Source organism: Rhinolophus sinicus, linkage group LG04, assembly GCF_036562045.2.
Source record: "Rhinolophus sinicus isolate RSC01 linkage group LG04, ASM3656204v1, whole genome shotgun sequence".
Lineage (NCBI taxonomy): Eukaryota > Metazoa > Chordata > Mammalia > Chiroptera > Rhinolophidae > Rhinolophus > Rhinolophus sinicus.
The window spans coordinates 168902331-169038685 of record NC_133754.1 but is presented as its reverse complement, the minus strand read 5'-3'; the positions used below and the strand labels follow the sequence as shown (position 1 = coordinate 169038685).

The window sequence follows — 136355 nt, the reverse complement described above, 5'->3', positions numbered from 1 at the left end:
ACAGAACAGTTCAATCACCACAAGGATCCCTTCTGATACACTTTTATGGCCACACTCACTCCCGCATCCTCCCTTCCTGACCCTTAGCAACCACTCATCTGTTCCCCATTTCTTCACTTAACGTTTTAACCATGTTTTCATAACTGAAACTCCTAAAACTGCTTTATAACAATGGTTTCAGGGTATGGAGCAGATACTTCCATAGAGGGTGTGTGTGTGTGTGTGTGTGTGTGTGTGTAGTCCAGAGAGAGAGAATTTTGTGATTATACGAGGCGACACAAATATATAAATATTTCAAGGAATACGGAAATGAGTAAAGTGGTAAGTAAAAATTTATCCTTGTAGGATGGAAGCTAAACCACAGATATTTGTTGCACACGTTACCTGATACACATAGACAGTCACAGAGTGACTTTACATTTTGCTTTGTGGAACTCTCAATGTCGTCCCGTTGGTATCAGGGGAGCCAGGCTTTATTTTGCTTTGTATGGCATTGTTCATAATTGGTTTGCATCTTATCTCTTATCTTGTATCTTTCAGGAAAGGAATCTTATTTTACTTTGTATCCTCCACCTCACATAACACAGTGTTAAGTAGTACGTAATACTTGTTTGTTTAAATGAAATAATGTGTGAGCCACAAGTAAAGGCATTCTTGACCAAGAAATGCTCCTTAATTACTCAACCCCGATAAAAGTTTTCCTTCATGTTTAAGAATATTGTAGTTAAAATTAAGTAGGAACATGAAAACCACGGTCAAGGCCTTTGAATGATCTAATGTTTTATCAATATTGGTTTGTGTTTTCTGAGTGTGTTTTGCTTAACTCATTTTGGTGTGCTTTTGGAAGATTTTTAATATTAGTATAGGTTGAATTTGTAATGTGATCTACATCTTACAGAAGACATTCAGATAATTTCCATTTCGATCTTGGCAATGACCCTGTTACACATGAGGAAACTGTATCTCAGAGGAAAAGTTTTGGGCCGAATCTTTGTTGTTTATAGAGTTATTTCAACCTAATTACGTATTCTTTATATTGTAATCTGTAATTCATCATAGGTATTTGTTTATGTTGGCTCCCCAAACAAATTATGAGTTCCTTCAGAGGTATGATGCATTACAATGTTAAACATTTTAAATCTTTTAAATTACTTAACACAGTAAAAGTAATGGACGATAACATGAAGTCATGAGCAGATGCATGAATTATTCTTTGTGATGCTCATTTTGCTTCAGGTATGCCTATATCCTGTGCTAGATTATCAATTCTTTAAGAATGAAATAGTTTTGTACTCTCCACCTCCTTTTTCTGATCAAAATGACTAGAACAAAACTAAAAATATGGTGGCATTTTAAATGGTTCTCTACTGAGAACTATAAGATCATAATTATGTGTTATAGTTGTTATTACTATCACTTATTCTTAAGTTTATTCACAAGTACTTTCTGAGAGCCCTCTACACACTAGGCCCTTAGGATCCTGCTGTGAATGAGATATGCAAGATCTTAAATGGAGCTTATATTTTAGTAGGAGTGAGGGAGAAAATGTGGAGAAATAAATAAAGGTAAAATTACAAATTGCATTGAGTTATGAAGGACACTATGGTATGACATCTAAATAAAAGGAAAATAAAAGGGCTAGAGAAGGTAGGGAGAGTAACTACCTTTAAAAGGATAATCTAGGAAGGCTCCATTTAAGGACAGAAACTGTCCTGACTTTGGGCCTGAATTGCATAAAGGTGTGTCTTGGTCAAGCTCTTGAACTTGCACTCACTCTGGTAATCAGTGCACATCAAAACAACCCATTAGTAAAATGGGCACACATCTAGCCTAGGTAGCCAGGAATTCCATCCAGGCAAGATGTGTAAATGCTTAGTGAGAGAATGCATGTCATTTTGAAAAGAAGGTCAAGTATAGACTTGAGAATGAGACTTGAAAGGCAGGCAGGCATGATCTCTTGAGTGATTTTGAAATTCACTTTATCCTGAGAATTGTGCGGAATGAATTAAAGAATGTAAATAAAAGGAATGATTAAAGGATGTAAGTAAAGTGGATTACACTTTAGAATAAATTGAAGAGAAAGAAAGCTGAAGGAAAAAGACAAGATCAGACGCTGTCACATTAACTGAGATGAAAGCCGAATGTAGTAATGGAGGTGTAGAGGAGATGGATGGATTCAACAGGTATTTGGGACCCAGTGATTGTGTGGATGAGGTCATAACGAAGGTTATGATCTTAGCCACAGGATGGATGTGGATGTGATATGGTGAAATAAGGAACATTATTTGAGGAGCAAGTTTACAGGAAAAAGATAATGAGTAAAGTTTTAAATATCTGTGAGCCATCTAAAAAGAACTTTGCAGTAGGGGCGTGGCTGTGTGATACATGAAGCTCAGGATTCATCTCTGAACTAAATAACTAGAATTTTGAGTCTGATTTCTTCTGCTATTATCCTGCGCGTTTCTCCTTAAAATTGGTGACACAGAGCCTTTGATCTGTTTGAATAGGAAGAAAGAAAAAGAAGGAAATGGAGAAATAAAAGAGCAGAACTTAATATACAAAAATATTATCCGGAAACATGTGGAGACATTACTTTTTAACAAAGTAAGTTCTCTGTATATAATGTATTTGGGCTATTTGAGTTGAGAGTACATTACAGAGATATATCCAAATTTGATAAATATATATCTACTCACTGTGTAGTTGAGGCAGAGATATTTAGAGTCCATTAATATGTTATTTTCTTCTCCTTTCTGGGCTTTTGGAAAACTATGGTTCTGTTAGGCAGGTCCATGTGACTAGTTATGGCCAGTGGATAGTGAGTGGTTGTGACAAGTAAAAAGCCAATGAGGAAGTAAAAAGCCACTCTGCTACTCTCCAGATCTTTTTTACCCTGAACACCAAGCATAGAAACGTGAATATGAAGAGAATGAAGTCCGCATCAGCCCAGGACCTTGAATGACTATATGGAGCATAATTCCTGCCAACACATACCTGTTGTATAGCATGATAAAAAAATAAGCATTTGCTGTGTTTATGGTGAGATTTTGTGGTTCACTTGGTACTACAACATAACATGACTAACAAATATTATTACATTTTGATGAATATTAGGGTTCTAATTTTTGGCTCTTCTGGATCACAGGGAATTTACATTAAAATTTTTCAATTTGGTAGAGAATACCAAAATACATCCCCCCCAAATTGTACCAGTTTGTAGTCAGGATGTAAGAGAACTTTTTTAAATGTACATCTTCACCCAAACTGGATGTTATCAATCTTTGAAGTTTCTTTAGTTAAAAGAGTTTGGATGAAAAAAAAATCCCAAAATATTTGGAGATAAAGCATTTCCAAAAAGCATGAGTAAAAGAAGAAATATCAAGAGAAATGTAAAAATATTTTTAATTAAGTAAAAATGAATCTACAACTTATCAAAGTTTGTGGGATACAGTAAAAGCAGTGCTTAAAGGGAAATTTATAGCAGTGAATGCATATATTAGAAAAGAAATATCTAAAATCAATCATCTGAATCTCCCCTTAGGCAACTAGAAAAAGAAGAGCAAATTAAAACCAAAATACGCAGAAGAAAAATAAAATTGGAGCAGAAATCAATGAAACTTAAAAAAAATCAATAGAGAAAATTAATGAAACCAAAAGCTGATTCTTTGAAAAGATCAATAAAATTGATAAGCCTCTAACCAGACTAAGAAAAAAAAGGACACAAATTACTAATATCAAAAATGAAAGGGGATATCACTATAGATCTCATGGACATTGAAGGGATAATAAAGGAATACAATGAACAGCTCTATGCTCACAAATTTGACATTGTAAATGAAATGGACCAGTTCCTTGAAAGACAATCTGCCAAAACTCACACAAGAAATAAACAATATGAATAGGTCTATATCTATTAAAGAAAATGAATCAATAATCAATAACCTTCCAAAACAGAATCAGGCCCGGATTTGTTCACTGGTGAATTCTACTTAAGGAAGAAATTATATCAGTTTGATATATACATTCAATTCAATCCTAGCCCCAATCCCAGCAAGGTATTTTGTAGATATTGACAATCTGATTCTCAAGTTTATATAGAGGGAGGCTTCCAGTCAGATGGCAGAGTAGGTAAATGCTATGCTCACCTCCTCCCATGACCACATCAACATAGCAACTAAACTACAGAACAACCTTTATTAAGAATCACCTGAAGTCTAGCTGAACAGATGTCCGATAACCAAGGATATACGGAAGAAGCCATGTCGAGACTGGTAGAAACAGAGATGCATATATGGCAGTTAAAAATCAGGAGGGATAGCTCAGCTATGGAGGTCCCCATGAGGAGCAAGCTGTCCTATCCCCGCACCAGTATCCTCAGCCCAGGGTTCCAGAGCCTGGAAGAGAAGTCCCCAAACTTCTGGCTATGAAAGACAGTGGAGATTGTGGCTGAGTGAGAGAGAGGGCTGCTGGAGTCCCAGGCATTCCTCTTAAAAGGCCCATGTATGGACTTACTTGCTGACACACTCACTTGCTCTGAGCTCCAGTGCTGGGGCAGTGGCTCAAAAGGCACCAGGGACATACAGAGAGGAACTGAATCGTCTGGCTTCAGGGCAATGCAGTTTTCTCCCAGACAGAACTGCTGGCAGAAGCCATTGTTCCTTTGTTGAGCCCTCCCCCGACCCAAGCTGCATGCATGGGCAGTGCCCTATCTGAATCTTCATCAAACTAGCTAATACCGTTTGCTGCATCCTAGTGATTCCCTGAGACCATGCTCCACCCAACTTTTGGGCCCACCCAAGCCACATCCAGTGGCTTTTCCATACAAATGGCCTATCTTGGCTCATGTTGCAGACTTTCCTAAAATCTCTCAAAAGTTCACAAACCCCAAACAAGCAACATCTGGCCTCGGCATGCCCTGTACCTCTTGCTAAGCAGCCCCGATCCTTGCACAAGTGGCAACTATCTGCAGATCACTTTGTAGCTCATACCAAGTGCCCCAAGCTGGTTACAGGCAGCAGGTGACCTTGGCCTGCATCAGAGCCCCTCCCAAGAGGCCCCAGAACCAACACACCATGTGGCCATCTGCAGACCACACCAGAGCACCACCCAATCACCTCCACAAATGACATATTCAAATGGCGGACTCTGCAGGTACCGGTGCCCCACTAAAGTGAACCTAGCTCTGTAGTGTCAGCCCCTGCACAGCAGCTCCTCCACTGTAGTCATAGCCAGTCCTCATAAGCAATCAGCCTGAGGGTCAGTCCCTCTCACTGATGTGCCAACAGCAATCAATCTTCAATTACCAGAGGAGGGCACACACAACCACACAAGGGCCACACCTGGAGCACCTGGCTCAAGTGACCAGGGAGACTGAGTTGCTGGGCCTCACAGGACACCTACAATGTAAGGCCACTCTACTAAGACTGGGAAACATAGCAGCTCCACCTAATACATAGAAACAAACACAGGGAGGCAGCTAAAATGGGGAGACAAAGAAATATGTCCCAAATAAAAGAACAGAACAAACCTCCAGTAAAAGAACAACAACAACAAAAAAAGACAAGCAATCTACCAGGTGCAGAGTACAAAACACTGCTTAAAAGGATGCACAATGATCTCAGTGAAAATCTCAACAAAAAGAAAACATAAAAATGAAGATAGGAAAAAAAGGACCAGTCAGAATTGAAGAATATAATAAATGAAGAATATATTACGGGGAATCAACATTACAGGTTAGATACATTACAGGTTAGATAAAGCAGAGGATTGAATCAGTGATTTGGAAGGTAAAGTAGCAGAAAACACCCAAATCAGAACAGAAAAAAAAAAGAACCCCCCCAAGTGAGGATACTTTAAAGGCTCTTGGGGAAAACATGAAGCATACCAACACTTACATCATAGGGGTACCACTAGGACAAGAGAGAGCAAGGCATTGCAAACCAGTTTGAAGAACTAATGATGGAAAACTGTCTTAACCTGGCAAAAGAAATAGACATACAGGCCCAGAAAGAGCAGAGTCCCAAACAAGATGAACCCAAAGAGGCTCACACCAACATATATCATAATTTAAATGTCAAAGGTTAAAGGCAAAGAGAGAATCTCAAAAGCAGCAAGAGAAAAGCAGTTACCCACGGGGAGTTCCCATAAGACCATCAGCTGATTTCTCAACAGAAACTTTGCAGGCCAGAATGCATTGGCATTAAATATTCAAAGTGATGAAAAGCAAGGACCTACCACCAAGATTACTCTACCCAGCAAAGGTATCACTTAGAATCAAAGGACAAATAAAGAGCTTCCCAGACAAGAAAAAGCTAAAGGAGTTCATCACCACCAAACCAGTATTACAAGGAATCTTAGAGGGACTTCTTTAGGGGAAAAAAAAAGAAGAAGAACGAATAAAATGGCAACAACTACATATCTATAAACAATTACTTTAAATGTAAATAAGTTTAATGCTCCAATCAAAATAGGGGGAATGAATGGATAAGAAAACAAGATTCTTACATATGCTGCCTGTAAGAGACTTCAGATTAAAATATACACAGAGACTGAAAGTAAAGGGATGGAAAAAGATATATGAAAATGGAAATGAACAAACAAAAAAAGCTGGGGTAGCAATGCTTATACTACACAAAATAGACTTTAAAATAAAGGCTATAACAAGAGATAAAGAAGGACCCAGTAATTCCACTTCTGGGAATTTATCCAAAGAAACCCAAAACACTAATTTGAAAAAACATTGCATCCATATATTCATTGCAGCCTTATTTACAGTAGCCAAGATATAGAACAACCTAAATGTCCATCAATAGATGAATGGATAAAGAAGTGGTACACACTCATATGTACAATAGAACATCACACAGTCATCAAAAAGAATGAAATCTTGCCATCTGCAAAAACATGGATGGACTTAGTATTATGCTGAGTGAAATAAGTCAGAGGAAAAAAAAACCATATGATTTCACTTATATGAGGAATCTAAAAAAATAAATGAACAAACAGCAAATACAGACACAGATACAGAGAACAAATTGATGGTTGCCAGATGGAAGGGGGGGTGGGGTGAAAAAGGGAAGGAATTAGATGTACAAATTGGTAGTTACAAAATAGTCATGAGGATTTAAAGTACAACACAGAGAATATAATCAATAATTATGTAAGGTGTCAGATCAGTACTAGATTTATTGGGGTGATCGCCTCATAAGTTACATAAATGTCTAATCACTGTGTTGTACACCTGAAAATAATATTATATGTCAACTGTAATAGAAAAAAAGTTATTTCTTAAAAAAGGAAAAAAAAATAAGTTTATATGGAGAGGCAAATAACCCAGAATATCCAACACAGTTTTGAAGAAGTACAAAGTTGGAGAACTGACACTATCTGACATCAAGATTTACTGTAAGACTAGTCATCAAGACAATCTAGACAAACAGATCAATGGAACAGAATAGAGAGCTTAGAAATAGACCCACACAAATATAGTCAACTGATCTTTGACAAAGGAACAAGAGCAATACAATGGAACAAAGATAGTCTTTCCAACAAATGGTGGTGAAACAAGTGTATATCCCCGTGCAAAAACATGAAGCCACACACAGACCTTACAGCCTTTACAAGAATTAATTCAAAATGGATCAAAGACTTAAATGTAAATGCAAAACTATGAAACTCCTAGAAGTTAGGAGAACATAGGAGAAAATCTAGATGACCTTCGGTTTGGCAATGGCTTTTTAGCTACACCAGCAAAGGCATGATGCACTAAAGCAATAACTGATAAATTAGATGTCATTAAAAATTAAAACATCTGCTCTATGAAAGACACTGTCAAGAGTATGCAAAGACAAGCCACAGGCAAGGAGAAAATATTTGCAAGAGACATATCTGATAAAGAACTGTTATCCAAAATACACAAGAACTCTTAAAACTCAACAATAAACAAACAATGCAACTAAAAAACGGGCAAAAGACCCAAACTGGTAACCTTATCAAAGAAGATATATACCTGACAAATAAATATATGAAAAGATACTCAACATCATATGTCCATAAGGAATCAAATATTAAAAGAACAACGAGTTACCACTACACAGCTATTAGAATGGCAAAAATCCAAACCACAGACAACATCAAATACTGGCCATGATATGGAAAAACAGGAACTCTCATTCACTGCACTGTGAGAATGCACAATGGCACAGCTACTTTGGAAGACAGTTTGATGGTTTCTTACAAAACTAAGCATCCCCTTACCATATGACCCGGCAATCACACTCCTTGGTATTTGCCCAAAGGAGTTGAAAACATATGTCCACAGAAAACCCTGCCCGTGAATATTTATAGCAGGAACAATACTTTTTAGTTTTTAAGAAACCCTGTTGTTTACATGGTTCTTGGAGGCACCAATTTAGATCTCTCTGAAATCTGAAGAAAACATTCTACAGTCGGAAACGTAGCTTCGTTTTTAGACCATGTTTTCCTGATAGTGCCCTCAATGTGTTTCCTTGCCTGAATCCATTTTTTACTTAGCATCATTTGCCATTTTTAGAAATTGAGTTTTCAAATCAAACAATTCCTGGAACCTTTATTTTTAAGTCTTTCTTTTGTTCATCTCTCTCCTTGCATTTTACTATGAATGGCACAAAGAAAACAGGCAAAACCTCCAACACTATATGTGGAAATTTTAGTTAAACCACCCAATTCATAGGTATATTTTCTACTTTCCATGTTACTGTAGGTGTTAGTGTTACTAAACTTTCTGCCACTTTTTTCAAATGATCCTCTTTTCTCCAGTTTCCAATACCATTTTTTCCCCCTCATTTTCTTTTAAGTCTTCACCAAAGCAGCTGCCTTAAAGGTCACAGTTATGACTCTAGCTTTGGAAATGTCACATTGTCACTTCTTTGGTATTATTAGAATATACAGAGGGTGCCAAAAAAATGTATACACATTTTTAAGAAACGAAAAAATACTGTATTAAAATTGTAATACTCAGTATATACCGATAACAAAAGATGAATACAAGTCATGTGTATACATAGTTTTGGCACCCCCGGTATTATTGAACAATTTCTTCCACTGAGGGCCCCCGAAATTCAGTCCTGTGCCTATTCTGTCTTTTCTTTCTAGGTGGTTTCATCTAGTCCCATGATTTTAAGAGCATCTATAAGCTGACGACTCTTACATTTTTATGTGACTGTTGCACAGGCTCTGGATTTGCTACACTAAGGTTCCTCATGATGTAAGGAAAGTAAAAGTCCTAATTTGTTTTTCAGGTTTCTGTTAATCACAGCTGAATGCATTTCTAGTTACATATCCATTATATTTAGTATCGTATTATATAACTCTACTTATACTTTATATTTCAAAAATAGGGTCAGACTTTACCTTACCTTTTCAAAACTCCTTTTAAATATTTTTTGTGAGCACTAATGAAGCATTTATTAAGCATGTGCTGTGTTAAACATTATGCCACGTATTTGAGAAAGAGTGCTAAACAAGAAAGATATGGTACCTATCCTCACAGAGCTTACAGTCTAGAAAGGAGGATGGCCATTGGAAGAGTAATTATTACCTGTGAGATGAATTATTATAGAGGACTTAACCTTGCCTGAGAAGGTGGAATGGGACAACAAACAAGGCTCCCCTGAGAAAGTAACTTTAAAGTTTACAGATGAGGACTGTGGAGACGTTACTAAGGTGAAAAAAAAGCTATGGGAAGGTTGACGGAATGTCATGTGTAAAAATTTTCAACCATGCACTTAAGTACCGGAAAGATTATATACATGGAACATGAAATAAAGGGGCTAGAGTTGGGATGGTTATCAGGAACTATATCAGGCAGAACCCTGTAATTTATGCTGAGGAGTTTTTCCTTTATTATAAGGGCAATGAGCCACTTGAGGGTTTCAAGACAGAGAGAAATGATCAGATATGCAGATTCAAAACTTGCTAATTGGATAATTGTTGAGATGGGGGCATGAGTGGATGAAAGGAGATCAGTAAGGTGCTACCCATGTATCTGAGGTGAAAACTGATGTTGGTTTAGACTAAGGTGTTGGTGGAATAGATTAAAAAATGGGAATATTTTAGATATATGTAAGAGATAAAACCAACCAAGATTTAGTAATTTGATGGGATGTGTGTTGTATGGGAAAATGAAATAATAGAGAAATTTTTCTTGCTTCTGGCTTAAGCATCTGCATGATAGTGGTACCATTTACTAACACAAGGAAAATTAGAGAAGGAACAGATTTGGGGTGAGGGTGGGGAGTACATGTTTCAATGTGTAAGCACTCAGGAAAAAAAGCACTACAGTGGAGGAAATAATGAGGTAGTTGGATGTTTGCACTATCTACAAAAGTATAGATTTAAGAGAAGACACTATTCAACCAAAGTATAGATTTAAGAGAAGACACTATTCAACCAAATATAGTAAATCCCGCCAGTAACACAATCAGTGACATCTAACAAATTTAATTACATTAAATGCAGGTCACATTATTTAAAGGTCAATGAAATGACTAAAGTAAACTGTAAGCAGTGAGCCTACTGAGATTTTCTGGGGTTGGCTGGTGGGCCCAAACTATCTCCTCCCTATTGTAGTTTGGAGTCTGCTAGTGGCAGCTGCCCTGCTGGAGCTTAATATTGATGGGAGGGATTCCAGATGCCGTATTTTCAATCCTCCTTGAACTGGATTGTAGCATCTTCCTGGTTCCCTCATTAGTTAATGAGCTGAATAATATACTTGCCATATATTCATTTAATTTTTGTACAATAGTTATGATTTTATTTTTTTTAAAATAACCACTTAGCACTATCATCCTCTCAAAAAAAACTCATTGCCTTGCACAAACACTGAGACCTTTTGCGTGGGAAGAGGCTGAGTGTCTCGGATGGGGAAGGTAGAATGTATATGATCTCAGCCTGAGGACATGTTAGGAACCACAGAGAGCAACAACCACAGAGAGCAACAGTGCATACTGCAAACACACCGAAGCACGGCAGGGCCTCCTACGCCTGGATTGAAACATGTCTAATCCTCAGACACCAGATGAGACAAGCCCGGAATCCTTGGGAGTCTCAGACATAGACCATACCTCCTCTTTCCAATGCCATGACATCCAGGAGCTTCCTCCTGTACCTAGATGCTTCAAGCAAGTAGGACAAAAATGGAGTGTGGAGAAAAGATTTCCAGAGGAAACTGGGTTAAGCTGCAATAAACTAAGTTTAAAAATAATTTTCGAAGTTACAGTGCATGAGTGAGATTGGTTTTTTTCCTACCATTGAATGGAAATAGGACCTCAGAAGTTTGAATTCAGTTATAAAGAAAGTTACTTTTTTTTTTTACCTTCAAGATGTACCTATAAATTTTAATCACATCATGCAAAAATTGGATCATGGCATATATATTGCATTGCAATCTTTTTTCCCCTGATTTTGGACAGCTTTCATGCATTTGCATACACATGTATTTCAGCTTTTAAATTGCTGCATGATATTCCATTGTGTGCATGTATTGTAGCTAAAATAATGGTTGGTGAATATTTAAGTTTTTCTACTTTTTCCTTCATAAAAATGCTTACTTATCTTTGTGCACTTGTCATCTGATTACTTCACTAAGATAAATTTCTAGAAGTGAAATTGCTGATACAAGTGAATATGTTTATTCAATTTTTGATACAACTTACTGGATGTCCTTGAAGATATTCAGTTATTTTCTCATGTCTTAATCAATATTGGTCCTGAGAAATTCTTTTGATTCTTACCCACATTGGTATGTGTTTAACTATTTCTCACTTTTATTTTAATTTTGATTTCTTTATTAAAGTGAGATTGAGGATTTTTTATAAGTTTATTATTTTTCTTTGCATATCCTTTTTCTATTTTTTTATGAGTGATTGGTCATTTTAATTTGGAAGTTGTTTGTTATACTAAGCCTTTGTCTTTCTTCTGTAAAGTGAATGTTTTTCCTAGCTTTGAATATAATGTCTGTGGCTACTTAAAAGTTTTTCATTGTCCCTTAATAAATTCTATATTATTTTCAATGGTTGGTTTCTGAATTTTGTGACAAGATTAGAAATCCTTTGTCCTCCCCCATGTTATAAGTGTATTTGACTCTCTTTTGTTCCATTTATTTTGTGCTTCTATTATTTTTAGTGGTTAAGTATTCAATCTCACTGCAATTTATTTAAGTATATTGTAAGAGGTGGAGATGTACCTTTATTTTTCCCAAGAAGTAAGGCAATTTTTCTAGCACCAATTATGGACTTGTTCATATGTGCACATATATGTGTTATAAATGTATGTGCATATGTGGAAAGAGAAAGGATAAGAAAGAGAAAAGGTAGTCTGTTGATTTCAACTCTTTCAGTTTAACAATTTGTGTATTATAACTTAGTTTTTATTTTAATAATTTAATATTTATTTTAATTATTACAGTGGTAAATGTTTGAATATATTACATACTATTCCTTTGTGTCAATATTTTTTAGGTGTTCTACATTTGTTCTATTTACAATTTATAATTAATATGTCAAATCCCCCCAAAACTTGTGAAGTATGTGAGTTCTTTGCTATATATACAGATCTGTTTTCTTTCTAAAAAAGTTTGCGATTGATATATTTAATTTACTATATCATAATTTATTTTCTTCAGCTTTAGGTATCAAATTATGGTAGTATTGCCAGAGTCTCCCATTGTGATTTTGGCCAAATTCAATGCTCATGGCTTAGATGAATATTGTTGAATATTGTTTTATTCACTTGATAAAATAGAATTTTTTGTTTGTTTGAATTTAGACTTCTACAAATGTTAGTATTTCCAAGCCTGCTGTTTTCTTTTTTCACTTTCCAACTCTGTTTTGTTTTTGGCATGTAGCTTATAAACAGCAAAAAGCTTGGTTTTTACTTTGCTATTCATTCCATGAGGCTTTGTATAATCGGATTACTTAGTTGATTCTCTTTAATGCACTTTATTATGCTTTTCTATAGGTTTATTTTCTTTGTTCTTGTTTGCCATCTTGAAATTACTTTTTTAGTTTCTCTGAAGTTATACATTCAAAAATATTTTCAACAACATTTAACTTCTATCAATAAAAAGAATGTGTTTCCCTTTTTCAAATTCAGAAACTGATAAGTTTTACTTTCTTCCTAGCCTTTTCTCCAAAATTTCTCATATATTAAAAATATCTGCATATTTATTTTCAGATCCCTTTTTTTCATAAGGCAGTTTCTTTTGGAAGGATCTTTGCTATCATATGCCAACAAGTCCTTAGAGAACTCTGCTTTGCTGGTCATCTAGCTCATTAGGTTTTTTTACACCCCGTCTTCCTCTTTCTTTACCTCTTTATGCTGAATCATTTTTCTTTTAGCTTCCATGAATGATTGTTTTCTTCCAGAAAGCATACTTTGTGACTGCTTGTGTATGAAAAAAATGTTTCATTTTTCCTCTCACAGGAACATTTTTGGGGGGCTGAGTTTATAGTTCTTGTGTAATAATCTTTTTCTTAAAAAATTTTTTGAACATTGCTCAATTATCTCTAGCATTGAGTGTTGCAGGAATGATAAATGCTGTCTATTTGGTACATTATCATAGTGTGGAAATTCATCTTTATTTTGGAATTCAGAAATCAAAAGTCTGTCTTAGTGCCCATTTTTCTTCTAAATGTCTCTTGTAGACTTGAGAAGAACTAATATTCTCTAACGGTTAGATAAAAACTTCTGTATGTTTTCATAGAAGATATTCATTAAGTTTTAAAATCTTTGATGCTTTTTTTCTGTTTTCTGCTTTCCTGCAACCATTGAGAAAGACAAATGAGGATCTACTTTGATGGTACATTTTTTTCCCTTGCGGGGGTCCATGAATTTCTACTTTATGTATTGTGAGGCTATTTTAATAGTAGTATTCATGTTTGAAATGATCGTCCTAGTGAATTAAATCTATCTTTATGTAGTGGTTCTTGTTATCTCTAACAATGTTTTTTAACTTAAATGTTTTAAATTTAATATTAACATAATTGAATGCTTCTTTGCCATTTCTCCTCTGGACTCAGTGAGTCTTTTTGATGTAAACCTCGATCATTTCAATCAACTCAGAGGGATTCTCTTTTATTCTTTCTTTCATGTGCTCCTTTGTGTGTGTGTGTGTGTGTGTGTGTGTGTGTGTGTGTGTGTGTGGTGATTCTTATTGCAGTGCTTATTGAGACTACTTTCAGATGGAAAAAAAAAAGCCATGAGACCAAAGTCACCCAGAACTAAGAAACCCAGCCAGGATTTGATCCCAGCTCTTGCTGAATGCAAGGCCCCTGCTCCTGACCCCTGGGGCACATGGCCTGGCCTAGTGGGGAGGCCTTAGACCAAAAGTGCAGGGGTGAAACTGCCAGGGCAAGGAGCTTCTTTCCTGCTGCCCCCAAAAGGCCTGGCAGAAGCATGGGAAGGGAGCCTGAACTGACCTGGGGTACTGCTTGTCTCCTTCTGAAAGACCTAATTATATAGATGTTGGATCATCCTCATCTATCATTCACATTACTGACCACTTCTGTTATCATTTATATTGGTGTCTCTTTTTGCTCTAAATTCTGTAAGAATTCCCACTAGAATGAAAGCTCCATGGGAGCAAGGATTATTTGCTTCTTGTATCCCCAGTGTCTGGATATGAGCCAGAAGAGAAAACAGAGGAGGTACTTAAATACTATTTATTGAATAGATGAGTGAATTGTTGGTGTGCTTGCTCTTATTTGTTTTCAGCAGTCCAGTGTTCATTCTACTATTTCTGGCCTCAGTTATTTATTTTTTAATTGCATAGATCATCTTTTCCCCCCATAGAAGCTCATTCTTATTCTCTAATTATTCCTTTTCCCATAGTACCTATCTTAGTTTTATGTGTCCCTATAGTCTATTAAATTACACTGAAAATACACAATGTATTTTTTTTAAGTTTTTTTTTAATTTTTTTTTATGATTTTGTGTTAACTTTTTCTCCTAGAGGAGGAACTTTGGTGCTAAGCTAGTGATCCTCTCTATTGCAAGGTACTTTTGATGAATATCTTTTCTATCAATGAAGGATAAACTTGATCAGCATTGGAGCTGATCTGAGCCCTTTCAGCAACTGAATATGTCATTTTTTGGTATCCCCAGTATGGCTCAACCTGACCAGCTACTGACTGGTAGAGTCTGAGAACAAGCTTTTTTCTGGGTGTGGTTAATGGATGGAGATGCTACAATTCATGCAGTGTTGATTTACAATAAGGAATTATTAATGGTTTTGAAAGTCACTGCTACTCTGACAACCCTTGAAAGCTTGCTACTGGTGAAGGAGAATAGAGCTAAGGAGAAAAAGTCAACATGTAAAGCTTTGGGGGCACAAGTTTTCTTAATGAAATTAAGAACTTAATGCTGGGATAGAATTTGCAGACGCACCTCCACTCTTTAAAGACAGCATACCTGAAAGAAAGGTGTCAGTGGGACTCTCCAAGGCAGCCAAGTTCTGACTCTGAATTACATTTCTAATTCTTCAATGAGTGGCTCTGCCCACACAGATATTCTTTCACTCTTCTGGCCACAGACCCCAAGGTGGACTGGAGACTCATTCTCTTGTTTAGGTTGAAGGGAAGAGGGATGTCTAGTGGTAGTCTGCAATGGGAGGATTGTTACCAGAGAGAGAACTTCAGTGCCAAAAACCGGGACAGAGCTCCTGGAGTGACCTCTGACTAAATACTGAGTGGACTGTGTTTGCTTCTCAGGTACTTGCCCATCTGAGGCGTCAAGTTTAGTAAGCGGTGAGGGTGGCTCATTGTTCACCTGAAAGACATTCAACAGCACATTACAAAGGCGATTTCAGATGAGCCCAGGAGAAGAGAGGGGGAAAGCTAGACTGTAAAGACAGAGTTTTTGGGATCCCCACTTAATATTAGAATTTTCGTGTGTGTGTGTGTGTGTGTGTGTGTGTGTGTGTGTGTGTGTTTAATTTTGACCAGAGAGACAGGGAGACATAGTCAAAATTATGAATCTATGTAAATCATTTCAGCATCCTACCTTTCCCAAGAGAAAGCTCATTCCCACCTTGGCTATTCCCCGCCACTGCTCTCTGAGGAGCATTTTTCTCACCAGCGCCTGGAAATAGCGAAAGGGCACAGAAAGCCCTAATTGGAGATGGGAGAGGAAGAGGGGAAAAGAGCTCAGGGGAGGAGATATGAAGTTGAGCTCCATAGTAAGTCAGAGGGAAGACAAGGGTTTTGGATTGGGTACTACTTACTGTTTTGTGTTTGTTTTTGAGTTGCATGTTTAAGATTGAAAATTTTAAAAAATATTATTAATTATTTTAATATTATCATTGTGTTTCTTTGAATGTGGCATCATCCAGGAGCCAGGTCCACTTGTATTCAAGATTCGTAATGGTCGCAGCTTCTGTCCTTGCTGCGATAGCCCCTTTTCTGCTTATTCCTAACCTGAGTTCAAAATTCTGGCACTTTCCTGAAATGGTTCTCCAAACCTCAACTTATGAACATCTGACTCACCCCTCTGCTTCTATTATAGGAAGTTTTATCAACTTGGCCAATCTCCGAACTCTTCCTGATAAATCCAGTCCCAGATTCTCGTTTCTGATGTTTTGCTCCCAGTGTTCTTGTTCAAATAGCCCTGTTAGCTCTGCAGAGCAAGAGGCACATTCCTGTTCCATTTTTGTAAAGCTCTGTATTCCCTTCCTTTAGTCCTCAAACAGAATCTTTCTAAATAGCGCTCTTGCCATTTGATTATTCCCATAGAAATCTCATGCTAATTTCTTTGGTATTATACACTGGCTGTTCTGGAAACAGATGATTTCTAATCTGTTATTTAGAATAGATTTCTATTAGCACACAGATTGAATTTATTGCATACCATCCTGCATATTTGAGATATCCTATAAAGGAAATCAATCTTGGTAAAGAAAGGTATCTTTTATTGCTTCCCCTCCCCACCCCACCCTACAGTCTCTTTACAGTACAGGCAATGCTGAGGATATGTGAACCAATATAGAGTATTCCTTTTAGATACCTCCCGTTTAATACTAATGGGGAGATATTCACAGGTATTCCCACTAAAGGGAAAAAATTCACTTTTTTCCTGAAAAAACAGAACATCAGAGGTATAGCCAAACAGAGCAGGTGAGTTAATTTGAACCACTAAAGCTGATGGACAGTTTTAACAACAAGCCTGTGAAGGGTTACTATGAACAGGGCTGGGACCAGCTGCTTTTTTTTTTTTTTTTTAATTATTAGTTTCAGGTGTATTAAGAAACTGCAGTACATTTATACAATGGAGTATTACTTGGCTATAAAGAAGAATGAAATCTTACCATTTGCAACTATATGGATGGACCTAGAGAACATTATGCTAAGTGAAATAAGGCAGACGGAGAAAGAAAAATACCATATGTTCTCACTTATATGGGGGGCCAGCTGCTTTGATTCACGTTTGTTAAAAGCCGGAAGGGGCTGTAGGTAGAGCATGGGGCTGCCAAATAAAGGAAGCCTTGGCTTTACAGATGAGGTATGAAAACGCATCTTCCGAAAACGAAATGAAAATGAGCCTTCAAAAAAAGAAAAAAAAAAAAGAGCCTTCTATGCATGTAAACACTTAACAAAAAAGCGGAGTACTTTCGCTGCTGAACTATTTCAAAACCTTCCACAAAAGAACAAGGTATGTCCCATGTTTAATCCAGAAAACTTGTCATGAATATATAATTAGCATATATTTGAAGTAAATAGTATTTGTCTCAGTTGTAATGTGTTGGGAGAACTGTAGTCTGTGTGGAGTCTAGAAACCTAGAGCAAAAGAGAGAGTCATTTATCTCCAACGCCATTTGAAGAAGGGGCCATGTGGCCTAGAATGGGCAGTGGAGGCCTGGATGGGAATATCTCTGTGGGGAGATGCCGGGGAGGTTTCCACACTGCGTTTTTCTGGTTCAATGCCCACTGGGAGACCTTTCTTTTTTATTTTTCAGTTTTCATTTGTAGGTATTATTTGATGTGAGACATCTATTAGCTTCATCATAACGTTATATTTTTACATTGAATATTTTGAAAAATGGAAACATTTTAAAAAAAAATCACTCTTCCCTTAGCTAAGAACCATTTTTGTCACGTATGGTTTGTAGGACTATGTCTTATAATAACAGTGTGCAAGCGATTTTGTTTTCTGTTGTTTTTCCTTTAACATCATATCAGAAGCATGTCTCATACAGCTAAATCATATTCACAGTCGTGAGTTTTAATATCGGTGCACAAGTATCGCAAGACTTGTCTGTATAGACAACAAAAGAATGAAAACTTCTGGCCAACATGTGAAACGTTTTACAATAGTGGTTGTCCGTGCCAGCACGACTCTCAACCTGGGCCTAAGGCTGCATAGCTGCCTAAACAAGTACAGTTGTACCTTGTCATGGGTGTAAGAGTGGGGTACCCTTGTGGCCCGTCTCTGGGTCTACTGATGACTTTGGCCCATGGGCCAGGCTTCTTGATTGGCCACCTTCACGAGACAATGCCTTGCAGATTTCTGCTGTCAATGACAAATCTCTGACCTACCATCATCCTTGCAAGGCATAGGCTTTTGGAATATGTACTGAGACCTCAATGGAGTCCAATGCCCAGCGCCTTACCTTGTAGCAAAGTAAAGTTCTGAAAAACGTACGGAGGAAATAAAAGTATTTTTACTTGCAAAGTTTTTCAAGTTACTCCACACTTCAAGGGAGGTGGGCTCCCCCAAATAACCAAGGTTAAAGTTAACTTGTTCATGGCAGAAAAACGTTTCGCCAGATGATTGTCATCTATAAATAAAGGTTTGCCTATATGTGTAGGCATCAGTCGTGTAAAAGTCAAGGGTAAAATTGTTTGGATTAGAGAATTATTAACTTACAGGACTCAAGGCTTCATTTATTTGGTGGTGGTGGTGGTGATTGTGCCAGGCGGGGTGTTCTTGCCTTTTTAAAAACCTTATCAGGATGAAAAAAGGAGTTTTTCCCCCTCTGGCTGAAGTTGGTGATGTGTAGCAATGGCAGCAAAGCAATGTGGTTTTTCATTTGTCTTGGATGCTATGGGAAGACAAAGAAGGGACAGATAAACCACCTTGGCTGTATCAGTTCATCGACTGCTATTAGGTTGGTGCAAAAGTAATTGCGGTTTTTGCAGGTTTTTTTTTTTGTTTTGTTTTGTTTTGTTTTTGTTTGTTTGTTTGTTTTTAACCACAGTTACTTTTGCACCAACCTAATATAATATACCGCCGAATGAGCAACCGCAAAATGTCAGTTGCATATATTAGGCATTTATCTCCATGTCTGTGGGTCCTCTGAGGCTCAGCTGATCAAAGTGGGACTCGGTGAAATCAGCTCCTGGAGAATTTCTGCTCCCTGAGTTTCTCATGCTTCTACTGGGATAGGTTCAGACATGTTCTTCTCATAGTGATGTCACAAGTTTGTTTAAAAGGGACTTGGAACTGGGACTGTCCTCTCTGCTTCTGTGATATTAGCCGAAGTGAGGCACAAAGCCAACCTCAAAGTTGCAGTGTGGGGACGTATACTTTGCTCATGATGAGGCCAGGGCAAAAATGTAAATGCAGAGAATGACAAAGAATTGTGACCATTAATGCAAACTCTCACACTGGGGATAAGGGAAGACTTCGTGTGAAGCTGACAAATGAACTGATCCTGGGAGGATGAGTGAAGAATAAGATTAGGGGTTTGTAATGGCATTCCGACAGGAGCAAGGAACAGCAGGAAGGCAAGTGTAAGTGGGACAGCATGATGTGTTTGGGAAAATAGAAGTAATTCATTGAGCTCTAAAGAATATGGGAAGGTGACTGAAGATGAAGGTCTAGAGATAGGATGAGGCCAGATCATCAAGGGCCCTGTATACAAGGCAGAGAAACTTTAATTTTAGAGCCATGGAAAGCCATTTAAGAGTCTCAGATTTGTCATTATGGGAGAAGTATGTAGGAAAAAATGGCATGGTCCAGCAGGGTGTCTGGAAGATGAATAGAGTGAGGAGAGAGGCTATTGAAGGAGTTGTCATAAGATGTTGAATGAAGGCAGTGGAGGTGGGGATGCTGATGAGGGAAAGGATATAAACAAGATAGAACCCATGAATCTTAACCATCTAGTTGTTGGGGTTATGAAAAGGAGCCTTGCTTCTCAAACCTTGCGACTCAAAGGGGCAATCACAGACTAGTCACATCAACATCACATGAAGACTTTCTGATTTGGGCATGTGGGATGCATAGGGGTAGATGTTTAGTTCAGTTTGGAGCCTGCTGTGTTTAGGTCTCCACAGCTTGTTCCAGGAGAGATGTCCAGTCTTTAGTTCTGGGTGTCAGGATAAAGTTCTAAAACTTGAATCTGTGGATTTGGATGAGGCTTCACAGGGAAAGTGACCTCAACCTACATAACTGAAATGCCAAATAACTGGGGATGCCAATCAGGATCCTAGATGTAAGGAGTGAGATAAAGAAGAACCACTTGACAGCTAGGGGCAAAATCAGAAAGGCGATGTTATGAAAGCCCACGGAGGAAAGGTAACCAGCAGGGTCCAAAGCCATAGAGAGGTTAAGTGAGATTTTAATAAAAGTGTCTGCTGGACTTGAACCAGCCAGTTAAAGGTGACCTTCATGAGGTTAATTTTAAGTGAACGATGCATTAAGTGGCTCAGCTGAGGTCACACATAATATTCACATGGATACTTTGGGCTTCAGACCAGGGTTCTGACTCCATGACAGTTTTTATTTGGTACATTTCAGCTACTGATCTGTTTCTAAAGAATAGACTGACTTCTTAGCCATCAGAAGCTTTGTGGGAGGGAGGAGAATAAAGACACATCAATGAATGGTTTATCAAAAAGCATCTGGTGAGTTCGTTAGGTTCAAGCTCTTGGCTATCCTGATAGCCCCTCGTTGAGCAGATACATTTGAGCTCCTGGATATGGAAAGCTGAGGAGTCTCTTCCACCTGGACCCCTGGTGGCTCCGGCAGTCTGCAAGGTGCTCCGTGACATTGTCACTCTAATTTCCTTGCAGCCACATGGACATCCACGTTCTGAGCCATCCTTTCCTTTTACTCCACACAACTGGAGGTTTTGACTCGCAGGTCCAGGAGGAAGAGAAGGTTGCTCCTTAGCTTTTCTACTCTCCTTTTTCCACGTGGGTGAGAAATCTTGTCACTAATAAAATGTGAAATCACCGTAGCTTAAAGATCTAGGAAAAATCCTCTCCTCTTCCAGTTAAAATACTGACACACAAAAATAAACTATCCATTCAACATTGTGGTTTCCAGTATTTTTCCAGGGAAAATAGTCAAGGGAAAAGAATGTAAAGAATCTTAACTGGTATGCATTCTTGGGAGGTGAAGCAGGACTTAATGATTTTTAGTTTATGGGGACTGAGTCGCCTGAAAGACAGATTTGAACTCTAATCCTCACTCCCTTGGCCACTGCCATGCTTTCTCTTGTTTTATTTTCCACAGTCCTCCATTTAGTTTCTTAGATTACTGGATGTTGTATTACTGAAGCATGTTTCTGAAGTTGATTTTCTAGTATTTTTCTATTTATGAAATGTATTATATGGAAATAATTATTTTTGCAGTTGATTTTCAAGAGAAACCTCATAGTTTTCCTTTTTATAGACTTACTGCATTGGTTGAAACTTCTAGAATAAATGTAAGTTAGGGTAACTACAATGGACATGTTTTATTCTTTATTACTACGTATGCCTCCATTGAGTCACTATGAGGTATGGCAGCTAGCTATAAAAGACAGGTGTGTAAGCGTACTTCTATTCTTGTTTAGTGTTTTCTTGTTTTCCCATCATTTTTGTTTGTTTGTGTGTTTGTTATTTTGTTTTTCCCTAGAACTATATATTGAATGTTATCAATGCTTTTTGGTATATGCTTTTGAAATTGCATTGATTGATAAATCTAATTACTAGATTTATTCAAATCAAACCACTCTTATATTTCTGGAATAATTTCTACTTGTTCATAAGTTTCAATTTTTATCATATAATGTGGTGATGGTGGCATAACATAGTAGTTAAAAGAAGTGTTACGTAGGCAGACTGCCTAAATTTAAGTCACAGTTCCACAGCCAGCTAGTTGTGTAAGCTTGGGCAAGTTTCTTAACCTCTCTGTGCCTCAGTTTCCTCATCTGTATAGGGGAGCTATTAGCCCCTAGTGTATAAGGCTGATGTAAAGATACAATAGATTATGAAAGTCACGTATTGGTATGATGACTAGGGTAATTGGTGGGGATGGGTGGTGACAGCTAAAGGGTGTGGATTTTCTTTTGTGGGGTAATGAACATGTTCCAAAATTAATTGTAGTAATGGGTGCACATCTCGGTGTATATATTAAAAGCCATTGAATTATACACCTTAAATGGCTGGATTGTATTGTTTGTTGGTGCCAAGAAATGTTAACTAATAATATTGATAACACTGTTTAGTGTTGTAATTGAGAGCTTGGGTTCTGTAATCGGATTGTCATGCCCGGCTCAACCATTTTCTGGTTGTGTCACTTCAGGCAATTTACTTAACCTTTTATGTGTGTTAGGCTCCCTCAGTATAAAACAAACATGATAATAGTATCTACCTCTTGGGTTGTTATAAAGGGTAAATCTATTAACACATTTAAAGCACTAAGAGCAGTGTCTGTCAAATAGTAAGTTCCAGTAAATGTTAGCTTTTATTAAAAAAAAGTTTGTTAGCTAATATTTTAGTTAGGTTTTTAAAATCTTTATTCTAAATTATATTAGTTCATTGTTCTCCTTTTTTGTTTTGTTTTATAAAAACAACCTTCTCTTGTAATAAAGGAGATACTATGTTATTATATATCCATTTAAGGAATTATAAGCAAGAAAATAGAAATAAAATGAACCCACAAATCCATTGTTCTGAGATAGTCATTGCTACCATTTTGGCTATAGTCTTCTCACTCTCATTTTCTCTCTCCCCAGATATGTGCATATGTGTTTTGTTATGTATTATAAATTAAATATGTATACTACATGAATATATCCATTAATGCTTATAACATAATTTCCAGGGATAATTCACAAAATGGGATTTATATTGCTCATACTGTTCTATTGCCTAATTTTAAAATTCAATGATCCATTATGAACATCTTTTCATATTATTAAGTGTCCTCGAATTCTTTTAATAGATGCATGACAGTCCATATGATGTACCATAATTAACTTAAGCAATTTTATGCTGATAATTTTAGGATGTTTCCAATTTATATTATTGTATAACACACTATAATATATAGCATATTAATACTTAGACTATTAAAATTAGTTTAACTACTTAATATATCTCTGTTTTGTTCTACTCTATAATTTGGTTCTTCATATGTAAATTTTCTGAGGGTTGTTTTTGTTTCTGTGAACTGGTGTAATGCACCACCATGCACTGCACGTGTTGGAAAGCCAAAACCTGCAGTTCTCATGCATCTGTGCAAAGACTGTTTCCAATGTGATTTTAGGTTTTGTGACACGGATGTACTTGTGTGAGTGAGTTGCTAGTTTGCAAATGAGTTGAATGGGGGAGAAAAGGGGAGTTTACAACACTCATTTCAAAGATACAGAAACTAGCAAAGGCCATGTGTGTTTTCAGATCCCGCAATTGTAGAAGCAACTTAGCAATTTGGCACCAACTCTCTTAGCCCAGGTCTGCCATGTGGCTTTGGAAGTCATTCTTGGAATTATAGTCTATAGTCGATTTTTTTATTTTTCAGTCTTCTTAACAATCCTTTTAGTACCATGCAGTAAATTCTTTTCTGCTTAAACTACTTAGAGAAGATACTGGGGTTTTGTAGCTCAATGTGATAGATGTATAATGATTGTAAATTTATTTATTTTTCTCAAATATAATTCGTTAATTTATCCATTCACTTCCCACTGATTTGAAATGTAATTTTTATCATATGTCAAATACACACACACACACACACACACACACATGCACACACATGCACACACACACTTTAGTCTGTCCCCCCCTTCCCCCGCTTTCCTTCTTTATTGATCTCTGGCTATAGCTGGATTCTGGGAGACCAAGAACAGGGGCAAGTCACATGCGTCTCTGCCCCACATTGTTCTTTTTATTTAATTAAAATTTTTTTTAGTTTTATTCTACTGCTGATACCACACTTTTTTTGTTATTGGTTTACGATAATCTTTAATATGTGTTTTAATAAGTCCCATCTATTAGCCCAAGATTTTATAAATCATGGGTTTTTTTTCCAGATGAATATTTTTTGTCAAGTTCTAAATATATCTTCATTGAATTTTAATTGAATTCAAGAGATAATTTACATCTTATAATATTAAATAGTCCCATTCAAAACATGTGTCTCAATTTAAGCAGTCTTTATTTCCACAAATAGAAATTAGTTTTTTGGTTGCTGCTGTTTATATAGATCTTATAGATTTATTGTCATGCCAGTTCCCAGATATTTTATATTTTTTGTGGTTGAGAGTGGAATAATCTGTATTGTATATTTTAACCAGTTTTATGTACAACATGTTTTTTTGTACATGTTTATTTTTAAGTATCGACCTCCCTGAACTCTTTCATAACTTCTTATAATTTTCAGTTACTCATAGGCTATCAGAGTAATCAGTCTGATTTATAAAATGACAGTGCTTCCTCCTTTCTAATACACTTCATCTCTTTTTATTGTATAAAGTTATAATTAATGTAGCATGGTGGATTAGGTATCCTTTTGGTGGATCATCTTTGGACGTCAGTGGGATCATGAGAAGAGGAAATCCTTATGGGTTGGGCAGTTTCCTTGAGACACAAGCGGTGTCTGCTGTGTTCCAGGTTACGATGCTCTTGGACAGGCACAGACAAAAGACATAGATGTTGCTCACTAGTTGCCCACCCCTGTGTCCATTCATTTCAGGATTTCCTTGCTTAGCATGATCTTACGATCCCATATTTAGCCACAAATGATCTCACATTTTCCCAATGGAAGATAACACACATTTATATCAATAGAAGCACTTGTTCTGAGCCCAGCATCTCTTCCGGATAATCCATTCCTTCTGTGTGTCTGTGGCAAAGCCATAGTGTGCAAAAGCTATTTGGGAGTAGGCCAGCCATTAGAATATATAAAATAATGTGCAAAGATTTGAAAGACTAGAAATATCCAGAGCTAATAAGAATGGAGAAAAACAGGACTCTGTTGTAGATGAGTAAGTGAATCCCTATGAACTTTCTGGGGAATAACTTGGCAATATACTTCAAGATCTTTATGATGTGCATATGCCATGTTAATTAAAATCCACTAGTTGCAAGTAACAGGAAGCAACTTGAATTGACTTAAAGAAAAGGGGTTGGGAGTTTATTATAAGAATACAGAAGTATCACAGGCAATTCAAGGGCAGAGTTGCAATTGGGCTTTAAAACAGTGTTAGAACACAGTTAGAACAGTGTTAGACCTCAGCTCTTGAATCTCATATCTCCCTGATGGGTACATCTATTTCTTTTGTCTGTGCTTGTCTGTTATTCATGCTTGTTATTGCTATAAAGTTTGGTTCTCGGAGGTACTATGCCTGGCTTCTGACATACAGTCCTCCAGCTGCTGTGTCCTTGACCTTGAATGGGCCTCTCTCTGGTATTTAAGCTTCCCTATATGGCCACTGAGTGGTCTAAGGTCTTAATTTTTGACTTCCATCTGTCCTCCGCTTTTGCTCAACATTTACTGTTTGCTTTTCTATCTTCTCCCCGTTGTCTGACCTTGATTTTAAGCTTTGTTCCACCTGGCTTCACAATAAGCTATACCTAACTTTTTATCACTAGATAAAGTGCGTAAAACTACTACTTCAACATGGAGATAAGTGATTTTTATAACTTTTTTTTCTATTACACATTGATTCTCAAAAGAAACTACTGGCCCTTCGCTGTAATTAGGGTAAGTGTCAGAACAGAGACTTTATACCACTTTTGATGTGAGGTCTACTTGAAAGAAAAACAGGACTTGTTCAGGCATTGTTGTGGTTTGAGGCTGCCAATCTCTGCCCCAAGATAGTAAGGACACAAGCCATCTGGGTCTCTCATTTCATCTTTCTTGGCTTATAATAATGAAGTGACTCAGCTTAGGATTTTATACAACAATGTAATTCCAAACCATGGAATAAAGCATAGCACTTTTGTTTAACAACCTTAGTCATCACAGCTTACCTCCACCCCCGTTTCTCTCTGCATACATATCTATGACATGTCTCTATTGTCAGTTACTAATTTTTATTATTAGGTTATTGGTTAAACCCTGAGCCTAGAGTAATCACTATGAGGCTGGTCTTCCCTGGACACCATTTCATATCGATATACCATGTTAGTTTTAGATGAGACTAAATGATTTCACAGACCAAAGTTTGTAACGGGACAACAGAGCAAAGTTTAGTCTTTAAGGTAATTTCTGCTGTGATGCTGTGACTATGTGATTTCTTCGTTCCCCCTCCCCCCATTACTCTGGTTCTTTTGGGCTTCTTTTTTGCTGTATATGAAATGTAGAGATGCTGGAATTCTGTCTGTTGTAGAATGTTAATGGTTCTGGGAAAAAATTCCTAAAGCTATAATGGGAGAGGCTTTAGAGACTTCTCTGGCTTTGTCTTTCAAGTTGGATGTTTCCTGAAAGGCTTGCCCCATTAATCAGAAAGCCTCTATTCTATGGTTGATTTCTGTTTATAAATATTTAACAGTTCCTTGGCAGGAGGAGGTAGGGTTAAGAGCTGTGTACTTGCAGTCTTTCTGGGATAATGCTGCTGTTTTTCTAAAAATGGAAAAATTCATTAATTAACATCCAACCTATTTATGGTTTTACTCGTCGTGTTATTGTGTAGGCTGATGTCTTCAATGTTAAGAAGTATGGGGAAAGATATTTCTAAGAAATCGGACAGGACACTTAATACAGCAATGATAATCTATTTTATGCCTCTTTGAGCAAGTGGATATAACAATTTGAAGTCATTAAAAATGTTTCTCAATCATTCTTGATAGGTTTTCCAAAGGACTCTTAGTAGTTACCCTTGTTTGTTCACTAAAAGGGCATTTAGAGAAATAAACCATCCCTCTCTTTAAAAATTGGCTCTAATTACCAGGCTTTCTTCTTTTTTTTTTCAACCAAACAAGTTAAGTTCTATGTCGATTATTTGGGTTAGTAGTTAACTTGCCATTTGCAGTTAACAGATATTTTGTATGGAAAATTAATGGCTTTATTCTTTCAACTAGCATTCTTCTCCATAGCCTGAAAATTTTTGTTTTGTTTTTATTTGTTGGTTTTGGTGAACTATTCAGTACACATTCTCTCCTAATCTTCTCATAATATGTGTCAGCTGCTTGTTCCTATCCAAATGTGGAATTCATTTAAGGAAGTACTGCCAGGGCCTTTTCTGTGGGATTCCCCCCTCCCTCTCATTTCTGGAGACTTCTATTCCTCCTGAATGCCCCTGTCTGGGAAAGATTATCTTGGCAGAGAAGAGGGGCATTGGGAAATCAGAGGGGGCAGCTCTTGGTTGCCAAGCAGAAGTAGTGCCTTACTGATTTCAGAGAAATGTGAGTGGGAGAAGCGGGAAACTCAGAGAGTCCTGCAATTTTTAAGAAGTGTAAGGGATCTCATTTTTTTTCTTCAATCCCATAAAGCAAGAGGGGTGCCTGAGAGCTTGATGTTCAAGCTCTTCAATCCTATTTGTACATAGCCATGGAAACACTGACATAGGATCGGACGATAGCAATATATGATTTGGGACACTAAGATATTACTGAGCACTCAGAAATGAGACAGTTGATGTATTTGTCCACTTTATGGGATTTTTTACTATTGCATATCACATGGTTGTCCTAACCAGCATAGTGGTCTTCAGATGGTATGCACTGGGGGCCAACCCAGTAGTTAAAATATTGAAATACTTCAGGGTCCTTTGGATCTTTCCTAGATGCTTTAACAAAAGTATTATTCATCTGGCAGGAGGGGGCTTCCGAGCCTCAGATGGATGATGTGATCTTTCTAATCTGTGAGTTCCTGGGTCATATCAGTTGGTACATATTTGGACTATCACTCCTAATAACCAATCTTCTTTCCAAATATTCCCTCTGCAGATCCATTTCTTTATTTTTTTATTCATTTATTCAGCAAATACTTACTGATAACCTGTTAAATGCAAAGCATTGTTGTAGATGCTAGAGAAACACTGGTGAATAAGATAAACAAGATCTCTGATCCCACGGCGTTTTTTTATTTGAGTGGAGAGAACAAGCAATAAACATGAACCCAAAGACATAAAAAAAAAAAAAAATTACTTCAGTACTGATGAGTGCTATGAGGTGATATAAAGCTAATGGGATCACTGCCAAGGAGGTGTTTGTTAGGTGGAGAGGTCAGGGAAAGCCCCATGAGGGGCGTTGTTAGCTGAGATGAGTGGGCAGTTCTTCTGATTTCTTTTAGGCACGATAGCTGCCTGCTGGAGCTCTAGTCCATGTATCTCTCACATTTATCCAGAAGCCTAGCTTGGGCATTTCTATGGCAATGGCAGAAGGGCAAGAAAGGGAACACGTCTTTCCAGATTCTGCCTATATCACATTTTCTAGCATCATTGTCTACAGGAAGTCACCTGGGCGATCCCAGTGACAAATAGAGAAGGTATCGCAATGTTAAATCACAAGGGATGTGGATAAAGTGAGGCATGAAGAAATGGGATCATTAATGAAATCAACTTGACCTGACTCTTTTAGCCAAAATATTTAAAAATTTGAAAACCTCATTGTTTTTCTCTTTTCTATAGCAACCTGTTCTTGTAGTTTGCGATGCAGTATCTTCTCAAACTTCTCTAAGAATACTAATTAGAATATGTTTTTCTTAGATCTTCTCAGTTCTATGAGATATTGCTTTTTCACCATAGGTCATTATTCCTTTTTGTAATTAGCTCATCTTTGTCCCTGTCCTTGGTCCTATGGTTTGTCTTAGATGTCTGCTGATGGGGGTTGTGGGTAGGTCTCTGTTCTCTTATGTGAAGGTGCGGCTGTGAGATTTTCCTATAGGTCTTTCTTCTAATAGGCCTCTTCCCTGAATGGGAGGGCTGAGTGCAGGCCTGGTATACTTGGCAGGCTTTAATTTGGAGAGTGAAAGTGATGAGCAAGCAGGCAAATCCCCAAAGAAGGACCATTTTACCTGAGGTGCTAGTACACATGGACCACCTTGATTCCATCCATAGTTAGATACGGATATTTTAGAGGATAGCCTCTAGTTTTTGCTGGGGATTAAATGCTGGTGCCACCCATCACTCTGCATGGGAAAGGAGTAAATGGCTGTGAGGAACAGCTGTTTCATTGGCGGAAAGGGATTTCTATTGTTTTCTTTCCCTTCTACTCTCTATACCTGTCTCTGCCCAGCCAGAAGCCTCTCAAAGGTTTAGCCAAGAAGAATGGCTTCTGCTGTCACTGAACTGTTCTCTTGTTTCCTACGCTCGTTATCTGTCATCATGACCTCATCTGCTTTCCATCTTCCAGAAATTTATCAAATCTGTAGTCCACTGAGGCCCCAGATGGTGAGACAAATCCATGTGTTTCCTCTTCCATCTTGAACTGTAAGCTCATTTAAACATTTAAAATCCCACAATAAACCTCTCCCAAATTAAGATTACTAACTATGAAATCCTCAAGTTGAGTAATATTAGTAAATTGATTTATGTGAACATTGTCCGTTTTATATCACTTATGGCACCTTTTCATTCAATTTATGACCAATAAAGGGTATTAATTTTAAAGATTTCCTTTCAAAAGACACACACTCATAAAATTTACTCTTTGCTGCCTTTCAGTGCTACTGATCCCAGGAGCAAATTGCCCACAGCAATTACAGATTTAATCCAACTTTATCTGAACAGTCTTTCCCTTAAAACTTGCAACAGGCTTAAGCTTCTTTGTCTATCTGGGAAAGACACAGAAATGAGGATTGTTTTGAAATCTCTGCTGAAAAAATTCTCAAAGTAGACTTTTCTGCCACCTCACGCCCCCCAGCAGAGATATTTCCTGGAGATAAGCTTTTCTCAAGCCAACGATTCTGCCCAAGAGATTCCAGGCTCACAAGTGCTTCAGGCAAATTGCCCACCCAGCACTGCTGGTCTGCAGCCAGGGTTTGTCCAACAACACAAAGCTCTGGCTTAGCTGACCCCATCTTTGAGGTTTAAGATTCAGGGAGGGTGAGCAATTGTTTTCATCCCTTTGCCTTGAAGTTTTGGTGGGAGGCTTCCCCCTTTGGCCTGGCTTGAAGGAATGAAAAGAAAATCTTGGCTATATATACACAATGTCATTGTAAATGGTTCTAACACGATCATAGTAGCGTGCCATTTTTTCCAGAACACTGGAAAACTTATCTCTGGCTGGTATTTCGTGTGACTATTGAATCATGAAAGGCATATGATTATAATTCCTAGATCTTAAACAGAAAATGTCTTGGCTTATTTTGGAATAAGAAAAGAACATAATTAAACCAATTAGGCTTTTATACGCACATTGCGTTTGGAACATTGTTATGGATACTTTTGGACTCTAAATATCTCTCAACATTTGAACTGTTTCCAACGAAATGATTTATTTGTTTGTTTGTTTATGGTCTACAATAGGTATGAGGTAAAAACTTTGGGATGGGACCAAATGCCTTGGGCCATGGTCTCTGGTTGTACACACATGCTAGAATGTAACCAGTCATGCATACCTCAGTGGTCACCAGTTCGGAGACACATCGATAAGCTTTGTTCTGTAGGGACCAGCCAGGATCCAGGGGCACGGCATGCAATCCTGGACCTCCTGTTCTCGCTTCCATGAGGTCAGGTATTCCCCTCACCACTTACCCAGATCCCATCCTGAAGAAGGACAGGGGATGGGAAAATCCATCTGAGAGCTGGCAAATTTCATATGAGGCGACTGAGTTCGTAAAGAATTGTTTCCAAATGGTATTGGACCAAGTTTACTGTGGTTAAATGAGCAGTAATTTTGCTTTCTATGTAGCAGGTGGGATCTCTTGAGGAAGCAATAAAGAAGCTACATTTTCTATATATTCTGTGCCCTGTGCTGTGAATAAATCTGTGACTCTGATAGTATGTGTATTTATTGACACATTTCTCTAGCTAGGGATACAATCTGTTCACATTTCTTAGTTTTCCCATTACTAATTCAAACACCCACTAATTCTTCCTCTTGAGTTCTCTCCTCCTGTGTCCTCAATTGTCCAAGGACCCCAGTCAAAGGGGACCAGCTCTGCCCTAGCACTCCCTAGGAAGAGGGGAACTGGCAGGATGAATCAATCAGTCCATCGGATCTACTGCCACAGTTGTTGCTGTTGGAGGCCTGTCTTGTTTGTTCTCTGGTGATGTTTTTACTTGTCCAAACCCATCCCTGTACTTTGGCAAGGGTTTAGACGAGCAAAACTTTGTGTGGGTCACTGGGCCCTCACGTGACATCTACTGTTTCTGCTACTGGAAATTTGTCCCAAGAATATAGGCACATACACAATGATTTTTTTTACGGTGTTATTTAAAATGATGCAAAATGTGTAATAATACAAATTCCTACATGACTCTTTGTTGACGTATTACTTTGTGTTTTCTTTTTGTTGCTGGAAAACTTAGAGATATTTGAGATAGCTTTTCCCTCTGAAATTTATTCCGTAAGGCCTTTGTTCCTTTGCCACAGATGTTTTTTCAGTGCTGAAAGCCTGAGTTGCTTGAACAGTCTTTCTTCTTAGCACATGGGGAAACCTAAAAACAATTGGAGAGATTAGGTACAAAAGCTGCAAGAGAGTAGAGATTCTCCAAAGCTGAGAAGGGGACTGAAGTCTCTGGGTTCAGTGGTGGTAGAGACCCACTCTGCAGGTGCCCTGGTGAGATGGCAGGACCCCCAGGGTGAATGGTTGCTTACAGCACCTGTGTAGGCACAGGAGTTCCTAGCCTGGCATAGCTATGATGCTTAGAATGCCTAAAAGTAGCACAAAAGTAGCAGAGGTCCCAAACTGCAAGTGGTTACCTCAACTTGAACAACAGACTCTCAGCGGTGAGCAGTGTAAAGCAAAACCTAGAACATCCGTCCCAAATACAGCAGTTAGAAGGAAGGCCCAACAAAGACGAATAATAAAAATGAATTTCTGCCTTGGGTCAAGAGATCAGGATTTTATTATTAAAAATTTTGTCCTCTGTAAGGACCATTGGTCTTGCCCACAAAGTAAGGGTAGGTGCTACTAAGTTTCTCTGATTCAGTCTCTGAATATTCAAAAGTCCAAATTTTCAGAGGACAGACATAGCTTCTTCACTGCCTCAGTATAAATTTTCAGGGGAGGAGGCTTTAGAATAAAAACCACTGACTTGGAGATATAATAAACCCTTCAGGGCTGGGTCGGCACCTCCCCCTCCATCTTGAGGGTGTCTTGCAGAGAGTTCCCCAAGGTCAAACGCCTTCTTCTCTGTTTTGGCTTATTCTCCTGTGGGTGGCTCCAAGAGACTATCCTGCTCTCATCCCGTTTGCCCACCTATGTTGGACTTCTCTCCTAAGACTTGTTTCAGGATCATCTTCCTCAGGAGATCTTCCCTGACTCCATGGCCCGGGTTCAGTTCCTGTGCAGCAAACTCCTCAATAGCTCCTGACACACCCTGCTGTTGTCACGAAGCAACTTGTTGTCGCCAATCGAATCCTGATTTTTAAAAAATTCCACAGAGGATTCTGATGCATGTTAAATTTATCCAAGCTGGACACTCACAGAGGGATAAAAGAAAAATGTATTGGAATGGTGACATGGTTAGAAGTGCAGATTTTGCAAGCAGGTTCCGTGGGATCAAATCTTGGGCCCACCACTTGCTCTGTGACCTGTTACAGATTATTGAACCTCCCTGTAAGCATATATCTCACAGGCATAGGGTTGTTGTCAGGGTTAAGTGAATGTATATACTGTGTTTCCCTGAAAATAGGACCTAGTCGGACAATCAGCTCTAATGTGTCTTTTGGAGAAAAAATTGATATAAGACCCAGTCTTATTTTACTATAATATAAGATCGGGTATAATATATAATATAATGCAATGTAATGTAATGCATGTAATGCAATGTAATGTAATGTAATATAATACCGGGTCTTATACTAACAAAACATGAATACAAGTCACGTGTATACATGTTTTTGGTACCCCCGGTATATAATATATTTCTCCAGACAGTGCCTGCCACATAGTAGCTCTATTATTGCCTGAACTGAGTACTATCATATACATATGAATTCTAGGACTCTTCCGAGCCCTCTGCTGCAATGTGGTGGTGTGGGAAGAACTGGGTCCTGGACGATCATCCTTCTCCTTTCTTTTCCTGCTCCTGGGTCTGCCCAATACCTGAAGGGCCTTTTGTGCCCGTTCTTCTCATAACAGCTGCCCCATGGCTAACCCCTTCATCACAGAGGTGTGCACACCCACAAGAACTGTCCACTCTGGGGTGAAGGGACTTAGGAAAGGGCCCATGCCAATGCTGAAATTCTAAGGTCCCTGGTATCTGGAGCATGGCTTAAAATGAGGGATACAGGCTCTGTACAGGTAGGCATGTATCCTTGGCTCCTTGAACCTTTCACCCCATGAGAAGGGTCATGGCTGGAGAATGAGCAGAGTGAGGCCCTAAATTGTGGGACCCAAGTCAGGGTTTCCTCTTGCCTAGATCTGAGGTTGATAGTGGGCTGTGCTGTGGATTCTTCATAGTGAGCGAGACTCACTGGTGCTGTTGATAAAGTACATTGTTGAGTTCCAATTTTCCTTGCTTTCCAATTTTCCATCCTCCTTTTGCAGGACTTGTGAAATATTGTCAAATCTGCTTTGAGCACTTTCCCAAGGGTGAGCAAAGATGTGAGATCCTTGATGACAGGAAGAGTTATGTTTTACCAAACTTTACCTGGGACAGTTTGCCTTTTGCATTTCCAGCATGTAGAGGCATAGGTCTCCAGGAACAGTCTTCATCAGAGCTATGGAAAGAATCTCGAGTTCTTGGTAAATGCCGAGAGCCCAGACTGCACCCATGTCAGAAGTCAGATGCCCTATAGTTTGTAGACAGTGAAGAGGATAGACAGTTTCCCTGCTTCTTCTCCTTCCTCTTTCCTTGTCTCTTCTCAGCATTTGTGCCACTTTGAGCACTCCAGAAGCCTGGGAGACTGCACATCTCCCATGACTAGTGATCTGTAGTAGCTTTCTTGTAGAGAAGACCTAACTAATGGGCTGAGTGTGTGCTATTACTGTGTTTCCCTGAAAATAAGCCCCAGTTAAGATCTCAGCCAGACAGACGCATTTAGGATGTTATGCTGATGTTGCAGAAGAAGATGACAGGACTATATTTGAATAAACGTAGATTGTTGTACATGAAAAAAATAAGCCATCCCCTGAAAATAAGCCCTAATGGAGCAAAAATTAATATAAGACCCAGTCTTATTTCGGGGAAACATGATAGTACTGGCTAAAGAAAAGGTGGAAGAGGCAGCTTCCATCTCATTCCTTTTGTAGCCAGCTAAGGTTGAATTTGGAAAAATTTTTTTTTGAAGTCCAACTGCTGCTTCAACAAGAACCCTGGACTAACCTAAAAGATTGCTTTTGCTACCATGATTTATGCCAGTGTTAAGGGAGACATTCAACATAAAATAATGTGTCACGATTCTTTTACAAGATGATGGCATCCATAAAAATAAACTCAATAATAAGGAATATCTCCAAACTGACAGTGCAGGAAACTCAGACATTGAATAATGATTTCAGCATACCATTTAGCCTTTTAATGCCTTCCCCTATTCTAAATCTCAATTGAGTCAAACAAAAAATTAATAAGCAGAAACATTGTATTAGCCATGGAAACTAGGGAAGTTAATAAAAAATATGTGAAACAATTCCACAATTGAAAAATCCGGCAATAAAAATAAATCAAATTAAAGCTAGGAGATAAAGCTTCTTCATCATCAAACTGGCTAAAAATGCCATTAAAATTCGATGGCATTCTAAGTTAACCAGAGTATGAGAAACAGGTAGTTTTATACATTGATATTGGTTGTATAAATTATTGCAAGATTTCTGGAGGGTAAGTTTGCAACATACATTAAAAGTTCTGAAAATGTTTTTTGAGTCTGACCCAATTATTTCAGTTCTATTACTATACTCTTGCACATATCTTTTTACTATTTCCTAAAGATACAGTAATAGATGGCAGCTTTCTATATAATTGCAAAAATTAGACACAATTATGTTAGCAAAGTGCTTGGTAATATTTACTATGTATCAGGAACTTTCCTAAACATTGCCCACATATTAACTCATTTAATCCTTCTAACAACCTGTGACTAGGAGTTATTATTATCATTTTATAAATGAGAAAAATTGAGACATAGAGATTAAGCAAATTGCTGGGATTTCGGTCAGCGCCTGAGTCCATACCTTTCATCACTCTCTCTGCTGCATGTCTAGATGACACTTCTGCAACATATCATGGTTTATTATGCACCCATTAAAATAATGTAAACGTTCATATTTAAAATATAAAAATATCTTTGAAATTTATTGTTAATGCGAACTGGCAGGTTACTAAATAATACAAGGTAATTTTGGGCGGAAAAAGTCCAAGTGTATATTTTTAAAGTGTAGAATTTAGGAAAAAAAGTTCATGTCAAAGGATTAATGGTTTTTCCTGTAGAGATGTGGTGTCTTGGTGTCATCTTGTTGATTGTGTTGTAGACATAATGATCTACCTAGTAATAGTAAATTCCAGGCAAGTGCCAGATAAGATCACATTAATTGCAATAGGAAAAGAGGTCTTTCATATGAAAAACTGAATTTTCTCCACATTTCTCTAAAATGGGATGAGTAGATACAGGTAACCCCTATATAACACGGTTGTTAGGTTCCTAAAAAATGCCGTGTTATACGAAACAAAGAATTAGTACAAAAAAGGGGATAGTTTCCAAAAATTAAAAAAACAACAACATACTATTATATTTTTATAATTAAGAGAAATATCTTTATTAAAGCAATTTTCACCAAAAGTAGAACATATTAATATATATTAAATAACATTTTCTTCGTCACTACTAAGCACCATTAACCGAGGGCATTTTCTTTTTGACAAGATATCTTCATCCTCTGAACTTAATACTCCATGAACAAAATGGATTTAAAATTCTAATAAATTTTAAAATTCTGCAGTGAAATCTGATATGACAACCATGCTCGAATGAAAAATTTCAAATAAGATATATTTTGCTCTTAAAAGCGCTTATTACCCCCCGTGTTTTTGGGGGATTTCTCTAATTCTCAAACCATGTTATATAGGGGTTACCTGTATATACGTCTTTCCATAATTCTTAAGTGTTTAAAAATTTTAAATGTGTTCATAAAAACTTTGCAAAACTGATCTCATAATTAGAAACTGGGTTTGTCAGTTTCCAATTTATATGACAGGGTTTGTCATATAAATTGAGATAAATATGTTTTCCTGAAAAAAAATGAAGCTTATTATTAAAAATTATATTTAAAATTGTGACTCCTCAGGCAGTTCCTGGTCTTTCGTACCTTCTTAGAAATTAAATTTACCTGTGTTTTTTTTTTTTTTTTTTTTTTCTCTCTCAATGTCATTATTCTGTAGGTCTTTTTTCTTCATTGCAGTCCTCATTGCCTGTCACTTCTGAGAGTACTTTGGGGAATGCACTGAATTCAGAGTGGTTCTTTTTTCAGATTGCCGTAAGCAAAGTGACCTGAGCAGAGTGATTGTGGGACAGAATGATCTTGAGAGTCTCCTGAGCAGGTGATCTCTGAGTGGGAAGGTGGCTTAAATGAGTGAAGATAAAATAAATGATTACACGACACTCAATGGACTTTAGTTAAATCCTTAAATAAAATACATCCCAATAACTTTAGGAAACAAGATAGCCGAAGTGGAGGTGACATTAAATCATGTTTAGTCCATATTTGAGTAAAGCATCAATTGAAGTAGTAGGAGCATTATACTAAGTAACATCACTAAAAAGGAAAGTCAGAAAGCAGTGTTACGCCAGCACTTCTAATTTTAATCACAGCTTTAAATAGTTAAGAGCACACCCAGAAAATGAGGGTGTATATCTAAGTCTGTTATTTATTTATTTTTTTGTGTGCGGTTAGCAGCTCTCTGACATAACCTTAGTTCAGGTGGTTTCTCCTCTTATGGGCAAAATTCTAAATATGGTGTATACTCTCCAGAGGCTGTGGTTTGAAAGAAGAGTCATGATGGCTACTTGGGTAATTATAGGTATGATGATGAAGCTTATAAGAAAAAACTCCTCTCTTTTGAATCTCTTAAAAGTTTTTAATAAAGAGGGACTCAGTAAGGAAGACATGTAAAGGTTTAGAAGTTGTGTCATTATTTTTCCTCACCTTTATTTTGCTTTATACTCAGACGGTATGATCTTTTAGAAGGCAACCAAACATCTAGACACACATCCAGCTTTGTTTATAAAAACTGCACTGACAAAGACTTTTGTTTTTAATCAGACCCTCACACCTATGAGTCTTGCCTACTGATGTAGTTTCTGACCCTTCAGTACATGTAATGACTCACAGCACGGCAGGCCACTCAGTGAGAGGTGCCATTGTTTCTATGGTGATCTGTACCAAAGTAAAGACTTTTAAGTGCATGTATCTTGGTGACTGTGCTACTTACACAGACCTGAAACAGTAAAAAAGTGGTGACCTGAAATAGGTTTGTTGTAAAGATTTGAATCCACAAGGACAGGTTGAATCCTGCCCACAATAAGGAAGACGTTGGTTACAGAATGAGCACGCATCAAGTTTCCCTCTCCAATTCTCAGAGTGACACGTAGACCGTGTTAAAAAGGAAGCACCTACATCAGTGCTGCAAATCAGGAATGGGGGACAGCGACATGCAAAAGACTGGTGAACTTCTGCCAGATGTAATGGGAATGGGAGAAGGCATTAGAAGCAGTCTGCACTCTTGAGAAGAAGAACCTAAGTTAAAAGCACCAGCTCACTAAGTGGACAGGCTCTGAGACTCCTCCCTTACATGAAAGGCAACCCCAAGCTGTGAAATGGAACCTGGCTCTCGTGAGGAGAATTTGAAGCTTCATCAATAATAGGTAGCTAGAAATAAGAGTAAGAAGCTGGGAAGAGAGGTTTGAGTTAAAGACAAAAATTTCAGCACACAAGTGGTATGTATAGCCCTACAACTGGATGAGATCACTAAGGAAGAGGATAGGTGAAAGGAGACATGCTGCCCAAGGATTGAGCTGTGTGTAGCATGTTCCAATATTAACAGGCTGGGAGAAAGAAGGAGGATAGAAAGAACCAACAAAGAAGATTAAGGATGAGTGAGCAGATAATTGCTAGCTATTTGAACTATTCCAGAGAGGCTTCTTGATCAAAATTGTTAACAGACCCTTTCCTTTCCTCCCCACAATTTCACAGATGTGACAGTAAATGTATGTGATGCAATTCTATGTGCATGCCGAAACCCATCAAAGTGCCACGACTATGACAAATATTTGGAAAGCAGAAAGTATCTTAATGTTCTTACTCATGAATAATGCAGGACACAGGAAATGTAAACCACTGTGTATAGTACACATTAGCGAGCTTACAGGGGAGGTGGGAAGTGATTTCACAGGAATGAGGACTCCAGGCTCTGAGTCAGCCAAGAGCAGGGATGTGCTGTGGGTTGTCAGTCAGGGTGGCCAATGAGAGGCCTATATATGGAACAGGTGCACCAAACGGCTCCACCATCAGCTGTGGCTCCACACAATGTTCTCTGAATAGATTAGAAGGTTGGCTTGGAAAGGGCCTGTGGTGGGAGTATTACATCTAGGTAGGGAGGCAGGGTAGAATATGGGGAGAACATTAGATTCTCACAGGGGATGGAAAGAATGAAATAACAACAGCTGTCTCCAGGAGTGAAATATACTGAAGTATTATATGCTCAGAGTAGAGTGTTTTGTGGTGTTGGCAATCTTAAGGGTTCTAACTCAGCCTGCCTATACCGTCCCTATTGAAGAGAGGCCCTGATGTATAAACACTACAACAAAACTGCAAAGGAACCCCACTCCAATAAGAATCAATATGAATATACCAATATGAATCAAAAGAACTCTTCATTTGTAATTATATATGGTAAGTCAAAGATCACTAGACACTTATGGAAAACAAAAACATAAAAGAGGAGAGATAGAATAAAGAGAAAGAAAAAATAATGTAAAAAACAGAAGAGAACATAAAAATTCTGTGATGTTGTAAATATTTCATCCATAAAATAGAGGACATAAAAAAAAGTAATGGAGATTAAAAATATATTATCAAATTAAAATAACTGAATACCAGGATTTATTTGGCAATGCATAAGTATTTACATAACCATATGATTATAGATACTTTGTTTCTTGTTTCATAAGTAGAATCAACCTATAGTCAATATTCAAATCTTAAATTTTTGCAAAACAAAATGCAAATATTATGGATCCTGACAGCATAGAAATAGGTATAAAACTGACTGATGTATAGTGTAGGGGAAAGGGAAAAAGTTGTAGCAGGAAGCGTCAGGGTTCTAACTGTATTTTACCTAGTCCAGAAGCAATGGATAACCTCTATTTAAGTATATTTTTTTAAAGCTATAATGATAAACAATATAACTGATAATAATAACTAACATATCTCAGGAAATGGACGGGGATGGTTTGAGTAAAAGTGTTCTAAACTGCCCACATTTTATGAAGGGAGCTTTTACATACCTCCTTAAATTGATAATTCAGAAAGAGATATAAGCATATTTGTTGGAATTACATTGGTAATCACCAGAAGAACTAAACCAGAAATGGGTAAAGTGGTTTGTACTTAGGTTGAGACTAGAGCTGAATAGGAAAAGGAGAACTTTTATTTTACCTTTCTTAGAACATTAAAAAAAATCCATGTGTGTATATTGCTTTTATAAATAATAACAATTATTTAAAAATAAATGAATCAAGATCATAGAGAAAGAAACTCCTAAGTTTTTGAAACTATCATAATGCTGACACTAACAGAGAAGTGATACACTTTTAATTTCATGAATTTATAAATATTGATGCAAATAATTGTTAAGAAACAGATTTTGTAGCAAATTAAAATATTGATGTGACACACCCAAAGAGAGATTATTCTCAGAACATAAAGCTATTTCAACACTAGAAAATCAATTCATACATTTCTACATATTAAAACATTGATTAAGGAAAAAGCCATAATCATTTCAATAGATTGAAAATTCAGCATTCTTTCCTGATGAATAAAATCTTGTAGTAAAAGACAAAAAGAAGTGTACATTTTTAACATGATAAAAGTAGGTAAAACATGTATGACAAAATTTCACTCCTTCGTATATAAAGTGCTTTGACAAGGCAACAAGAAAAAGATAACGTCCAATAGAAAAATAGCAGTAGGAGGCAAATCACAGAGTAAGTCAATTGTCTCCAAAACATTGAAAAAATGTTCATCCTTATCTTATTTAAAGAAATGTAAGCATAAGTTACAAACTGAAAAATTTAAGCTATTATATTGGCAATGATTGAAAGGTTAATACTCAGTCTTGGTGAGGTGTAAAGATCAACACATTTGACTGAAAGATGTATACAGTGATACAATAATTCAGGAAGGTAGTTTCGCAATACAGAGTGTATATACTCTTTGATCTAGAAATTCCATTTCTAGGAGTTATATCTAAAGAACTCACCACTTAAGATAGACGCTCACAAAATTTAGCAACAGGATTAATTACCAAAACATTATATTTTTTTCTAATGAAAAATAGGAATAAACCAAATGTCCAGCAATAGAATAATAGTTAAATGAATAGGTATGTCCAAGTAATAGAATACTATTCAGCCATCAAAAATGATGTGCATGAATACTTGATATGGAAGATATTTATACATTCAGTGATAAAAGCAAAGTTTGAAACAATCTGATCTTGAGTTTAAAATTATCTATCTATCATCTGTTTACCTACCTATCTACTTACCTATGGGATAAAGGCTGAAGGAATATTTATTTTGATGCTAATGTTAGTTACCACTGATTGGTGTTTTTTTCGGTTTCTTTATTATACATTGTATATATTATTATTATATATTATCATTTGTTATTTTTTTTGTTTTAAAAAAATAAACAAGTATTGCTTTTGCAATAAAAATGTACAGTTGACCCTTGAATAACATGTGGGTTAGGGGCACCGACCCACACACACAGATGAAAATTTGCATATAAAACTCTGTCCGCTGAGGAAACCTGAAGACATCTTTGAAATTTGCAGAGCATATGTGACACATGTATGTAAGCTATTTATATTAACAGTATGCCATGGATACTTACATGAGAGTTCTAGACTCGCTGGTGGGCCTCTTCAATGGGTCTGCTTTGTTGGCCTCACAGCCCTCTGTTTTGGACTCATGCTGCAACCATCTAGCTCCTTGGATGACTCTCAGTTTGGATTTACAATCATGAGTTTCATCTAACGCATCTCTCTAGGTCTCAATCCTCATTTCCTAATTCCCTGTTTATGAGTCAGAACTGTGAATAAACATGTCCTTCCATTGTCATAACCCATGGAATCTGCTCTGGCCTGAAAAGGGAGGAAGATTAGGTAATAGGTAGGCAGTGATCGAGCATCAGGAACAGGCAGTCAGGTTAAGGGGAGGGGACGTAACATGAGGGTTTTAGAAAGTAAAATTGAAAAAACATCAGGGGTGAAGGAGAGGACAAAGTCTTGGGTAATTTCTGTTTTTGTCTTGTTTGCCTGGAGTGACTATGAATAAGAAATGGGAGGTTTACCAGCAAAAATGACAAGTAGTTGCATGAAGGCAGATTTGGAGATTTTAGGTGGAGCCTTCCTGCAGACAGTTGAAAATCTCCTTTTAAGAATTCAGACTGTTTCTCCATGTCCTAACCTCTGCTTAGTTTCAACTAAACAGTTACAAAGTAGACTGCTATTTTCTCTTGTTTATGAGCTTTTCAGGAGAATTTGCATTCATACTCGCATCACTCATGTGGGATTTAGAGATAAGATACATCCTGTGGAGCTCCACTGAGAAATCTTGTGCACCAGGAATATGAGTTCCAGATATTTTTTTTTTTTTTTTTTAGAATTATAAAATGTGAAAAGATAGATTGTCATGCAGAAAGTTGGTAAGCAACACTGTATTAATTCTACTGCCTATTCAATTGGTTTCTAAAAGGAAAAACTGTCAGAAGGCACACAAACATCACGTTTGAAATAACTCAAAGCCACAGGACCATCTTGTGAAACCCCATGTTATAAACCATGTTTTAAGAGATTTGATAGACTGGGGCAATACAATGAAAGAGTGACAAATTTGAAATGTGTGGCTTTAAAAGTAAATACAGAAGAAAATGGTAATATTTGCTAAAGGTATATATACAATCAGTCCACAATATTATTTAAAAAGTTATTTTGGCCAGAGTGCTTATCATATATATGAATAAAAGGAAAAAAATAACTAAATAACTGAAAAAAAGGACAGAAAGTCCTGGAACGAGAAAGAAATAAAGATTAAAGCAAAGGGAAAGGTAACAAATTTTTCAAAGAAAAGGGTAAACTAGTAAGACACAAAAACATTTTCCAGAAAAACTGTAGGAATAAAATAAGCAGATTAAATTCATGACAAGTGCATACAAAGCAGAAACTTCTAAAGGAGAAGAAGCACAAAGACAGAACAGGGAACTAAAAATCACAGTAAGAATAGTGCCTTGCTGACTTGTCATTTTATTCCTTACAAATGCCCTATCAATAAAGTAAAACATAACTCTGTTGATTATATAGACAAATATAAAAGAATGCATTAAATGCAAGAAAGAAATTCAATAAAAAAACAACACTCCTCTTTGGGTGGGGAGAAAATGAATGGTTTTTCTTTTTTGTTTTCTGTGCTTTACTTAAATACCTTACATGAAGCTATACCACTTTCATAATGGACAGGAATTAACTCTATTAAAAATGAAGTTCTGTATCACATTTCATATTAAAATTTAATACAGCAGACTCTTACTCTGCAGCCAGCTATTTCAGGAAATGAACAGATGACATTCTTTCCAGTACAATATGTAATACAAACTTTCCCCATGAGGAAGAGTAGTTGTCTCAGGTTATCTGACATAGTTCCTAGCCTGTGTTTCCAATCATCAACTTTCAATAGGTCAGTTCTGCACTGTCTTTGCTTTTCTCAAGAAACAAATCACATGCTACTCATGTCTACTATTATTCTTTCCTATGTGGTTCTTGATGGGCTTCTGGCATTGGATTCTTCTGGCTCACAGAGCCTGAGAGAGATGGCAGTGTTTTCTTTGCATGTCTTTGACCCTTAGACACTCACAGTTCCTTCTGCCCTCTCACACATGCGTTCTAGAATTCGGTGAATACTGGCGAAACTGGGTCTGTCTGCAGGCAGCTTGCTCCAACACAGTCGCATTAGATTGTACAGCTCCAGGGGGCAATTCTCAGGGCAGGAGAGAATGTTGCCATCGCGCACATAGTAAATGACCTCCTCATGGGCCATCCCGTAGTAGGGCTGCAGGCCATAGGAGAAGATCTCCCACAGGACCACACCGTAGGCCCACACATCAGACTCTGTGGTGTAGCGGTTATAGAAAATGGACTCAGGTGGCATCCAGCGAATAGGGATAGCATCGTTTTCATTAGCTTTGTAGTAATCTGCTGAGTAGATGTTCCTAGAGAGGCCAAAGTCAGCAATTTTCACCACCATGTTCTCACCCACCAGGCAGTTCCTGGTGGCTAAATCTCGGTGGACAAACTTACGCTCTGAAAGGTAAGCCATGCCAGCGGCTACCTGCCTGGCGATGCAAAGCTGCTCAGCACAGGAGAGGGGCGGGGGTCCTGGGCTGGAGACCTGAGCCCTCATGGACAAGTCGCTGTGACTGAGGCTGCACATGGTGTGGGGAGACATGCTACGGAGGAATTCATTGAGGTCTCCATAGGCCATGTATTCAAACAGCAGGCACATGGGTTTCCCCACAGCACACACACCTAGAACCAAAATAACATCCTTTGTTAGGTTGGGTTTCGAAAGTGACCCACTGGAAAGAGCACTCCAAAAGCAAATGACCAGATCAGAAAATATGGGGAACTGGTTTTTTTGTTGACAGCATCACAGTCAAATGGTAAACATCTTTTATTTACTTTTAAGATGCAGCTTGTTTATCACTCCTTCTAGGGTAACTTAGCTCCCGACCCTTCCAGGATCAGATTTTCCTTTTATCATCCTTCAACATAGTACCTACTATCCTATATTATGAGCATTCATTTATTTGAAGTTTCCCCCACAATATTTTAGCACATTGAAAGTAAGAGGTCATGTTTTCTTTAAATTCTGCAAACCTACCACATGTCTGGCAGAGCAAGTATTCAATGTTTAGAGAGCGAATTTATGAATGGATGTTTGCTTTGAGTATATAAGGTAATTCCTCTGTGTTTCTACTACCCTGTTTCCCTGAAAATAAGACCTAACCAGAAAAGAAGCCCTAATACATCTTTTGGAGAAAAAATTATTATAAAACCGTCTTATTTTCGGGGAAATATGGTAAGAACAGGAGACATAGCAGCCCTATCTAATACCATATTTCCCCCAAAATAAGACTGGGTTTTATATTAATTTTTGCTCCAAAAGATGCATTAGAGCTTCTTTTCCAGTTAGGTCTTATTTTCGGGGAAACACGGTAGTTCACTGAAGTAGGATAATAATGGAAGATGTATGAAATTTGGAAAGGAGAACAAACACAATCCAAAATCTTAGATGAAGTTTTCAAGGTTGCTGCAGTAAACCATTCTGAAATTTAGGTTTTACTATGTTCATTTTAGAAAGGACAGAATGTTAATATAAATAGACTCAGATTTAGTGTCAGGAGAACATTTGCAAATCTTAAAATCTTGCTACTGTTGAGAGGGGAAAATGGGCAACTTGTAATATTAGCTCATTTGGGCACAATTTTACCTCACCATAAAAAATAGATTATTAGATCTATTTTTTTTTTTCAGGTAATAATTAATTAGATGTCTCTGTTCAGGAAGGGAAATGAAGAGAAATGAAGAATACTATTAAGTTGGCTTATTTAAAGGTTAGTTTTTAATTCCAGGGACTTTAGCTATCAGTATATTTATATATACTAGAGAGAAAAATTAATGAAATGACAACATATTTCTCTGAGAAATTTAAAAACCCCAATTTTCTTGAACTGAGGTGATTTAATGAAATGTTCCACTCCTTGACACAGAAAATATTATACGGAAAGGAAGAGAGACATCTCCCTGATCAAGGAGTGAGAAAATAAAGCACAAATGAACTATGAAAACCCTTGAAAAGCTTCTGTTTTCTGATACAATAAATGTCTTCACTTATATTTTCATACCTAAGAGTTTCACAATGTTCGGATTATCAAATTCTGCCATGAGGGCTGCTTCCCTTTGAAAATCTGCTTGCATGTCTGCTGAAGCTTCTTCTTTGAGCATCTTCACTGCCACCATAGTAAAAGGTTCATAGGGAAGTAAGCCCGGAGCCCTGAGAGGTACATTTATTTAGAAAGAAAGCAAAGTTCAGGAATATTATACATAGTCACATTATATCTACCCACACATATACATCGCCCCATGTACGCAGCCTTTGTTAGAGCCACAGAATCAAAGAAAAATGCCAATAGTAGTAGATTGTACTTAAACTTCCTTGCCTCCAATTAAGAAAAATCACTAGGGCTACTTTCAACATAGGTTAAGTTTGAAAAAAAATGCATAATTTATAAATTATGGGCATTTAAAAGTGCACAGACCCAATGGGATTACCATTACCATCCTAACCCCTTCTAAATTCCTGGAAGGCAGGGACCATAACTTATTCACCTTTATATTTTCAAAGCACCTAAAATGATACCTTGCATATTGTTGGTTTTCAGTAAGGATTTGTGTTAGATTTTCATTAATCATGTAAACTTCATAGCAGGGCCACCTTGAGAGCACATAAAGTTGTGTCCTACTCAACAGCACTAGGCCAAAGTGACAATTGGTGTCCACATTCTCTGGCCCCGCTCTGTGTCTGTGGAGTTACATCCATGCAGAGAAGGTATTTTATCCCAATTCACACAAAGGGCAAATGTTGGCCCTAATACATATTCATCTCTTGAGCGCATTGTTTTCTGACATTTTTGCATTATTTTTCCTTTTCTATGTTGCCATTCTATGAACACCAACTCGTATTTAATATCTACACACATCAGGCTCTGAGTTCTTCAATGGAAACATTAGTACAAGGTAAACTTTAAATAAAGTGGAGAATATAGTGATAGAAAATGGAGGAGAAGTAAATGTGAGAGTTATTTCCTAAGACCAATGCAAGAAATTATGATAAAAAATGTACGACAAAATGCTTTTCTGAAAAGGAAAGATGATTAAATGTTGCTAAGTGCTTGTAATTTGAATACTCTACAAATAAAGATTCTCTTCATATACACAACACTATTTTTCAGCAGAGAGGGAAATTATTTAGATTCAAAGTATAATACTCAGTACAAATCAGGTGAATGACACTAAAGATTAACTAATTTAATAATAACTGTGATACATACTGCATAGACATCAAGGTCATGGTCTGGTAACTTTTCAGACACAACATATTTCAGTAGGAGGGATGTTTTATAAGAGTAAATTTACCTCGCTTGAAAGACCCTTCCAAACGCTCCCTCTCCGATATCTCTCACATATTCAATGTTATTCCTTGGATACTCCAGGCTGAGCAATTTGGGGTTCAGAAGGAGTGGCATCCTTTGGTACATGGGGTTGGGATGAAGTCTGTCTAGGAGGAGCTCAGAAGGAAGAGTAGTGAGGGTTACTGCCGCTGATGCTCTGCAGGTTAAAACAGGTATGTTCAGTAACGAGCTAAGAACCAGGTGAGATCTTTGTACTCAGACTTAGGTTCTAAAGAGATAAGGCATTTAGAAGGAAACAAATAAGTCACTGAGCAGCCAAAGATCCTTCAGTTTTAGAGCATTGAACTATTTTGTTTGGTCTAGAATCAAAAGTCACATTTCCTCAGGGATTCTGTCACTGTCCAATCTAGCAGTGGCAATGGACATGAGGGCGGAGATGGGAAGCAGGAATAGCCATATTCTTCCAAATTATTGTTTAGATTCTCTCTGCTGTGAAAAATGAACCGTAGGACATGTGATCCTATGCAAAAAAGTTATCGATATTTTTCAAGATCATGGTGAGGGTGCTTAATTTTAAAGCAATGCAATGGATGTCATAAAGAGACTGGTAGTGTTATAAGTATCCTTCTCTTATCCCCAATTCCAATATCAAGTATGTAGACTTTAAAACATTACTACATGTGATCAGCTTAAACTAGAATCTCACCTTTTATTATTCTTCCACTGTTTTCTTCTTCGGCAACAATAAAGAGTAGTTATGGTAAGAAGCGCAAATACTGCAAAGCTGGACATGATGGAGACTATTACAGTCATGGAGTATGTAGGTGACACAGAGAAGGAGGAGGAGGAGGAGGAAGGCAAATTTGGAATGTCCACACTCGGCTTTGAGGACGGCATTGGTGGGAATGCTGAAAGTAAACAATAATTCTTTTCATTCTTTCTTAAACTTTTAAGATGCAATTTTTGTATTCAAGCCATCAGTAAACTAAAATTAATTTTAAGAATAGGTTGTTATGTATCAGATTCTCTCGGGTTATATGTCTGTAAAGTCCCATTGTAAGAATCCAGTGAGGTCCAAATGTCAGTAAATCCAGCTTATAGAATCATGGAATTTTAAAGATAAGACTCAGAGGAAAACAAACATTTTTTTCCCCACAACAAATACATATCCTGGGTTAGTGCTCTTTACATTGCATTATATTGTTTATAACCCAAAAACAATCATGGAAATTAAGTTATTAAATAAATATCTTCATGAAATTAAATATTGAAGTCAGTATTGTCTAAAGCTGAGCTTTTATACACATTTACTGTTGATTTACAAATAGAATAAAGCTTATGGGAGAAAATGAAAAATGGAAATATTGAGACATGATTGAGCAGAAGTTAGTTTGTCTAACAGCTGAACTGTGGTCAAATTCCTATTGAAAAGGTCAATGCAATATAAAAACAAGGTAAAATCTGAATTCCTGCTGGAAACCAAAAGATGCATCACTCTGTAGAGTGCAAAGTCCATTGTGTATCTATTGAAACAACCGTATTAATTATATTTTAAATCTTTTTAATTGATTGAATAAAGACAAAAATATGAATACAGAGTATTTTAATAATATAATCAACAAAAATGTTTTAATAGTAAAGAATGAACTTTGTATTCTAAATAGAGAGAATAGACTTATTTTCAAATATTTGTGGAATACTGACAGATATGATCTCTTCTCAGGCCACAAAGGTAAATCTCAATAAAACTCAAAAGCAGAAATTATGCAGATCTATTCTTTGACCAAAGCGCAATTAACAATAGATTAAATAAAATCCAAAAAAGAAAAAAATTGAGTATCTTCTCAATCAATGAGTAAAAAGTAGCCACAGTCATAGATTAGAAAATAACTTGCTAACTGTGTGTATGGAATTTGGCCAAAGCTGTGCTGAATGATAAACTCATAGTGTTATTTCTTTCCATTAACTAAAAATAATAAAGGTGAAGGAACTAAACATTTAACTCAAGACTTTAGAAAGGAAACAAAAATTACAGAAAACAAAGGAAAATAGATGATAAAGTAACAGTCATAAACAAGCAGAAATTAATAAGTTAGAATACACGTACCACAAACGATCAACTTAAAAAATAGATGAATAGTTGGTCCTTATAAATATTAAGTAATCTAATTAGCAGAATTTTAATTTTAAAACATAAGAAAGGCACAAGCATACAAATTAGGAATGATAAAGAAATTATGACACGAGTCAAAGGCCAGCAAAAAAAAAATTATGCAATTACATTTTCAAAATCTTAAGGAAAATTATATTAATTACCAAATTTAAAGAATTAGGAAATCTGAATAAAGCTGTAAGTAGAAATTTAAAAGTCATTATGGAATTATGGATACATTCTTTTGGGCTTGGCAGAGATAACATTTTAAAATTTTATAGTCTGTTCCAGTAAGAGAAAAAAAATTAAATTATTTTAGGACATTATTAGAATACGAATGTCACAACCTAACAATGTTAGCACAAAAGAAAAGCACATTCATAGATTATTGAACATAGATTTAAAAGATCCTAAGTGAATGATTAGCAATTGACTGCAATATGGTAAGAGAATAGTGATTTAATATAAGGAAATATATTAATATAAAACATTACAAAGTCAAAAGAAATCTTTTTATTAAAGTAGGTGCCTAAAGTCATGTGAAATAGGACACTGTAAAAGCAGAGATTACAAGGGGTTCCCACGTATGACTGCTTAGCCTAGAAGGACACAGTGATTCTGTCCGGAGCACCTATAGTTAAGAAAGTGGTTTTGAAGCCTGTGGAGACCAAGTTTGGTCATTACTGTGACTCAAGTGGCATCTGGAACTGGAAGAACACCAGCACAGCAGTAAGACATCTGTGCGGAACCAATGACAGCATTTCTCATCGAGTGTCACAGAAATGGTGGACTTAAACAGAATTCCCAGGTTCCTCTTTGATTGATTTGAAAGTCGATCTTATTTTCTTCGGACTGTATCATCCAAAATCTTTTAAAGATCAATCCAAGCTAGGTGGGGAGGGGGGCTTAAATTGGAGAGTGGAACTTGCTGCTAATAATAAAGTAGGAGCAATCATGAAAAAAAAAAGGAAGAAGTAGCTATTTTTATATCTGGATTTTACAGAGCAATTCATACCATATTTAACATGCGAGGGAATGTAATGTAATTCATAAATGGGTAGTGCAATCTCATTAATAAATATAAGAGTAATTTTTCTCAAAAATATCAGAAAATAGAGTTCGATGGCATAGTAAAAGAAAAATCCGTGGTGACTTAGTAAGATTTGTTTTCAAAATACAAGAATTGGCATAGTTTGAACAATAATTTTGCTTTATGGATTTAATTACTTTTCCTCTAAGGATAGTTTTGTTCTGTTATTCCTTGATTATTGTTTCTGATTTATTTGCTCTGGTCTTCCTTAGAGTGACTAGTTATATCTTTGAATTCAAATGATCAGTTTGGATCTCCAGTTTCTTTCCTTTTAAACTTTTCTCCTCATCAATTTTATCTCTTTATCCTTTTCCTCTGAACATCAGGAGTGTTTTATTAACTCATTCATCCACACATTAATGTATTCATTAAATTAATGTTGATTGTTACATATCAAGAATACTGTGGTGGACATGACAGGTTTTTGTGTTAAAGAATTTAACTGAGAAACAATTAGTAAACAGATAATTACAGTAAAACATAAAAAGTGTTTCAAGAATGGTAAGAACAGGATGCTTGTGAACACCCAGAGGCAGCCCAGCTCCAGGTCTAGGAATACTGGGTAAGTTTTCTAGAGTAAGTAACTAAGGTAAATGTACAGGGTGAGTAGGCAATAACCAGTTAAAGATGTGTCCGTGTCCGTGTCCGTGTCCGTGTGTGTGTGTGTGTGTGTGTGTGTGTGTGTGTGTGTGTGTGTAGAAAAGGGGAAGGAGTCAGGTGGAGCCAGGGCAGGGAGATAGTATTCTATAAAGAAAGAATAACATGGACCAGGGCAGGAACCAAGCAGTTGTGATGCCTTTCTAAAAGCACACTTAAGATTGTATTGTTGAGCTGGGAGAATCTATAGGTAAGGCTGCAGATATCAGGTGTAGATCATAAAAGACCTTTTAAACCAAGTTAAGTAATTTGGACTTTGCCCTGCAGTAAATGGAGAGATTCATTGAGGGTTTTAAATAATGGAGCAGCATGATGGGCTTTTTGCTTTCGAAAGATCACCCAGCTGCAGCTTGACTTCCATGGTATAGATACACCCTTCCTGGTTGATTTTAAGCTATCAATATGAAGTCCTGAATGTGGAGTCGGAAGAGATGTTTAGTAACACAGCATTACCTTGGATTTCTATCATATAGATAACAAGGATAAAGAGAAATTTTATGTTTCTCTCTGGACAGAAAAAACAAATTACTTATAGGAAAAAAGTAACCAGATGCAGACAACTCATTTTCAAAATTAGAAGTAAAAAAAGAGTGAGATCATATATCTAGACTACTGAGAGAGAAGAAATGTCACTCAAGAATTCTGTATCTGGATAATAAAGCTTTCAACTCTCCAGGTAAAAGATAGTGATTCTGAAGATAGGCAAGGATTCAGAGACTCTGTCACCCAAACCCATCTGAGGAAAGACATAAACTATATGTGGCCCAGAGAATTCAAGAATTCAGGAATAGTGAAATGCCTGCTAAGCAGACAAATAGTGTAAATAGTACAGAGGAATTAAATGCTCAAAAAGATATTTCACTTCAGCAAGAGAACTTATAAAATAAAAACTCCTGAAATTCTCGTCTGTGTCCAAGCAAGAAGGAAATAATACAAAAGATAAACAAATGACTTTTACAAAAATCTTCCATCACCCTTCAAAGTGAACTGGTAATTTCCTTTAGCATTTACTCAGAATCAAGAAAGTCTTCAAAAAATATATGAGAGCTTTATTCACCCCCGTAGAATATGGCACGCTACCTAATGTGGATGCCTTCTTTGTTCAACTGTTGACTTACCTGAAGAGATTATGCCAATTTCTTTAATAGTAATAATTGAATTTAACTCAGGGAGCGCACTCTTAGACATTCCCCTGACATGTTCAGATGAAATGATCATTTGGAGTTCATTTTCTTGTATGTACAAAAGATTTCATAAAACTGTTTTTCAAGAATAGGAAATGGGTTTATTGTAGCTAATTTATACTTATATCCTTACAATTGGTGTGAAAGAAATATGGATGTTTTTTGTGCATGTTGTTCCTGTCTAATCTGGGATTAAATGTCAGCACCTTCCACACAGTAACCCTCAATGGACACTTGAATGGATGAATAAGTAAACAATTGAAGGATAACCCCAGTCATCAATTAAAAGTCCAATCAAAGTAAAGTTTGGCTGCTTATATGACAAAGAATAGAGAGATTTCTTTTTAATTCCTTTAATTTGGGAATAACAATTTGACAGGCCCAGAATAATAGATTTTTTTTTAGTTTTCCATAACTGTTGTTTATTAACTCTGAGTGATTCATTTGCAACCAATAGTATTCTTTCTTTTTAATAACTCTAAGTATTCATCCTTGAAGTAAGCTGGTGAAACCTGGCATTTAGCCAAGTTCAGTGGCTATTAGGCTGGAATATGTATTACAGGAAGTAAATAAGCCTTAGAACACTCAAATCAAGGGCAGTTAACTGACATGAAAACCTCTTCTAATATCATTCTGAAGATTTCTGAATTCTGGTAGCTTAAAGCACTACTTGATACAGGTTAGATTCTAGAACATTCCTTTTCAAGCAAACTTCTTGAATTCTTTCTAGGAATTTTGAGACTACCCTTTTGATTTGTCCCTGTAGGCTTTATATTAGAAATTAGCTGTCTTAAAGAACAGCTATCTTCTAAAAGTAGGATCTGTTGTCACAAATGAAGATTGTGAATTGGCTCAATGAAGAAACAGACATTTGGTTTCACTCTAAAGAATTAGATGGTACAAAAATCATGAATGCAAAGTCAGAAGGTGACACTTTCAATCTGGCTAATTTTATAGTCATATAAGGGATCAAGCAAGCTAATAACCTTGAGGTAGGAGATATTTGTGTAATTCGCTAAATGTGGTGCTCTCCATGGCCTAATTAGAAGCTATAAACTGTGATCTTAAATGATCTCCCTTCATGTTCTACCCTGGGTGATACGGTGGCGAGCCTTTGAGAGGAGCTGTACAGTCTGTTCTGGACGTTATTCAGTATGAGTGTACATACGCATGCATGAATCCATTTACATACACATAAGGTTTCAAGGGCACAAACAAAATTACTTACTTGTTAGGTTTTCCTTTTTATAATCTGAAGGGGAAAGGATAAAAATGTGTTTTAAATGAGCATCCATGTATCTCATGTATTCTGTGAGAGAGTGCTAAGAACTGCAACTTCTTTCAGCTCTTTAATATGCAACTGGAAAACATTCTTTGCATTCAAATGTGAAAGGATTGCGTCTTTGAAGTTAAACCAGCTAGCTGTTAGAGCTCCTTACAAAGTTCATTAAAGCAACATGCAGCCATTCAGCTTTGTTTTGTGAGATCAGCATTTTCAAACATGTGGCTTATTTTTGCATGCTTAAAAATCTGCTTCGTTGGCTAAGAAAGAAGACTTTATTCCATTCCTCTGACAAAGTACGAGAAGTTTCTTAGCCATTTCTCTGCACTGTTCCAGAAAATGTTACAAGCTCTCATAATAGTCCCCTGAGAAAACAAGGTAACATCTCAAGCAGCAGTTAAAAGTGCTCTATTTCTTTTAGAACAAATGAAGTAAATCTTTATGCTAACCTATGCAATAAGGAGAGCAGTAGAAATCTGTTATTAGATGTCTGAGGGAGGCAGAGCTCAGAAAAAAAAATTAGAAATGTCTAGAAAAATTAGGAGATTTAAGTTCACAACTTAGTTTCTTCAAAAACAGTAAATTTCTCTTAACCTCCAAACTCTTGAGAGAACTGTTACCTAAATATGGCAGTCTGGTACAGGCCAATGGGTCCCAGTGCATGCTGGGGAGCGTGCTGCAATCTGGCATGGACAGCAGATGCATCCCAGATCTGTAGATTGCTCTTTGGTTCTTTTCTTCCATCGCCAGCCATTCTTTCACACAGAAGAGTTCCTTTACTGCCAGGCAGTATTCTCTAAAATAGTTTATGGAGAACAAAACTTGATGAATCATGACATGTTAAAACCAAAATTGTGGCCGAGGCTAAACTTGGTATTTTCAAAACATCATCAGAGTACGTTGTTCTTGCAAAACGATTTTTGAAAGGACTGTTTTATTGTAAATAACGTGAGACTTTATGAATATGTGGTATCACTCTGTGAGACAAAAGGCTATCTTGTTTTGCTTTTAAAACATAATTAATGCTACTTTTAAAAAATAAGATTACATGTAAAGTATTTTTTTCCTTTGGAAAAAAAATAGAACTTTTAAATTAAAAAGGTATTAGGTTAGGAATCCCTAATCTGTCTTCTCTCAACTTTATATTAAAATAACTACAAAGGTACAGAAACAAGGTACACAGTTTTAAAAACACACACACTAAAAGTCACGGATCCTTGTCAATCAGTGCCCAGCCTGGGAGATTTTCCTGTGATCTCGGGGTTAATGTGTCTTGGCATGATGTGTCTTCCAAACAGAGCAGCACCACTTTCCTAGCAGGTTGTAGGAGAGCATGTGGGTCCTCGCCCTGCCCTAGCTTTGGAGAAGCCGAGTCCTGTCCCATTGCCGTGTGTGTTTCCATGTGAGAAAGCCAGAGTAATGCCCTATATGAACATGAATCTGTTCTGTTCATGCATATGCTGTATTATGAGTGAAGAGGCTGAAGAAAGACTAGGTGGACTAATTAGAATTGTGTGGATTAATATTTGTCCTGGCTTATCTTACAGAAAATAAGATAGACTACATAGGCGAAACATGGTTAACTCCAAATTAATATACTTGGGGTTAATAATAAAAGGATTGAAGATAATTAAAGAAGTTAATGATAATAACAGTGATGTTCATTCACTATATGAAGGATACAGAGAGGAGGAAATTGTGTGTGTGTGTGAGTGTGTGTGTGTGAGTGTGTTGTGTGTGTGTTTGTGTGAGTGTGAGTGTGTCAGTGTGTGTGTGAGTGTATGTGTGTCTGTGCGAGAGTGTGTGTGAGTGTATTTGTGAGTGTGTGTGTGTGTGAGTGTGTGTGTCTGTGTGTGTGTGTATGTGTCTGTGTAGGTGTGTCTGTGTGTATGCCACAATGGTGTCTTTTTTTAATACTCATGCTTACACTCCTGCTTTCCCAGGTAATTGCTTGCCAACATGGGCCAATTAGACGTGTAGATTAAAGGGCTGTGCATACAATTGTGATGGGATACAGGAGGGTCATGAGTATCACAATAGGATTTCGAATTCTTGGCTTTCCAAGCTTCTGAGAAGCTGAGGAACTAGCAGAGTGTTGCTTAATTTGCTTCTTATTATGCCTGGGTCCCACCCTTGAGCACACAGCACAGTGTTCTGCATTTAGACAACACAGTTAAACTGTACAAAAGTCAACATGCGACATAAGAAAAAAAATTCTGTAGCCCACATTATGTGGAGGAAGCAAATACCTGGGAAAATTATATTTTATTCTACATGGAAAAACACACGAGAAAAATTTTTTGTTTATTTTGCTTTGTTTTCGTTGACATGCATTCAAGCAGGCCCTCTATAAAAGAGTTTTTCGCAAGGCAAAAAGTCAGGATGAAATGAAATGGACAATAGATTGAAGAGTGGGTTAACTTGAATGTGGTAGTAACTGAAGAAAATAAAGACCACAAAGAAGTGAAACCAACATTAAAGACTTGAAATCTTTACCGAAAATAGCAAAGAAATGGTGTTATAAGAAACTGAATAAATAATAGAGGAAAACTTTAGAAGTCCTAACTGAATGTAGAAGAAAGAATGAAAGGTAAATGATATGTGAAGAGATAACTGAGAGGGAGGAGTAAGCAATATAAATAATAACACAACCAACTACAAATAATAATGTGTCCCAACAAGACAACTAGAGCACATAAAATAGAAAAATACTCAAAGATCTATAAGAAAACATTCTTAAGATAAAAAGAGCAATAAACCTGATGATTAAAGCATATTTTCCGTTATTTTTATGTGTATAACTTATAAGAAAGAAAATAATGGAAAGAGATCGACTCCCAGATGAATTTTATAAATATTTTGCATCTGAAGGATTAAGGTAATAATCTTCCTACCATCAGGCAAGAGGAAAATATTCTCTATAAAAGAACAAAATTCAGGATTACCTTCTGTGTTCTTCATTACAACACAAACAAAAAATAGTTGGTGAGAGTGCATAGAATTTTGAGGCAAATTGAATGTAACACAAGACTTAAATACCCAGTCAAATCCACATACATATAAGAATTACAGGAAAAAAATTTTAACACGTAATCTGAAAAACACCTATTTCAGCAGAACAAGAGATGAATCAAAACAGAATTTAAGAAAAAGAAAGATTTTCCTATGAAACAAATGACAGTGAGCATCAGGGAGAGATAAGGTCAGAGAGCGCTCTTCTAGGTACTTGTATATATGGTTATGCAATCAAATGTAAAAGCTGAAAATAAACACAATTGAATAAAATAATACTAACTTGGTTTATAAATTCAGATAATGTTTCAAAAAGCAAGTGTGGAGAACTCAGTAAAATTATGCTATATTAATTAGGCCTGCCCTCACGCAACATCCTATTTTAAAATTACAACTCTCCCCCACCCCTTGGTACTCCTGATCTTCATTACCCTGGTGTTCGTTTTTTCTCTTTTTATGACACTTAACACCCTCTAAGGAAGTATCACGGTTATTTATTATGTCTCTTGCACATTGTCTTCTCCTGCTAGAATGTAAGTGCCATGGACAAATAACCCTAGAAAAGTCCTGGTAGCCCTGTAAGAGCTCAGTATTTGTTGAATAATTGAAATTCCTTGCCATTCATGGAAAGTGACACAAATTATTGAATGACTGTTTATGATCAGAAAACCATGAGCAATAGTATGCTTTTAAAAATCTCAGAAATAACTAGAAGTAGAATATAAAATTGTTTAAGATTTTGGAACCACTTTGAAGGATAAAGGCAAACAAAAATATTGTAAAAGACATAGCGAAAAAGGAAGGAAGAATAAAATGAGAACATCTGAAAAGTAACCTTACTAGTTATTGACAGTAAGCCCAATGTTAGTTCAAATGTCATTGGTGTAAAAAGTTGAAGTTGCCAGAATTGCAAAGAATTCATTCTTAGAAAAAAACAATTATTGTGAAAATGTTTACTGCATCACTATTGAACTGTTCAATCAAGCAGATAAAACTCACTTAAGAGCAGAAAGAACTGGACAATTTAATTATTGATACTAATATTTACATATAAATTTTGTACCTTAAAAGCAGAGACTCTTTTTTTCAAATGTCTGATTTTTTACAATTATTAATTATAAAGAAGTTGTGGTATATATACACAATGGAATACTATTCAGCGGTAAGAAAAGATGAAATAGGACCATTTGTGACAACATGGATGGATCTTGAGATTATAATGCTAAGCGAAATCAGACAGAAAAGGTAGAGAACCATATGATATCACTGATATGTGGTGTATAACCAAAAACAACAAAAGAACAAGACAAACAAATGAGAAACAAAAACTCATAGACACAGACAATAGTTTAGTGGTTACCAGATGGTCAGGGGGGAGGAGGGTGGTAGACGACGGTAAAAGGGATCAAATATATGGTGATGGAAGGAGAACTGACTCTGGGTGGTGAACACACAATGTGATTTATAGAGGATGTAATACAGAATTGTACACCTGAAATCTATGTAATTTTACTAACAACTGTCACCCCAATAAACTTTAATTAAAAAAATAAATTAGATTTAGCAAAAAAATGTTATATATCAGAGAAAACAAAACCTCAATAAAATATAAAAATGTAAAAAATTTAGACTATATTTTCTGACCCCAATTCAAATAAAATGTTTAACTACAAGGATTTAAAAAAATAGAAACAATTTTCAGATAAAAAATACTTATCTAAATGACAATTGGAATTAGGAAAAATAAATTTTAAGTACACTACAAATGACTTACATATTTAGAAGATAATTGACTATGCTATTTTATAAATTTGAAATCTCAATGAAAGAGGTTTTTCCTAAAAACACAAAAAGGGTAAATTATTTTCAATCTTAAAAAGAACATTTGTGGCCCATGCATGTGAACTGATCTAGGACATAAATGTTGGAAAGTTAATCAATTAATTTGTGCTATCATCCAAACATGCAATTCAATTTTAACGTTGGGTGTTCCTTGAGAGATACTTACATGTCATGCATGATGAAAATATAATCTTCTTAGGTGAGGAAACAACAAATTATATTACTTTTACAATGTCTCCAAACCCTAAAAATCTGCAGTAAGTTGAGGCATAGAGTCCCTATTTTAATGACCTCATAGTCCTCCGTGGTAAATAGAGAGTGTGCTAAAATGATTTCAGTATTTAAATAGTTCCTGGTTTTATCAAAACAGAAGTAGGAATGTACTGTGTTGGTAGTTCTCATCAAAAGAGAACAATATGGATCCAGTTTCTAATATAAACCATGAGTGCAATGTATCCTTTAATCCTCTCAACTCTATTTTGCAGATGAGGACACTGAAGTTTAGCCAAGATCACATAACAAAGTGGTACAAACAGTATTTGAACTTTGTTCTATTTGTCTCAAAAGCCAGATTGAGTCCTGTCTTTTCTACATAAGATGTAAATAAAGGCAACGATAATTCTATTGAACATGGATTTATGAATTTCTGTGTTTAAAGAGTATGGGGGGTTTTAAGAAGTAGCTATTTATAATCTACTTCTTCCCTCCCCCCATATGAGACAAGAGTGCCAGTACTTAAATTAGAATATTGGGTGGAATGTATTTTAAAGTAATATACATATAGCATACAGTATAAAGTAATATTCTGAAATACTGACCATGATCTCACATTTATTGGCAAATAATGCTGAAACACCTGAAGTGTAGTTTTATTTTCCCTTCTCTATCTTGGCTTACTAATGAGGTCTGTGTTAGTTCAGGATTTCTTTTTGTTTCATAGAAAGCAGGGATATTTATGAATATGATAATACAAACAATAACAAGGACAAGAAAACATACCTTTTATGACATTTTCTAGAAGCTTAGAGAGCTTCTATTAAAAGATATCAGTGGTAGATTTACATGGTAGGAATTTTGTCAATAATTACCTTCTATTTGGACACAAGTCACGTTTTGCCTTTATTATTGCACGTGACAACTTCCTCTCTTGAAAACCCTTCCTGTTTGCAGACAGACAAATACGTTTTCCTATTTATTTAATTATTTTTAATTTTACCTGCAAATGGGTGTAGGAGTAGGTATTACTCCAGGGTTGCATTCTTGGAAGATGTGGTTACACAGCATAGCCTCTGCAGCCGGCCGGCAGAGTGGACTCAGTGCTTTCAGTTCATTCCAGGCTGTGTGGACCAGTAGTTCTTGGGCCTCCTCAGGGTCCACATAGGAATTGTTGAAGAAAACAAGAGCATCTTTTGCCAGGACAGCATTACACACTTCTCCTCTGTACTGGGCGCAGTAGCCTTTATTATCTTTCTGTGGTTTACTGAAAGAAGCAATGAACAACATTCCCAATCACATGTTATTTCTTAGCATTCAGTCTTTTTCTTTTTTTTTTTTCGTTTCCACTTCTGCATCACAAAATAGGAGACAATTGCACAACTTGGTTGACATGCTCAATCTGAATATTGTCTTCATTTCCACCCACTATAATGTCACTTCCAACTACTCTAGGGGGCTATTATGAGGATTAAGGGTGACAATGGATGTGGAAAACTTTAGAAACTAAGCATATCTTTATCATTTACATTATAAATAGAATTTGACTGCTCCTAGTTAAGTTAAGCAGCCTCACATGCTTCTTACAAATAAGCTACATAGGCAAATAAATACATAGAAAAGAACATAGTCATCATGATGATTAACAAATGATTGAGCATAATAATTACTCTGATCCAAAAAGCTTGTAGCTTTACAAACATAGTTTGTATTAGGATAATTAAGTACCTGACTTTTATTGTATGCATACATCTTTGCGACACCTTCCATACACGGATTCTGTCACTCACACATCTTTCCAGCATTCTATTAAAGAATAAAAAGAGCCACATAGGGGAAGAAAGCATAGGATATTGCTCTCAGAGGAGCTAAGTAGCATCTTTAGTTTCGCTACTTTCTCATCAAGTGTCTTGGGGAAAGTCATATGGTCACTCAAAGCCCCAATGTCCTAATCTGTATAGCGATGTAAGTAAGTATTCTGAACTCAAGTTATTGTGTGCTAAAGCGTAATATGTATGGAGAAAAATTGTAAAATCTCTAGGGCTAACCCAAAAATAAGATTTAAAGCTTATCTGCTGTAACAATTGAAGAGAACAATAGGGAGGATGGATAACGCTGCTGGTACTCTCTTCAGGTATCCACTGCCTTCTTAATGGCATAATTGGAAAAATAAAAATAATTCTTATACTCACCTGGCAAATATTTATTGAGCACTTATTACGTGTAGGCACTGGTATGGTCTCAATATATTCTGATGCCTTCCATAAGATCTCTATCTTTAATAATGACAGAAAACTCTTAAGTTGTATTCTCATTTAATTTGTCCAACTGTTGGAATTTAGCATTTTGTTATCTTTATATAAAGGATTGTAAGGTAAGAAAATTAAACAAATTGGAATTTGTGACAAATTTTATATTGTTAAGAAACCCTATTTGAATTTGAAAAATCGATACTTAGAAACCATTATTTGCTAGTCTTTCAAGCAAATCTATTAAGTGAGATATAACTCATTCAGGTAAAACAGTGAACTTCCAAGAAAAAATGTACTTTAAAATAGTGTTTTGTAATACAGAATTTTCCTCTAATTCATAGTTGCCTTTTAGTAACTAGCCAACGTGAATTTGACTGCGTTACTTGTCGTTTGTTGGGGATTTTTCAAAAGAATGCCTTGAATAAGAAAACATAAAACTCTCATGAAAACATGGGCCAGATAAGGTTGGGAAAACACCCAGAGAAAAAGCTATGACTACTCCTCTTAGGGAATCCAGTCTATAATAACACTAAGAAAGTTCAAGAGAAGCAAGAAAGCTGTGCTTTAAGAAACTGAATAATAATACCTAATAACCAGATATTGCTCAAACTGGTTTACGAAATGGTTTCACATATTAATATAATATCTTGGTAAAAAGGGAGGATGGGTAAGAGCAGGTGTGACTCATTTTATTGACAGAAAAAACTGTATCACATAAAAGTTAAATACGAATTTCCCCCAGTGTCTCTGAGCTGATAATTATTCATGCTATCATGTGTTAACTATTGAATGACTCTGTTATTTTTCTGTATTTTTAAAATTAAAAGCATTCATAATTTTTCCTTTAGTTACACAAAAACATTTTTCAAAAACATTGGAAACTAAGAAAAATTACACAAAAGAAAAATTAATGAAAATAGCCTCAGAGATAAGGATTATTAACAATCAATTGTTAACTCTTCCTCTGGATTTCTGCTGCTACTTCTCTTAATAAAAGCCCTAAAAAAATATTTGAACAACTTCAGTTGGCTTAAGAGTATTGAGTCCTCATTTATTTTTGAGCAATAGCTACATAATGCAAAAATTAAAAATCCAAAGAAAAAAAGCAGAATAGATTTTTGAATAGAAGTGAGATCTTGGTTACAGTTTTGGTTATTTTTTCTGCCAGCTTGAAGCTTATACTAGCCTATGAAAACCATTTGCATGCTGGGAAAAAAACATAAAATACAAAGTGCCTATAGTTCTTATTAATTTTCTACATCTTTGATGTTTCTGGGAGCATAAAAGACTTAGCTTTGGTAGTATATCTATGCTAGAATTAGTTCTAAAATGTAAGAAATACACAGGACCAAATATATACATATGTTTTATATCTCTATCTATCTATCTATCTATCTATCTATCTATCTATCTATCTATCTATCTATCTATCTATCTATCATCTGTCTATCTAGAGAGAGAAAGAGAATGCCCAGTCACAGTTTCAGAGTTGAAACAACTTCTTTTTCCATTTTCTCTCTTCTTTTGCAGACTTCTAAACCTCAAATTTTATGCAATGTTCAAATTTTAGATGCAAAGCACAGAGACAAATTGGGCCATTTTATCCCTCAACCTCCTACTATCACTTAAACAAAATTTGAAAGAAGCTCACAGCAAAAATTGGTGAATAAGATAAATGCAAAGAATTTCCTTGGTGTCTTCTGCTGTCTTTTGCAAGTGATGAGACCCCTCCCTGTCCAAGTGAAGTCATGTTTCTCTGCAGGCAGATCTTGGGACTGCCGATGGAGCAACAGCAGAAGCAGCTGGTCCTGTTGTTCATTTGAGCAGTGGGACAGAGGTCACAGGGATCTGAGCACAGAATGCTTGTTATTTTGGAATGATCTGCCAGACTATCTCCCCAAATGCTAGTTACTATTGCACCTGGAGCCAGTCCCTCTCTCTCTTCCTGACAAACTAAACCTGGCTGATCTTCCTTTCTGTAGTTTCTCTTTTTAGGGGCAGCAATGGATATTTGATCCCAAGTCCCTGTTTTAACTTCTTTTATAGCAGACAATTCTCCTTGGTTAAGTGGAGTATTTAAAGGATTCCCACTACGCCTTTTACTCTCATTTGCTTTAACATGCATGAATCCCATATTAAAACACCATCTTGCGTTTCTATGAGTGAGACCTCGACTTACTTTGAACACATCACACTTTGTCCAAAGGGCATATGCAGATGACCAGCTGTGGTTTGTTTGAGTTAAGACAACCCCTCCACTCCAGTGGAAACTCCACAGCTTCTCTCACCGTGTAGGGGTGACATACCTGTACCTCTTCTCTGGTATAGACAAACCTTCTTTCCTTATGTATGATCTGCCCGGTCTCCCATTGTACTTTCCCCAAAAGTGTGATGACTGGGGCTCTATGCCACTTCCAATCTCCAAAGCAAACTGGAATTGTTTTTATTCTTTCATGCCTAGTGTCTTTGTATGTGATTCATTCTCTAAGGCAGGGTCAGCAATTACAACCCAGAGGTCAGATTCCACGTTGCCTGTTTTTATACTGCTTGTGAACTAAGAATGGTGTTTAAGAAGTGAAAGTTATACGAATTTCAAATTTCAGTGTCTATAAGAAGAGTCTGACTGGAGCAGAGCCATGGTCGCCTTTTGATGAATTGTCTATGCTGTTTGTGCCCTGCAACAGCAGAGTTCAGCAGTGGCAACAGAAACGGTATGGCCCACAAAGCCAAGTATATTTAATATCTGGCCCTTTACAGAAAAAGTTTGCCAATCCCTGCTCTAAGACATAGATAGATCGAATGTCATTTTTCTGAAATGCCAAACCCAATGTCCTCAAGAAGAAGGACACGGCCTTCTGTGAAAAACACCTCTTGTGTTTCTTCTGACTAAAATTATTACCTATTTATTGTGTAAAATAGAGAGTGATGTAACGGCAATTTTAAATTTAATTTTTTTTCCAAAATTTATCTTAGCCCAATATATAAACACTTTGTATATTTTATTTATTCGTACATATGTCAGTTATAATTAGTGTATACATAAGTATAATAGATAACAGTATTATATATACTATACATAGTATATAATTATATCAACAGGATAATTAGAATTATCCTGTAAACATATTTTTGTATCCTGCAGTTTTACTTAGCATGATAGACATTTGCCTATACCATTATGTTTTTCAAAAGCATGGTCCTAAAATCACACCAATTTATCTTATTAATAGATATTGACATTGCTCATATATTTCACTAATAAATATAAGGTTGTTTTGAATTTTGTTGTTCATACACTTATTATTTCCTTAACTAGATTACTAAGAGTGGGTTTACCTGATTAATAGATACAACAATTTTAAGGTTCTCAATAAAAATTGCTAAATGCTCTCTATAAAGGCTATAGGAATTTTCTCTCTACCAGCAAAGTTTGGGAGTGCTTGTGTTATCATAAGTGAAAAAGGGTATGGCATTTTTATTTTATTAACATTTATTTGAGTACTAATGAGTTTAAAGTTTTTCATTCGCATTTATGTTCATGTTAATGATTTATTTCTGTCTTTGAGTCCTTGGAATTTGTATATGCTTCCGTTATTATGTTGTCTTGTAATCTCTCTCTCTCTCTCTCTCTCTCTCTCTCTCTCTGTTCCCTAGTAAAATGTAAATTTCTTGGAGACAGGGAATATGTACAATTTAATTTGTTTCTCTGCTTTCTAATATAGTGCCAGGAATAGAGTGAATAGTATAAAAATATACAGAGAGGACAGTTGTGCCGAATCGTGTGTGAATGAAAGATGGCATCTCTTCTGCTAGTAGCCTGCATTTTAACATTTACCGCATTTATGTGCTACATCCCTTCTGTAGAGACTCAGCCTCCCTGTAGAGTTCTTAAGGATCAGGACTCTGTGTCTTAAAACTGTGACAGGTAAAAGAATACATCAAAGCTATATGAACTGGGACAAGATCAAGAACTAACCAAATTTCCTTATGCATGAATTATTTCATTTCATAGAATTAGAAGCAGCGATTGGGGTTTTAGGTCTTGCTCAGTTACTGTGCTGTCTGGGTTAGTGTAGTAGTTACCAATCTAAGTTCTTGAGGCTGTCCACCTGAGCTCAGATTGAGGCTTTGTGGTTTGCTATGTGGTCCAGGCAAGCTTGGTGCATCAGGGATAAAAAAAAAAAAGGGAATAATAATAGTTCTTGCCCCATTAAGTCACTAAATGTTAATATGAGAAAAGTGGTGATCAGAAATGTACTCCAAAACTTAACTGCTATTATCATTATTACTATTATTAATTATTCTGAATCTCAGTGTCACCATTTGTAAGATTAGATAAAAATAGTTGTCACACTTCACAGAGTTTCTATGAAAGTCAATTTTATTGCAAATAAAACACTGTAAGTTGCAAAATGTTATGTTACAAGATGATACTTTCTTATCACCAAGACAAAGCAACGAGGGAAAGTTTGGGAGTCAGTTCTGGGTTCCATTTCCAAGCCTATAATTTACTAGTAGTTGTGTAAGTCACTGGAACTCTCCAGTTCAAAGGAACTCTCTTAGTTTCTTTTCTGTACAATAAGGATAATAATAGTACTTATTTCATAGGATTTCCTGAGGATAACTTTAAATTATGCATGTGAAGCCCTTAAAACAATGCCTGATACTTCATAAGTATTCAACAGATGCTACCTATCTTCATCTTCACCAGTCTTGTAAGAATATAATTAATAAAATGATTAGAAATTAGAAAGTTTCTGAAAGATGACAGTGCTCAGCAAATAGACAATAAATGGCATGCCAAACAAAATTAAAACACAACAAAACAGAACATGAATATAATAACAATATCTTACCTCCATGCTGTTAACAGGAAAAGACGTTCCCGTGGGAAATCAAAATAAAGGGGGAAAGAAACAAAAGTTAGCACATTTTCATCTTAAGGTTTGCAGGAGATAGCTTTGATACCTCTAATCTCTAAGTTTCTGAAAAGTTCTCTGCTTTTGCTAGGAGGCCAGATACCGCATTAACAAGGCAGAGTTGGAGACTGAGATTAAGAAAATAAGTGTCTATAGGAACCAAATTCTTTTCAAGTTGAAGCAACCATGGGCACCATCAGCCCAGACAGTGTCAATAGCTCCGAATTTCCCTCTGTTAGCCACCTAGGGACTTTGCATGGTGAAAGCAAGATGTGGAAGTTAAATGGGAAGAGGTGAGAAGGGAGCGTGGAGGAGGGCTAAGAGAGCTGTTATTCCCATAGACCTATTGGCTTCGTGGTGAGCAACCTGTGCAGACACACAGGGTCTTGCACAGAGAAGGGCCACGTGCTTAGATTAATGCGCTGCTGTTGCTATCCTGAAATACTTAATTTTTTAACAAGGGACACTTGTATTTTTATTTTGCACTGGGCTCCATGAAGTATGCTCACAGAGTGAAAGCTCAGGGCACTGAGGGAACTGCCCTCCCCTCGGGTGGATTATGGAGCTCTTAGCACCAATGGCCTCAACTTGGACTCTCCCAAGGCATGGGGGTCCTTGTGAGGGTATAGTGACCAGCATTTCTGAGTGATTCCATCTTTTTTTTTTTTTTTTGTATAGGAAATCTAAAAGCTCACACTCTTTACCAAGCACTTTGTGATTTACTTCCTCCTGTCCCTCAACTCCCGTTATAAACGTAAGTAAAACATGCCTTGCCTAAAACTAATTGGCCTTAATAGAATGTCTCCTAATGTCCACATCTAACTCTGTTGGCAGGTTTTAGGTCTATTTGGGTCTCCTTCTTTTGCTGCCTTTAAGGGTTCTAAAATGAATTCCTTTGAGCAGTCAATCTTCTTGAAAAACCTTGTAAACTCAATTTGTCTTTCTAATCATTCCTTTTTGCATGTGTGGGGATTGGTGACTATGAGGACTTTTGTCACCTTGAATGTGTGACTCTTGTCTTTATGGATTTTTATTAAAATGAGCCTAATGATGAGGCTCAAAAACCAACCTACATGAGGCACTTACATGACCCAAAACTCATGAAAATTCTGCTACTGTGCAGATAGAACAGATGGAAGTAGGCAGCAGGAAGTTCTTCCAGAGAAAATGGTAGATAATTGGAAGAGGTAAAGGAAGATTCTAAGAGCAGCTGAGGAAGGAAACTTATTGAAACACAAAGAGGCCAAGGTTATGTATATCAAAGAGCCTTCAGTTTAAAGTGTCAGAGGAGGATTCAATACCATGGAGACATGCCAAAGAGAGTCCAGGCACAGTACTTGGGAGGAGATAATAAAATTAGATAGGTTTCTATTTCAAGGACAAGTAGGTAAAGAAAAATGAAATTAAGTTAAGAGTGCTTGGTTGTCTCAAGAATATTAAGAGAATCAGCGGATGCTTTTATTCACTGGGATTCCATGTGTTTTTTATAGGAATTTCTCCAGCCACATTTTCTTTTTTGGGGACAGTGAGGAAAGGGGTCCAAGAACCTTGCAATCATGGACAAGTGCTTTTATCTCAAAACTAAATTTTTAAAAATTCCAAAAATCTCCAACAGTCATTAACATTTGTAGTATCTTTTAAATTATCTGGAAAAGTCAGTAAAAGTTTGACTGCCTTCTAAACTATACAGCGACTCTAATGTACGAAATCTGCCGGATTGTAAAAGGAATGCTTAACTCTTCTGCCTACCTGCAGAATATCTGGTAGCAATTCGGTGTGGCTACTGGCTGTTACTCATTTATTATTTTCCCTTTTATTAAAAACAAAAAACCTTTAATCACTATGAAACCAGATAAAGCTACCATGAAATGCCAGGGGATAGTGTCTGTTTGTTGATAAGGAGACTCTCTACCTATCGTGGCTAAAGCAGTGAGTGGTAAAGTTGATCACGTGCTCCTCTGACATCACCACATGTCTCATAATTGGGGAGAGTATTAGGGGAAGTGTGACTATCAGACACAGAAAGAGCCCGTGAAACATGGTAGTACATTCAGTCAGCTCTACTGATTACAAAATACGTATAACTCAAAGTTCTATTTATTTTCTGTAATAGTGTGAAGCATCAACTCCTAGAAAACAAAACTGCAGTTTTGCTTTCTGTGGTTTCAGTTACCTATAATCAACTGTGATCTGAAAATATTAAATGGAAAATTCCAGAAACGAACAGTTCATGAGTTTTAAATTACACGCCGCTCTAAGCAGCGTGATAAAATCTCGCGACATTCTGCTTCATGGGGCCCAGGATGTGAATCATCCCTTTGTTCAGCGTCTCCACTCCGTAGACCAGGGGTGTCCAAACTGCGGCCCAGCCCGCGGGCCAACTGCGGCCTGCGATCCATTTTTAATTGGCCCGCAGCAAATTACAAAACTATATTTAGTTTACTTAAATAAACCAGGTGAGGCAATACGTACTTCACCTCGAGTGAGTGGCCCGGCTGTTTGTGTATTTTACTGCATATGGCCCGTGGTGAAAAACGTTGAAAAAGTTTGGACACCCCTGCTGTAGACGGCGCCCGCCTGTTAGTCACTGAATAGCCAGCTGGGTTATCAGATCAACTGTGGTAGTATCACAGAGCTTGTGTTCAAGATACAAGTGGTCCCAAAGCACAAGAGTAGTAATGGGGGAAACTCAGAGATGCCAAAGAGGAGTCGTAAAGTGCTTCCTTTGACTAAAAAGTTAAAAGTTCTTGACTTAATAAGGAAAGAAAATCAAATTGTATGCAGAGGTTGTCAATAGTAGTCTAATGCTATGTCACAATGCCTACACTCACTTCTATCATCGCATGGAAATTGTATCATCTCACATCATCACAAGAAGAAAAGTGAGTACAGTCCAGTAAGATATTTTGAGAGTGATCACATTCACATAACTTTTATTACAGTATATTGTTATAATTGTTCTATTTTATTATTAGTTATTATGATTAATCTCTTACTGTGCCTAATTTATAAATTAAACTGTATTTATAGGAAAAATAAATGTATAAATTAACTGTATGTATAGGAAAAACATAGTATATAGCATTCAGTTTTATATGCAGTTTAGGGCATCCACTGGGGGTCTTGGAACATATTCCCTGTCCATAAGGGGGCACTACTGTTTGTGGTTTATTTGGGGAGTTGGGGACTCCAATGATGACACATCATATTTCTCCTTAGTGCCCATTTTTGGTTATGCTACATATGTTCATTTGAGTTTTAAATTTAGTGATTAGAAGCTCCAGACCCTGAGGTCAGTCCAAAGAAGGGTCATTGCAAAAGGTGGGAGTGTTATCAATGTCATTCTGAATGGTGAATACAAATATGTATTTTCCTTTCGTGAATCCCTATGTCTATTTTTCTCCAGCTTTATTGAGGTACGATTGATTAACATTATATAAGTTTAAGGTGTACAATGTGCTGATTTGATACACTTAAATATTGCAAAATGATTACCACCATCGCATTAGCTAACTCCTCCATCATATCACATAATTACCATTGTGTGTGTGTGTGTGTGTGTGTGTGTGTGTGAGTGAGAGAGAGAGAGAGAGAGAGAGATAACATTTAAGATCTACTCTCTTAGCTGCTTTCAAGTATATAATACAGTATTATTAACTATAATTGCCCTGCTGTACATTAGATTCCCAGAATTTACTCATAACTGGAATTTTGTAGCCTTTGATCAACAACTTCCCACTTCCTCCACCCCCAACTCCTGGTAACTACCACTGTTCTCTTTCTATGAGTTAGGCTTTTTAACATTTCACATATAAACGAGACCATACAGCATTTATCTTTCTCTATCTGACTTATTTCACTTAGCACAATGCCCTCGAATTTCATCCTTGTATTGTCGCAAATGGCAAGATTTCATTCTTTTTATGGCTGAATAATATTTCATTGTGTATATACACCATATCTTCTTTATCCATTTGTCCATTCACAGATGCTATTATGAATAATGCTGCAATGAACCTGAAAGTGCAGATATCTCTTCAATATCCTGTTTTCATTTTCTTTGGGTATAAATCCAGAAGTGGGATTGCTAGATCATATGCTAGTTTAATTTTAAGTTCTTGAAGAACCTCTATCCTGTTTTCCATACTGGCTGAACCAATTTACATTCCCACCAACAGTGCTGAAATAATCCCTTTTCTCCACATCCTTGCTGACACTTGTTAACTCTTTCATTTTTTTCTTTTTCTGTGATAAATGCCATTGAAATTTTGATAGATATTGTATTGAACTGTAGATTGCTTTAAATAGTATGGACATTTTAATAATGTTAGTTCTTCTGACCCATGAATACAGAATACCTTTCAATTTATTTATGTCTTCTTAAATTTCTTTCATCAAAGTCTTAGAATTTTCAATGTATTGATCTTTCACCTCCTTGGTTAAATTTATTCCTATTTTAATGTTTTTGATGTTATTATAAATGTGATGTGTTTTTTCTTTCATTTCTTTTTCAAATGTTTTATTATTAATGTATAGAAACACAACTGACTTTTGTATGTTGATTTTGTATGCTGCAACTTCACTTAATTGTCTGGTGGAGTTTTCTGGTGAAGTCCTTAGAATTTTCTACACATAAGATAATATCATGTGCAAAGACAGTTTTACTTCTTCCTTTTCTATTTGAGTGCCTTTGTTTTTACTTTTTATTGCCTTGATCGCTCTGGCCAGCACTTCCGGTATTATGTTGAATAGGAGTGGTGAGAGTAGGTACTCTTGTCTTGTTCCTGATCTTAGAGGAAAAGCTTTCAACCTTTTACTGTTGAGTATGATGTTGGTTGAGAGTTTTCATATATGGCCCATATTTTGTTGAGGTATATTCCTCCTATACCCAATTTGTTGAGCGTTTTTATCATGAAAGGATGTTGTATTTTGTCAAATGCTTTTCCTGCATTTATTGAGATAATCATATTTTATCTTTCATTCTTTTAATGTGGTATAGTGCATGTATTGATTTGCATATGTTGAACCATCTTTGAACCTTTGGGAAACATCTCACTTCATTATGGTGTATGCTTCTTTTAATGTGTTATTGAATTCCGTTTGTTAATATTTTGGTCAGAATTTTTGCATCTGCATTCATCAAGGATAGTGGTCTGTAGTTTTCTTTTTCTTGTAGTGTCCTTATCTGGCTTTGGCATCAGGATAATGCTGGTCTAGTAATATGAGTTTGGGAATGTTCTCTCTTATTTAATGTTTTTGAAGAGTTTCAGAAGGGTTGATGTTAATTCTTCTTTAAATGTTTGGTAGAATTAATACCTGTGTCTATTTTGATGGCCTCTGCCTCTTCCGGGACTGTGCTCGTTAGAGGGACCATGAGCTGGTCTCTGCTGCAGGGCCAAGGATTCTGATGACAAAGAGAAGGCATCTTGCCAACTATCTGGTGTCCTGGCAAGTTTAAATTGCAACTTGAACCTTTTGGGGTTATGACAGGAGGGGAAATGCAACTTCCTGGTTCATAGAGAGAAGTTCCAAAAGTTTTTCTGACTCCTTTTGATAACTAACAGTGAATGTAAATGAGTCAGAAAGAAGTATATCACATTTCTCAAACAATGCATAAGGATTTGGACATACACATGGAAGAGTTTTGGGAAAATAAAGGCTGATCTTTATTTTTTCTTGTATTTAAACACTAGAAGTATCATTAGACTTAATCCTAACCACTAGACCAGATTTTTCCATTTCCAATTTTCCCCGCTGGGATGAGTAAATAAACAGATGGACTAAAAGCTTCAAAGTGAGACAGGAAGAATGTGACAAAGGGGGCTGTTGACTACAGAACACTAGAGTAGGATGAGGTTCACTGAAATGAGAGAAAGGAGAGTTTGGGGTAAGAAAGCATTGCCAGAATGTCAAGGAGAGGCACCATACCTGACTCAAAGCTCTGGACCTCTGGCCAGCCCAATCAGAGGCCAAAGGAGAGAGGGGCTGAAAACAGAAATAGAGAAAGCAGATGCCACACCCAAGTTCTGGAAGATCTAGGGAGCATAAGATCATGCTTCTTTGAAACGATTCTGAATTAGAGTGACTCAACAGATTTCTTTTCTACCAAAGTGGCCACACTTCTCTAGAATGGGGTCCAGGCAGCACCCTGTGCTGGAAGGTAGTTTCCTCAATGATGGCAGAAGGACCCTCAGGAGGCATCTAGCAGGTTTAATGGAAAAGAACAGGTTAAAGAGATGAAGAGAAAAAGTCAGATGTCTGATGGGGTTCAGCAGTCTTATTCCACTGCACCTATGAGACACGCTCATTAGATATTCCAGGGGGAAATTTAGGAAAAGCAGGTGAGCTTCAAATCTCCTCATCATCAGTAAGACCCAACCGGAAAAACAGATCAGAGGCTGAGCAATTGGTCTTGTAGTTTTTTATGAATTAGCAACTTGAGGGAGTTCCTCTTTACTCATCTTAGTAACATTTTCTTCCATATGCAGAAGGATTCCCACTTCTGTTGACTAAAGTCAAGTCATTGCTGGTTCCAGTCTACATGACCATTGCCCCTATTGAGGTCAGAGCTCCTCATCTGCATTCAACGCTGCTGCTGCAACAGATTCCAATCCCTCTCTGCTGCTCCATGCCAATCCATGCATTGCTCCCACCAGCCCTTTTCCCATACAAATTAGATTGCTGTTTCCCCTGGGCTGCCATTGCTGACTGCCCCAATCCTCACTCTGGTGTATTCTCAACATTGATCACTCTGCCCTGCACCCTGGGACATTACCTTTCCATGTTGCCTGTGCACACATTAAGGCTCTATCTACATCAGAAAATACTGTTATTTGGGGGGTGGAGGGAGGGTGTGGTTACAGCTATTCAGGACCCTAAGTGTCCTGAATGTAATCAAACTGTCTTCCTTTCAATATTTCCTTTATCTTCGGTAAAGAAAGAAGTCACTGGGGGCCAGATTAGATGAGTAGGTAGGGTGTTCCAATACAGTTATTCGTTTACTGGCTAAAAACTCTCCCTCACAGACAATGCCATGTGAGCTGTGCATTGTCGTGATGCAAGAGCCATGAATTGTTGGTGAAAAGTTCAGATCGTCTAACTTTTTCATGCAGCCTTTTCAGCACTTCCAAATAGTATACTTGGTTAACTGTTTGTCCAGTTGGTACAAATTCATAATGAATAATCTCTCTGATATCAAAAAAGGTTAGCAACATCGTTGCAACAAGTTCGCGAATTTAATCATCAGGCCTCGCTCTTACTCCTTGTCTCCTCTAAAATAATTAAATGACTTCGCATTGATTGAAGAATACATCCAACCTACTTAGGCTCTTTAAAACCTGGCTGGAACCCACATTTCAAACCGTTCTGCCCACTGTCTGCCTCACTCCCAGTCTTCATTATGCTCTAGCCAACTAACTCGCTGTTTCTGAGCACACTTCCGCCTTTCATCTCATCCTCATGACTCCTGCTCCATTCCCTTAAACTCTCCCTCTCTCGTGCTCCTGTTGTATTTTGTTTATGCTTCTGCCACAGAACATAATCTGTGCCATAATATATTAAGTTGGTGCAAAAGTAATTGTGGTTGAAAAGGTTAAAAAATAAATGTAAGGGGGATCAAATATATGGTGATGGAAGGAGAACTGACTCTGGGTGGTAAACACACAATGGGATTTATAGATGATGTAATACAGAATTGTACACCTGAATTCTATGTAATTTTACTAACAATTGTCACCCCAATAAATTTAAAAAATAAAAAAATAAAAAATAAATGCAAACACTGCAATTACTTTTGCACCAACCTAATATATGGCTGATTGACTTCTTTTCTAGATTGAAAGTCCCTGGAAGGCACTCCGTTGTTAATTATCCCATTTGTTAATTAAGTTTGCATCCCTTTACCTAACACGATGACCTGAATCCGTGTATGTAATGAATGCATGTAAGAGTACTTTATAAACAGTAGAATACCATGTAACTAGTAATCATTTTATTGTTATTTGTTAAATTGAGTTGAATTTATTGTCAGGATTCTCACCCATTTTCTCTGGGAGAAATTATTTCCCATCAGTGGAAAATTTAGAGTAACTGACATGATGTCTCAAGACAATACAGGGAGACGTATTGCTGCAAAAGAAGGCAGAAGGCAGCCTTGGTTTTGGAATCTTCCCTTTCCTTCATGGGCATGCCTCAGAGGGCCAGCCTATATATTTCCCTGTGGTCTCTAGTCACCTCATATTAAAAATCACAAAGATTACTGGAAACTTCCCCATTAGGGAAGATCAAAGAAGTGGCACTGTAATAAGAAAAGTCAGGCTCTGGGAAGCTGGCCCCGGGCACAGGTTCTACCAATGCGTGACTTCCGTGTGAGAACAAGCATCTCTGCTGACTCACGGGCAGTAGGCATACTATGAATATAACATGCTCGGCATTTCCTGATACAGGGATTATTTTCATCTCTAGGAATTCCACATATGTTCTCAGAAGCCTTTGGAACATTTAAAATTTAAAAATAAACCTTGGTACCCCAACACAAATATCCTAGAAATCCAGGTGTCAGCCCTTTTCCTTGAAAACACCTGTGAGTCCTGCTGTCGCTTGCATGAAACAGGAAAGACCACAAGATCACTTACTTCTAAGTGAAAAATGCCCACAAGAAATAGCCATGAAGAAATTGGCACAGCCCTGTTAGATACCTACCAACTTACTCTTTGAGAGCCTTGGGAAGTTTGATTCACCCAGAGAGGGAAATAAAAAAGAGAGGAAAGGGAGAAAGAGAGAGAAGAGGAAAAGGAGAGAAAAGTAAAGAAAGAAAAATGAAGGAAAAAAGAAAAGGAAAGAAGGTAAGAAGGGAGGAAAAGAAAAGAAAGAGAAATGAGCTCCTCGAAGCTGTTACCCATCACTTGGGCAGGTATTTGAAAATTTAGTTTTTGAGGCAACAAATCAGCAAAATCAATTATCTAGGTCAATCTCTGGAGTGTCCCCATAAAGGAAGAAATAGTCTGAAGGGGACTGGAGTGAGAGAAAAGAGAAAAAAGATTTTTGCCCATTATGAGATGTTGTGGAATAGTGCCAAGACTTTTCTTTTCCTGGAGCAATGCAATTGTGAAAATCCATCCTACCTGCTATACTGATGGTGGCTGCAGCCTTTGCAGTACTGAATTTCTCTCCATGCTTATTAGTAGCTATACATGTGTAGAGTCCTGGCCTGGTGATAAACAGCTGCAGTCTTGAGTCAATCACTCGGTCTTTCACACTTTCTTGAATGGACCCAGAAGAAACCTGGTGCAGTAGGGGGAGAAAAGGAGACATTTGGTCAAGGATTCCCTAAATTGCTGCATCAGTATATTTGAAAGAAAAAGGATTAAGATTAGAATCAAAAGGCATGCAGTAAATTGCAAAAATAGCCCCAAACTTCCCTCCATATGCCAATGACCTTGCAATGTGACTTTGTAGCTCTTACCTCAAGACGTAGCATCTTTCTCCATGCTTTGAATCTAGACTGGCCTTGTGACATGACTTAGAAAGACACAGAGACTTACAAAGTTCTTGCACATTGTGGTTTGCTTTCTTATTGCTCTTAGAACCTGTAGCCTTCTGTGAGGCTGAGGCACACATGGCCCAATCGTTCCCATTGCTCTAGCTGGGAGCCAACAATAGCCACCTGATATATAAGAAGGCCATTCTAGACCAACCAGCAGCCAATCGACTTGCCAATCACAGGAGCTAGATCAGCCAAGATCAGGCAGTCCTGCTCTAACTCGGCAAAATCACGCTGTTGACCCATAGATTTGTGAGCATAAATAAATGGTTATTGTTTTAAGCCACTAAGCTTTGGGATGATTGTGATACAGCAATAGATAACTAATACAATGTAGGAAAGATATACTGTGTGGATCCTCCAAGATGTATTCTCTATGTTTTGAAGATAGAGACAGTCAGGAATGAGAGGTTGTATACTTTTGGACTTATTTTCATGACTCCTATTTAGTTCCCCACAAATACACATCAGATAGATGGATGGTTATCAAGAAAAATGGTTGTGAAGTCAATTCTGTTTCTGAGGCATGAATACATCATGTCAAACTTACTTAAATCAGAAAATCAAATGTCCTTGAAGAAGCAGGATATCAATGCAATGTTAGCATATAATTGACAGGTTAATATATGTAAGTTCTTATTTATTAGTCATCGTCATTCGAACTCTTTGAGAAAGACAGCTGCCCAGCACGTTCTATTATGTTGCAGAGTTAGAATTTTTACCCTAGTTTGTCTGATCCAAAAGCCTGTGCTTTTAATCATTGTTACAGGGCTTTCCCTAGTCCTACAAGTGAGAACAAATGAACAGTCATAGAAAACAAGAACAGTAACAATGACAACCTCAGCAAATCAGCCAACCAGGAGCAAAACAAATGTCTGACTTAAATGTTATCAAATTGGTGGCATTTTTAAAAACTGTGATTTACGCTTTTCTTCGGTACTATGCCATCCTTTTAATAATTATTCTTTAATCATCCCTGTTTACATGAAGGGAAAATGCAAGTTTGAGGGAAATTTGAATGGAATGACAACTAAGGAATCAGCTTTTGGTTTGCCTTACTTTATCTCGGATTAGTGGAGGTGGGTTTCAGGGTGGCCTTGACAGAGATCTCTCTGTCCAGTAGAAGGGAATGAGGCTGGGAATGAGAAATTTGGAGCCAGTTATTTTACTGTGTTGCTCGAAGGAGGATTTTCACAATTAGGCTAGCAAGGGGGAGGGAAGCCCTGGTGTGAGACCAGCTTTCTTCCTTCTGCTGCCAGGTAGCTGGCTGCTCCTGGAACCAAGCACTCTCTGTAGCAATCAGGCAGTGAAAGTTTGTCCAATTAGCTTCTTTGTCTTTTTATTTTCTACCTGCATTACTAGTGTCCATCCTCCCGATAAAAATTGGTTTGTGTGAATATCAGTTTACGTTAACTGGGGAAACGTCCCAGGTCAGATCAAGTATTGTGGCCTGGCCTCTATGAGAAATTGACAAGGCAGAGATAAAAATAAGAGGCATATACTTGGTTGGGAATTCAAATCAAATTCATCATTATCTTATTTATTAGAAATGCAACTTAAGAATTTGAGCATCCAAGTTTGAGGAACAAGTTAGATCGAGAGGACTGAGCAATTTGAAATATAATTTTGGACTCTCCCTGAATTTTAATACAAGGCAACAATGAGAGAAAAGCTAAAGACCACAAACCTCTATGCTCCATTGACATGCTGTATACTCTAAGGATATTTTATTTATAAATATCCCTTTCTAGTTTGTAGAAGTGAGATCTACAGAACAGTTACCTTCCTCCTTCTCAGTTAGTTCCCTCCTTCGAGAAGCATAATGCCTTGGAAAAAATTCAGAAAGAGTAATCCCCCAGTGCTGACTGCAGCCTCACTATTTTCATGTTCACACCTAAGAAAATCATTCCTAAACACCTCCTCAAGGTCACTGAAAACATTCTTGGGAGGAAAAAGAGATGGTTTTTAAACTGCCTGACCTCCCTTCTCCTGGACTTCATCCAGGTGTTGAAATAGTTCAGCGAATAGACCAAGTTACGAGGCTCATTGCTTGGTTATGATGTGGCTCCTGAATGCTTTTCCTCCTGTTTCCAGAGGCCTTGCTTGATCCAGTTTGTGACTCATGCACAGCAGGCCTTGTTAGTCATAGTTCGAATTTGTTTTTCTTTCTGCGTGGATCATCCTGACCAAGAGTTTAGTATTTTTGATGACCTAAAAATAAAAACAATCCTTTGCCCTCCGTGTTGATCATTTTGCCCTTCGAGTTCAAAAGATCAAAGGGATGAGTTCAGATTATTGCTGTGACCTTTGACCAAGGTATGGCCTAGGTGGCGGTATCTGGTGTTTCCAGTACATAACGTTATTTTCTCCAAGCCCCCCAGGTAGGTACAGTGACCTGGAGGAGTTGGATATACAGCTCACTGCTCTGTGTGTGGGGTTCCCTTTCTGAGATAGTGACTCAACACGTGGCAAACAGGAAGTTCTATTAAATAGGCGGAATAGTTCACACCTGAGATGTGTGGGGGAAAGCGTTTTGAAGGTGGATTATTAACACATTAATAATCGTGTTTTGAGAGAAATCTACCCCCAGTTATGGACCTTAGCATAGATTTGACCTTAGTTAGCATAGGAAGTCCTATGAAAGGTATTTGGGCCTCAATGGACTTGTCTTGCAAATATTTCCAGCAGACTGGGCATACCTAATGGAACTGTTAGGGTGTGGCCCAGTAGTGTCCTTGTTCAGAGAGTTGTAATAATGTTTGTCTATGCATCATAGAAAAAGGGATAATAGACTGAGAGCATTGTCCATATTGTTTCTGATCAGCATAGCCGTAAATATTGGCCTCTTCCAATCTGACTGCTAAAATATTCCACATAAAAATTGATGTATGAAATTGTTTTGATTTACTCAGCTAGTAAGATAAGATGACACCAAAGTTTATGTACTTTAAACCTAAAATACTGCCTCTTAAAAATATGTGTAAAATATAGGTTAGTCTCCCTTAAAAAAAAGTAAAAAACTCAATTCAACACAGATGATTTGTCTATTTATTTGATAAAATTATCCTAATAAATTAAAATGATTCAACTTTCAAAACATTTTAGGAACTGTATTTATTGAACAAAGCAAGATGACGTGCAATTTTTCTACATTTTTTTTATTGAATGCCAAAATGATAGAGATATTATAACTTTAAATAAATCTGGTTATCAAAGTACAAGAATATTTTCTTTTAGGAAACTAAGTTCTGTTCTATCCACATCAAACTACTATTCCAATGTTGTAAAACAAGAGGAATATTACTGGTCACTCTTAGTTCATCTAAGACTACAAATTTTTGTGAAAAATAAAAGATATTTCCACAGGAAGAAAGCAAAATTATTCTTGATCACTTTGGGGAACATTGCTTGCCTTTCTCTTGTTTTTTGGCTCTAACTGTTCAGGGAGTTAGTTTATTGGTTCACAGAGGAGGAAAAAGGAGCATTCACATCTTTTAGTGTACCCATTGAACTTACTAGTGTGTTAGTGAAGTTAGTTCACTGGCTTGTAGTTAGTGAACAGGCACAGTTCAAACTGTTTTATACTGCACCATACAGCTCCCTGGTCTGCATTCATCTTCGTTCAGGCCACCCAAAATGATATCAGGGCTGTGGGCTCTTCCCTATGCTCCATAATAGATTTTCTGGTTTGCTACTTGCACAACATGAAAGTCCTGAAATTGTCTCCATTTCCTGTGTTGTGTGTGTCAGCATGGGCAAAGTTATCTCAATTTTGATTTGGACTCGGTGACTATCACCAAGACCAAAAATTGGCAGTAAGAGCAACACAGATTCTCTGACCGTAAGAACTGCAGATGTACTTTTTGCTTTGTTCCTGGAAAAAAATTACTATTTGATTTTTTTTCCTGTTTTAGAATCTGAGGCAATGGATCTATTTTGCTTTCTCCTTTTTGTGAATGACTTCTTGAATGATTGAATCGGGGTCTCAGTAAGACCCAAACTAACTCAAGCCATCTGGCGTTTTATTACTCCTCAACTCCAACGAAGAATAATCATGCGTCCTCCAGTTCTAAACTGATAGAGCCTTTGGAAAACACTGAATTTTTTAAAAGCATATATCTTTTCTTTATTACTGTTTTCACAGAGTAAGACAAATTAGTAAAGTCATATTACCAGTCTCTCAGTTTTCTTAGTGCACATCTTTATACTATCCTAAGAGCCTTATGAAACGACAACAGCTTCCATGGAAGAACCACAAAACACATGGCCAAATAAGATTCAAATTTCTAATGACACTGAGATTTAATTAAAGAGCTAAAGAAGAGCAGGGTCTACAAGTTACTGTTTGTAACATAATAAAATTAGAGAACTTTATCTCTCATGTTACGTTGGAGATCATCTTCTCCAGCGACCTAACGTCTCTGTCATTATGGACATGAGAAAATCAATGTCTGAGAGGTAAATGGACTCCCCTAAAATTACATTAGCTGAAGAGGGGCATTTACAACAACAAAAAACCCTTCAGCAAAAACAATAGTGAAAACAAAAGTAATGAATGAATTGTAAGCCTTAGAGGGTGCTATTGCAAGATGATAATTCTCCGTTAGATGGGGTAGCCTTAGCATCTGGCATCTTTTTCCTGATTTACAACATCCATCCACATTTCATACACTGATGCACTTTGTTTTACACAGTCTTCCCTCCCTTCCCCTTCTTCCTTTCCCTAGTGTCCTAGTCTCTTTTTTCCCTTCCTCTCCTTTTTCTCTTCTCATTTGGAATACTCCTTTGACTTTAAAATGCTATCATTAATATATTGTAGTAAAATATATGGACACTGAAGCCAAGATACGAAAAGTTGGAGAGATACTATGCTGGAAAACATGAAAAATCATAATATTAAGAACCCCTTAGATGACTAATCAAGGTTTGAGTTGTTTAGCTGTATTGAAAACCATCTTCACCCCACCCAAAGGACTGGTTTGAAAGTGCACCCCATCTCCTTAAAGCATAAAAGAGGGTCCTTAATAGAACAACCTAGAGAATTGATATATGACCACTGCAATGTAGTAAAGGGTTAACTCAGTGGCCTTCAGATGCTCAAACCCTGCACATTCCAAACCCTGTGCATGGGTCTTTGGCTGGCCCCTGAGTGCGATCACTTCTTATCCCGTAGAATATCCTGTCCAATAAGCATGTCTCTGTATACCTGAGACCTTGAGTCATGCCAGATAGTTTATGTTAACAGTGTAAATTGTGATGAATATCTTTTTTGTTCACCAGGGACCCTAGGTCATGCTGTATCAGTTTGACCTTTGGAGGGGCTGGAGATTAGCTAAAGTCAGTCATATTGGCTCTACATGACTATGTAACTGACCCTCAGTAAAAACTCTGGACACCAAAACTCACGTGAGCTTCCCTGGTAGAATACTTTGTACATGTTGTCACACATCATTGCTGGGAGAATTAAGTGCTCTCCAAGCAACACCAGTGGGAGAGAACAACAGATTACCCTTTACTGATTGTGGCCTATATCCTTTCATTGTAATAAACTATAACCAAAAGTATAACAGCTTTTCTGAGTTCATCAAAATAAGGGTGGGGTTGAAACCCTGACAACACCTGCAATTTGTTGACATAGCAGGCAAGTATCTAATTTCCACCTATAAAATCTAGGAGGCAGAATCAGGCTACCTAGCAGAGTCAATGGAAGGAGCAAAGACGGAGTAACTCTGTTCGATGATCTGGACCCGAGAGTTTGTAGACACAAAGTTTCTATAGAAGCCTTGAGTTGGAGTTATTTTCAATCCTTCCTAAAGGAACTTCAGAAAGACTTCCCATTAACTAACAAATTAGGGGCTAAGAGGGAGATGACTATACTAAGGAAAATGCATCATAGTGTCATCTGGAGAATTTCCTGATCTCTGAAGAATCAGGAGTGTGTCCACAATTGAAAGAGCCAGTTTTAAATACTTGTCAGGCACAGGGTTATAAAGCAAACTTAAAAGAGTGTCAGTTAGATGAGAACTTTTCCACTCTAATTACTGCCCCTCCCACCTCAAACCTGTAGGAGTCATGAATAGCAGTTAGGAAGTAGAGGAAGAATGGATGAGTATGAGCTAAGAAGCCAGCCCAGAACTTTTGTGGAAGGCAGGTCGCATACCTGCAAGAGTCCTGAGAAATAGGGGATGGAAAAATTCTCACTTGTGAATGTAGTTGGAGGTTTTGGTTATTATTTAGGATTAGACACTTAAAATGATTAAATTAGGATGGTGCTAGTGGTTTTAAATCACCTAAAAGTGAGCAGAAAAGTCACGGAGACTGTTTAAGGTAAGCCTCAATGGTGGAAAAATAACTCACCGTGATGAATAAACTTAAAAGGGCAGATAAAGTATTAAATAAGGTTGTATTACAAACAAATCATGCTTATTCAACTCCTGAGTTACAATAATAATCTTAATCTACATGTCAAACTCGTCTTTTTCTATTTTGAAATCTCAAAAGAGAAATAAATTCTACAATTATGAAAAATAAATCCATAGAAGGATGGAAAGGTATCATAATCAATGAGTCAGAAATTTTCAGCAATTTCTAGAAGACAGAAAGAGGTGGGATATGATTGATACAGAAATGAATACCAACTCAGTAGGTGAAACCAAACACAAAATAAGAGGTTTACTGAGAGGAGAATGGATAAAATTTCCCTACGTAGTCATGGAAAATTCCAAAGTTCAGATAGCAGGGATGTAAGTAGGAGCAGACTTTGAGAGAGTTAGTGAAGTTGTTGGAGAATTTTGGGAGCTGTTATGTATGCTTATAGCACCAGGCTGCAGCATCTGTCCATGGACTAGAGCTTTAGTGGGTTCCTGTGATGGACATTTATGGTGGGTATTAGAGCTTGAGAAAAGGTAGACAGATTAAGTAGGCCTCCCCCTGTCCCTCCATACAAAAATGCACAGTATGAAGATCAGAAATATTTAATCTTAAAAGAAATTCATTTAACAGAAATCTAAGTAGAGAACATGCAGAGAGGAGAGAAGCAATAATTAAAGATACGGCAGAGGAAAATGTCCTTGAGTTTCAGAGAGATTTGATCTCAAGTTCCTCACCTCCAGTTCTGTATCAAAGGTAAATATGTAAAATTGCCAATTGACTCTGTAGGGCTTGTATAATATTGTTAACAAAACCTGATCATGATAGCTCACGAAAAGAATAGACCATTCGCGTTTTTGAAAATAGATGCAATAATCCTAAATAAAATTACAGCAAATTGAAATAATATAATTAAACTTAAAAAGCAATGTATTCTAGAATGACATTTTAACATAATGGAAAGTTTGCAATTTAAAGTGAAAAACTAAAATTGAAATAATTGATGACAAGGTATTTTGTTGACTTTAAAATATATTTATATTAAAGCACATTAAGTTAAGATTAAAAATAAATATTCTTAACCTCAAAGAGTATCTGGGAACTGAGCTAGGAACTGAGTACAAATCAAACATAAACAGACAAATGGTTCAATCTACAAAATATCATTATAATGATAATCTATTACAGGTTCCTAATTCAAATATTGGTAAGCTAAGTTATTCAGACCAACTCTCACATTAAAAATAAATCTGAAAAAATATTTTTAACAGATTTAACAAACTGAGAAGCTTTTATTTCTCCTCAGAGAGTTTTTTTCAATCCTAGAAAATACTAATTTTCCTTTGATGGCTACAAGGAATGAAGAAATAGAAATAAAAACTCAGGCTACATAAGGGTGAGGAGTCTAATAAGAGATACAATAAACTAACATCTCATAGAACTAGATGCCAGGGAGATATCAGTGTGAACTACAAGTGAAATCACCCACATAAAGAATCGTAGACTATGTTAATATTATCTGGGATGTCCAAGAAGTTTCTAACCTTGACTTTAGTTTAATGTTGTCTGAGATTAGTAGTAGCCTCTCGTCCCTAGCAGAAACAAACAAAAATTCTCTCTGGAGAAAAGTACCTTCAACTAGACCTCAAATTAATCCCTGCCATTTTTTTTTTTTTTAACAAAACAAAAAACAGTAGGTAGTCAAAGAGAAGGAGGTACACAAGGAAACAAAACACAATGAACAAGAGTCGGCAGAAAAACAGACAACAGAAACAGACCTACAATGGCATCCCATCTCACTCAAATAAAAGCCAAAGGTTTTTCAACAACCTGTACAAGCCTACATGATCCACAACCCCTAAAGACACCCCTTACCTCTTTCCTATTTGCTCACTGCCCTCTAGCCACACTGACCGACTTGCTGTTCTTCTCACATACCAGGTGCACCCTTATCTCAGAGACTTTCCTCAGTTACCTCCCCCCAAGTTGTCTCCCCCAGGTTATCTATATAGCCTCCTCCTTCAGCTCCTTTAGACCTTAGCTCCAATGTCTTCATCTTAATGAGGCTTCCCTGACCAGTCTCCTAAAAAATGGAATCTTTCTGCTAAGGTTGCTCTTTCTGCCTCATTTTCCTGCTTTATTTTTCTCCAAAGGATTGGATTTGATCCACGTAGAATACATATTATTCTATTTGTTTTCTCTTATAGTTTTTCTTTCCCTATCATAATGTAAGCTCTTTGAGGGCAAGGAACTTTGCCTGTTTGGTTTGCTCCTGTGTCCACAATGCCTAGAAGAGTGCCTGATGCCCAGGAGATGCTCAATACATATTTGTAGAATGAATAAATGAATACTTATATGTGAAGTGCTTAAGACAGGCCCTAGCTTATAGCAGTCACTTAATATATGTTGGTTATTATAACCAGTATAAAAAAAGAAGAAAAGAATGTTGAATTGACTGATACGGGTTCTAATTCTGGATGCCTTTTCATCAAAGTAGATTCCAGCAGTGAACTAATTTGTAAACTGATGAGTTTTGTGAAAATTATTTTACTTGTATGGGAAGGAATCGCTAACACTTCCCTTTAACACAAAGGCATAAAGAAAGAATTATGTTTTCTACTATTTCCCGTGCTATAAGGAAAGAAGTAAACCCATGGTGTTCAATTTCTATGGCAGTGCCTTTTAGGATGAAAATATTGGAAGTCTTTGAAAAATGGAGGTACAGGTGGGACCAATGACAGAGATTAGGCTAACTCTACAAACATACGGTGTATCCTGAAATTCACCACCAGCAGGCCTTCCCCAGGCAAGTCCCCATACAGGCGGCACTCACAGCATTTCCATTCTCAATCCAGGTGATGGTGGGAACAGGGATGCCGGTTGCTGTGCAGCGTAGGGTCACAAAGGAGCCAAAGGTGACATTGTGGGATTCAGGAGCTCGCAGGATTCTGGCAAAAACTGTTAGGAAAATAGAAGTGGTGAGTGATTCTCCTGTAGGGAGTGTTCTCCTGTGTGAAATCCTTCCATGTTCCCTCTCATAAAGATAATGCCAAATGCCGTGTCCTGGTTTCTAAGCCATTTATGCGATGACCCTACATGTCTCACCTCTCCCGGATACACCAAGCTTGCTCCCGACTTGGAAGCTTAACCTCGCTGTCCTTCAGCCTAGAGCACTCATCCCTCAGGTCTTCATGCAGCAGATTCCTTGTATCATCCAAGTCTGTTTGAGTGACATTTTCTCAGAAAAATGCTCTTAGACCACTCAGCAGAATGTGTAACCCTCCCCCCATTCACTTTTTCATCATCCTGTTTCATTGTCTTTGCAGACCTTATCACTCTCTGAAATTATTTGTTTGTTGTCTATTGTCTGTCTCCCCCCAGTAGATTTATATGAGTTCTCAGCAACCAAAAACCTTGCCTGTTTCATTCAGTACCTAGAAGAGGGCCTGGCCAAAGTAATAACATTTAATTGAATTAATAAAATAATGCTTTACACCTTCAACTGTATCATAGCAGGAGGACAGACAAAAATCTGTCAAACTTTCCAGAATATGAGTTGAGAATACTGGGCCAAAAAGAAAAGGAATATTCTAGGCCATGTGTGGACAGGTGAATGAGTGATTTATATTCCTTTCTGAGGCTGAATCACCACTGATTAAATAAGATGAAGTTTTTTTGATGTGAAAAGAAATTTTATCTATAACTAAAGAGTGGAGATGAGGCTCAGAGTGTATAATATATTAAAGGATACTTAGAATCACAAAATCACTAAACTTGGAAGGGGCATCAAAGTTCAGCTAGACTCCTGCTCTTATTAAACAGATGAAGAAACTAAATCTCAGTTAATTTAAGTTTTTTTCCCAAGCTAAGAAAAAACTGATGGGTGAGAAACGTGAACTCAAGTGTTCTGACTTCAAACCAGTGTTCGTTAAACCATTCAATTGCCCATTATACTGTAAATATAATATTTATGTCCTCCCATTTTCCCACCCAGAACTTAAGTTCAAAAAATAATATTAGACTAAGAAACCCGAATTAACACAATTCTTTAAAGCTTTGTTCTTCTAGTTAACTGAAATTTGTAGAGTTTGGATTCTAAAGGAAAGTACAGGGGAGATAGTACCATATATACTAAACAGGAGATATTCAGGACAAGAATAGATCAAGTTCAGAGCTGTGTTAGAAGTTGATCTGATTTTTTTAATACCGCTTAAAAAAGATTGCATAATTCAAGGAGGTAAAGGAATATATGATTTGTTTGACAATTGGATGCTTTTTGCAATTGGATTCTAATTTCCAATTTGCACATTCAGATTTATTCAACTTTCTATCCTTTGATATTGAGGACTCTAAGAGATGGAATTCAGAAAAGCATGCTAGAAATACAAATATTGGGCTCAAAAGCCAGGAGAAAGGAAAAGCAAGAAAGGTGCTAACTTCAAGGCAACATGTGGTTTTTTAAAAAAGTGAATCAAATATCTTAAATGCAACTGATCTGTCCCTCCTCTCCAGAAAAACCAAAATTGAGCCTGATTTTAAGTAAGTCCTGAGGTCTAAATGCCAACCTACAAAAGATAGAGGGTTGAGAAACATGATAAACAACACTATGGGGATACAATTCAATCAAATACTGAATGTAGTCAATTTAACAGAACAAATTATTTTGTTTCCTCAACAAATGAATGGCATCGGGAAAAAAAAAGAAAGAGGGAACCATTAGAGATTGAAAAAGACTTAAGGGGCATAACCCCAAATGTAATATGTGGATCTTGTTTAGATTGTTTTCAACAATTCAGGTGTAAAAAAGACTTTTTTTTTTAATACAATAAGATAAAAATTGCACAGTCCTGGTAATAAAGGGTAATTAAGAAATTAGTGTTAATTGGGGATGTGTGGGGTAATGAAAATGGTTATGTGATTACGTTAAACAAAAAAGTAAACTCCTTACATTATAGTTCGTATGGATCGATTGAAATAATGTCTGGGATTTTCAGCCATAGCAAGAGGAGTGGCAATCGGTGTCCTGCTCAGGGATAAAACAGTAGTGGGAGAGATGAAACAAAAATGGTAGACTATTGATCATTATTGCTGTTGGGAAATAGGAACATGGGAACTTACTATATTATTGTATTTACTTATTTGTAAGATTGAAAATTTTATAATAGCATTACAAGTAAAAAAATAATTGCAATGGAGCTTACCCCACAGCTCCAGAAAAAGACATGTGATAGGACACATACTTCTGCCATTGAAATAGCGTAACTATTTCTAGAAAAACCTAAAACCTGAAGAAAGGTAGACTTCTGAGGAGAAACATTTGGCAGAGGCATCAGTCCTAAGAGCTTTAGAAATATCCACAACAGTTTTAGATCAGAACTCTATGGGGCATGATGCTAAGTTGAAACAAAATGTGGGACTCAGGGTAAATCTTCCCTAGCAGGCAATATTTGCAGCCATAGCAAGAGGAGTGGCAATAGCTATTGTGGTCAGCATGGTCTGCTCCAAGAGCGAGGGACCTGTGTATTGTCACAGAGCAATGTACCTTAGAGGGCCTCATGCTTGCTTTAATTTTCTGCTGTGTCTTGAAATTATTAGTGAATTTTGAACTAGGGGCCCTGCATTGTCATTTGCACCTGATTCACAAATTATGAAGCCAGTCCTGGTAGTCAAGGCTAAAAATGCCTTCTTAAAAGAGGGAGTGAAGGCTACACGTCTATTGAAGTTCCAGAAAAACAAGGCTCAACGGTGAAATAGTAAATAAAATGTTGCAAATAAGCTAGATGGGTCTGAAGGAATATCAATCAACATTAAGTGACAGACGCTGTCCCCTTTGGAAATTCTAAATTTCTCAAGAAGATAAGCTAGCTAGGAGGCAGTGCACGTTTCCTCCAGAGTGACAAACGTGATGCTCCAACTGAGCACCTGATAGATTTCTCCCAATTTAGCTTTCACAGGTTGTGGACCCTTGACAAGTCACACAGACTGACTGGCATCCTAGTAAGGATGAACCCAGGTTATCTCATCTTTTCTAATGTTTTCTGGCAACAATAATGGAGACCTAGATTACGCACCATAATTGAGTCCACGTTCATTATTTGGTTGAAACAACTCTTGTAGTGGTTGGGGTTATACTTGTGTGTCCTAAATTTTTGGAGCGTGAGACTACTAACATGATCATTTTATGGGTCCCATTGCCTTCGAGAATCTTTAAAAAGCAGGATCCTTGAGAGACTGGGAGTGGGATTATTTCAGTCCCACAGGTGCTATAAAACTGTAGACATCAGCCACTGAAGATAACACTGACTGTTTCCCTGAACCTGAATGAGAGCCTCTGGCTGAAGGTGAGAGGGATAAGAAATTAGGAAAAAAATGAAATCTAGATTTTTTTCTTTAATTTATAAAGGCAAGAGTTTTCATTTGGGAACTTTAAATTCTTCCTGGAAATTTAATAATAAGGGAGGGTTTATTTTGTTGTAATTTACAGCTTTCGTTTTTCCTTTTGGCTGGAATATCATTTGGGCTCACTGCAGAACCTCTGATGATGGTCCATACATATTGCACAACACAGCTAAGCATAATGTGAGATGGTAAATAAAACAGAGTCAGTCATCATTCTGGAGTTCAACGTGGTCTTAGAGTTAATTAATGTACTGCTCTGTCCCAGAACCTTCTGGGAGGTCCAGTGGAGCACAGAAGGGTACATAATGGAACACTATTGGCATTGCAGGTGGCTTCATGAATGTGAGAGTGTGCTGACAAACTGCTGGTCTCCTCCTCCCAGGGGATAGATATACCCTTAGCTGATCATGGGTTTTATTGTTAAGACCAGTGAGTTAAGAGGGGGAAAAAAAAACAGGAGTAAAAAGGGAAGCTGGTCTCTCCTCCACTCCCACATACTTGCCAAAGGATAAAATAGAAATTTGCCCCCTGTTTTCAGTACTGAAACATAGCTTCCACCCTTCCTGCCAGTTTCCCTCCCTCGAAGAAGGCTGCAAACGTCTTTTGGGTTTCAACTCAAATGTCTCCTTACCATAATGCTTTCTGACCTATCACCTTATCCACGTTTATGTTTTGTCATAGCATCCTGTCTTATCCATTGATTCATTTGTTTGTTTGTTTTTTGGCTATCCCTTTCCTTGAAATGTAAGCATCACAAGGGTAGAGCTTGTTTGGTTCATTAACACAGGCTGATTGATAGGTACACAGGTAGATAGGTATGTAGGTAGATAGATAGATAGATAGTTCCAGAATCCTACATGGCACATAGTAGGCATTCATAAGTATTTGTTGAATGAGGAATGAAGAATGAAGAATGAATGAATGAAAGAATGAATGAATGACTCCTCTGATTGGTGAGGTTGGGAAAAGGGACTTGTACATGTTATGACATCGCAGCCCTCTCTGGGCCATCATTCTCCCAGTTACCCTTCAAACAAGAAGGATATTAGGTGAATGTGCAATAAGTAAGTTCCCCAGTTCAGAGCTTCTCTGTCCTACAACCCGGGGTGAAAGGTGGAAGGGTAGAAAAGGGCTGAGGCGGATAAGAAAGCAGAAGTTATGTTAGTGTAATTCTTGGATGAAGGAATAGAAAGCTTTATTTTTCAATCCAGTTTTATCAGCAGTAAAGCTGATATTTTTATACCCATCTATATTTGTTGCCAGTTCCAAGCATAAAAGATGAAGGCTTGGTGAAAGAAATTCCACCACATTTATCAAACATTGAAAACAATAAAGCCAGTTGCAATTGAAAAAAATGCCAGACTAACCTCCTTGGATAATAATGCACCTGTAATAACAAACTTAGACATAATTCAATAATAAATTCCCATTCTTTTAGTGGTAGCCACAAACTAAAAATACATTCCAGGTCATCAATTGTAAAAGTAACGTGATATGTTTCATGTCAAGTAAAATGTCCATTGAATATCCCTACTTGCATTTTATTTGCATGAAAGACTATATAGAAGTATTTCTGTTACATAAACAAGCTTCTTCATAGAAGGGGTATGACGTTACTTAGTAATTTGGAAAATGTTTCCAACTGTTTTTTTTTTCTTTATGTAATAAGGAAGTACTTATCTATTATTGATTCCATATTGTTTCATTGTTTACAAATGTTTTGATATGGATTTTTAAAGAAAAAAGTGATAGAATCTTCCTTCAGTAGACAGTCTTATCCATCATTATCCAATTCGGCATGAGCTCTTTCCCACTTGCTGTCCCATCGTTCGTCTCCAACGTACAAAATAGACAAGGGCAATCTATCCATGGGCTTTCTCTCATGGTATTCATGAGTTTGGACCTTTAATTTCTTTTGGAAAAGTTAACAGTGCTAACTGCAGATTGAGATTCTTACCTTCAAAATTGGGCTTAAGCAGCCAGTGATTCCAAAGGCCTTTATAATAACCATATTGTATTCTCTCTCGCTCCATTTTTCAAAGCTCTTTCAGTGACATAATAAGTTTTATTATTATCACTTTAAGGGGTAATCTGAATTTGTGATAAGGAGATAGAGCCATTGTTCACTCTGAAATTGCAATAGTGTGTAATGGAAAGCCTAATGGGCAACGGATCCAAATTAAGTCCTGAAATTAATGAGCAGTTTGGCTTGCGATGCATTACGTCTCTTTTCTTGGTAAGGGAATAAGACCACAGGAATACTTAAGTCTTTTGTAAATTCTGTTTCTGAGCAATGATTTCAAAGGACACAATGAGCTCACATGGATTTTATTTCCTCGTGTTCTTTATTATTTTCTAGTTTCTCTTAAAGAGGTTTTTAAGGTTACTTGATTTAAGCCAGCAATGATTGATAGGAGTAAATTGAAAACAAACACAAGCAAAAACTAAACTAAAATAAGAAACAATTACACAGGAGCAAGTGAAAGGATTTTATCTAAATTTAGCTGTAAGCAGCCTGTTATTTAGAAATGGGGAAACCTCTCAAATACCTTATTTGAGTTACTAAGATAAAGGAGGTGCTGTTTCAAATAATACCAGCCTAAGGTTTATTCCTAGAGCCAAACTGTATTGTATGAGGGCTTGTGAATTTCATTCAAAAAATACAAAAGTTTAGGTTAGAACAGCACACAATTTGAGTCTGAATTAGGATGGGAGGTGCTTTCTTGGAAGGAAAACTCTTATTCTACAGTAGTGTTTTTCCCAAACAAACTCAATTTCCAGCCACTCTCCTCTAAACATTTTTTAATATGTATATATTATATATCTGTGTACAATTAAAATTAATTTAAGTTTGATTGCTTTGGTTTGGTTTGGTTTGGAGTAAGTACATAATAATTGTCCTCTTGAAGTAATAATAATAAAAACCTACTCTGGTATCTTGACATTTTTACATTTCTCCAAAAATTATAACATTCTCCCCCATCAAAAAAAAAAAAAAGGCTTTTAGTCAAAGTGTAACTTTCTTTTCCAATCTGTGTGAGATTTATATTCTCATGCTGACTTATGTCATTTCACTTTGTTTGCATTTTCAGAATTTGGCATACTAAGTTTAAACATTATGTCGACTCAATCTTTTTTTAATAGAAGTAAATGGTCAATAAGCATGTAATAAAGCAGCCTATCTAATAATGCTGTTAAATGCTGATTTAATATTCACCATATTAACATCATTTGTTATTATCTAACAAAATAATGGCACTTAGAGTTGTTTATAACGTTAGCAAAAATAATCAATGAATAGAACCACACATTTAAAAAGAAACAGTGCAGAAAGAAAAAAAAATACCTTTATTATCTTGCTCAGGTTCACTTTCTTCTATTAATAGAAACAAGACAAAACAAACAAATACAATAGACACACAAACAAAAACAACACATCATGAAAAGGGAAATCTTGGACCACAGAAATATCAATTGTGCAACAAGATTAATTAAATCTGCTTATTCCTTATTTCAATAAGAAACAAATGCAATCAAGAGAAACTGCTGGCCTTTTAAAAGCAAACTATTAAATGAAATAAAATTTCAAATTATTACTTTTAGTCAGATAGTACTACACAGAAAATAAACTACAGCATACCCAACAACAGAGTTATTCATGCATTTTTATTTTAATGCTGACAATTACCCTTTCTTTCAAGGCAACAGACTGCCTACTATTCTTACAAATTGTGTTTCCCCTTGTGAACTTGGCTTTGCCTCTTACAAGGCCCTGCTGTGAAGTCAGTGATGTTGAATCTGGGATCTCAGCTATCATTTCTATGGCAATAGCCTCATGTTGTGGTAAACAGAGGATTAGGGGTTTTCTGCAGAGCAGAGCCTGTCACCAACAGACATTCTCTCCTCTGCTCAGAGAGCAGAGAGGAGCAGATCATTATCTTCTAGGAAACTACCAGTGAAGCAAGCTATAAAGAAAAAATGTAAAAATGTCTAAATGGGGTATACAGAATTGAGAAGTTATAAATTAAAAAAAATAATCCTGGAAAAGAGACAATTAATTGTTCCAAAGTGTTTACTATAAGCATGTCAGATGTAGATCACGCATGGAGTTCTATTTTCTGGGAAGGTTTATTTGTTCATAGCAATTTAGACCTTTCTTCGAACTAGTGAAAAGCTAATTGCAACATGTGTTTAGAAGTATAAAACAGCAACGGTATTGTTAACTACATTTAACGGTAAGAATATATTTGCATAGTTCTTCACAGATTATGGATATTTTCATACATTATACATTATCTCATTTTACCCTGGCCATATCTCTGTGATTGTGCATAATTTATATTATTTAGCCCATTTTCCAGACAAGGAATCTGAGACTCACAGATTTATTGCAGGTGCAAAACCAGAAATTTTTAGAGCCTCAAATTGTCTGTTCTACTTAGCATCATAGTGAGAAGTCCTCATTTTTACATTTAACAGCCAACCCCCTTCAATTTAAGTGAATTATAATTTCCCATTTAGACTTTACTCTCTCTGGACTTTTCCTACTTCCACCAACAAAGTCAGTGGCACGTTCTTATTTTAAGTATTAAGGTCAAAGACTACTTAAAGCTTCTGTGAACCAAAGAGGGGTTATGTAATAAACCTGACATGCTCAGGGGGACACATGGCAGGCCTGACAAGTTCAGTGATGGAAAGGAACCACACAGGATGGTCTGATCATAAATTCCACTGGTGGGTAGTCAGGTCCCAGGCTTATAGCTTCCTTAGCAAAGGCCAATCTTGACCTTACGTGAGCCCTGTGCACTGTTCTTATGAATCTCGGAAGACATACCTTTGAAATGTCAGAGTAATTTTCTTTTCTAGACTTCTCAGGGCACAACCACAGGCACCAGAGCACAGAGCACAGAACCCCTCGTTGCTAACTTGTTCCCAGCATACTATCTCTAATTATTAACTCTCCTGCACCCACCAGTGTAAAAGAAGTATGTGTATCTCCATTTTGCTTTTTATCTAATCCAAGAGATTTCCTCACTTTGCTTTCTCCCATCTCCTTAATCTACCACCAAAGGATTTCATGACCTTCCTTACGTTTTCTCCTTCAATTTTAATGTATAAAATGAGCTGCAAAACTGCCATTCTTTGGAGCATTTTCTCAATGCACTGAGATCTTGCTTCTGGGCATGCCCTCAAAAATTGGGCATCAATAAATGTATGAAACTTTCCTATAGGTTTGGAGTTATTTTGTTGACACTTCTAAATTGAATACATTTATGGTTAAAAGTAGATGGAGAGGTTATCTGTCAAATGTATCTCTAAACAAAGCAATTGTTTTTTTACACCATCCCTAACAGTGTCTGCTAAAGCATAAATATTGGATAAATATGAGTTTTTCCTGTACTTAAAACTGGTCAACTGGACATTTGAAAAACTACAGAGATCCCGTTTGTAACACAGACCTTAATCAGAAGAAATAAATGAAGGTCCATTGTTGGACCAGATTAGGCCTGAAAAATTGCACTTGAATGCCTTTGGGCTGGCATGTCTTTCTAGTACCTCAGCACAATTGTGCTTATTATTTCCCAGCTTGGAAAATATAATATTCTTTTTTTTTTTTTTTCGCCAGCAAAGTAACTATTTACAAGCAGCTAAGATGGGCATGGGACTCGTATAGGAAGTGTGTTGTTCCCTAGCTGCTATAACTCCAAAATTTTATTCGACTAATGTTGAAGGGCCTCCGTAAGTTTTGAGAATCAGATTCACTCATCATTTTCCTGCTCTTCCACTACTCTTGCTAAGGTTCTGGAGCAGGTGCAGGAAAATTCTGAGTCTCCTTTCAGTTTTGCTCCAGGGATCTTTTCCTAGGCTGTACTCAGTGTATACTCTGAGGATAATGCTGATTTTTCCTTCGCTAGTTTTCATTTTGTTGTTATTGTGGCTACTGTTCCTTTTGCTTGGTTTGTTTGGAATTGGAAGCAGTGCAAAGTTTTGAAAGAATGCAGACATTTCCTTCACTGCAGATATATAGAACCAACTCAAGAGCTAAAACAGTGTCTAAGATTTGCCCTTTTCCTCGGGTGAGGCTTAGTTTTACCAGAAATTACATTTTCATACACAGACTCTTAAAATGTCTTTCCATGCATAAATGCAAATATAAATCTTTATACATATATATTTATATATGTTTATGTATTAATATGCACACATATGGATACACATTCACACACAACTGAGGTTACTTTAAATTTAAATAATGCAAGCATAATCTGCAAAACCTATTTAAGCTTGAGCACACGCATTCAGTGTATTCAGTGTCATTCCCAGGTCAAACTGTAGTCCTGGTTTTTCCATATATCCTGCTTGCCTAGACTGTGATCCCTCTTGACTTCTGAATTTATTGTTTTACCACTTACCAATTTTTAAATTTTCTGCTTCATGGTCTTTATTCCCATTGAATTGCTAAATTCTCATTTAACTGCTTTATGTGTAATGCATCCGTGATCTTGTCTTTCAAATGGATTTGTAATCTACTTTGGGGGGGAGGGGTTGGGAAGGGAGCAGCGTATCATACTTTACTTCTGTTGTTGTTTTTTTGTTTTTCTCCCCTAAAATCCAGCACAATCTCTTTAAAAAAGAGAGAGAGATTAATGATGAATTTTCCTTCTCTGCATTCTTGGGATTGTTCCGTAGGATACTTATAATAGAGAATCAGAGACTTCTCTTTTTTGAATAATCTGAGATAGTCAACATCCAAGTTAAATAGTATATCCATCATTTTCTTGAATACTTTGATTTATGGGGAACTTAATGCTATCATAGCAACCCATTTTAAACAGCTCTGTTTAAGAAAAAGAATATGCTCTAAATCAAACCCAAACTGGTTTCCTTATACTCTAGGTCACCCGTAAGACCTAGTTTCTACTTCTATCCACTGGGGGAAAAAATCCATCAAATATTTTTATTTTTCCAAGCTTGCTAGCCTCAGTTCACTGTCCTGTTTGCTCACTTATGAACCCCTTATTTACCCCCTTTACTTACATGGAACTGAAACTAGCATACACATACGATCTCATACAAAGAATAAAAGACTCTTTCTAAATTCGCTATTTCTGTGAATATAAATTTGCATAAGTTTTTATTTGCAGTCATATAATAATATAGTCGGGTCATTGCAAATCATGCATAACCAGTATTCATTTTTATACTTGCTATTAATTAAGGTCTATCTCCCCAATTTTGAACATCAGTGTGTGTGTGTGTGTGTGTGTATGATTTGATTCTAGGAAAGGTAAAATATGTTTTTCTTACTCAATTCACTGTGTTAATTGATTGGCGAAGGAATTTAGTGGAGGAAATGTGTTGTTATATGGGAGGAGGGAAAGCCATCAAGTTTCCCTGGTAGAAATAAAAGGAACACATTTAGTAAAATTATACTGGTCATGTAGACCTTGTGGAGAAAAAGAAACAAAACCAGAAGAGAAAACAGGCTGACATGTCGGATAGTTTGCATTCTTTAGACTGCAAGAGTGAAGAGTGCCAAGAAGATAATAGGAATTTAGCTACCTAGAGTTAAATCGCACAGAGGCTGAAGTAGCACATTCTTTGCTCTTCATAAAATGGCATTGTTTATCATTTTCTTCATAGTCAATCTCTTAAATAAATCGCTGACCGTCTGGTACTCTAAGAACACCATTTGAGGGCTTTTTATAAGGACATGCTCAGAAATTGGGAAATCAAAATTGTGTTATTAGTGTCGTTTCTTTGCAGTTATACACAATACCCTTACAACAATCCAGGCAGGCAGATCTGGGTTTGAATCTTCACTCTACTGCTTACGAGCTGTTTGATTTGGGCTACTGTTCAGTTTCTCTAAACTTGAGTTTCTTCATGCAGAAAATGTAGATATCAGCTCCCAACTCATAGAATTGTGGAGACGATGAAATGAAATGATTTATACAAAGCAGTTAATTAATATATCAACTAACACACAACTAGAAAGTATTAAAAGCTAATTTTGAAGCCAGGTCTCCTAGTTCTCTCTCTCTCTCTCTCTCTCTCTCTCTCTCTCTCTCTCTCTCTCTCTCTTTCAGCTATTTCTATCTCTAGAGTATCCTTCTGACACATGAAAATTGTTCCTCCAACTGACTTTTTAAAAAGGGTGTTTTTAAATTTTATTGTATTTTAAAATTTTAATCTCCCTTAGATGGCTACATTCCAGATATTGATCATGTTGAGTACCCTTTTTCTGGGTGTTAAAAGCATGTGCTGACATCCATTGCTCAATTATCTGAAAAGAGAGGACTCACTCTGGAGAAAGAGAAATCTACTCTTCAGACCGTGTTTTTAAAACATGGACGCCGGTCAATACTAGATTATTTGAATCTGTTCATAAATAGGCTACGTTTGTTTCATCTAGCATTCTGTTTTAGAAGTTATTGAGTCAGAGATGCCTGTTAGAAGACAAGCATTATAAAGAACAAAAAGTGTCATTTTAATTTTTTTTGCTTTTTACTTAAAAAAAGAATTGGCTCAGGAGTGGTTGAAAAGTAATCCCATCGAGGCTGTGTGGGACTTGGTTTTTGAACAGATTCTTCTTTTGCTTTCCATTCATTAAAAGAAAACCTGATATTCATAATGATAAACCAAAGTCAATACCTGGTTTTTCTTTCCTGACTTCTTGGTAGCTAAAGCAAACATACCGGATCCTGGTGTGCCGCCACTGTTTACATTTCTGTCCCCTTTGAAGCAGAGTTATGCTTGAGGAGGTTTATCCACTGTGGCTCCATCTCTGAAGCCACCAGAATGCACGCTGCCTTAGAAAACATACACAGCACCCTCACAAACAGCCACTCTCTTCTCAAAGTAAGACGTGCCTGTTGCTGTGACATCATGATTCTCTCAAGTGGCTTGGGTTGGAATCATCCCTGTGGCCTTTGAGATGATAACATTTTCCAAGCTTGTAAATAGGGATGGTGAATAGTGACTGCGAGCACGAAGTGTTTACCAACTAATTCCAACAAGAGCCACACGAAGTTCAGTTGTTTTTATTTCAGTCTCAGATGCCGATAGAGCAACTATTAAAAATATTTTTGTTAAAATGGTTCTGAAAATATGTTAGAAGTTGAACCATAAGCCCGTAAAAAAGTTGGACTTCAGTTCTGATTCACTTTTTTCTTAAAACAAATCAATTCTTTCAAAACAAATCATTTTTTCTGATTTTAACGGGAGAGGATACTAGCCTGCTGAATTGCCAAAACAGAAGCCTTTCTTAGTTTACCCTTTTAAAGGAGTTTTGTTTTGAAATAATTTTAGATTTACAGGAGAGTTGCAAAGATAGCATAGTGAGTTTCCAGTACCCTTCATTCGACTTCCTCTAATATTAACATCTTACGTAATCATGGTATATTTATCAAAATCTTAGTTTACTTTTAAATAACATTTTTGACTTACTCTCATGAAAAGGAAGATACCTGAACTCTGACAGCAGTCAAAGAAGCTAAAGTTTATTAAAAACCAGAAATTATTTCATCTTAATTTCTGTAACTTTTGTTTTAGCTGGGAAAAGAAACAGGAGCCAAAACCTTAATCTTAAGTGACACCATGGTGTCCCAGTTATCTAAAGTGGCATTGGATTTCCGTGGCCTTTGAGATGGGATTCCAGGTGCCCAAACAGGGCCATAGGCCTCCAAACTCTAGGTTCCTATGCAGACAAGATGGTAGATACATACTCATTTAAAAATTGTGTCCAAGAATGGATACCAAAGAGTATAATCTAATCTCAGTGTTAGCCTGTGAGTCAAATCACAGCTCATTCTGGTTTTTTTTAACACCATGAATAGATAAGAAATGCTCTAGTCCTTTCTTTCCCTGGTTATGAGGAACTGCCAGCCTGTGCTTTCATGATAAATCTGCTTTCTTCCATTTCTCATTGTGATATGATCTGTACCATGAACTGGTTTCTGTTCATCAATCAAAGCCCTGTTGGACCTCACCTCTCTGAAGCTTTCTGTGACCTCTTACTATTTCTTCCCCTCCTGAGTATGTATCCTACAAACTTCTATCATTGCAAATATATTGAACCTCAATTATTGTAATTACTTGTTTACATGTCTATATTCCTCACTATATTTGAAAACTTTTCAAGAAACAAGCCATGTCTTATTTATCTTTGTATCCTTAGTAATTACCTCATTATATGGAGTACAGTAGGCACTCAACAAATGAGTAAATTTGAAGCTGCCCTAACATATCTCCTAATTGTAGATACGCTAACTTTCTCCTTAAGTTTGCAAGCTTCAACTGGAATGAAAACATTCCAAGTAGAAATCCTTATGTCTGTGTTTCTCAAAGTGTGGTCCATTGACTGACTACTACCTACATTAGGACTATTAGGGAAATTGTTAAAAGGCCTTACCACAGACCTATTAGATCTGAATCTCTGGGGAATGCCTCCTAGATCTCATTATTATTAATAATAAGATCTGCGCTGATGTTTGAGAACTACCAGCTTGAAAGAAAAGTTCCATTAATCCATCAGTTTCATTATTTCCATCTCTTTCCATAGAAGTTTTGAAGTGAGTATAATCAATGATGTGACAATAAATTAAATTAAATGACAACATGTTAGTTTCAGGGAAAAGGAGACTTCTGGTTGGTTTAGTGTAACTTGCACATCAAATTGGATTCTGAGATACAAGCCAGGTAGCACCAAAGAATGAGGCAAAAGAAAATAAACATTTCTCGCCATAAAAAGGAAAACAAAATGCCAGTTTCTCAGAAGAGACCATTTCCCCCTACATTTTTAAAGCAATTTCTCGCTTGAGATTTACGTCAGAGCAGTGTATGATGGAATGATCACTATTTTCAGTTAGATTTTTGCCAAATAGATGTTTTTCTAGTGAGTAGAATATGATGTAGGCTCAGGATATGCACTAAGGTTGCCTGGACTGTCATGTCGTTATACTGTTTTTCTTTGGACAGGTTGACTCTAAACAGCCCTTTCTAGTTTTCCAGTAAAGGTACATCTTCACACAGCTTCTTAGATAAGCTGCCTTATATCACTTGTCACAGTGGGGCCAACTCGAAGTTATAATCTCTAACAAGTACCAAGAATGCAGGTACAAAGCATTGCTGATTGAGGGTAGATTTATGTTCTTTGGAAACAAGAGGAGCAGTTGGTAATGTTGACATTCTGTTTGTGAAATTTGAGAAGCCTAACCAGCAATAGTCTCTGGGTAGAATCATCCGGCTCTGTAACAATGTAAACAACAGACAACAATCCCAACAACAGCCAATATTTATGGAAGAGCTACCACATAGACACTGGGTACATGCTCTCTTGGTCCATTTTAGGAACCCTAGGTTCTAAGTGACATTGCCCCCATTTCACAAACGAGGAAATACACTTGCAGAGGTTAAGTAAATGATGCAACAACCTCACGTAACTAGTGAGTGGCAGAGTCAGGATTAACACCCAGGTTTATCTGATGCTAAAGCATGTGAACACTTCAGAGTACTGATCCACACAGAATAAATATAGTGAAAGGAAAGACTCAAGAATGGGGTAATGGAAGATATCTGGGCCTTGGAATCATGACATCCAAGCTCCTTGCTAACTTGAGCAAAGTAGTAATTTCTGGTCTCAAGTTTCCTTTCTGTAAAGTAAGGGATTGAATTACATGACTTCTAGGGTCCAATCCAATTTAAAGTCAATGATTCCTCTTCTGACAGGACCAAAGTGAGCAAAATCTACTCTATTTGAAATAAAAATACAGTTTTTGCCGTTCAACTTTATATTGCTTCAACCTCAAAGATAAAGATGAGACATGGAATAAAGAGCTGCAATCGTCTTCACATGTATTTAAATCATTGCTTTTGTTGCATAGAAATTACATTAGCCCTAGAACTAACATTGATAACTATTATTTGAGTGATTTCTCTGTGCCAAGCACTCTTGTAAGAGCCTTAAGTACATTAGCTGAATTTATCCTCCTACAACTTATGAGATCAAGTGTATTATTAACCCCATTTTACAGGTGGGGAAATTGAGGCACAAAGAGACTTAAGTGAACTGCCTGTAGTTACACAGGTAGTAAGTGGTGGAGCCAGGATTTGTACTAAGGCTGTTTGCTCTAGACTCTGGAGCCCAAGCAGTTTTCTCAAGAGTCTAGAGTTTATGTTATTGGACAGTACATTAAGTTTCCTCTAGAATATGCATGCCTTGTATAGTCATGGAAACTTGTATGCATTCATGGAAATGAATATACTAATTAAAAATTGAAAGTCATATATTTGATTTCTGAAGGAAATAACTGAATGCAATATTATTCAAATTCCATATCGCCATAGAGTTCTAATAGCTTTCCCTGATAATTTTTGCATGATTCAAAATAGTTACATTTCAAAATGAAGCCCAGTGAAGGCCTGGCCTTCTCTGTCTTGCATAGTGCCTGGAAAATCACTCAACGAATCTTTGTTGGAGGAATTAATGCATTAAACAGAAAGAACTTTTCCTCTTTGGTGTATGTATGTTTGCACTTGTGCATCTCATTTTAATACATAAAAAGTGAAATAAAATCTTACTTCAATTAGAGTATGCAAATTTCAGCTCACAACGTCTCCTTTCAAACATGTGAACATTATATTGAATAATCCAATTATCTTAAACGATTTAAGGCAAATCTTTGAAGCACATTTTTCTTCAAACCTGTAATTAAAGAGGGCCTAACTGTTTTTTAATTTAAACTATTATCTAAGTGCTATAATCATTATATAACTTTTTTTCCCTTAGAGATCTTTACTGACAACTCTTCAACCAAAGGACCACTTTACCATTGTTTCTTGAAAGTACTACAGAACTCTTTAGATGAGAATGCAACATAATATCCCCTTAAGTCAGAACAAATGGGTCAAACTCTTTTCTTAGAGCATGCATCCTATTCATCATGCAGATTTAATTTTCCCCTTGATTGCCCCCCAGGATATCAAAGGTTTATGTCTTTTTCTTTTGTTTGGCTTTTAAATACACAGTGTACTCATGACAGCAAATCAAACCTGTTAGTGGCATCACAAAGTAGAACTGATGCCGGGAACAGGACCACTGCAAATTTGATTAAAATTGCAATCACTGAGAGCACAGCACACATTGGGGTGTTAAATACCTCTCTCTGTGGCATTTGTCATATTAAGAGCTGCAGCATAAACAAAGGAAAAAGCGAATCAAATGTTGTGTAAACATTACATGATCACTTACACTACTCTGGACACACTAAGGAAAGAAGGCAGCCAGAAATCTAGCATTTTTGAAACCAGTCCTGATCTTATCGTTTTGTCTATTGACATTTGCCTGCATACCATATATGGTATATATATTATATTTTATATATATTTATTTAATGATTTGATTTGGTCGTTTGGAATTCTACTTGTTGTCTTATATACTGCGTATGTCTGCACACATTCTTCAAAAAAAAATGCCTCCGATATACCTGGTCAGCTCTAAGGGTATGTGGTGAAGCCTTTCAGCCGAGCAATGGACTGGCAGTACTCAAGTGTGCTGACAAGTGATGGAGACTCATATACAGAGGCCACTTAAATTTGCCAAATGGCTGGCCTTCCATCCTCACTCCCCAAAATGCCTCTCCCAAGTGCTGACACAGGCTTCTGCTTTGGAGGCCCCATGCAAATGAGAAGTTGTTTAAACATTAGGGAAACTTGCAATAACACTCTACCTAAAAGGGCTCTGTTCTTGTTCTTTGTCTGCTTCTAGGGCTTTCATTTGCAGCTTTGTACTGGTGCCAGCCAACCACTTCCCACTGGTATTGCTGACTGAAAACCATCCCTTGGTTCCAGCTTCACTTTTGCCCAATCTTTTCCTAATGGCTTAAAGCTCCAAGGGTAAACAAAGTAATAGCAAATGCAATCAACAGGGAGCCCAATGCATTCCAACATCCATCTATTTTAATTTGGATCTTAAGTATTCTTCACTCAACCAGTTTCTATACACAAAGGAGGATTCTGAGTGTAGTAAGATCTACACTCGGCTCAAAATAAATAAATCATTTCATAATAGGTAAATCAAAGAATATAAAGGAAATACAAGGGAAATATGTGAGAATATAAGGAAAATATTTAAAAAATTATATATTTGTAAATTTTTAAATGGATCTTTCCCAATGATTAAAAAACTTGTAACAATGACCTCTGGCTATAAAACAAGAAGAATTACATTATCATATTAAAAGCATTTAATTTCTGTGATATAGTGTTTATTAGGCACATTTTTTAAAGGGAGAATATCCCTCTGGTCAAAAACAAAAGTAAAATCAGAATCTTACACTCCAGAGGTCATCTAAAGCCTCCATGATGGCAGCCTCTCCATAATGTGTGATAAGACATTTCATTGTCCTGTCACTCTGCCATTGTGTCTGTCTTTCTGTCCTTTAGAGTACTCAGGAGAAAACTGTTTTAGTAAAGATACATGGATCATTCTTTGGATACATACCATACCTAACAGAACATGAAGCAGATTGGAGAAACACACACAAGACTCTTGACTTAGAAGAGAATTCTTTCTACAGGGCACTGAAAAGTCACTCTGTCTCTGTTTTCAATCTAACAAAGCTAATATGCAGCAAGTATAAATGTTGGGGGGCCGGGGAAAGACTACATGGAATCGTGCTACTGAACATGATGTTTTCATCTCTGTGAGGAACTAATTAAAAGAAATGATCTCAAGCAGAAGGAATATTTCTAGTTAAATATACGGAAATCTTTATGAGCCAATATGAGTGATTTATCTTTGTTTTATCGTTGTATATTCATTCTCACATTTGGAGACAGCTAAGAAATGGTCTTACTAGAAGCGGAAGCCACAAGCCAGGTGTGATTGATTGCCTTTAAGACAAATAAGACAAATCTCAGTTTCAGAGATATTAAAATGCACAACAAAGAAACAACAGCAACGATTAGCCAATGGTGATTGTAAGAAACCAATGACTCTGAGATGCATCCCATTTTAATATTTTAAAATATTTTAAAAATTAGAATCTATAAAATATGATACATAGATTTCTTGGGCCCTCATCATGTCCTGCCATGAAACCGCTCCGAAAGCCCATTGTCACAGAGGGTAAGCTTTTCAAAGAAAGAGCCTCCACAGTTGTGAGATTGACAACTCCTTTCTGCATTGCAGGTGACTATGGAATTTGGGAAACCACAGAGACTCCCCTGCCGGTGTCAAATCACTATACCTATATAGTTCTCACCTAGTAGTACTTCACTTTTCTGTGGAAACTTACCTTTATTTTGCTTTATGATAACACCCAATCAAGTGTAGAAAATGTTCACCGAGAAATCAGAATCCAAATTGAATTTTAGTGTTGGATCTTCTGAGTCATTATAAAATCATAAATTCCAGGTTTCTGCCCATAAGTGAGACAGGCGAGTCTCGTGGGGGAGAGAACCCACCAGTAGCTTTGGATCTCTGAATCTTTTCACTTCCCACTCCATTGTGGTGGCTCCCTTACTTATTCTTGCAGGCCTCAAGCTTACTTTTTTTATGGATTGATTCCTTCCCTAAGGAAATGGCATGTTCCATATTCTGTTCACCAGGACCTCACCTTCAACCTTAATTCTTCAGCCAATAGCCAAATGTTGTGAATATTTAATCAACATAGGGATTAATTGCCTTTGACAAATTTTTCCTATCCCTCAGTTGTTCTAGAACAGAATGGAGCAACAGAACAGTAAAAATATATATCAAAATAGTGAACAGAAATGTTGATGTCACTTTTATCAAAAGTGATATGTTTGGAAAAAATAACTTTTTCCAAAGCCTAAATATATGTATTAATTCTTCCTAATTATAAAGGTCTCTTTTGAAAAAGCTCAAAAAATATAGAGCTGTATAAAGTGTATGTTAGAAGTTAACCCCTGTGTAATTCTATATGCAGAGATGATGACTATTAACAATTTGGTATATATACTCTAATGTATAATATATAACACTATTTGTTTATTTGTTTTTGCCTATAAATTTTTATTTTTACAATTTTTTAAATTAGTTTCAGTTGTACAAAACAACATAGTGATTAGACATTTATATACCTCACAAAGTGATACCCCAATAAGTCTGTTACCTATCTGACACTGTACATAGTTATTACAATATTATTGACTATATTCCCTATGCTGTACTTTATATCCCTATGACTATTTTTTAAAAATTATAGTTGACATTCAATATCATTTTATATTAGTTTCAGGTATATAGGGTAGTGGTTAGATATTTATATAATGTATCAAGTGATCCCCCAGATAAGTCTAGTATCTATCTGACACTATACATAGTTTTTACAATATTATTGACTATATTCCCCATACCGTCCTTTACAACCCTGTGACTATTTTGTAACTACCAATTTGTACTTCTCAATCCCTTCACCTTTTTCTCCCAGCCCCCTAACCCCTCTCCCATCTGGCAACCATCAGTTCTCTGTATCTATGAGTTTGTTTGTGCTTTGATTATTTGTTCATTTTGTTTCTTAAGGTTCCACATGTAAGTAAAATCATATGGTATTTGTCTTTCTCTGTCTGACTTATTTCACTTAGCATAATAACTCTCTAGGGCCATTCATGTTGTTGTAAATGGTAAGATTTCATTCTTTTTATGGCAGAGTAATACTCAATTGTATAAATGTACCACAATTTCTTTATTCTGTCATCTACTGATGGGCATTTTGGTTGTTTCCATATCTTGGCTATTGTGAATAGTACTACAGTAAACACAGGGGTCCATATATCTTTTCAAATTAGTGCTTTGGATTTCTTTGGATAAATACCCAGGACTGGAAATTGCTGGGTCATAAGGTAGTTCTATTTTTCATTTTCTGAGGAAACTCCAAACTGTTTTCCATAGTGGCTGCACCACTTTGCAATCCCACCAACAGTGCATGAGGGCTTTCTTTTCTCCACATCCTCACCAACCCTTGTTTGTTGATTTATTGATGATAGCCATTTTGACAGGCTATCAAAATGTGATAACTCATTGTGGTTTTAATTTGCATTTCTCTGATGATTAGTGACATTGAACATCTTTTTATATGTCTGTTGGCCATCTATATGTCCTCGTTGGAGAGATGTCTATTCAGGTCCTTTGTCTATTTGTTAATTGAATTGTCTGGTTTTTTTTGGTGTTGAGTTGTATAAGTTTTTTATAAATTTTGGATGTTAACTCCCTATCAGATGTATCATTGGTAAAAATCTTCTCCCAATCATTAGGATGCCTTTTCATTTTGTTGACATAACACTGTTCTTTAACTACTTTTCACTAATGAACACATTAATATTTCCAATGAGTTAATATTTCTAAAGAAGTAGAACTCTACCTTGCACATGGTAAGCACTATGTAAATACTTATAAATAAATAATAATAAAACAGCAAATAATTATATTGTGTTTACACTGTGCCTATATTCATTCATGTAATCATTGCAACAACCTAATAGGTAGGTGCGGTTTTTTTTGCCCCTATTTTAGAGATAAGGAAACTGAGGCTCAGAGATGGGAAACAGACCCAAGTCACATATGTGGTGGATAATTTTAGAAGTCAGTATGTACAGATTGATCTCATTCTTTTTAATGGCCACATGGAATTTCATCACATATTTTTTCAGTCCCCTACTGATGCAAGTTTAAATTCTTTAAAAATTTTTTACTATTATAAATAACTTTTTGATATTCTTTTTTTTTTTTAAGATTTTAAAGATTTTAACAGGACTTTATTGGGGAATAGTGTGTACTTCCAGGCCTTTTTTCCAAGTCAAGTTGTTGTCCTTTCAATCTTAGTTGTGGAGGGTGCAGCTCAGCTCCAGGTCCAGTTGCCGTTTTCTAGTTGCAGGGGGCGCAGCCCACTATCCCTTGTGGGAGTCCAACCAGCAACCTTGTGGTTGAGAGGAAACGCTCCAACCAACTGAGTCATCTGAGAGCTCAGCAGCAGCTCAGCTCAAGGTGCCATGTTCAATCTGGGACTCGAGGAGTTGAACCGCAACCTTGTGGTTGAGAGGAAACGCTCCAACCAACTGAGTCATCTGAGAGCTCAGCAGCAGCTCAGCTCAAGGTGCCATGTTCAATCTGGGACTCGAGGAGTTGAACCGCAACCTTGTGGTTGAGAGCCCACTGGCCCATGTGAGAATCGAACCGGCAGCCTTCGGAGTTAGGAGCACGGAGCTCCAACCACCTGAGCCACCGGGCCAGCCCCACTTTTTGATATTCTTGAACATATATTTGTGTAAATATTTTCTTTAGATAAATTACTGAGACAAATCTATACACAATTTAAAGTTTGATTTTATAAAAACAAAAACAAAATACCCCAAAAGACCTCCACTAGGCTATACCAAATTATAGGAATAGCTGAAAGTGCTGGCTTCCCTAAACCCTCTCTATTGCTGTCGTTCTAATTGTTGTCCTTTATAAGTAATCTGTCTTTAATAATTTAAGATCACCATTTTGTCTTTGGTATTCATTATGATGCATCTGGGTGTGAAACAATTTATATATCTTCTTTTTATTTTTACTGATTGGGACTTGGTATGCTTCTTGCACTTGACAAGTTTTTCATCAGTTTTGGCAAGTTCCCAGTCATGATTTTGAGTACAGCCTATTGTATTTTCTCTAGTCTCTCTTTCTGTAGTTCATAGCCTTAATTATTTCTTAAATATAATTTCATCTTTCCTGTCTCTCCACACTGAATTTGAAATTCTGAAGAACTGACTTCTAATGTATGAATTATCTCTTTATCTCTAATATACCATTACTTAGCCATCAAATTTTAATAGTAGTCATATTTTTCATTTAAAATTATGTTTAATTTTTTTTATCAGAACAGCCTTTCTTTTTCCTAATGTATTTTTCTTTGTTTTTTGTTAATTTCTCCAGCTGGCAAATCCCAGACTTTGCTGGCAGTATATCAAACTTACGTGAGATACAGTCATATGTGTTGCATATTCATTCATAAGAAGACCTATTTCTTCCTCCCTCACACCTAGAATTCAGGTAGAGACAGACAAGCCTCTGTGTTGTCTTTCTGTGCCCGTGGATGGAATTTTTCTGGTCCATCTTTTCATCTCTGTGCTTCTCAGCTTTATGCAAGGACCTCAATGCTAACCTCCACTTCACAGAGATTCAAGACTTTGCCTCCTGTCCCTTAAGAATCTTAAAACCATATTCTAGGTTATAGAGGTGGGCACGTCTCTTATTACCTCCAGGACAATGCAGAACCAGCTCGTGAGCTTACTGCTCTGTTTTTTAAATTCCTATTCATTTCCTGGCCTCTGGAGATTTACATTTTATTCTTGTGAGTTATACAACTAACCCAGCATTTCTGGATGTTTATAGTTGGAAGATTTTCATCTTATCTTGTCTGTCAAAATGCTGGAGTGATAAGTGTTTAATCCTAGGTTTGTGTATTTGGCACATAAAGATTCTGTGATTCATTGCTTCGACCATTCTCTGGCAATCTGCTCAAATCCTTTGCCTTATTTTCATACCTGGCAAAACTCCAATGCTTGTATCTTGCTTTTGGATTTAGCTTTCTACTTTTTCTGAATGTATACCTGGACTGCTGAGCAATGCTGGGGAAAAAAATGCTGCAACGAGGCAAATTGACACCACTTGATATTCACGTCCTGTTCTCTACTTGATGTCACCCAGGAATCCTGGTTTCCCTTGTGAGTCATCTCTCCCATTCCCCACGGCTATTTTAAAACCTTCTCCTCTCCTCATCCCTCTCCCCTCCTTTACAGAAGTGTTTTCAGAAGATAATCTTACTTTCTACTTCCTAGAGGAAAAAGAGACCATCAGAACAGAGCGTTCTTAAATTCCATCCACCAAACTCATTGATTCCTTTCTACGGGAATACATCCCTCTCTCCATTCTTCCTGTTACAAGGGAGGAAGTTCCTTCTTCCTGTCTAAGTACAGTGATCATATAATAACTTATCATCAAAGCCTGGCTACTTTTGAAAGTAAAAGAGGGACTCTATTAATAATTATTCCAGGACAACAGGTGTAAGCCAGAATGTCCTGGGAAAACTGGGACATGTGGTCACCCGCTGTATAAAGTTCATCGCATCACTTGTCCCCTGAATGCACATCCATTTTGCCTTGTCAAACACCACCGATATTCCCTTAATTATTCCCCTTCTCTCTTGTATGTTCAAATTTTCCTTCTCTCTGGGCTCATTCTCATTTATATTTTAATACTTTCAATCTTCTAAAACAACACTACCTCTATGCCACATATACCTCCAACTACTGCTCACTTTTTTGACTCCACCCTTTTCTCTGCGAAATTTATTGAAAATTTCGTCCATACCCAACTCTCTATTTTTTCTATTCTCCACTATTTACAGAATTCTGGTTTCTTCCATAGTCCTCCTCTGACACTATTCTTGACAACGTCATATATGATAATCTTGTTTTTTAACAGAACAGACAGGATTCAGCATTACTTAATTTCCGAGTCACCTCTATCTGTGCAGCCTTGAGTTAGTTATCCTCACTGTTCCTCAGTTTCCTTAAATGGAACAAAGATAGACCCTTCCTCACAGACTGTTAGTGAGAATTAAATAAAACAATTCATGTAAGGCATTTAGCATTTTAAAATGTTAGACATCCCATTGCTTATTCTTTTAGAAAAACATCCATGTTTGACCATGCTTCAGTGAGATAGTTCCATCAGTTATTTTGTAGGACACTGTCTGAACCTTGTAAGATAAGACAGAAGGGTAGAATATCTTTGCAGGGCCATTCCAGAGATCCAGAAGCCTGAGGATGACAATCTGAAAAGACAGCTTGCCTTCTGTGTTGAAGGGTGTTTCTTTTATTTTTGTTACGGCACCTAACATTTACTAAACATGCTGTACCAAATCTATGGCCTGCAATGCTTATCCTCATCAGAAGCTAGCAATGGCCAACAAAGCCCTATCTTTTCCTGGCATACCCATTTGCAATAAGTGTAGCTCAGTATCCGATGGCACTTATGGCATTCTCATTCTAATTTGCTCAAACTAATTTGCAGAGTCACTGACACAATACATAACAAATGCTTATTTTCCCTGGCTGACTATGGCCCAGATTCATCTTTAACCCTCACCATTGCCAACCTAGCAGGCGTGTGCTGGCACTTTTGAGATTCTTCTATGCGCTTCTCAGTTGCTTTTCACTTGTTCTGAACAAGTTGGTTGAATTGGCCCTTCCTTTTAAATAGGTCATGTCTACATTACATTTTGTGGAAATGCCTCAACACTTTTTTAAGTGGAAGCCAACCTTTCTGAGCTTCAAGAACCAAAACAGATTTGCTGTCATTTTTATGTTCTAATAGTAATAATTATCGTTGATGCCATTTACTAAATGCTTATTATGTACCAACAACTGTGGTAAGCACGTCACAAATTTTCATGCATATTGGCTATTTGAATAGGGTCTAGGATGGGGTAGAAATAGACCTGTATGTTAAAATGATCATCTTACCTACTGTTAGAATAACTAAATATTATGAGCTCTCAATACTAGCAGGTTTAATAAATCCTCTAGCATTTATTAACTGTTAAAGTAATGAGTATGACCATTTAAATGTTAGGAAGAAAGAAGAGAGTATTCAGATTTACTAATAGGCATGATACAAAAATTAACTGGCAAGACAAGACCAAACTGTGTAATTGGACGGCAATTAATTGAGCTTTTTGATAATTTTCTCTAGGCCAAATCTAGAGCCAGTGATTTCAATATCTATGAAGACAGTGACCTAAAAAATCAGTAGTATATATTATAATATAGAAAGTAATATACTGAAGAGGAAAATCTTTGTGATATTGTATACAAATGGATAACATTAATTCTGTATCATTCCATATATAGTTCAACAAAACACTGAATCCAGGCAGAGATTCAGTGTATCTAAGTGTGTTTGTATGTTTATTTTTCACTGAATAATTAATATCAACTGGTTGTTGCAGCCTGAGCTTTATATAGCATTGATAATTTAGAAGATACTAAATTATAGCAAAACTATGCTGAAAATACATCTTTTTTTATATTTGACAGCCACTATTCCCACCAACCACATTCTTTTCCATGAAGAGCTAATAGAAATTTTATGAACAGTTGATGTAATGACATAATAAAAATGTTACCTCAAGTAGAAGTAAATATGGAAAATGAGATAATTAAAGCTGTGCGAGGAAGATGTCGCTAGGAAATAAAAAATAATCTTAAAGGAGCTAATAGAAAACTGTAAAATTGAGAAGGAAGAGATGTCGTAAAGGATAAATTTTGTCTTAAGAATAGGATGGAATCAAAGTAAGCTATGGGGAACCCTAGAAGTTTCCCCCAACTTAACTAGAATGTAATTGTGTAAGTGTGTGACAGTCTACTCTATCAATCAGATAAAAGCAGAAAAATAGGTGATGATTCTTATAGGTAACACTTATTGAGTATTTACAAAGGGCCAGACATGCTGCTAAGTTCTATCAACATTTTATTTCATTGAATACTCACAATAAACACTATTGTACAGCCGAGAAACCAAATAGGTTAATCCTATGGCTTGTAACAAGAGCTGGGAAGAGTTTTGTACCCAGTTTATTCACCTAGCACAGGCGTGCTAGTAGTTTCTACTTTTAAGCAAAATGTGATGTAATTTTAGGTCAAGAAGGATCCCACAACCAAATAGACAGAACAGCTAGCCCTATCTGGATTCTGATTTCTCAGGTAAGACATTTTACAAGTAGTTGTTGAATTAATTGACTATAAATGCACATTTTAAAAAATGAAAAAATATTTTGACAATGTGACTCATAGAACTAGGACCAGTTTTCGTTGTACGCTTGGGGGTCACTATTTTACTTTTCTCAACCCTTTGTGATAGAATACAGTATGCAAAAACATTTTTTTTCCTTTGATATCTTTTTGAAAGTCATATCTGTATACCACAAAAGATCAAATGAGTGTCTTCAAATTTATAAACAAGGGAGAATTGTCTAAGCCAGGCAGAAGTTCTAAGGTGGTATTCTACTGTTTTCTTATCATAGTGAATTTAATCTGTTTTGGTCAAAATTACCAGTGATTGTAGATAATAGACAGAATATGACCTGTTCTACTAGTGAAATTTTCTTTCTCCTTTCAATTATTCTTGCCATGGTCTTGACCTCATAGTCTAGTATCTGGAAGAGTTGAGGGAACTGGCCTACCAACATCTCTGCTTTTGCAAGCTAAAGTACAGCCTTCACAGTAGAAGGTGAGGCCCTCTGATAATACTGTTAGGGGAAGGAATGCAGCTCCTTACCCTCTACTTCCAGCTTCACCAATTTGGAATATGCCGTCCCGAGGCTGTTTTTTGCCACACATCGATAATGTCCTGCATCTTCCTTTTGCACATTATGAATCCTTAAACTCCCAGATTCAAGAACTGCAATGCGGGAATTTTCCTGCCAGGGATAGGGACATGCATTTTTAAATGTCCACGGTTCTCTCAAGGACACATTTGCCATCTTTCATCATGTTATTGTCATCACTTTTATCATCAAAAATATCATTTGAACATTTATTTGGCACTTACGTATAACATACAATATTAAATGAGATAGTACAAGATTACCTAAATTAATTTTAATAATAATCTCATTAAGATATAGTTTATTTTTATTTTATTTCATCATATGATGACACCAAGGCTTATCTGATGTCCTAAAAGTCACTTCCAAGTCTGTTTGATTAAAAGCATTGCTTTTTACTACCATATTTACTGCACACCCTATAGAGTATCCTGAAGCTAATATATGCCCTTTGAAAAAATGAAAAGTTCTATAAATAATACAAAATTTGGTTTGTGAAGTTAAAATACTACATTTTCCTAGTCTTCTGGGACTCTAAATGCAGTAACACACATAGACCCATCCTTGCTTTGATTGTTGGAAATGCCTCAATATTTATAACAAAAGGAAAGCCAGAGAATTAAATAGATTACTGTAAATATTTAACAATATGTGTTTTATTTTAAATAAAACAAAGCTAATTGATTGTATACTTTATTTCAATTAGTTGACGTATATCAATATCTATGTATTTCCCATGGAAGATTCTATTATGTAGGTATTAGACACAAAAGCAGTACAAAATAAGTATGTGAACAATAAATTTTGAATTTGACTACTCTTTATGATTGAGGTATTTGTCAAGATGTTTGTTTGATCACCAGTCTTGTCTTTACTCTTCATGTTCTAACTTCACTTCAGAGTATTCTCTTTTCTTCCAAACCTTATTTCTCTCTTTCCTCCTGGAAGCTGTTTGTCAGGTCTAAAGCCTGGTTCCGTCTTTTTTGTTTCTTAAATCTCTAAGAGTCAGTGTTAAAAAATAAATGTTCAACCAACCAATGAACCAACAAACCAACCAACAAAAAAGCCTCTAGCTTTGCTTTTGCTTTGCCTCCTTTTTCATCCCTAACACTACTGGTTCCCATCTCATTTTTTCCGTAGCCAGCCCCAACTAGACTGTCTTACAATTTGCATATATGGAAACAGAAATATTTAAATCTGTTTAAAATGTTGTATATGAAAAAAAAATCCTTATAATTGAAGTTTGGAAGTGTGTAACTGAATTTGCAAAGAATTATTGTATTTGCAAATATGTGGTAAGAACATGTTTTCACATAATATTCACTTACCCTGAGAGCGCTATCTCCCTTAATCCATGACACTGATGGTTTGGGATTGCCCATTGTAGTACATGGTAGAACTGCCTTTAATCCTTCTATTATTTTTACATTTATGGGAGGACGAGTTATTTTAGGTTCTAAAGGAAAATAAAAATTCAAAATTAAAAAGGCAATATGGCTTCATTAAACTTAGAGTTTCTAACTTTCTATTTAATTCTAAATATCATTGTAAAGAGTACGTTTAGGCATATTACATTATAAATTCACCAAGTGCTGAGACAGGTTTTTAGTGGATATGAAACAGAAGACATTTTGAAAAGCTTAGGTTATATCTATTTTGTTAATATCTTGAAAAACACAGATTCATGAAGCATTAGGAGTTTGAAGTTATAGTATTCTTTTCTTTGAAAGGTAGTTAATAAAAAGGTGATTAAAATAAGCTGTCTCCATAACAATCCAAGATTACTTAATTCACAGAAACAGATATGAAACACTTGAAAAAAATCTTTTAAGCTTATATTTTTATGTATTTCTGAATTATGACTTACTTTCCCTTTAGTTTTCATCTTAATTTGACTATTAAATTTGATGATTAAAAATTAGATAGATTTACCTTCTAGAAAGTAAACCAGATATTACATTAGTAATCAGAGCTCTTCTGTCACAGCAAACTGAGGTAATATACTATTCAATGAAACACTCTTAAATTAATTCTTTCAGAAGAAACAGTTTATGTCAGATCATTTTTATTATCTAATATCATACTCTCAGAGGAAGAAGATATTAAATCTAATATATAGAAGAATCAACAAGTTCAGGACACAGTTATTTTACTACTTGAAACATTCATAAAATAATGAAAACTAAATTTATTTCCTTCGTAATCTTATGTTACAGATGCAAAACAGAGGGCTGTTTGTGCAGAAGAGACTACTGATAAATAGATGCATTTTATTTCTTTCAGGTCATGTGCCATAATCAGTTACTTTGACAGAGGAGAGCCTAAAATACAGATTTTTTTCTTTCTACTTCAACTGTGTGTTTGTGCATGTGTGTTAGGGGGGTGATTTGGTGGTAGTTGTAAGTGATATTTGCAAAAACTGCATGGTCTGTTGATTTTTAACCTAAGTATTTATTGCCATTTCGAGTTGGTATGGCCCTGCCCTGTGGCAAAAATTCGGGACAGGCTTTAGAAAATGTTATCAGTTTATCACGTTGCCTGCTATCTAAAGCATACCGGTCCTACCGATCAATAGCAGTAAATAATGACCAGACACCTCAGTTGTGAGTTGGGTGATCCTATAACTGCTGGCAAAAACTTAGCTTAGGAGTTGATATTCCTGTGATATGGTTAAAGAGAGTGTTATCCATTCCTTCTACTGGGTTCCCTGAATTGGTCCCTGTGGCAAACCTAAGTCACAAATAATGTCTTAGGCATGAACCCTTTCTTGAAAGCAAATAAATCCTATCTTCTCAGTGAAATAGCTCTGTTGGGTGAGTGGTGAGGAGACCCCTCATGGGAAATTGAATATAAAGCAAACTAAGAATAAATTGAGTCTTGATGTGGAACCATGGACCATGGATTCCCCACTCTGAGGGAACATACGTTGGGTGGAGCCATGGGCACTGATGAATCAGAACTGGTCATCTTACTGAAGCAGGATGCTGGAAGTATTCTGCTATGCCAGCATTGAATCCTTATTTGATGGATCATAAGGAAGCTAGGAGAGGGAACTCCTGAGGAAGGTCCTAGACTAGTTGGAATAGTGATGGGGACAGGGACCTTGGGGGTCTCAGGAAGCAGCTCTTTACCAAACAGTGAGGAAACATTCCAAAATTTTAACAATTGGGATGGCCACTTGGGGGAGTGCCTAGAAGTGAATAGGTGATTTGATGAGTTAGAGGAGAGCATGGTCAGAAGGCATAAGTCCTCATGAAGGAAAGATGTTGCACAGGAATGCACAGTATAATGGTTTAAATGCAGCATTGAGGGCGGGGAGATCAGCCGTGACATGTGGACGTAAAGTGGGGAAAGAATAAACTCCATTTAAGCAGAAAAGTCACTCAAGTTTGAAAAGACACTCAAGAAAATAGAAAATCAGGCTTGAAATAAGGCAAAAGAATAGGAGAAATGTTTGTTAAGAGGTTAGAGATTTAAAAAAAAAGTGGTGGTGGTGTGTATGATTGTAATGAAGCTGTTCTAAAGGCATGCAGTAAAAATTTAAGAGGGAGGTTCCTCAGGGAAAGTAGCCAGAGTGGAACAAACAGAGCTGTGTAAAGGCAAGAAAATGGAGAGGCTAGAGAACTCAAAGACTTGCCTTGAGGATGGTGATTGATGGCAGAAATACAAAGTGTAACATTAACGGCCTAGGGGTTGTGTTTTGAACTTGAACTTGTCTAGCTGCTGAATCTCCATATATGTACGAGGCTCTATTTACTGCCTACTTCAAAGTATAGCAAGCCAACTTTAAAATCAATACGGGACTCTCTTTCTCACTCACTCATCTTCACTTGCAGGGCGCCACAACTCTCCGCTGCTCCTCCTACTCCGTTGTTGGCTATGCAACAGTAAATGCCATCATCACTGTCTTCCACACTCAGGATGGTGAGGAGCTGCCCGTTCTCCCGAATGCTGTACCGGGTATCAAAGAGCCTGCAGGTCACAGAGGAAATGGCAGGTTAGGGCCTCATCTGCAAACTTTTGGCTATGATTAACTGATTGAACGGATGTCAGTGGGAGGAAGTAGATTAACGGTAAAAGGAAACTTGACTGAATTCTGATTAATGGAGTAACCTTATTTAATAATAAAAAGCTAACATTATATTCTAAACTTTGCTAGGTTCCAATAATCAAAGCACCATTGAATCCTTCAAAAATGCTTTCCAAAGGTGATGCCTACTGATAAGAACAAATGTAAAGTTTACTTTATTCAGGAAAGTGCATTGTTAGCAAGATACATGAGTCCACTCCCCATAATTACTGGGAAATAACAGCTAGATAATGAACATGCACATACAGAAATGTGACTAGCAGAAAGAGTTAAATATTTATCAATGTAACTAACTATTAACTGAGTATTTTTTTCATTCACTAAACAAATATTTTTTAAAAGCCTAAAACGTGCCAGGCCCAGTTCTAGTTCTCTGGAATACATAGAATGCAAATAGTCCTGACTTCCCCATGTCATTTAAATTACTGTTTTGCTTTGGGCAAGTCTCTTAACGTCACTGAAAGTCAGATCTTACCTTTGTAAAATGTGGAATTCTGCATTTTATATGTTCTAGAAGGTAAACTTTAGTACTACCAAGAGATGTGGTTGCATTTATGTCAAAGCTAAATCTCAAGGCAGTGGGTATTCTTACCAGAGAAAGGCAGAATACTTACTTAATGAGAATTTTATTTCTAGTCCAGGAAATTTCAGGCTGGGGATAGGATTCCACTGCACACATGAAAGTAGCCACTTCTTCAACTAAGGCATCCACCGTTTCAAGAGGAGTGGTGATGACAGGAGCTAACAGGAGAGGAGGAATAAAATGAGAGCATTCTAGGATGCTGTTTACTAACCCTGTGTAAGAAGTCAGAGACCACCACATACCTGGGTGAGAATTATATTTCCCCATCGCAGAAAGTTACCAAAAGGAAGGAACAGTTTGTAGAGAGAATTTTGTTTCTGCTCCTAAACTAGGCATTTGAGAATCCAAACAAGAGGGCTCTCAGCAGAGTAGGACTTAGAATTTATTATAGATGAGTAGGGGCAGATTCAGGCTTTGTGAAAGCAAAAGTTATATAACTTGGGTGCCCTCTTTAAGGAAAAATATATAAAATTATGAATGCAAAATATCTGTGGCCACCCCAATCCCAATCAACTTGAAGGGAAGTACTATGACCGAAGGGAAGTCAGAATGGAAAGAGACAACAATCTTAATAATTGCTTTAAAATAATTTCCTCCATATTCTATAAGATATATGCTCAAATGAACACATTGCTAGAGTCCACTGAGAGTCTTATAAGGGGCTCCTGCAAATAAGATACTTTGAAATTTAAGTTTCATCAGACTTACAGAGAATTCACATCTGCATATGAGCAGATTAGAAAAAGACTCCATAATAAAAAGGCAAATAACCCAAATAAAAAAATGAGCAAAAGATCCAAATAGATATTTTTCCAAAGAAGGTATAACAAGAACATGAAGGTCAACAAGAACAAGAAACTATGCTCAACATCGTTAGCCACTAAGGAAATGCATATCAAAACCACAATAAGATACCACTTCACACCCACGAGAATGACTATAATCAAAAAGAAAGATAACAACAAATGGTGAGGATGTGGAGAAATTAGAATCTTGGTGCATTGCTGGTGGATATGTAAAACAGTGCAGCCACTGAAAACAGTACAATGGATCTTCAAAACCTTTAACATAAAATTACCATATGATCCAGTAATTCCACTTCTGGGTATATACCTAAAAGAGTTGACAGCAGGGACTCAAATAGATATTTGTACACCATTTTAATAGCAGTGTTATGCACAATAACCAAAAACTGGAAACAACTCAAGTGTCTGCCAACAAATTAATGGAGAAACAAAATGTAGTTTATCCATGCAGTGGAATATTACCTGACAATAAAAAGAAATGAGGTACCGATCCATGCTACAACATGGATGATTGGAAACAAGCTAAGTGAAAGAAGCCAGTCACAAGACAACATATTGTACAATTCCTTTGTTATGAAATGTCCAGAACAGGCAAATCTATAGAGACGGGAAATATATTAGTGATCACCTAGGACTGGGGCAGAGGATAGAAGGATTAGGGGGTAATGACTAGAAGCAAAAAGATGTGTAAACCATACCGGTGCCTTGTGAGAGCCCACAGTCTAGATGACAAGGTGGTATAGATGCGTGGAGTGATAATCAGTTATGCCTGCTATCCCAGTATAATTATTAATCGTGCTGCTTTTGCTCCAAAAATGCCTGGGTTTGGACAATAAATGATATGGTCATTTCATATGAAAGGTGCATATGAAAGCCAAGTAAGCCGTGTGAACAATATATTAGATGTGGGGTAGGCAGTGACAGCCTCATGAACCACCTAGTACAAACTGGCCATAAAAGATGCATCCATTATCTAACAAATCTTATTTTTTCAGTGAATTTAAAGGCACACTCATTGGCTGGGAGTGAGGGAAAGTGGTGGTTGGGAGTGTTTCACTTAGCCCATATTTCCCTTGTTAGTGTTATTATTTTCTTAAAATCCAGTTTAAGCATCATCTCCTTCCAGTTTCCCTGACTTGGAAGATAGAGCGAAATGCCCCTTTCCTTAACCGTAGTTTGTCCTGTATATGTCACTCTTATAGCACTTGCCACACAGACACTATTAAAGTGATCTGTTGATATCTTTGTCCCGCACTCAATTATAAAATGCTTGAGCTTTAGGTCAGGGACCATGTTTTAGACCTCTTTCTATCCCCAGGGTTAACAAACTGACTGATGTATTGCTTAAATGAACCAGACTATATTCTGAGGCCTTTATAAAAGGTATAAGTTTTTTTAAAGGTTGAAAGAAAGTAGTTGAAATAAGAGAGCAGAAATTTTAGGTAAAATAACATGTATAGGTATCAAGGCTACCATTTTCCAACTTCCAAGCAATAACTGTTAAAACATACAGAATTCAGTACAGAGAAATAAAGAAAGGAAAGGTATTAAAGAATAGTTAAAAGACATAAATATAGATTGACAGGTACTTCTAATAGAAGTTCCAGAAAAATAAAACAGAGAGAATGGCCTAGAAGCAATATGTAAAGTGATATATAGCTGCTCATTTTTCAAAATTGAAAAAAAAAAAAGCATGAATATTCAGACTGAAAGTTCCCAGCAAGTGCCAAGCCAGATAAAGAAAAATAAATTCATCCCTAGATATTTTGGATTAAAACTACAGAAAATTAAAGATAGAAAATCTTAAACCCTACTACAAAGAAAAGTTTAGTTACCTTAATAGGAATGCTAATTAAGCTGACATGAAATTATTCAGATTATTCATCATTGATTGATACCAAAAGGCAATGAACTAATACCTTTTAAAGGGCTGAGATAAAATAACTGTTAGCCTGAAATTCTAAAGCCAGTTTGATAATAATTTTAAAATGAAGATGATAAAGACACAAATACTGAAAATACACTCATAGACCTTCTCTGAAACAGTTACTGAAGCATATAAACTCAGTAAAAAATAACTTGTACCCAAAAAGGGGGTGAGATATAAGAAACAATAGTAAGCATAGATGGTGGTAAAATATGAATTTGCAATTTTAACACACTGTGGAATGTTAAAAAAACAAACCACTAATTTTTGTGTTTAAAAAACAATGAAGCTAAGATTCTAGGTAAACAATTATAAGATGAAAGTTCAGAGAAAAAGTTCCATGGGTATTTAAAACATGCTAAGCTCTTTACCATAAACAGGAAGATGACAGAAGTACTAAATAACAACAAACATGGGAGAAAAATGTATTTAACCATGCATGTTAAATGCACGCTAAAATTTTATTAATGTTTTGTTTATTTTGTTTTTTAGATTTCACGTATAAGTGAAATCATATGATATCCATATCTAAATGATCTATACCATATGATTTCACTTATATGTGAAATCTAAAAAAATAAAATAAATGAACAAACAAAACAGGAACAAACTGATAGATACAGAGAAACTGATGGAAGCCACATGGGAGAGGGTTGGGAGGATGGACGAAAAGGTGAAAGGGATGAAGTAGAGATTGCCGGGTATAAAAATAGTCACAGGGTTGTAAAGTACAGGGACTATAGTACAAAAGAAAAAAATTACTAATGGTTATCACTAAAAGAATAGATTAAGAAACAAAACTTTCAAAGCAGCAGGAAAAAAAGAGGGACTAGAACTTATCAATCAAAAGAAGGAGGAAGAGAAAGAAGAAAAAGAAGAGAAGGAGAAGAAGAAAAGGATGATAAGTAAGCCAAGAAGTGGTGTGGTTAATGGGAGACACAAAATAATGTGGAAGAAAGATGCCCAAATATATCAGAAATCATGGTAAATGCCGGTTTTATAAACTGACCTATGAAAAGGTAGACACTATCATACAGGATTAAAAAACATAAAAGATACATCTAAATAAAACAGAAATATTGGAAACAAACAGAAGGGAAAATATATGCAAAATAAATACGAAAGTGATAAAGCAATAAAGCAGTGCTAATATAAAAAAATAAAATACAAGGTGACAAGCATTTATCAAAAGAAGAGAAATGCTATTTAATGGTAAAATGAACAATAGGGAAGATACAACAATCATAAAACATAGTTGTGTAAAAATATAGCCTTAAATAAAGCCAAAGCCAAACATTACAAGGAAGTCACAGGCTTGTAAGTTTTTAAAGAAAATTACACACCCACCCACACACACAATATATATATGAACAAGGGAACGGAAGAATGAATCATTACCAAAAGGCATTTTCCCCTAGGTGTGAGCATTATGTATAATTTTATATTTTTGTTTTGCTGTATCTTACAGTGTTAAAAAAATGAACACATATTATCTTTGTAATAAAAAATTAAATAAATCAGAATGCCGCAGAAATGTTCCTTTTTCAAGGCAATGGAAGGAAACTTTAGATGATAAAGTTTGAGAAAGTCAATCTCTTAAGAAAAAAGTATATATTTTCTAAACAACTAATGAATGAAATAAGCGATTTATTGTCTAATCACATAGATATTAAGAGATAAAAGCAAAAAAGATTAAGTTTGTGGGATGCAGGTAGTGATGGGCCCAAAGGTTAATTGATAACATTGAATGATTTCATCATTTAGAAAGACAGACTCTGGAGCAAATAGGCATTGAGAGGCACTCTCCCACAGGGCTTGACTTCATATCTCTGCTCCATCCCTTCCCTGCTCCACTGGAGATGATAAGTAAACAACCATAAGGGCTTGTCATGAAGATGAAATCAATGGACATACATAAAGCTCTTCAAATTGTCTTTGGCCCTCGGTGTTATCGACCCCTATGTGTTACTTGATTCTGTGATTTAGAAACAGAAACCTGAACGGTTCAATTGTTCTGGTCATGGATTGCACGTAAATGTACATTCGTATTTACTTCTGGGAATCTATCCCAAGGAAATAGTCTTGAAATGGAAAGGCCTCTAGATGACGTTTACAGCATAAAACAGATTGATTGTACTAAGTTGTATTTACTGTACAAAAGTGGGAGAAGAGTTAGGTACACAGTTGTGTCTCCTAACAAAACTGCCGGGGCTGGCTCATACTACCTTGCAAGAGCCAAATGTTAATTTTTCAGGAATTTTGTGAGACAATTGTTAAATATAGCCATTATTAAAAGCTGAGTTATATAAACTTATATCGAATTATGTTAAAAACAAAGTCATAATACTCAAAATTGACCACTTCCCAATTATTTTACTACATTTTACTATTATCTATGTTCTTGAGGTTATTTCCAGTTAATGTATCTGTATGATAGAAATACCATATAAAGACATGCTATTGCACATCTCTTCCCATTTCACTGTTGTTACCTAAAACTGGCTGTGGTTGGAGTATTTACACTAGAGAAACCAACAAACCAGGGCCTTCTTTTCCTTAGAGAAGCCGGTATTAAACATATACCAGCAACTCTTATCTAACCAGGATATTATTTACGCAGGCATTGCAAATAGTATTTTGAAGAGTACTAATAATACAGAAGATGCTCATGTTTTAGTGGTAAGTAAAAATGACAGGCAGTAGAATTATATAAACAATTTTATAATCATACTTTTTTTAGGACATGTAGAAAAAAAATGGAAGAACATTTTTGGAAGAATATGTTAACAGTCTTATAAGTATAGGTGACTTTTTCTCCTTTCCACTTTTGTATATTTTGTGTTTTCAAAATCATGCTTAATGAGCATGTATTATTTTTATAAAAAAATAAACTTTATTCATTAGTTTCTTCTCAAATAGACACAGATGCAGAAGTGACAGAGATAATAGACATACTATTAATATTGTTTTTCCAATGAGGTGACACAAATGTTGTTGAGATCAGTTAAGACCACACAAGTAAATGTTAGAAAGTCTTGACAGACTTAGACATGGAGAAATATGTGAGGTGTTACTAAGGAACACCTTCCCATAACATTCGGTGGCATGACAGTCTTATGTGATTTGACTCTGTGTGTTTTTTTTAACAATTTTTGAATCTAAAATTAAGAGCCTGCTATAGGATACGCATTATATTTTTCATCCTTTATCTCATTTATTTATCACAACACACATAAAGGCTGATACTATTATTATTTACATTTGCTGATGAGGAATGGAGGCCAAGAATGGTTAAATAACTTGTCTAAACATAACAAAAGTACAAAGTGATAGAGCTGAACTTCAAGGTTAAAATTGATTTAAAGTTCCTATCTTTTAATACCATGTGTTCAGCATAGTACTACTGTGTTTCCCTGAAAATAAGACCTAGCCAGACCATCAGCTCTAATGTGTCTTTTGGAGCAAAAATTAATATAAGACCTCGTCTTATTTTACTATAAGACCCGGTATATAATATAATATAATATAATATAATATAATATAATATAATATAATATAATACAATATAATACCAGGTCTTATATTAATTTTTGCTCCAAAACACGCATTAAAGCTGATGGTCTGGCTAGGTCTTATTTTGGGGGAAACATGGTAGTTACAGACAGGGGAAAATAAGGTTTACATCAATATCAATTTCTATAGGCAGAATATAGTTGGTTAAGTCCATTTTGCCCATAATCCAAAATTATCCAAACAAATCTGCTTTCAAATTTTTACTGACACAATCACATAGTTGTAGTTAATGATACTTATTGACTCAGCAGACGTCTCTTATTTACTTTCATACTGCTATCCAGCTTTCATCTCAGCCAGAGCCTGTTTAAGCTAGGGCACTATTTCTTCCCTCAATCCAAGGACCACATGAATAACAAATACATGAAAATGAACACTCTACTCTTCTGGACCCAAAGAGTAACTTAACTTGAACACTAGGTATTCAATGAGAAGGACATGGTATTACCCTTTGATGGTCTCTTGCACATGGTCATTGACACACCAACTTCTGATTGAAGCTGCTGATTAGCGTGACCAAATGATTGAGTAAACAAAGAAGTCAGGTGTATTTGATCCTTTCTGTTTTGGTAAAATTAGGGCTCAGACTTGGATCATATTCATGTTTTTCTAACATCATGAATACAGTATTGTTTTTTCAGTATGAGACAACACTTTGGTACTGGAAATTTCCCAAAGCCCCCAAAGAAAGAGGATATTCAGTATTGCTCATCGTTTGGCCTATCTTAGAAACTGACACATGTATTCTACGGGTGATGTAATAACACATGTTATTTTTTATTATGCTATCTTTGAAACTTGTAAGGTTCATTAATAATCTCAATAATCACTTATTAGTGCTGTATCATCGATTCTTTGTTACAGAACACACTCTTGGTCCTAAACTTCAGGAATGACCTTGGGCACAGACAGGTAAGAGTTTTGGCTCAGCCTGTTTGAATTTCTGAAACAGCCTCTCTTGAGGACATTTCTTTGGGTTAAGACATGATCTCATAGGGATTCATCTAAAATGTGCATATACCTAGGAGTGATGATTTCACCGATTATTGACAATCCTTAGCATAGTACATAACGTTATGTATTGAGCACCGGTAAGCACTTCTCCATTTTATGAGGAAGCTGAGGCTCACAGAGGTGACATGCTTTCTCTGACGACACAGACAGTGGAGACTAGGAAAATAAACTTGATCTTAACATTCTCTTCCCGTCCTTAAATGTCCTCATTTCACTTTCTTCATTATTCATCTTATACCACATGGTATGTTGCCATAGACTCTCAACTCTCTTACTCTCTAGTCCTTTCACTGCACTGACCCTGGAAAATCACTAGTCTTGAACTAATCCAACTGGCTGTCCTCGCTGCTCTTACAGTTTTGTTGGACAAAGTGAAACAACAGTGCAGATCAGGGCCACTGGGAAGGTGTAGTCTCCAGCATGGCCCAGGCAATCCTTCTGCGTTCTCTGGTCCACTGCTTTCATCTTCCTGAACAGGACCACTTCCTTCAGGTTCTCTACTCACTCCTCACTTGTCACTTTCCCCCAGTGACTGCAAGTCCTATTTTACTGCAAAGCTGGCTACTTCCCCTTTGGGAACATGCAGAAATCTTGCCATTTCTGCTCTTTCTTTCTGTTCTTTGAGGTCAATAGTATTTAAAGCAACTGTGTTTCCCCAAACATGTAATGAGTTACTCTTTCAATGCACATCAATATAAAACATTCATCCAGGACTTGGTGTCCTGGATTTCAATGACAGCTGTGCCTGCTCTGAATTAGTCATATGTCAGGTCTGTGAATCCTATCCCTGTATATGTATGATTTAGAAGAGAAGGTTACTCAAATATATCTAAAGATAAATCACTCAACTCAAAAACTTCTACCGTGTTTCCTTGAAAATAAGACCTAGCCGGACCATCAGCTCTAATGCGTCTTTTGGAGCAAAAATTAATATAAGACCCGGTCTTATTTTACTATAAAGCAGTGGACCAGAGAACGCAGTCTTATTTTACTATAAGACTGGGTCATATAATATAATATAATATAATATAATATAATATAATATAATATAATATAATATAATATAATATAATATAATATAATATAATATAATATAATACCTGGTCTTATATTAATTTTTGCTCCAAAAGACACATCAGAGCTGATTGTCCAGCTAGTTCTTATTTTCAGGGGCACACGGTAGGTATGGTAGTAAATGGGGCAATTTTAAAAGTAGAGTTTGGACAGGAGTTCTTTGTGCATATTTTAAAAATTCAGTGCTGCTTACATGAACTCCTATACTCCCACAGAATTTAAATTCCACCGTACACTTACACTTACCGATAAAGCAATGAAATATTATTGAAGTATGTTTGGTTTGTAAAATTCTCCTACTTGTGTGTTATAATATTGAACTCGTCGTTGGAAGTATCACTAGTCAAAATGATCCAGAAAGATAGCGACTCTCCCTCCTGTCTTTGAACATTAGGAATTTCAATTAAACTAAAACAATAAACTATTAATTCTACAAAGTCAGTTATTAGTTATATGGAGAAAATAGCATGCCGACAGAAAACAATCCACTCAATACCCCTTACACTATTTTAAATCTGTCAGTCTATTTTGTAATATATATTATCGTGCAGATTCCCTGATTCATTCATGACAAAGAACTCAGGAAAAATGTATACCATGTAAAAAACTCTTTTAAAAATTGCCTTCTGCCAAGAATAGAGAAAACAACTATGAGACAGTCTGTGTGGAACATTTTTATTACTTTAAAAAATATTAAGATCATAGCATATTATTGTGTTTTTTTGTACCAATATATTCTATGAACTTTGACATTTAAAATTTTAATGACTGTGTTTTCATGATAATATTTATTCTCAGTACTGGGCATGTAGTTAATCGATGTTTGCTCTGCTAGGCCTGATGTTTTGGGCTAAGGTTGATGTTAAATGCATACTAATTTAGATTTTACAATAAATACAATAGACTAGACAAAATATTGTTTTTTTTTTCCATTCTTTATATAAACTTTTTATTTATTTTTTTGTTATTAGTTTCAGGCAAAATATTGTTTTAATTTTTTTGATTTTACAATCTAGCTATAGTAGTAAATACATTATAAACAAAGTTGGAGAAACAATATGATTATTTTATTTAAAAACCAGGATGTTTGACTTTGTTACTTTTCTGCCACCATGTTTTGAAGTTTTCAAAATAGGGATAGTGTGCATTTGAATTAAGGGCTTTACCTCTAAAGTTTGAAAAATGAAGATCAATTCTTTCTAGAATATAAATTAGGAGTTGCTCATATAGAGAGGGGGTTTTTTTTGTTGTTGTTTTTTCATGCACCAAATTCTAGTTTAAGCCATCAAAATCAATTGTCCTCCTCCTTAGGAGACTAAATTTTAGTAAATTTTAGCATTTAACCATGTCATTTTTATGTGATGTTGTGGTTTACAATAGCACAAATAAGATTTCTACCATTCCCTAAGTCCAAACGTCCAGGTGCTGTCTTACCGGACATCCGTTGTATGATTAGAAAGAATGAAAATAATCTGAAGCCAATGTTAAGTCTTTCTGGCTATTATTAGCTATTTGAAAAGATCTCAATTCTCTTTTACCTTAAAGTATTGGTTGGCAATTAAATGTTTAAATCCATTTGAAGATACCATTCTGCTCATATCAAATGGAAAAAGGCAGCAACAAAACAACATGTCTATGAAATCAGACTGTGAGAAAAGCTGCATTTGAATCTTGACCTTGTGGCTCCAGAAATTTCAGTGAACCACAAAATCTAAAGCTATGTTTCCTACCTACATACAGATTCTACTGTCACTTAGATATACAATGCAAGCATGTTCAGTTCTTTGATAAAGTAATCTAAATGAAAATAATTAATTTGAGTATGTCATAAGACACAGAACTCTTTATTCTGCTATAATACATTTAATTTGAAAACTCTTTAATTGGTACCATTCAATCTACTTTCTCATTTTTTTTTTTTTTTTCCAATTTCAACAAAGCCCTCAGTCACTTTACAAATCACATATTTTCCAGTCTTTCTTCCTGGTTTGAAATACACTCGTCTCAGTTTCATAATACACTGGCCAGTAACCATATCACTACGGACATTCTTGCTACTGAAACAGGTGTTTGTCAGTTTCTTAAGTTGCTTTCCTTTCCCCTGAGGTGGTGTTATTTCCGGTACATTCCAGAGGCTCTGAAAAAAACTTCATAGTCTCTTGCCAAGCCAAATCATGACTCGGCCTCAAAGTTACTGAGAACCCATTGTCTTCAGGCATTTTTTATAAACAGGCAAATTGTGTGCATCTTTCTCTAATTCTGATTTTTTAGGAGCTAAAATCTTTATGAAGAGTTTTGTAAAAAATCAAACTGAAAATAGAAATAACTCTTGTTCAGAAGCAAACACTGTGGATGTCTGGGAGTAGGGTTGATTATATTCCTGGCAAACTGAGCAAAAAGGTTTTCATCACCCCTTTAGATCACCCTGAAGTTTGACATACACATAAACAAAACAGACCTTGATAACTTGCAGTCTAACGTTTCTACCTGCTAATGTTTCCTGTACAAGTGAGGGCTGTGCATGAAGTGTATGGCCGAACTTTTTATTGTACAGCTTAAGGCGGGGAGGGATACCGGTAGTAAGGCGAACATCAATCAATCACTTATTTATATAGTTTTCTCCCTCTCCCTACATTGCGTCCCTACTTCACCAAGTGAAACCCACGCCTGCCGTAATATGAATCGGCCATGATCAGAGCACACACACATGCTTTAGAACAGTAACAAGGCAACAACAAGATAAAACTGCTCAAACCAACCTTTTGGAAGTGTCTCAGTCCCGCTGAAGGCAACCAAGGTAAGAATGTGTACCAGTGGAATGTTGACGAGCTCTCTCATGATTAATCCAGGCTCAGGCAGGAGAAAGTTCCTTCTGGACAACTCTAGGAAAATGCCCCCAACCGTTTACATTTTAAAGCATAGTTTGTTACAAAAGTGTCGTCTGCTAATGACTGTTTGTGTCAGCAGCTCCACAGGCTCTAAGTATAATCAGGAATTCTCAGACTTGGCTGTAATGATGGACACGGCCAGCTGGTGAGTATCCACTTAGGCCAGTAATGCAAGTGTACGGCTGGAGGAACAAGGGAAAGAAAATCCCTTTAGAATCCCTTTTAAGACAGTGGCAGAAGGACAATACCAGATGCCTTTTGCAACTACCACTGTGTTCCCTGAGGTATAGGTTTGCTCATCTTCTGATTCAGCTCACCACCTCTCCGCTCACACCAGAGCCCGGGGTGTATCTAAGTGTGACTCCTCCCCCTCCTTTACTCCACCTCTTACATCCAACCCGTTACCAATACCTACAGATGGTACCAACTCAATATTCCTTGATTTTCTCCCCTCCTTTGATTCCAACTAGTATCACGCTATCCCAACTTCCTTTTTAGGCATTCATCTTCTCTGAACGACAGTGACAGACTCCTGTCTGTTCTCTCTGCCTTGTGTCTGTCTTACCAGCCTCTAACTTCTGTTCATGTAACCTCCTCATTACACGAAAACATATTCAAACCTCCCTAATATATAGGAGGCCTTGTCAGACTCTGTCTACCTCGTTAGCCTCGTGTTTTATAATCCATCTGTACCTCTTATTTTAATATTTAGCAACAAGCTGATGCCTTCCTGTATATACAGCTTCCTTACCTCCATGAATTGCTCATATTGTTCCAGCCTCTTGGAATGCTTTCCCCCTCCTCTCCACCCAGCTAACACCTATCTCAATTTGGTCATCATCTCCTCCTGGCAGATGCACCAGAACCAAAATTCCGTGTCTTCTCAAAGTTGTATTAGGTTTGCCTCCTCTGGCTTCCATAACATTTTTGTGCACGTTTCTATCGTTGCACTTACTGCATTGTTTTCAGATTTTTTTCCCCTTGCGTTGGTAGCACCCTCATTCTTTGGCCTCATGAGTCCACTGAGTCAGCAGCTGTGTGCTGTCAGCCAATTACACTCTTTGCAGTAGAGTCTCCTGAAGGCACAAAAGTGTGGCTTCCAAAACATAGAAAGTCTCCAAGACTTTTCTATGTTAATATATGTGGCACTACCTCATTATTTCTATTGGCTGCATAGTCTTCTAAATCATGGATGTAATATGGTACATTTAACTAATCCCCAGCAACTTATGAGGGAACCCATTTTCCCACACTCTCATCAACACTTACATTTGAATTTTTACTTTAAATAGAATAAAATTGGTATTTCATTGTTTTAATTTACATTTATTTCACCAGCTACTACTGGTAATGAGAATATTTTATATATTTGTTGTTATTCATTTTCCTATTCTGTGGCTTTTGTCCATTTTCCTCATAGGTCATTTTTTAATTATTATTAATTGATAGGAGTTTTTAAGTACTCTGGATGTAAATAATTTATATTATTTGATATATACTTTGCAAATATTTTGTATGTAGAACACTTTTACTACTTAGCCATAGTTCAGAAGTGGGCTTATGGTTTAAGCTGGTCAGTCTATGGTCTCCCTAGCATTTTTCTAGAACTAATACAAAATAAGCTCTTAGATCACCACCTATCAGGACCAGGTACTCTGGAGCTGTTGAAGACTTTCATGCTCCATTAACAGGAAACCATGTGCAAAGTCAGATCTATCCGTTGGACTTCCTTATTATTTAAAGTAATACCTCCTCTTCTCCCCCCGCCAGCTTTTGGCTTGGCTAATATGAGTTTGATTTCTTAAATTGCAATTAAAATAATCCCAATGTAATTTTAATAGAAGAGACATAGATACGATCAGTTTTCTGCTCTGAGAATATCCTGCAAGTGCCACATATTTCACGGGAGATTTAGAGATTAACAGGACGAGCATATTTTTTCATGTGAAATTCAGGAATCAGCAGGATGAACAGTGTGGCTACCTGTCATTCCCATAAGTAGCAGTAGGTGAAGCACAGGGTTCTGGAAAGTTGGGTGACTATACATGTGTGAGCTAAAGTTCAGCTCAGGATCAGGACCAACCATCAATACAGGGAAGTACAAGATGAGCCGTTTAAGGATCCTCCTCATTCAAATGTCCGGGAGGTGATTTGTGAGTGAGCAGCCTTGCTCCTCTTTCCCCTTGTACCTAAAACCTCAAACAAGCGTGGATGGTGCCCATTTTGAATCCAATGGGAACTGTACCCTAAAGACCCAGTGACCCTAGGAAATTATCCCCTTCAAATTCCGCCACGACCTGGGTCTGAAGTGGACAATAGTACCGTGCAAAACTAAGGGGAGACAAAACTCTGTCGAGGGAAAAATAAAGCCAGAATTTGAGAGCGAGGGCTGGTTCAAAATGAATCAATCATTGGTTAAGAGAAACCCATGGAGAGTGTGGCTTAGGCATGATCCCAAAGTGTGGCAGCTGGAGGCTGTCAGCCAATTATTCTTCTTGCTGCAGTTTCTTAGAAGTTGGCTACAAAATGGCCTTCTGGCCTACAATATCAGTAAATCTATTCCTTACAATAGCAGACTTATTCAGCCACAGGGAATGGAGACTGGGTGCCAGCCAGTGATTTGGCTTCTTTCTGGACCTGTGGAGAATATATGAGATTGAGGGTAAGTCTTCCCTCAATCTCATAAGATTGGGTAAGAATGCTACTGAGAGATCAAGTAAGAAAGAACTGAAAGATTTCCCTTGAATTTAGCCCCTTAGATGTGACGTATGACCTGTGAAAGGGCTGTCTCAGGGAACAGCAAGGAATGAGATGAGAAAACAGAGTGGTATACATAGATTGAAGAGGGAACAGGAAGTAAGAAAATGGAGACAGTACATAAATATGATTCTCTCAAGAAGAGTGATTATAGGGGAGGAGAAAGTGAAGCAGCAACTGAAGGGAGAGGTTGGATGGAGACAGAATGTATTCATTTCTCATTTATTTTGAAGGTGTGTTGTGAAGAATCCTGTAGAGAGAAAGAGGTTAAAGACACAAAAAAGAGAAGAGATAGTTCAAGGTCTCAAGGAAGGTGGGTGGGGGTCCTGACCATAGGATCCTGTAATAGAAAATGATGAGGAAGGGATGAGTACAGAAATTTGTAGGTGGAATGGCAAAGAGTTTACAGAGCCCTCATCTATGACTTCTATTGTCTCTATAAAGTAGAAGGTAAGGTTGAAAGAGATTTAAAAGTTATCCTGGAGAATAAGACAGCACAGAGTTGAAGTTGCTCACCATAAAGTTATACTAATACCTATACTCCCTGGTGTGATTTTCTTTTTTCTCTAGCACTTCTCAGCCTCCCACATGAAAGAGGTTGAATGGTTAGGCTTATTTGGGCAGTTGAAGGAGGAAAAGGTATTTGTTAGTAATATATTAGTTCAAGGAAGCAGCATTCCAGAAAAGAGAATGAAATGTAGTGGGGGGAAAGAAAAACTGAATGAATGTAGAAAGTGGAGTATTTAATTATATGCTAGCAAGAACTTCCAGAAGGAAAAGTAGTCTACTGAGCTGGTCCATGTATGTCCTTTATGTCTTGAGCTGTTGCCTGGGTCCCAGAATGAAATAGATGGCCCACTCAAATAGAATAAAGGGAGATACACAAAGGTGTAAGGTGTCTGAAAACCACAACAATTAGTGCAGAAACTGAACCATGAACAGAACAGTCACTCTTTGCTATCTCTAGGCCTGAGGGCTGACGGGGCAGAAAAACAGTTACTGGACCCTAGAGTCAGAGATGACTGATTTGAGAGTGACCCCTAATAGGAGCATAGACCTTTGGGTGAGGGACTTGGCCAGCTCCTGAGGATGCCTTTGATTTCTGGCAGATTCTCATCATTGGCCAAACCCAACAGGAAAGTAGAGAGCAAGAATGCCCATTGATGGAATTCATGGAGCAGAGAAGTAAATCTAAAGGACAAATGGAAGGACACTCCTGCTGGCTTCTTTAAGGAGTTCTGGCTTTTCCCAGAGCAAAAATGAGACACCAGATAAGAGAGACATGCCAATACTCCCATTTATTGCCACTATTCCTGTTTGAATCATCTAATCAGCATGTCACACTTTCATCCACCTCTGCTTATTTCAAAAGATGACTATGCTGTTTCTTCATCATATCAGCACTTGACTCTTTGAAATACTTCTTCAATACTCCAATGTGGTACCGGGATTTTTCCAGAATATCGGTTTACTACTTTGGTTTTTCCAGACCATGGAACAAAACTAGTTGGAAAACCCTATGGAAAATTCTAATATGGCTACAGTTCAAAGACTGAAGTTCTTACATCTGGCTTAAATAGTACTGAGGGAAGAAGCCCTCCACATTGCCTACTGGGGGTGCCAATTTCATCACCACCTGCTAGAGAAAGCTATGGAATGGTTGTTATTCTTGCAGGTTTCATCTACCTTGCCTCGATCTGCTGCCATAGGTTGTTCATACCCTGAGTGCTACCAGAAGGATTTTCAAGTAATTTTTAAAATTATCCACTACACATCCATTAGAATGGCCAAAATCTGGAACATCAAATGCTGGTGAGGAGGATAGAGCAACAGGAACTCTCACACATTGCTGGTGGGAATGCACAATGGCACAGCCACTTTGGAAAACAGTTTATGGTTTCTTACAAAACTTAACATACTTTTACCATATGGATCCAGCAATCATACTCCTGGGTAGTTACACAAAGGAGTTGAAAACTTATGTATAGAAAAGCCTGCACACAGATATTTATAGCAGCTTTATTCATAATTGCCAAAACTTGGAAGCAACTAAACTATTCTTCAGCAGGTGAATGGATAAACTGTGGTACATCCATACAATGGAACATTATTCAGTGCTAAAAAGAAATGAGCTATCAAGCCATGAAAAGACACCGAGGAAACTTAAATGCATGTTACTAAGAAAAAGAAGCCAATCCAAAAAGGCTACTACGACTCACAGTACAATTCCAATTATATGACATTCAGGAAAAGGAAAACAACTATGGAGACAATAAAAAGATCAGTGTTTGCCAGAGGCTGGGGTAGTGAGGATAAGATATGAATACCTAGGCAGAGCAAAGAGGATTTTCAGGGCATTGCAAATACTCTGTAAGGCATAGTAATGATGGATGTGTATCATTATACATTTGTCCAAACCCAACAGAATGTACAACACCAAGAATGAACCGTAAGGTAAACTATGAACTGTGGGTGATTATGATGTGTCAATATAGGTTCATCTCTGCTTAAAAAAAAAAAAAGCACCGTTCTGGTGGGTGATGTTGATAATGGGGACAGTATGTATGTGTGAGGAGAGGGGGTATATGAGAAATCTCTGTACCCCCTTGTAAATAGTAAACTTAAAACTACTCTAAAAAAAGTCTTAAAAAATTTGTGTAAAAAGTCAAATACAATGATGTTCTTCAATTTATGTTTTGATTAAACATTTTTATGTATATACCAGGGGTGCCCCAAAAATGTATACACATGACTTGTATTCATCTTTTGTTATCAGTAGATATTGAGTATTACAATTTTAATACAGTTTTTTCCTTTCTTAAAATGTGTATCCATTGTTTGGCACCCTCTGTACTTTAAAATTCTGACAACTACAGTTGTCATTTTTATGACCAAATAAATACTAATTATAAAAGCGTCTTTGTAAGGAAGGAAGGCCTTATCCTTTATAGTGAAGCTTTTGGGTCTTTAAAAAAAAAAACCAAAAACTCAGTATTTGAACCTCTTCCTATATTTGTGTGAGTTTTGGTACGAGTCAGATTCCTGGTCTCCCTACAAAAGCCAAGAAAAGGGGATACTTATTCTTGTGGACACTGGTCGCTGGATGTGGACAAGTGATTGAAGCTCAGACAATCAGACGCCTTTGCTGGGACTCTGACTCTGGAACAAGTGGCACAAAGACGGAGATAATGAGGATTTGTTCCAGTAGTAGTAGCATCAAATGTTCAGGGGCAGTGGTGCCAAGAGCCTAGGTAGTTATGGCAGCGTCTCAGCAGTATCCAGTATCCAGTGACGGCAGTGCCAGCGGCCATGCCCAGTGTCCGGTAGCAGAGCTGTGTCACCCTGACCAAGCTGTTCCTTCGCTGAGATCTTGGTCATAGTGCTTGCCACCTGGCTGCCTTTGGTTCCTGTCTGGATCGCCAGCATTTCCCAGGTTTCCATAAACTACCTAGTATTCTACCAATGCATTCCTTTCCTCCTAAATTAAGCAGAATCATTCTCTGTTGATTGCAACTATAAATGTCTCTTTTGCAGACAAGAAAATTAAAGCTCTGAAAGGTTAAGAAATGTGTTCAAAGTCTTGTAACTATTAAATGACGGAGATAAAATTCTAATGCAGGTATATCTGACTTCCAAGTATGAAAATTTGCCCCCAAACCACTGCATCTACATTGCAGATATACAATTCATTATTATAGGTGGATGTTTTTATAGCCAACCAAGCTTAGAGGTTAAACTAGTCAAGGTAAGTAGTGATCTTAACTTCTTAAATGAGTACAACTGAGAAATCAGGGAAACAGCAAACATGGTTATCCAGGGACTCTGAAAGAAGAATGGGATGTCAGGTGCTATCCCAAGATCACACTGGCCATGGTCTGCCATATGTGGGTGAGTCATCCAGGCTTTTTTACAAATTGGTGTGAACAATCTTGGCAAGCAGCTTGGTTAGATGGTGATCCAATATTTTTGTACATCTACTGATGAGATGAGTCAAGGTTCTGGTAGGACTTGCCCTAATAAATTTGGGAAGGCAGATAAATATGTGTATGCTTCCTTCTCTCTGGGACCAAAAGTAACTTTCTCAGCAGGCATAGTTTCGATATTCCTGAACTTCTAAGGGACCAGACAATTCATGCAGTTTTTGTCCAAGTCACAGCCTGCATCTACTTTCTGGTTCCTAGTAAAAGAAAACCCTCAGGACTTGCTGCCTTCAAGTTTAACCTCATCCCCAAAAGTATTCCAGTTGTTAATGGAGATGTGGAAGATAACAATTTCCCTGTAAGAATAGATGATAGCATCAAAAACTTTTGGCCTTAGAAAACTGAGAGTTTCTTCATTGAATTGCTCTAATTTGTGCTCACTTATTGCTTTTGCCACTCACTGGATGAATGGAAGAATTGATTACTGATTTTATCTACTTCTCTTACTGTCATCAATATTAATTATGAATTTCTTGGGCCCCTACTTATCTTGGTGTATTAGTACCTAAGATGTTGGACAAGTTAACAGCGGTGGAGGGGTTTTTTAATTTTGTTTTCTTCTTAGCAAAAGGAAGAGTATGTTTCCCTCTCCGCTGACACCTGAGTTTTACATCAATCCTAGGCATGTAGCCATAGTTCATGCAATCTTTCTTAGAGCTAGAGATCTAGACAGTAAAGAGAGCTACTTGTAGCAGGCTTTTATTTATACTTCAGCATCTCCAACCAGGGTCCTAGTGCAGTTTGTGAAGGAGAAAAATGGCAAGCCACAGTTTTAGCAGGACTATTGCTTCCTGAGATAGTGTGGTCTATACACTAAACATAAACCCAGTAAAATTCCAATAGTATTTTTGGACCTCGAATAACTGACTTGAAATAAGAATTTATTTAATAATTATTAAATAATACTTTAATAAGAAACTAAATAATAAGCAAAACTAACTTGTGAAAATCGTTGAAAAAAATAGAGTAACAAGGGGTAATTTGACTGCCAAATGTTAAAACATATTGTAAACCATTATATAATAATTAAAATAGTGTTGTACTAGACTATAAATAGATCAATGGAAATTGAATAAATGATAAAGGTGGCATTTTAAATCAGAGGGAAATGATGACTTATTATGTCAATTGAGGAGTCATCCAAAAAATTAATTATGTCTGTACCTCATATATTACAGCAAAGTCAAATTCTAATCAATTAAAAGTCCTAGAAGAAAACATTAAAAAGATACACATTTTTATGGGAAAAGCCTTTCATATGAAACAAAACCTGGAAGTCATTTGACGATGTAAAGTTTTAAAATCTGCCTGGGAAAACATGTTGCCAAAAAAATATCAAAATGAAAAAAAAAAAATTTGCTAAGCTAATAGATACATTAGTATGCATCTTACTTGATTTTTCCTCAACATATGACAATATTGGCCGGTTCTTTTTACTTGACGTTCTTTTTAATTTGCTGTTTTTTGATAGCGCTCGTCCCTGCTTCTGTTGTGATTTTATTGCCTCCTTCATAAAATCCTTTTTTCCCCAATGTAGAATTTAAATATTGAAAAAAGTCCTTGTCACTCCTGTTTTGACTGTGCACATACTTTGAGTGGTTTTAACCATTTTACAGTATTAGACAACATCTATATATGTCTGACTCCTACATCTGTATCTCTGATTTAAATCTCTTTTGGAAACATCTGTATATCTGGTCACCTATATGGCTGCCCCACACGCAACTGAAACTGACCAAAGTGTCTGTCTTAATTTAAATGAATCCAAGATCCTAGTAATAGGGAAATTGGTCTTAAGTCCCTATAACATCAATATGTCCAACACTAAACTCATCATCTTCCCTGAAACATTGGAATTCTTTTAGTTCTTGTTTCAGTGAATACCCCCATCTTTCACGCAGCTTCCCAAGCCATTAAGCTGTGAATGATCCTGACATCTTTGTCTTTCCTTAGCCCTGTATTAATCTGAGTCTTATCAGGTTTACACTCTGAAGGCCTTTCTAATTTGCCCCTTCCTCACTGCCCTCACTGCCTTCCTTTAAGCTCTCTTTAATTTATTGTCTGTTTACTACAGCTGCTCCCTAATGGGTCTTCCCTGCTGATCATTCGTTCTACACTGATGTCAGAGAGCTCTTTCTAGTATATAAATTTGGCCACATCGTTCTTCTGCTTGGAATGTTTTATGGCTCTCTGCTGTCTGTGGGGAAACTCCACACTCCCTCGCATGGCAGCCTCTGTTTACCTTTCCTCCCTCTTCTCTCATCTTCCCTTCCTCACATTCTTTGTTCAAGGCATAACTGTAGTGCCTTGAAATCACCAAACTCTTTCTGGCTTCCATGCCTTTTAACATGTTTCCTTTCTGCTAGAAAGCCACTCCCCCATTTCTTTTTAGCCAACCAGGGCTTGCCCTTCACATTTTCACTTGGTTCTTACTTCCCTGAGAAGTCTCATTTGATGTCCCAGTCCAAGTAGGATGTCTTATCTCCTGTCCCTGGGGGCTCCCAACTGGACTCGCCTCTCTCTGAACTCACAACACCCTGTACAATAGAATTCTTACCTGGTCATGAGTTTCTCTCTCCACAAGCATGTGA

At 36.7% G+C, this 136355-nt stretch overlaps 1 protein-coding gene across 4 annotated transcripts; it reads right to left on the bottom strand.

Annotated features, from left to right (window-relative positions):
* Positions 1–43269: 43269 nt before the first annotated feature.
* Positions 43270–127098, bottom strand: MUSK (muscle associated receptor tyrosine kinase). Of its 4 annotated transcripts, none has more exons than XM_019749519.2 (15): positions 126899–127098; positions 115777–115903; positions 114893–115044; positions 112401–112528; positions 111024–111165; positions 91023–91052; positions 84111–84235; positions 74490–74649; positions 65305–65311; positions 59200–59463; positions 53750–53925; positions 47471–47672; positions 46769–46960; positions 45478–45626; positions 43270–44098 (listed from the first exon to the last, which is right to left on the bottom strand). In XM_019749519.2, the coding sequence occupies exons 1-15, from the start codon at positions 126975–126977 to the stop codon at positions 43416–43418; spliced, it is 2616 nt and encodes an 871-aa protein (XP_019605078.2). In that variant the 5' UTR covers positions 126978–127098; the 3' UTR covers positions 43270–43415. The 4 variants fall into 4 exon arrangements, with proteins under 4 accessions (XP_019605078.2, XP_019605079.2, XP_019605082.2 ...); XM_019749520.2 differs by lacking the exon at positions 91023–91052 and adding an exon at positions 53076–53099; XM_019749523.2 differs by lacking the exon at positions 91023–91052.
* Between the last annotated feature and the right edge of the window lie 9257 nt (positions 127099–136355).

Bases quoted from the DNA above. Each gene is read 5' to 3' on its own strand.
- MUSK (XM_019749519.2), bottom strand. From the start codon at position 126,977: ATGAGAGAGCTCGTCAACATTCCACTGGTACACATTCTTACCTTGGTT. The intron at 115,045-115,776 runs GTAAGTATTCTG...TGTGACCTGCAG, and splicing joins AGAAATAAAATTCTCATTAA to GCTCTTTGATACCCGGTACA. The intron at 74,650-84,110 runs GTGAGTGCCGCC...CTACTGCACCAG, and splicing joins GGATTGAGAATGGAAATGCT to GTTTCTTCTGGGTCCATTCA.